General features: G+C 37.2%; 1 protein-coding gene across 1 annotated transcript; it reads left to right on the plus strand.

Annotated features, from left to right (window-relative positions):
- Positions 1-7,702: 7,702 nt before the first annotated feature.
- TFEC (transcription factor EC) lies at positions 7,703-95,328 on the plus strand. The gene is made up of 8 exons (XM_036401043.1): positions 7,703-7,903; positions 61,089-61,331; positions 63,471-63,566; positions 81,228-81,342; positions 82,198-82,254; positions 85,739-85,814; positions 93,890-94,037; positions 94,948-95,328. Exons 1-8 carry the CDS (start codon positions 7,703-7,705, stop codon positions 95,326-95,328), a joined length of 1,317 nt encoding a protein of 438 aa, XP_036256936.1.
- The last annotated feature ends 48,851 nt before the right edge of the window (positions 95,329-144,179 follow it).

Below are 144,179 nucleotides of genomic sequence, written 5' to 3' on the forward strand. Positions count from 1 at the left end.
ATCTGAAAGACAAATATGCTATCAAAGGTCGTGGAGAACATGGCTTTGCATAGCCTGGGAGGTACTAGGGCTCTTACTGGAGGGGCACCAAAGGACTGCAGAAGGCCCAGTTTGGGTGAGGAAGCAGCCTGAGGTGGGTGTTGAAGTTTCTGGGTGGAAGTGGAAAGGAGCATACAGCAGTCATGCCTTTTGACTGTAATGAGTTACCTCTGTGCTTGTGTCACTGAGCTGTACACCCAGTTTTGATCAGGGTGTCAGCAGACTGCCAGCAAGCTGGTGTGCCTTGTGAGGTGAGCTGTGGGCATGAAGATGCAGGAGGGCTGTGTGGAGTCTTCCTCGGCTTCTTTAGTCCATATACAGTCCCAGGCATTTGATGTAAACTAATCCTGATACTTCACTGAGACAGGAACTTCACGATGTGGTGGCACAAATGCAGGGTGACAGAGAGGTTACTTCTTCCATCGGTTTGGGGTGGACAGGGTTCTTGTGTCTTGACAGTAGAAAGTACCAATCAAAGGATTTTGTGTTTATTTCTTTATTCTTGGTGATGAAAAGTTTTGATTTCTGTTATGGAAGTACACAGTTCTCCAAGCATATATCCTTGTAGGCTGTATTATAAGTGTTCATGATTTTATCTTTTTTGAACCCAATTAGTTGTATTGATTAGTGGGTCATCTAAATGGAACAAAACAACCCAACCTAAATTGCAAAGTTACATTGTGCATTTGACTCCAGATTGCTGATGAAATTTGTTTCCCTCATCCATCCATTAGGAGCCCCTTCCCCAGGGCCAAACCACCCAGCACAGTGGGATCACCTGCTCCCAGAAGCCCTCACACAGAAGAGTTGCCATTGTGCTGGTAATTATTACATCTGTTTTTGGCTCTGTGAGCTGGAAACATAAATCTCAGCATATAAACAGAATTGGCCCAAGCTGAAAAGTAACTTTTCAAATCAAGCTACACATTCCGTGTGAATATCCAGACTGATGATTTATGGCAAATGTATTATTTTTAAAGAGATGCCTATACATATTATTCATAATCCCTAATGTTTTCATTAAGAAAATTGACAGTACTAATCAGCATTTGAATATACTAATTGGCCATGTGCAGTTTTAATTTCCACTTTGAGTGCTGTAAGTCAATGTATTGCAGTCATGAACTGTGAATTGTTGCTAATCTGTAGGATACCAGGGAGTAATTAATCAAATTATTGCAAAATTATGCAGATATACTATTGACAAAAAAAAAATAGAGAAAACAGTATTTTTTTAGAAAAGAAAATATTGACAACTTAGTTTGTTTTTTAGGATGAGAAATTGATTTGTCTTTGATTCAAAAAAACAGAAAATACTCACTTTTTTGGTAGTCTGGTGAATGGATTAATATTAAGGACCCTGGGACAAATACTGTAAGGAACACCTTCCACACTGGAAAATGCTGTGACAGCTGAGGGCATCTAGAGCTGATGATTCAAGGTTCTCTGTTAATTGTATTATAGTCTCTGATGTCTTTTATTGTGTTAAAATATTAATTTAATGAATTTTTGGGATTTGATATCCTGTGTTCTTGAATCTGCCTTTGATTCTGAAGGCAGGAAGATGCACTGAAAAGGAATTTTCAAACCCCCTTGCTAACTGAAGAGCACATGCCCTTCCAAAAGGCCATGGGACTTCCGTTCCATAAACACTCTCCTCAGAATTACACCACAAGGATATATTAGCTAATAAAATTAGATTGTACATTGACGGTGGCTCTGATGCATTTTAGTTTAGGTAGAAAATATGCTTGTGCTTACATGAGTGTGCATGCACACATTCAAAAAACACAGCCAAAAGTTAAAACCAACAATGTCATAGAATACAAGTGGGTATAGGCTATTTCTCATTAAGGTAATAATAAAAAGGTGACAATATCTAGTTATACATTGGAAAAGAGAAAAGGTAGATGTTACCTTACAGAAGACTTTGTTATTTTATCGTATGTGCTTCTTTCCATCTTCTCTCCCCAGAGATGCTTTTTGTTTCCTCATATGAATGCAATAAGTGACCTCAGATGAAGCTAACAGTAAATTACAGGGCTCTCTCTTCAGCCTCAGAAGAAGGCAAAATAGGGTGGCCAGATGCACAGACACCCCCATTTCTGAATGTCATTGGCTGGAGACTTACTGATGCTGCCCTTTATGTCTTTTCATGCTTGTGCACTAGGCTGGACACTTCTGCAGAGGTGACACACCATGTTCATGGGGATGTAAGCAGTAGTATTTAGCTGTCCCATTCACATGCTGTAAGCCTGACACCCAACACAGCTGAACACACTTCTGGCCTAGAGTGGAGGTGGGAACCCTCAGGAAACTCCAGGGATGGTGCTCAGACTCTGTGTTCACAACAGACCCAGGCCACAACAGATCTTCACAACCTGTGGCTGCTATCGTGTGTCACCACCTCCTGCTTTCATTGCAAGAAACCCTAATTGTCACCAGAGTCACCAGGCTTTTCCTGAACATCCACAAATGAAATAGCTTTCTTTGGTTCTAGGTTGTTTCTCAAACATTATTTTCTAATACTTTTAAATGGTAAAGAAAAACTGGAGATAGCACAGACAGGCATCAATGAAACTGTTGGTAGGAGCTTTTATTCAAAAACTTGTTTCTATGAGAATGGTAATCAGGAAAAAAAGTTTGTGCATGAAATCCTGCTACTCCCTTACCTTTGAGACAAGCATTTTCAAAAAGTTGATGGTAGGGGACTGCACATTTTCTTTGCTGCTACTCCAGCCTGATTCCTCTTCATTTTGCTTTTCAATGTCTTAAAATTTAGTTTTCTGTGCAGTCATTCACACTGAACCCTGAAAAGAAGATACTTATATATTTATAACAATAAAAGAGAAAGAATTTCTTGACTTTTATGGGCTTCTGATATTTTATTAGCCAGTCTACATTCACCCTCACCCTTACTGGTCTCCCTGTGGTAGCTCTAGCTCTGCTGATCTTGTAGACAAATGATGGAAGCATCTGACTTAGAGCCTTTTAGAATCAAAGAAGATTGAGAGGAATAAGACCTGCTAGGTCATTTTGTCCATCCCCTGCCAATACAGGATCATGACCTACTGTACAATAACTTCACTAATGTCTTGCCAAGTCTCAATTTAAACAAATCAAGTGGTGGGGATTATATTACTTTTTTTTTCCTTGGGAAAAATATATCCCTGTTTTTCCATATTTGCTATGAAGAATTGCTGGGATATTCTACTTAATATTCCTAATATCACCATAATTACAAGAATAACTTATTTTCTTCTTGTAATAGTTGCTTCTTTCTCGGCATTTTTAATATATATTTAAAAAAAAGAATATATTTTATTATATGTATCATATATTTTATTATATATATAATATATATGTTAAAAGCATATCTATATGTTAGAATTATATAGAAGTATATATATATGTTAGAATTATATAGAAGTATATATGTTAGAAGTATTTATCATGTAATTACTTTCAGCTTTCTTTATAGGTCAGATCATAAGCATCATTAATGCTTGCTGTTTACTTTAATTTAATTTCCTTCACTTTACTTATCTTTCTGGTATAGGCTGCTCAAAAAGGTGTGTATTGCTCATTAGATTATTCTAGGTGTGATTCTTAGGTGTTAGTGTTCTACAGCAGGGCTTTTGTCTGAGTCATAATGTGATGCATCAGGATTTGTATTTTTTCAAATCTCCAAATCTCTTCCCTTTTAACTTAATGCAGCTGTCTGACCAGTTCTCATTCCTATTTTTATTGCACCAATATACCTTTTCCACATTGCTGAAAATCTGTTTTAGTGAATTATCTTTCCAATTCTCAAGAAAGCCAACTTGCCCATTATTTTCATCACTGAGTATTTGAACTCATCCTACTTATTTCCTTATACCCTTTGTAGAGTGTAATTCTTCTTTTCTTTTTCAGAATTTCTGAATCTTATATTTTACTGAAAATGGAAAAAAAATTAAAAAAGCAGATAGACTTTGCATTACATAAAGTATATTGAATTTTTAAACATCAGCCTATTTTTCCTGGAGTGGCAAGGGCTAAACAGCTACCAACATAAATGCATGTTTGTGGGTTGCCATTGCTACAGATTGGAGTTAAGGCTATAATGGATTATATCTGAATATTTCCAAACCCATATGTATTTACCTTTCACTTGAACCTAACTTCCATGAAAAATTCTTATGATACTTTCTGCTCTGAAATAATTTATATGTAGTTTTAATTTTAACAGAACTTTCAATTTTTTTTGTTTCCATTGGAATTCTTTGAATTGATGGCCTGACTAGAAAGTTTTGAAAGCCCAAAACTATAAAGAATAAAAGAAAAAGATATTGCATGATTTTTAAAAAAATTCCTGGTACTACTTAATCACTTTTGAATAAAACAAATTGTATTTGAAATTACTGTAGAAATTAATAGGATTTACTATTTACTTTGTTTGGCTACTTGTGAGATATTGTGTAAACCATGTAAGTTGGGTTGGATTTCAGTTTCAAAATATTTTTTTTTTTTATTTTTTAAATTGCAAAATTACACAGATAAATGAATATTTTATAAATAGAAGAATGTTTGAAGTTTCTGTATGTCTGTTATACTTAATGCTTGTATATGTAACTGTCCTTCTCTTTCCCCAATAATGTAACAAAAGATCATAGGCATATATTCCTTAATAAACACATATTCCTTCACTGTCAAAAGTAGCTCCAGGCAAAAAGTTGGCAAGTAAAGAGTTAACAAAAAGGTCAATGAAATGTGAAGACATCTGGTCCTCAATGTGTACAAAAATAATATTTGCAGCTTTTAGATGTCTTTTATGTTTCTATTGCGCAAAAATAGATTTTTTTTTGATTGAACATTTTCAGCCTTCCATTGACTGAAATAGATGAGTGCCTTAGGGCATTTTTGGAAGGGAAAACTAAAAGAAAAATGCTAAATTCCTTTGTTCAGAACTGGTGCTCTGCATATCCAGTAAATTTTTTAATACAAAGACATATCAGTCAATGGGGAGTTTAGTTTGCAAAAGGACTCCAAGATTAAGTTTTTAGTATGCAAGTGTGACCACCAAACAGGCATGATAAGACTGTGGTGACCAGAAAGAGGCAGGTACACCCACATTTTTCATATTTCAGAAATTTACAGGTATTCATATTGGAGTCATCTCTCCAAAATAGGAGAGAGGACCAGGGAGGTAAGGAAGAGAAATAGTTCACACTGCAGAACAGCTGGGAAGCAGCACCAGCTGCTGCCATGGTTAAGGGAGCCTGATGCTGCAGCACAAGAACAAGGTGACTTTCTGGGCACATGGGAAGCCTTCATTTTTTGCTGAGCTTTAGTCTGGAGTATGCTGTCAGTACCTGTAGAGCTGGCAAATCATGCAGGCACAATGGATCAAAGCCTGTGTATGGAAGAACTCTGTGGCTAAGGAATGACATCAGCAGTTAGGAGATATAGTACTTCATTTTATTTTTGAATCAGCACAGATGTGCTTGCTAGACTGTTCCTCAGCTTTCCCTCTTGCTTGTATCTACAAGAAGATGCTGCTGTGAGAAGCGGTGCTGTAGTTTTTGTGATGTATGCAACACCACAGCCTTAACTGAAGGTGCACTGAAAGGAAAAGCCAGATCCTTGTTCCATCTGTGGCTATCTGGGAAGCAGCTTTGCAGAGAATGTCCTGGAGACTCTAGTGGGCTATGAGCCCATAGCACACCCTTTCAACACAAAGAAAGTCCAACAGCCTCTCCTTGGTTGCATCAGAAACCACACTGCATAACTGCTTTAAGGGTGATCCTTTTCCTCTCAGCACTGGAGAGGCTGCAGCTGGAGTGCTGCTCCAGTTCTGAGCTGCCTGTTAGGAAAGGGACAGGGATGTACTGGAGTCAGCAAGGGGCCACAAAGATGCTGAAGGGCTTGGAACTTGTGAGTTAGGAGAGAGTGAGAGAGCTTCCATTGTTCAGCCTGGAGAACAGAAGGTTCAGGATGACCTTCATGCATGTAAGCACTACTGCATGGGGAGGAAAAAAGGTAGAGCTAGGATTTTAGGGGTGCCCAGTGATAGGCCAAGAGGCAATAGGCACAAACTGAAATGGGTGAAATTTCAATTCTTCATAAGAAAATTATTTTTTTAGTGCATACATGATCAAACACTGGAATAGTTTGCTTGGGGAGGCTGTGTAATCTCTGTCCTTGATATTTGAAATTCAACACAGCCCTGAGTAACATACTGTAGTTGATCCTGCTTTGAGTGGGGCAGTTGGACTAGATGATCCCCAGAGGTCTTTCCAACCTCACTCATGAAGGGATTCTGTGGTTCATCATAATAAATTGTTGAGGTAATTAGAGATTTTGGAATACTTCTTTACTCCTTTTTTTCTTTTTCTTTTCACCCCCAGGGAAAAATCATGTCATCAATAAACAAAAGGCTGCTCACACTGTGGTGTACCACTTTCCCTCATTTTGCTTTCTGTTTATCTAATAGTGCTTTCTGTCAGGGCCTGGGCCCTGAAGATCTAATGTCTCATGCAGTTCATATTACATGAAATGTTCACACTGCAGTGAATTAGTGATTGGTTTCAAGTCTCGTTGTGTTTCCTGGGGCAAAGGCAGTATATGCCACTATAAACGTGCTTTTCTTTTAAAGGGCTGGAGGTTGATCCTACAATCACTTTCTAGTGTGAGCAATTCTGATATAAGGTTTTCTTCCCCAGAGCTACTCACTTTTGAAAGGGTGACTCTTTGCAGGAACCAACTGTTGTGTTGTATGTGGCAGTTTAGAAACTGGACTGTGAAAATATTTCTTCTTCTAAACACACGATGATAATGTGGATGGTTGTTAGCAATGCAATTCCTCCAGCAAATGGGAATGGTTACTGCATACAAAATCAGTTTTTCTTTCATTATTTTTCAAGCAGTTACTTAAATATATATATATAGTATCTGCTATCAAGCAAGTAGGAAACAGAATGGGGAAAAATGAAGGCTTCTCATTTCCATTGTGGTCCTTTTTTTAACTGGCAGTTGTTCCTGTTTTCAAGTGTTTGTTTCTACTTTAATGAGGATACCAACTTTCATCCAGTGAGATGTGTGGGTCACTTTGTTAGCGCACTTGCACACACTAAGGCAACACACCAGCTGGAAATTTGGACTTTTAGCTGAATTATTTTTCCCCAGCAAATGGCTTTCCTTTTGACATATTTTAATGTACTTGCACACTGAGAGGAAGAGTGGGTGAACAGAAAACAGACTGTTTTATTAACCCAGCAGTCACCTTTGAGATTCATACGTGTCCACTTTTTTCTTGCCTTTGTACCTAATCCCAAGAGCCTGGTACCTGGCTTCCCTTGGAATAACAAAGTCAGTCACAAACCTCCAAACATGATTGTTAACTGAATGCCAACTGTTTCTTCTCATCTTTTTTTTCCCTTTTTTGTTTTTTTTTTTTCCTTTTTTTTACAGTACTATGTTAGGGATTGTGTTCTTATGGGTGCCCAATAACCATAATATCAATTTGGATTTATACTGAAGATTTGTTTTGGTTTTGTTTTTTATTTTTTTAAATAGTAGATGTACATTGTTCAAGAAATTAAATTGCTGCTTCTATTTTGTGTGTGTGTTTTATAGTGATTTTTTCAGCTGTGCGAATAGTGGGAAGGGAAGAAATAAAGCAATGCTGCAGGCACTTACTGGACTACAGTTTCAGCTCAGAGGAAAGCTACAGGATCAAAAGTGGCCAGACAAGCACCCTCGAGAAGAAGCCCATGCACATTATTCAGAGTGTCATATGCCAGTTTCACAGTATCCTGCGTTCAATGGATTTTTTCCAATGGGAACACACTTTTCATCAGACAAAGCTCCAGCAATCTCAGAGGTACCTATACTACCAGTAGATATTTACAAAGCAGATTTCAGAATGCTGTGTTATCTGCCAAAAGCTATTCTTAATTTTAACACATTTAACTCATTTTGGAGTGCGCCTAAATGAAATCAGGGGAGAGGTGAGGATGAAGCTGCTGGAATTACAATGTTCTAAAAAAAAAATACAGCTCAAGCAAGCAAATACCAAGGTATTAAACTAACTAAATTTTGTCCCTCTGATGTCTCAAATCATGTCCTTTAAATCATTATTCTTTGGATCAACTCTCTAATGGTCCAGGGCCGACAATTTGCCCTCTATGTTCCTCTTGGATAGTGGAATGTCTCTGGAGTTTTCTTTCAGCACCACAATGTATTTCCAGACAGCAGACAGGCTAAGATCCAGCCAGTGGGCAGTGAGAACAGAGTCCAGCAGCTTCATGTTTGCTTCCTTGCCCCTTGTCAGAGCAGACAGCATCTCATGACAGAGGCAGAGAGGATGCTGCACCCTGGTAAATCTGTGCCTGGCAAAAAAGGTTTTGGCACCAGCCATTTGGGGATACATTTTTTCATGCACTGTTGTTGACAGCCTGGGGCAGTTCTGGACTGTGATCTGGTCCCCCATCTCCAAGGATTGGTGATGGACAAGTGGTTTGGTACAGTGGCTGCGGTGTCCAGGACAATTTTGCACAGGCTATCTACTCCTAGCCCTTAGCAGAGTGCGTGCAGGGCTGCAGAGCTGCCTCACCGCTACATCACCTCTTGTGAGCTGTGAGCTACTGAGTGGAGGCTAAAAACCTGTCACTGGACAGATTAGATGATGCCACCATATTTCTTTCTATTTGAAAGCAACTGTGGTATTTTAAATACCACATGGTGGCAGCTGTTGATAAAGGCTGGTACTAGTTTGTTTTTCATTTTTAAAGCTGAGGAATTATAAATGTCATTAAGTGGAGCAGCCGGGTTTAAGACATTTCAGACGTGTTACATCAGGAATGTTCTGATAACTTGGTATCTGATGCACGGAACCTTTCTTTCCTAGTTTGCAGTGGGACCAAAAATAAAAATATAAATAGAGATTCAAACTCTGAATTCAACAATGAATATTTTAAGCCTTTCTTTGACTGCTAATAAACTTTCCTTCCTGTTCTCAACACTCCCTTTCTTTTCTGGGCTCCCTCCACTCTCCCCTTCCTCCAGTATTCTTCACTGTAGCCTGGGGAAAAGAAGTTTTAGAAAAATAGTAAAGTTTTTATTTATTCCTTGCAGCTTTTCTGCCCCTGTGGGCATTTGTCTGCCTGTCTGGCTAATGTGCTGTAATGAATCTGCTCTCTGCCATACACACACGTATCGTCCTATCAATCAGGGAGAAGAAATGCTGAGTATGGTGAGCACTAACAAGCACTCGGAGGGGTCAGTACACCAGTAGACTACAGTGGCATGCTACTTTCCCTACAGGCTGCTTTAATTGGGGGAACATGAATGAGGCAGCGTGTGGCTGGCACCATATTTTCTTGCCAATCTCTCCTTGGCAAACTGACCCCCTCTGCTTCACCTTTCAGGGCAGGGCTAGCCCCCCTTTGGTTCCTGCTGTGACAGAAGTCCCTCTCAACCTCCTTGGAGTCTCTGGGTTAACTGGAGCCCTGGAACTGCTGGATGAGCTGGCTTGCAGAGGCTACAGGGTGATCAAAGGGTGCTGCAGAGCCTGTGAGGATAGCATTTCTTTGCAGGTTGGAAATCATGATGCAAATAGAAGTGGGAAAAGATGGAGAAAAGGGCGCAGAGGAAATTTAAAGCAAGGGGGAATAGGAGAGAGAAATGGTGAAAAAATAGGAGCTAGGGAAATAGGAAGGGCTGAGAAAAAATCTTGAGAAAACAAATAAGAGAAGAGAAAAATATAAAGAAGTAAAAGATAAAAAGGTGTAGAAAGTCACATATTACTGAAAAGCAAGGCTCAAAGAAAAAAAAAAAGAGAAAACAAAAAATATTCCTGTACCTAAATTAGGACAGATAGGAAGGAACACCTCCAGAAGAACTCAAAGAATATCAGGAGACCAGAGGTATTTTTCATGGCAGGTTTCAGAATTTGGACAAGAAATTGTGTCCAATCCATAATTAAGTGGCAGTGTTTTAAGTTATATACCTATAGATAGGTTGACTTCTAGACATGATTCCTTTTCACCTTTGTGGAACGCCAGCACGCTGTTAAGGACCCACTGACATTGCCTTGTTGCAAGACTTACTACTACTGAGTACATTTTCTACTGGAGGTTTCTCAGCAAAGTCTTTGTTGACTGTTTGGAAGGAGAAAGGGATATGTTGAGAAGAATGGAGGGATTACAAATCTCTGAGGGACAATAACATGTAAAGTGAGATTTTGGGGTTAACAGTATGTAAGGATGGAGATTTGTACCTTTTGGCAAGTATGAAATTTTCTTTGCCCAGAAGTTCTTGTGTTCACAGATGTAGCATGTTTGCGTGGCAGTCAAGTGAAAAAACATCTTAAAGCAGTTTTTCATTGCCCAGAGCAAGCACTGATGGGGAATCCATTTTGTGTGAAGATTTACCATGGAATGCCATTGAGAATGCTGTCTTTGAGATCAAGGGTTTGGGAAGTAGCAGGAAAGGGTTAGTTTGGTACTTTAAAAGCAGCAGCCAAGGCCCAAGAAAGAGCTTGAGACTGAGACCTCTCTTTGTGACACAAAATCTTGAGTCAGATTAATTTCTGTGTTGATCAAGGCCAGCTACCTGTGTTCTGCAGGAAGCCAGGTTAACTTATAGAAATACCCAAGGCAGTGAAAGAGCCACCAGATTTTTCCCTGCAGTATTTGTAAGCTCTATAAAGTAAGAAGTGCTGGCTTTAGCAAACACTGATTGAAGATTCTGGAAAAAAATCCAGATCAAAGTAAGATGCCACTTGTAACTCAAAAAGTGACTTCTGCTCTTGAACAAATGCCTGATAAGGTGAAAGGCAATGTATTGTGAGGAATGCCATCCATCAGTCACCGGGCAAAGGCTTACACTGTGCTGCCCTTTCCTCAGGAATGTTCCACTATATTAGTGAAAGTTCACTTAAACACTGAATTCCCTTTGAAGGAAAATTCATTTTCTCTAGGAGTGGTTTTTGTCCAATATTAGTTTTGGTGAAAATTTTAGTATCTTTTTTTTTCTTCAAATGATCAGTTAAAACAAACTAACAAGATAGAATCAAATGGAGTAGAATAGAACATTTTAGGTTGGATAAAGCTTTAAAAATATCAAGTCCACTGTTAACTGGACACTGGCAAGTCCAACTCTAAACCCTGTGCCTAAGTGCCACACCTACAACCTTTTCTAGATACCTCCAGGAATGGTGACTTTGCCACATCCCTGGGCAATCTGTTCCAGTGGTTGACAGCATTTTCTGCAAAGAAATTTGTCCTGATACACAATCTAAATCTCCCCTAGAGCAAATTGAGGCCATTTCTTCTTGGGATTCTTTATGCCGAAAACCGGTAACTTTGTCAAAGACATGAGTCAGAGACCATGATCAATTGGAAACAAGCAACATTGCAGCAAAATAATAAACAAAATTTCCATATAAAAATGAGTATAAATAAATTAATTAAATCAGTAGGACTAGTGCTATTGATTTAGTTGTGTATTTGGGGCTGATCTGACTATTACTGGATGCTGTATCAATTCATACCACCACAGATCCAGTAGGAAGCTGGTAAGAAGGTGAAGACTAACCAGAGACCGGTAAATCATTAAAGTATAAAAAAGATCTAAATTACCATTAAATATTTTGGGAGCATTAACTGTTTAACTAGGGCAAAATAAAATTTAAAGGCAACCTGCAGAAGAATCCCTCAACAGCTAAGAGATACCAAAGCATTGAGAACATACTCTCCAACATACACAGCAAAGGTATGCCACAGACAGAGACTGGAAGTTGATTTCAGGTACCTGAGTAATGAGTATAAACATAAGAGTAATGTTTTACTGCATATACTGGGAAAAGCTCTGCATAAGAGTCTGCCTGTTAACCACTTTAAAATCCCCACTCTACTGTTCTTTTCTCAATGAGTGGCTAGGAAGTATAATATTGTTGCAGTGGCCTAGGACACTAAGGAAGCTTGAAGATAAGCTTCTCACAAACACAGCATAACAACAAACACTGTCTATAAATGGTTGTATTTCTTTTGGAAATAATTGTTTTAGGTTGCTATTTTAATTTTAATAATTTCTCTTTTGAAACCTTTCTGCAGGCAAATTTTGTATTTAAAGATAGAACAGATCCAGTACAGAAATTGCTAGGAGGGAAGTCATGGCTTTTTAAAAGTATTCTCAAAGTCACAAATACCTTTAATGTCCTCTGCTGCCTGCCTTATTCTCCCATATAGGCAGTCTCATTTACCCAGTGTCTGCTACACTGGCATCTTTCCAGTTTATTTTTCAGATGTGCTCTCTTGATTGCAGCAACTCCAATACTTTATACAATAACGCAAATCCTTTCTTAAGCTGGTGTGTTTTTTTGGTGGATTGACACATAATTGGAAGGATTTTTGACAGATTAGGAGACACTCTGAAAGGGAGAACAGAAGGGCAGTTTTTTTACTTCTCTCACCAAAAAATATATAATTTAAAAGCCTGAAAATCCACTCCATGTCAAAGAAGAACCATTTCAGATCCATGTACATATGCCATCTGCCTCCATAAGCTCTCTAACACCATTATAGGGCTTTGCTTCAGGCCGCAACTGCTGTGTAAGTGATGTAGTAGCAGCATACAGAAACACAAGAACACTTAAACTAGAATAGATCAGATGTCTATAAAGCTTAATAATCTGTTTCAGAATACCTTCACTGGGCTCTCACCTATCTCCATATTGTATTTGCGTTGCCCTTGGACGAAGGAAGGAATGATGAATCTGACTGCATGTTCTCAGAAGGCTAATTTATTATTTTATGATATTATATTAAAGAATGCTTTACTAAACTATACTAAAGAATACAGACAGGATACTTACAGAAGGCTAAAAAAATAATAATGAAAAGTCGTGACTTTCTCCAGAGTCCTGACACAGTTTGGCCCTGATTGGCCAATGAGTCAAAACAACTCACACCAGAAACCAATGAAACAATCACCTGTGGGTAAACAATCTCCAAACACATTCCACATGAGCAAACCAGAGGAGAAGCAAATGAGATAATTATTGTTTTCCTTTTACTCTGAGGCTTCTCAGCTTCCCAGGAGAAAAATCCTGGCTGAAGGGATTTTTCAGAGAACGTGAATGCCACATCTCCAGAGCAGGTGTCTACATCTGAATTTGATGCCTTAGCAATTTCTGCAGCCAGTGGGGTAGGTGGACCCATTTAAGATCCAATATATCTGGCATATCTTAAGCATGTACTTTGAAGTAAGACGGATTGCACCCTCCAAGTGATATTTTTCTCCCTGTTGACAGAAAAAAATCTAGATCCTTAGCTTGGATGTAGGCATCTGCATTTTGTCATAAACACAGTCAAATACATTCCATGTCTATGGGTTTTTTTTTGCTTCAGAGAAAGTATAGAATTCTCCAAATTTCTTGATTCCACTTTGAATTAGCTTATGAGATGATGCTTGAGGGTTAAAATTTAATTTTATGTTAAATTACCACAGTATAGTAATTGAGGTTGCTATGCTTAAGTCTTCATAGACTTTTTGTTGAAGCAGTTTGCAGCAGCAGAGCTGTCTGTCTCTGCAGATTTTTTCATGGCAGTCACTTAAAATATGTTCTTTTTAGTTTTGTGCACTATAATATTTTTATTTTTTTTAATAATGCTTATATTTATTTAAATTAAGAAAATACTTAGATTTTGTATTAGTATTTCTATCATGAGAAGAAGTATATAGAAAAAAAGGAAAATTATGTGAAGGGGTACATAAATAAGAGGGAAAAGGGAATTGGGAAAAAGAACAAAATGCAATTTGGAAGATCTAGAAAGAGGAGGAGCAGAATGGAGACCAAAAGAGATGAGTAAGTGGGAAATAAATAGAGAGATCTGTGTAAGATCCTCAGGCTCACTCATTATTTTGTAGACTTTCATAATATATCTTCTCTTTTTCACACTTCACAGACTTCATCTTTTTAACCTTACAGTGTCTAAAGTCCACAGTCTCTATTCTTTCTCCCATATACCTCATAATATTTTTAGACATTTTTATTTTTGCTATGTCTATTCTTGCACACACCTCTACACATCTGAGCACAGCTGTTAACCTACTTCTGTGTGATAATCTTGTGGTATGGAAATCACTGATGTAACTGCAATTCCAAGAGTGTGTTCAGCAGGTCCATTGCCTTCAGCAGTTAGAGAGACAGCATTAATGCTGAATCAAAATTTGATTTTTGTCTCAAAATTAGAATTGCAGGTAACAACCTTTTAAAGACTTGAAGCTGTCTATTGTAAGGGTGGTTCTTTTTAAAGTCTGCTGTGATTCTTGATATGAAGGAGGGAAAGTGTGGAAGACAGATATTAGAAGAGATCCAGGCAAATTGTGGAAGATGGATATAAGAAAAGACCCAGTCATGGTTTAATCACAGGGAGTCCTGATTTCTTCCCATGTATTCTCAGCTCAGAACCCTGAGCAGTAGTGAGCTGTCTATCCACACTTGTACATTTAACTATGCCTAGGACACGTCCAGGCAGCCCTACTGTTAGGAGAGTCCCTGGCACAGTGTTAGCCTATGCCTATGAATGCTGCCCCTCACTGAGGCTTGGAAGTTACAGGGTCCTGGGACAATTCACAATCAGCATTTTGCAAACAGCTGCGTTCTTCTAGTTCTCAAAGGCTTCAATGACAAAAATATGAACTCTTCTATGACTTCTGGGCTCAGTGTCCACCACCATTCCTAAGTGTATCAATTTTATGAATGAAATTATAGCTTGAGAGGGTCCCATGAAACTTTTCTTTTGAAACCCTGTGCTGCTCAATGGGTGGTGCAAGCAGGGGGGGAACACATTTAGAAGAGATAAGCTTTTTTTTCCCTTCCCATGAAGAATATGAATGTGAATTAACAAAGACTTTGCAATTGTCAAGTAGAGAACAATGGTGCAAACACTGCTATCTCTACCTTGAGGGTGTTCAGGCCTTTCCAATGTTAATGAAAGGATACTCAGTTTCTTGTCAGCTGCAGCAAAGAGAAGCTCCACAAACTTGGAAAGAGATCAGCATTTTTTGAAATGCTGGCCCAGGATTAAAAGCATAACAGGATTCCCAGCTTCCTACTGACTTCAGTGGAAAGGTGAGGATCATGATGGGAGTTAGGATTCCAGTATAAATCTACACTTGGCTTGACAGTCATACTATTCCTGAACTGACAAATGGCAGCCAAGGACGAAGTAGTCAAGCTGAAGGGTCACTAGGGAAAAAAAAGGAGCTTTAAAATAGCAGTGCTAGTCTCTATGACAAGAGCTATAGTTATTGAATTTAGAAGAAACCTGACTGAGATATTAAGTATTATACACCGTATTACTAATTATATAATGGATAATATTAATGATACTTATACAAGTGTTTGTTAAACCAGTAATTCAGATTTAATGAATAACTAATGGCCTTTTTTATAAGAGGGAATCCCACGCCTAATTTCTGAGATTAATCTTATTTAAAGCAAAAATTCTCCCTCTGAATAGCTGGTAGTGTTCAGCTTAAATTAGCATCTGCTGAAGTGAGTAGTTGAGCTTCATCTGACATTTATTAGGACCATTGCATAAAGGCTGTACTGTGGCAATACTATTTAATTGTCAAGGCAATTAGTTGCCACTTTGGATATCAGAATTGTCACTGAGTTAAAAAATAAGGGAAGAAGACATGGCAGAAATAGTTTTCTTTCTAACTGGAAATTGTGTCTGAATTTTATATTAGTCATAGAAGTGAGAACTGATGACATAGATCAGACTTGGACATAACAGGGAAAAAGTTATAATTTTAACAACGGTTGATTTACTTATGACTTCAAACCAACTCTAAATTTTATAAAAACTTATGTAAATCACTGGATGCTAGGCTAAAATTCTCTGTAATGTGTATGGTTTCCTTACCTCCCTATTAAAAAATCAGGATTATTTGTTTTCTTTTCAACAATAAAAAGATATTTAGAATAAAAAACCCTCATTCACTATTCTGTGAGTCTTACATTTGCTCTGAAACATGTGTAGATCTTAAGCAAATTCTATGTGCATGATTCTTACCTTTAACTATAAGAGTTTCTTAGTTTGAAAAGGATTCATAAAGTTATATTCTTTCAATATGCAATAAACTGGGCAGTGGTCACATGAGAGAGTCCTCTTCAACTGTGCTCATTATTGTTCTTTTTGTTCTCAAATGTTTCCCAGAGAAATTTAAAGTCAGTTTTGCATATGTGCCATTAACGTTCACAGAGTAAAGCCTGAAAAAGGCAGTGTAGCAATGGGAGTTCATTTTGCTCAAGACTCTGAGTGAAGCGTCTGGAAGTCTGGCAGCTTGTACATTGGCTGGCCTTTGGATTAATGTAGGAATGCAAAGCTACAAGTCCTTAATCTTCATAAGGAATGACAACCATCTCTGAATGGCTGGAACCTGCATGTTCATCCCATCCCTTCTCTGCTCCTCACCAAAGTGCAGTTTATTGGTTTCAGTCCTGTCCAGATCAACTTCTACAGTCTATATTTTTCATGTGTTGGCAATTTGTGTATCTGAACACATCAGAAAAGGTTATTGGGTGATTCTCTGCTTTATAATGGGGAAATTAGGGAAATTTTAAATCAAACTCTAGGAAGAATTAAGTGAGATTTTCATTTTGGCTATGCTGGACACCTCTGGGCTATGTTGTGATCCATCTGCCTAGAGGGAGGATTTTGCTTATCTCAGCTGCCATTTTCTAGCCTAGCCCTAGTGGGAGTGCATCTCATCCATTGTTTCAAGAATACTTCCAGCCATCTCTCAAAGTTCAGTATGCTGACCACGATTATCCTGTCTGTTTTCTGAGCAGTACCAAACAAGATTAGGGTAATTAATAGCTATATTTTAATTGAATTAGCTTCCATGCATTATTTATTTCTGACCAAAGGTCTAGAACTTATGGAGACCAGCACTTCAAAACTTGGGAAAGTAATAGCTTTTTTTATAGGTGGGACATGAAAAGTCTGAGCTACAAATAAAAGATTGAATCATTAAAATGTATAGATCAATTGATTTTGGGTTAACCTCTTTTGTTGGCGTGAGAGACTAACATATGGAAATGAATGGAAGATCCAGATAACCTCTAGTAGTTGAAATCTAACTGAAATATGGTTGCAATAGTGTCAAGATATTATGTTTTATCTGTGGTTACCTGCAAGTCCAGCAAAACAAGAGAGGCTGACACAATAGGTTTTAAGAGATCTTACACTTTTCAGATCATGGTGTTTCTGCTCCTTTTATTCTAAACACTTGTAGATCTCTGTTGAGATCTTGACTAGTGTTTCCTCATAATGATTGCTGCTATATTGACTCCCAGGAAAACTTTTTCTTAGTTAACTGAAGTATAAAGCAAACTTCAACTTTACTCAGGAAGGTATTTCTCTTTCTTTTCTTTTTTTTTTCCTTGTTATCAGTCATTATTATAGGGCCAGACTTCTGAAATATGCAACAACTCATGCTAATTTCAAATCTGTGTAGCATCTTCTTGTACTATTTTGAAAAGGGGCCCTTAGTCATTCTCTGGTATTTCCTGAAGTGCATTTTTCCAGAAATGAAGCACATGGTTACTGTCAACAGTAACAGGCTGTGGTCAACCTTGGTCTTGATTTCTCCACTAGCTGGAAGGAAATAAAAAACTAAACTTGTCACTTCCATCTGTCCTGACTCACAGCTGGTTCTGTATTGGTTTAGTTACACTTCAAATGTTCTGCTGTATGAGCTTTGATCAGTAAAACACGATTGAGTATCTCATATTTTCCTCTGAGAAAAGAATATAAACAGCTCTTTATAACTGACGTCAGTATTTTTTGATTTGACAGGGAATTTTAAGATATTGGAATTTTTTTTCAGACATCAAATGTACACCTTAAAACAGAGTCATCTCTAGTTCAGGCTATTGTATCGTACAATGTAGAGGTAGTTACTCAAAATGCAGGGAGAATGAAGTCAATCATTGCCCATCAAATGCAAATACAAAATAAACCACAAACAACTCAACATGAGTAAAGAAATCCAAGAATTATGTTGCATAAATTCAGTTGCCTGCTGTTCATTCTGTAGTATAGAAACACTTTTGTCCCTCTAACACTTCTCACCAAATATTTTATCCTTTTCAGGAGACAGCTATTTAAATGTAATTATTTGAATCTGTGAGATTGCTTGAAACTCACAAAGCTGAGAACCATAAAAAGTGGTGATGGAGAGAAGTCTAATAAACAGAAATAGCTTTGGTGCTGTACAAAGGAGAATACCTGTTGTGAATTGCAGCAACTTTCTAGTGGCCATAAACATAAGGAAGAAAAGGTACTGTTATTCTACAGCCATGATAGTTTTCAAAGCAATGCTACCTGCAGAGGTTGTCAAGAAAGCAGAAAAACCACAATAACCCCCACATCTCTAGCATTCCACATCCCACTTACTTCACCCAAGGCTGCGTATTTATTTTGAGATTAATTTGGTACATGTAGTGTACATTTGCCAAGTTTTTTTTTTTTTGCTATTTAAATCTTCAATTCCAAAGCTATGTATTAATCCTATTACTGCTAATTGAGAGAAGTCTGCAGTCTTTTTGAGTTAGGTGAAGTTCAAGTTGTAATTGGTATCAAAGAAAAGCACAGAGTAAGAACTGAATATTAATATTTAACTCTTGCCATTTTATTATTTCCACTAGAAAATCACAGCAGTGGTTAAAAGACCTTTTTATGAGTTCATGAGGGTAGTGAATTGGAGACTATGGGATGAGATTTTTCATTCATGCAGCAAGATTGACAAAAATTGCTTTGTAAGAAATGTAAATGAAATATTATACTGGGGCCCAGTAGTACTGGTTATAGCCACAGGTTTCTCAGTATTCCCATTATGAAATTTTCCTTGTAGGTTAAGTACCTGCACTGTAAAATTTTGCTCAAGGTTAATACAGCATACAAGATTCTAACCCAGGAGCTATTTTGTTCCAAATCTTCCATTTAGCCTTTTCCAGATAACTGTACTTTTAGACGATGTTTTGAATTTGAGTACTTTTTAAATGATTCTGCTTTTATGGCAGAACTTCTCATAAGACATGCACACAATGGTGGATTAATTGCTTATGATGGAAAATAAGGAAAAGACCACCCAGGACAAAGATGATCTCTTTGATATCAGATCCCTAATCAGGTACATTTATTTGTGCATTCCTTCAAAGACATAAATGGTGAATTTTTTCAAAGGTCAAAGAAATTAAAAGAAGAATGGCCATTGACTTGGTGGCCTTGGAAATAATTTCTAACCCTGACTAAAGAGTATTTGGAACACCAGTTAACAAAGAATTTCTCCAAGTTTTATTTTTTCTAGTTTTTGGAATTTTATGCATTGGGAATTATAGGCTCTGTCTTTAATCATACCCATAGAGCATATTCAGTATTATACCCTTGGGACTGCTATAATCAATGATTTGAGATCAAACTGGCAGGAGACCAGGATGCTGAAATATTTCAGAACTGTATCTTGTTGTTGAAATATCACAAAAACCATGAGTAAAAAAGGTGTTTTAGAGGAAGAAAAATGATAAGAGGTAATGTTGGAAGTCAGAGTAAACAAGCAAAGAGATCAAAACATGGAAAGAAAGCAAAGAAGATATGAAAAATTAGGGAGAACAACACTGAAACCAGCAAAGTGCACACAGCTTGAAATACTGCATTTCTACTACTCACTTTACATTAGAGATGACAAATTGTGATAACAATTGATTATTTTTTCTGTTGAAAGTGTTTTCCATCCTATGAATATTGAAGATAGTCTAAACTGATCATTTGACCAAAATGCACAAATAGCAATGGTAGCAAATCTGGTTCCAAACTGAGATATTTGATTCTTGCTCTGTGTACTGATTTCAGACAAATGCACAGATAATGAACATTTTTGTATTTGTTCACAAATTTTCTGTATTATTACTTTATATTAATTTACTTCAGAGTTTGTTACCTTCAAAGACCTTGCAAGTTCAGACCAAAAGTGGCTCCATGAAGGCCTGGTAACTTTGTGAGGTGCATTGACACAACTGTAGTTGCAGTCAATTCCTTATGCAGAAGAAAACTGAATTGTTCTCTAAAGCAAACAAACAAAAGGTTTCTTTCTTTTTTCTTTTTTTTTCTGGCAAAAGATTATGAAACTAATACTTGGGTTGGAACTAATGAAAAATGTAAGCTTACAACTTTCATCATTAGTGCTGTTACAAATCATAGACATATTTCCAAAGAACAAACTCCACTTTTTGTTTATATCTGAACCATTAATAATTGAACTGTGTCCTACCTTTCTAATATTAAAAGAGACAAACTAGTTACAGAATAAAGGGTGTGAATAACAAAAAATAAATTGCATTAGGTCCTGAGATAAACTATGTTATCTAACACATAGAGAATGAAAAAAATGTCGCTACTACAACCTCCAACTGACTTAGTGAGAATTTTGCCTTGAAAAATTCAATGGAACTGAAAACAAATAAACAATGTAATCTACTTTGTAGTACTGAAAATGCTGATTTTGTGGCTTAAGTGATAATATTGATAGTTAAAATACATTTCATACATAATGCTTGAAGAATCATCTAGTTCATTCAAACTCCAGGATTACTTCCCTCTAGATTTTTTCTTTAGTTAGTAAAAATGCCAACAAGATTTGAATACTGGCATTCAATTCATACCTTTTGGGGGTTGGGGGTCATTGACTCCAGCATCCTTTTCTATGTATTTATGTTAAGCAATTTTCTGGCCTCCACTGACATTTTGACAATATCATATAAATTGTAATGTTTCACCCTGCACAGTCTGACTGTGAGGAAGGTGTCACATCTTGCAGGTAAAAATTTAAGTTGTAGAGACACAAATTCCTTTCCTCATATCATAAGGTTTAGCTTCCCTAAATGCCTACATGGATCCAGCTTTTTAGTCATGTAAATAACAGGCATCTAAATAAAGTTCATTGCCTTCTGTGATGAGAAGTTCTCCTTCTGTGATGAACCATAAGAGAGGAGCAAGTCCAGAGGAATGAAAAAAAAAATTCCTGCTTTTTTATGAAGTCTCCCAGGGGTATCTGAAAGTGATTTACTTTCTGGAGATCCTTTCTCTTCCTATTGTCCAAAAGACAGACTTTTTCATAATGTAGACTAGAAAAATGCCTCTTAGAGATGAATGTCACTTGTGATGAATGCTCAAAATTATCCAGGGACTCAAGTTCAGGTAGGAAATTGCACCTGAATCTTTAATGTCTTTGTGTAACAGGTAACCACGGAACTATTCTTCTTGCAACCCAGATGATCTTCCTCTAGAGACTGAGTCCACTTCTCTCACAGCCAAGTGAAGCATGAAGTCTTTTCTCCCCTTCAAGTCAGTAATGTGCATTTCATTCTTTCACAGCAGGAGTACAACAAATACTGCTCTACAAATGACTGCAAAATGCCAAAGCATCTTTTAGGATAGTGATGTAGAGAGCTTGATGACCTGGCTGACATTGTGCTCATCTTACACTGACCACTGGTAGTCAAGATGAATTGGTAACATGATGTCTTCTGATCTCAAACACAAAATATTTCATATTAGATATTGTGTGTTAACTACCTTGTGTATCCACAATGTAAAAATTTTCTACAATAGTTCTGCAGTAAAACAAATATCACTTCTCTGCAGGCTGGCTAAAGATTGCCACCTGTAAACCAAAAGACCTGGGACCAATTTCAAAACCCACTGATGGCTTTTTGACTTTATTGAGCTTTACATCTAGTCTACAAAAGCAAAATTTTAAATGAAGAATCATTCTGTGTTGAGATAGAAAAATAGCGTGAAAACATTTTTAAAGCATACCAGCCAGTGATACTTTCAAGAGACTTGGTCTGACCAGACACTCCACTGATATGTATTTAAAGCATTATTAAAAAAACGTGCTATGGAAGGTATTATTTTGGATCATAGGCAATAAAACTTAAGGGGAATCCAGCTCTTTAGAGCCCTGTGTCTTTTTGAATAAAATTGAACACATGTAAAATGAAAAAGCTCCAAACAAAACCATGAACCTTTTCTGTGCTCTTATTTGAAATCTTTATATCAAGTCAGGCCTCAGTGTGTACAGGGCTATTTTAAGCACAGTTTCTACCAAAAGAACTGCTGATGACATTTCAGAAGTGATTCCCTCACTGCTGTGCTCCAGTTAATGGGCCACTCTTGTGATAGCAGCAGTATTGCTTCTAAAAATGTGATGATCTGCTGCAGATAGAAACATCTTTTTCTGCATTATGCCCATTGATTAAAAAAAAATATATACTAAAGCCTTATCCGGGGAACTCAGACTTGGAGGAAATGAGGCTTAACTGGATTTTATTCTTAAAAATAATAAGAGAATCTACTAGAAGGAATAGGCTCTTTTCAATCTTTTTTTCCCTGATCATTTGGTATACTTAATATATAAATATACCTATGACTCCCTGTAAGCATAGATATACCTGCTTAAAAGACATTCTATATGTATGTGTGGAAGTGTATATATAAATGTCAAAAGCTGTGAGGAGTGGTCCATTGTCACTTCACCAAATATGACACCATAAATATGCATATGAGCACTGAACTAGTGCTCCCAAATGCCTGGTCCCCAAGAGTCTAACCTCTTCTTATTCATAGTGTTTTATTACAGAAAGAAGCACCTGGTAATCAAACAGACAAGCAGCCCATGACTGCTGTTGAGGTAGCTGTGATACACTGTTTAGTACATTTGCCCTTGGTCAGACGCTTAGATGAGGCACATTAGGCTGATATTCCCAAAAATGCCTTTATGACTGGGAAATGCAGCCTCCATGATTTCAGTTAATTAGTGAATGCTGAATTACGTAGCAAACAGGTGAATATATTATTTTTCCTTTTCATCAGTAATACTTAAACTCCTGAACTGTCAACAATATTCAGCTACTTAATCTGAAGAACATTATCAATTATTTTTTCTGCAATTGCTTTTTTCACAGCTGGAAGATGAATGTGGAATTTATTTTAGCTTCATGGTGTTCCTCCAAACATAAGCATATTATTTTATGCGTCTTCCTTGCTGCCAATGTTGGCTGTATGCAATGATTCAGTTCATTGGATTACTTTGTGGCTCTTTAGTTCATGTGTGTTAGCTCTTTCAGAAAGTATTTCTGAAACATTCACTGAAAAGGGAATATGCCCAGGTGAAAAATTAAATGGTGTTCTTTAAGACTTCCACAAATACAATATAAATTTTTAATTCAATGTCTTTCAGTATCCAAGTCACTGCAATTTCAATTATTAGATATTAGTCAGAAACTAGATCATACAAGACACTGATGGCATAATTTGAGAAAATCCTACTGCAGAAACGTAAAAATGATTGGAACTTCTGTTCACCTGCTTGAAATCCACTTTAGTGTAGACTGACTCAGGTCTGATTTTCAAAAGGTTTTATACTTTGTTTCCCCTCCACTATTTTTAATATCAGTTTTACTACAACAGATTTTTTCTCCTTGCTACCCCTTTTCTCTTACATGCCATTGCTTAAATCCTTTTCTACCTTCAACATGTGCTATTTCCTACACATTAAACCCAATGAAGTTATATTCCCTGTCATATCTGTTTTCTACCTCTCAATCAATATTAAAATTGGAGAGTTGTTTCACAGGATTTCTTCACAAGAAAATACAATTTTTTAAAAAATAATATTGAAAGAGCAAGAGCATTATTCCTTCTGTATTGTCTCATCATGTCTCATCTTCATGTCGTAGATGTGAGGTTTCGCAGTTTTTCTGGGATCCAAAGGATACCATTGTGACTTTGTAACTTCTCTGAAATCAGTTGAGAGTTTTGGATTAAAATTTCTAAAATTCCTGCAAACTGAGAGTCAAGAAATATATTTAATTTTTGTTTTAATAAGAGGTATACTGTAGAAATCTAGATTTTCTTGTTATCTCCTATAGTGTGAGTGCTTCCTTAGGTTGTTCTGTATTCAATAAATAAAAACCTTTTGAATATGCCTCAGTGTGAAACAGTGTTCCAGGAAGTTCAGTTTCAAAGTGACATCCATTGCTTTCCCACGACAGCAATATCTGATCACTTTTAGCATAGCTTCCTAAAAATATGTTGCATGTTTTGATGGCTGTTGCTGTCTGTTTCCTCATCATAAACCTTCCTTTCCTTCCACCTCAATGTTTTGCTCCTGCAGTCCACTTTCAGTAGAGCTTCATTGTGGTGTCATGGAATCCACAGGCAGAGAGAAAAAAAGCATAAACTGTACAATGGGAAAAGATAAGATAGCTCTTAATGAGTCTGCAGAGTAATGAGCAAGGGCAGCAGATGAGTGGGGATGCTTGGGTTTATGTGGGCTCAGGAGCCTGTGTGCTGAAAGCTCCCTTCCCTGGCAGGAGATGTGATCACCTCTTGGAAAGTGCAGTGCAGTGATCATGGAAAGCAATCCAAAACTGGGTAACTTGGAGTCTTGGGAGAGAAAGCTTTAAGGGAAATATAACAGAAATCTGCAGGAAACAGCAGTTTATTGGTTTCACTATTCATGGAAGAGCTTGTTCATACGGAACATTCAAATTCTACTGTGTAAATGTAAAATTCTCATGATAAGAGACACTATGGCAATATTTTATTTATCATATTTGAGCTCACACTCATTTTGAGGCTGATCCTCTGTGTCTATTTCTGCACTACAGGTTTTTAGGGTAGCGTAATAAATCAGTGCTTTTGCCTGGTGTGTTGAATTTTGAACAAGGTTTTGTATTTTTTTGCTAAGCTTACAGTGTTTCAATAGACACCTTTTTTATCTGAACACTTGAGGTAACTTATCTACTTCAGTGAAGTCCTGCTCAATGCAGAAAAGTTCATGGAAAATATATAATATTGATGATGATGATGATCATCATCATCATCATCATTCTTGTACTTATTATTCAGGCAAGGCTCCTAATCAATACCAATAATTTAAAATGAGAACAATAGGCTTTTTCTACTGTTCAAAAAAGATATCCTGCTTACTGGAAAAGAGAGAGGATCTAAAATAAGATGCAATTCCCAAGGGAAAACCACAATTTCTGAATTGTATTACTGAAAGTAGAAAGATGAATTAATGTGACTAATTTCAGAATCAATCTTGCTGTATTAAACACACAGCTGGCCTTGGACTGCAGCATTTTAAATGAAATGAAGAAATAGTTTGATAGACTATAGATAGTTTATGTATTTTATTTATCACATTATTGGCAAGATATCTAACTTGTTTCCACTTTGGAAAAAAGAGGTATTCTTTAGCTTAATAATGTTCAGTTCTTAGAGAGTTCAGATGCTCAGATTTGAGTCTGCCAGGGCAACATATTTTACATTCAGTTAAGAATCTAGTTGAGAACAGCTACTTTTTCTCTAAGCAGTTTTGTTGCTGTTTGTGCTTTTTTTCAAGCTCAAATCAATTGTTCTTGACATAAACAACTCCTATTTCTGTTCCCTGCTGTATTCCCTGCTGATCTAGTGCAAGTTCAGCTTATGTCGTGGTTCTTGGTGGCCTTTTATTAATGTTCTGATGTAGAAGTTGAATATTAATCTGTAAGCTCATATAATAATATGAGTTCCTGTTCCTCCTGATTACTCAGGAAGAAAATAATTTACATCTCATACAGGTTTGGACATAGAGAAAAGAATCTAGAAGACTTCCAAACTTAGCTACCACACGTGATATGGGACTTGTGACAGACCTTTGCACTGGGCTGCTCCTGTGGAAGTTGTAAGGGACTGATATTGACTTCAGCAACAGAGAATTTTCAGAAGCCTCTACTGTGACTGAAACAGGTTGTAGTCAGAAGTTATTGGATAATTCTGATTTGTTCCCCAGATCAGTGCCCCAGTGTGCAAAACATTATACAGACATAGCGAACTACTTCCTTAAGGGCTTCACAGCTTTAAAAGACTTTATTGACAGAAAGCACATCTTAAACTTTAAAAGTTTCAATGTCAAATCCAGCAGTATAGAATAAAAGTGGAAAGGATAGCAGTAATCATTCAATGCAGATACTGAAGTTGTATGTTTGTTTAAATTCTTTGGCTGATATCTTACTTTTCTGCATTAAAAAATTGCTGAAGCTATATCTGAAACAAAATGTTCTCAGTTCTCTGAAATAAAGAGACATTCTTAGCTCTGGGGGTCCTAAAATAGTCCTGTGAAAATGAAATCTACCTGAAAAATTAGGACTCTGTACAAAGTAAATTTAATTGACTTCTTCAGTGTAGAAAAGCAATACGTAGAAATTTAGGACATTGACGTAGAAATTATCTTGTGCACGGAAACTGTAAATTCTCCACTGTCTTGCCCAGAATGAGTTATTTAATCTCTACTTTAAATGCTGTGAGGGGTTCCAGCTGAGTGAGGTGTTAGCTTGTGTGGTCAGATGCCCCTGAAAATATTGCCCCAATTTAACAGCATTGTAAGAATTGTAGCAGATAACGTTTTTCAGGAGGCAGAGGAGAAACTACTGGGAGAGAGCAGCCACGTGCTGGAATGTGTCTAGTCTTCTGTGAACAGCACCCTGAGGTAAGATCCCAGAGGATCAGAGGTCTTCTCACCCTCCTCTGCCTGGTGAAAATGCTCCTCAGCACTGCTCCTGGTAACACATATATGGTGGCTCCCCATTTATGTGACACACTCAGCATTATCAAGGCATTCAGAATTTGGAGGCTGTATTTTACAAAACCAATTTTGGTGGTTTATGGATTTAGCATAAATCTCTCTTTTAGGGAATGATTATTTGGGAATGTTTTAGTCTGTTAATTTTTGACTATAATATCACAAGCCCAACTCTGCACCATTGATGTAAAGTACTCTTCTGCTTTGGATTTAGATAGAATTTTCCTATTTGTATAAATGATATTAATTTTCAGATGTTAAAATTACAGTTCTTTCAAGAGGAATTAATTTACACCTGCTTTATCTGAATTACATATTAATGAGACAAAGCCTTATGTTCGGGCTGTATTTAATGAGGAAAAAGTCAATTCGGGGAGTGCAAAAGTTCAGTTTTTTCTGCATGGACACAACTATGAAAAGTAAATTACTTCAGAGACCTCTCTGGTTTTTAGTTTGGATGCTAAAAGAGCCAAGTTTAAATGGAACACTTAATAAGCTTGAATTCATGGATGATGAGTTTGTATTTGTCCAGTCAACAGGTCAGTCTATGGAGTGTGGTTGGAGACTGTATTTTGTTTAGACTAACAGAAATATTTTGCACATTGTTCACCTGAAGATGGAGCTTGAGTGGTTCTGAATACATATGCAAAGTATAACTTGTCACACAGAGCTGTGGTTAATAACTTTCTCTTTGGACTTTGTACAGGGGAAGAAGCACCATCTTAAGCTTATTTAGATTCTTGTGGCAGAAAAATAAAATCTATAAACAAACTTTCTTTCTTTAATCTTCCTCAACTAACCTATGCTCCTGGGTGTTTTACAGATTCTAATGTAAGACTCCTGTAATTATTGAGCTGTTCTTTTGCCCTGGTTGCTTGAAGGATATTGGATTTCTCTTATCTGCAAATGGAAATTAGGAGTCAGATCACCTGAAGTGCTAAAACACTGCTAATTTTTTTAAAAACAGATTTATTACAAAGCCTTCTTTTTCCTCCCTACCTTGAATTTCAGCATTCACATTTCACTCATTGTATTATCTGTTCTGTTTGAGGATGACATTCCTGGGATAAATTTTTAGTATGCTCTTTAAGGTCTCCAGTACGATATTATTAGCTAAGTGATGTCTCTGGAAAAGAATAATTACATAGTTGGATAATTACTTAGGTACTGCTAATAATAATTTAAAGGAATTAGAGGGTGTTCTCTGTGGCTTCTGTTTCCTGGTTATTTCGGTGACTGCTTTCTTATAGGACTTCTTGCCTATGCATTCTTCAGCTCACAGTATTCTCTGAGGACCTCTTTTCTTTACATTCCAACTTTTCAGGTAAAGCCATTGATTACACAGTTTCTAGACACAAAGAAGTGTCTATGAGGACCTGAAATTGCTGGTAGTGTAACTACCTAAAAAATAGGGTATATCTAATTGTAATTAGGCTTGGTTCTAATTCTGTCCCTTCTGATTTGTGCCCCCAGACTATAGTCCCAATTTACTAATTTTCTAGCGTTGTTGGAGCAGGAAAGCGGTCATCTATGGCAGGAGAAAAACAAACATATAGTGAATGAGGGAAAAAAACCCGAGGAAACAGACACAGTCTTACCCATTTTGAGTGAAAATGATGAGTCCTAAGTTGCTTTTTCTGAAATTTGAAGCCAATCAACAGTTCTGAGTTTGTGAACAGGATCCTGAGCTTTGACCTCAGAAGAGAAGGTTTTACTTCCCTTTTTTGTATCCTCATTATTAAAATACATTCCTTCTTTGTTACAAAATGTTGTACATGGAAATATTCCTAGCACTAAGATCAACAAAGAAATGAGGTGTTTTCCTTTCGTTAACTAGAAGACTACTCTCCTAGAAATTGTCTCTTCACATGTAAAAGGGTACCTACCTCTCAATTTAGCAAAGATCGCTTCTGGCAAAAATGAAGAGTGCGTAAGGGCACAGAAAAAAGTGAAAATGAAAGTTAAATACTGTAAAATAATTCTTATTCCTACAAAGGCAAAAAGAATACTAGACACCATGCTTGTAAATAAAGTGACAGGCTTATGGGGAGGAAAACAAGGTCACTAGAGCCAGTGACCTCCACAAAGAAAGAATAAGACAGTTGTAAACATTATCTGTCTAGTTCACAAACCTTCTTCAGTCTCTGTTTACAAGCCTGAGAAAAATATTTTAGGCAAAGCTTTAAAAGAACCTGGAGGACTGTACAAAAATGCCAAGAATTGGATTAATTGGCATAATGCAAGGTGGCTGGGCACAGCTGGGGAAAGTGTCAGCGTAGGGAGAATCCCCACCAAGTAAGACTGTCTGTGCAATTAGCTATCTGAACTCTAACCCTTCCAGAATAATTAATGAATAACAGAGGGGATCAAGACAAAGACACAAAGTGATTTGGTGGGTGCTAGCAAGTAATACATCAAAGAATGCTGGTAATTGGCCCTGTGGCTTTCATTCTTTGCCCTATTTCTTTCAATTCATTGACTCAAAATAATGGGTTCAGGTTCATTATCAACAGGTTTTAGCTGCAAGAGTACAACACTTCAACAAAGCTATGATTGTAGCAGTGCTGGTGGCTAAGCAAAAGTTGCAGAGTGTAGCACACTCCCTTGAAAGGGAAAGTAGCAGCATAGTCCCAGGCTTTGTCTTACATGAAACAGTTGGTATCCACGAATTTGCTGAGTTTCCTAAGACCTGGTGTTCACCGAGGTTACGATGCTGGAATACAGCTGGTACGGGCAGGTACGTACAACTCTGCTCCAAATGCTCTTACAGTAGCAACATCCATATTCTGTTCCTTCAGCTGTAAGAAATGAAATAGAATTCCTGACATCATGTGTCACATGTACATGACATTATTCGCATACTCATGGAGACAGTTTAGAGACTTTTCTCTCCCTGTTTTGGTGGCATTGTTGTAAAGGGAAAATTTATTATTTTGAATCCATAAAAATATCTTTCTGATCTGCAAAATTTTACTTGAGGGTTTGAATTTGTTTGTTTGGTTGGTTGTTTTTTTTTCTGAAATCAGAAATTGAATCTCCACTGTTCTGTTTGTTTCTAGTGTAAATGCTGTTGTAAAAGGTTGATATAACTGTTGAGAACATACTTAGTTAATTAGAATGGCTTTTGATAAAGAACAGAAGAAGAAGAAGCAGGATATTATAGCAGTCATCTTCAAAGAGTGAATGATACGTATTTTTTCTCTGCTGTCATTTTGCCATGGTCATTTCTCCCTACTAAATCTTGTTATTTTCCAACCATCATGGTAAATACAATTGCATTTATGGTTAAAATCTGTGTGGCACTTTAGCTAAAAACTGTCCTTTTGGTTTAGTACTTGAGAAATTTGAGAAGTGGTTTAAATTTATAACCTTACTTACAAGGACAAATGGGTGTAAAATTATTTTTCTTCTTGGTTAATGATGTTATTCTGAATTTAGGTTTGTAGCAAATACACAAAATGGTGTTAATATTTTAAATAGAAAACTGTGCTCCTTATTGTCATACACAGCAACATAGAAACTTCCATTTTCCTTTGACAGTCTGTGAGGAGATAGTCTGCAACTATTTTCTGTCTAAGTCTTACGGATCAGATTCTGATCTCCATTATACTACTATTGATCGGAAAGAGCTTGAGTGAACTTTATGCAGAATTTCATTTCAAGAGGACTATGTTTTATGAATGTGAAGTCATACAGTAGAATATTGAGTAATAATAAAGTTAGAGAAAAAGTTTCAGATACAGCTTGTGGTATTTAATTTTAATTTTAATCGTATTTCAGAGAATAGCAATTATGTATTAAATATTCAAATACATATTTGAATTGCCAGTGTATAAATGCAGCTATAAGTGCAACAATGTGGTACATGACAAACAGCCTCAACCACTTAAGTGCAGTCATGCTGTTTGACATAATGATGTCACTGATCTGTGTGTAGTTGTTCTTTGTTGTTGTCTTCTATTACGCAGGTTCCTCCATTAGAACTCGCGCCTCATCAATAGCTTTGCTTGTGCTATAGGCAAAAGTACTGCAGCTTAGGAAAGGCTTCATTAGTGTTAAATTGAATAGTTATCTTTTGATAAATTCTAAGCAACACTTCCTGGAATTTTAAGAACCTTTAAATGTTTGTTTTAAAACACTGCTTTGCACTGGGAACAGTGCTCCAAGCCGAGTGTGACAAAACTGTTAGTCAGAATGTTTGCTCTCTGCTCTTTGTGATTCCAAGTGGTTTTGGCAGAGGTTTCTTGTGAAAATCTCAGCATGACTGAGATGATACATGAAACACTTTGAGAGTATTTCAGAATTGTTAAGTTCAAAATGCAGTTCTTTCTGAGGCTTTTCATAGCACCGAGGAAGTCTTTTCCATCTGTTCACACTAGGACATGAATGCCATGAATATATATATATATATATATATATATATATATATCTATCTTCACAATAATAAGTTTTAAGGATGGCAAAGAAAGAGTAAACTGTGATTTTTTTTAGTCTTGCCACTGTTATATGTTGTTAAAATAAATATTTAAAAACTACTTGTATTGTGAAGAGCTGTGCTCCAAGTGCCTTCTGTCACACATATTTCAAGTTCCTGAGTTGACAAAATACTGATTGATCTTATCTCAGAGGTTCTTACATTTTCTCAGAAAGTTGCTCCTCTTTTTGTATAATTTTGCCTTCAAGTGAATAACGAGACTTTGGGGGAGAAGGAAAATCATTATTAAAAATACACACACACAGACTTGATCAAAATAACTTTGATGGCTGGAATGATGAGTACAGCCGTTCTCTGCCTTTGACAGATTTTTTTTGTCTGAGATTTGAGGGCACCAATATTGATTTAGAAAGTTCTGTCACTCAATTTTAAATGAATTGGAAACTTTCCCATTTTCTCCCCTATCAGCCTCCATAAAAAAGGAGATGCTCTTGCAGGGAAAATTGTTATTCTCACTTTGGATATCACAATGTGTTTATGATGTGGGGCTTAACTAAACAGCTTCCATTATGTGACTAGAAAAAAAGACAATCTTTATTTAGGGTTGGAGTTTTGACTGTAGCAGCTGGATACAAGTCTGGATCCTAGGCTGGACTGTGGGACCTGGACCCCCTTGAGGGCATTCTTTCTATCAGGTACCCTCTGCTTTTCTTCTCTCTGGAGATGGAAGTGACCACAGTAGAAGCCTGTTCCCTGCTCTCCCTCTCCGGCAAGTAGCTGCACTCCCGAGAAAAGGCAGAAAGCTGCATGTGACTGTGCAGCAGCCTGGATCCTTTTGGACCACAGAAAGTTTCCCTGAAATGCACAGGGAGCTGATACTTTCTACTTATGATTATCAAAGTGACTCTTAGGCACTAAAAATGGATTTGGTTTGGTAGCAGAACTAACTGTAAATGGGAAATGCAGAGGAAGAGGAGCTGAGGGACAGTTGTGTCTCTCAAGCATGCTCAGTTCCTGTCTTTTAGTGAGAACAGGAGCAGCTCCAGACTTTTAAGGACGTTTAGCAGATGAGAATTAAAATACAACTCATTGCATTGCTTTCTAAAAGAGAGTGCACAAAGCCTGCAAAAGAGAAGGGAGTTTTGGTTGCTGAAGGTCAGTTTGTGTTTCAAAGGCTGACCTCCTTTGAAAAGGGTCTCTCTGCCTAGTGTTCCCATAGGAAGGGACCCAGGGGCTGGATTCATGCTGGCCTGCGGTCAGGGAAGTGCTGAGCTTCCGTTCAAATCCCTGTTCCCTGAAAGAAAAGGCATTTCAGTGCAACCTTAGGTGTCTTTGACTAAGATCCGGACACTTTCTGAAGCAGGGTCTTCATTTGGCTGATATGATGTGCTTGAAAATCTCAAAGGCTGTAAACGTTGCAAAATCCAGATTCATCTTTGCTGTATTTTTTAATCTTAACTTGGTATGGTTTATCTGGCACTGCACAGAGTCTTACAGGAACTATTAGCAAAATATGGGCTGAATTGGTCTGGGAGAGAAAATAGTATTTTTTTCTCAAATCTCTAGGTACCATAAAGGAAAAAGCATAGGATGGCAGTAACTAGACTCAGGGAATACAATCTATGTATCTAAGCTTTATTCCTAAACTTTCATACACCAAATTTATTACCAAGTCTTCCAAAGATAACAATATTCACCATGGCAAAGCCCTCTGAGATTATTAGGTAAAAGATTTCTATAGCAGGAAGATATTACAATAATGGCATTTAAATTTAATTATTTCTCTAACAATGATTAAAGGAAATGTTTTTAGCTTTGGAAAGGAGCTGACCCCTGTAATCAATAATGTTTGTACCTCCCTGCAAAGTGTGTTGCTTTTACAAAAGAACAAGAAATCATGTCTGGATCTCAGGGAAAAGGATGGCAGGATGTGGAAGGGCACAAGGATGCTGAAAAAATAATCCTGACCAGCCACTTATCATGGAAATTACTGAGGTGGAAGACAGAAACAGGGAACAATTGAGGAGAATGTTTCAGATATTAGATTTGCTAATGTGTCTTGCCCAACCAAGAAGAATGTGGCTAGCCCATCTCTCCCCTCCCCCTAGGGCCAGGACTTCAAATTTTTTGTGCCCTTTGCCTCCTGGTCTCTTCCATGATGGTTTTTATACCACTTGCAAGCATTTTTTCTGGCTCGAGGTTCAAACAAGTTTTCTCATAGAAAAAAAATAAACTTCTGTGAATGTTGTCTTGTTTGTAGACCTTTGAATCCATCTAAGATTTTCAAGTGCCCTGTGGGGAGCTAGGCTGTCCCTGTCAAGAGTAGAGCTCAGGGAAAGGCAAGTGCATGTCCTATTATCTCTTTTTAAGTTTTGCAATGCTGTGAGGATAGCAATGACATCTTCAGCACTTAAGAAGGCAGCTCTGTTTCAGTGTCCAAGTGTTATGTCTGTCTGATGTTTTTGTCCCTGAAAAACTTTTGGTATTGGATCTCTTCCCTGCTGGGTAATATAAGTGCTATTAACTACTCCCAGTGTTGTTGCTAAAAACTGTGAAATGACGTTTGAACCTCAGCCTCCTTGCATTTGGTTTTGTGCAATGCAATAAAAACTTGTTTGTGAGAACTTTCAAAGTATTTTTGTTGCTTTCAAGTAAGTAAAGAACAATTAAACCAGGAAAATGCCATGCTAATTGTACCTCATTTGTCATTACTGGTGTCCTCCAATACTTGCCTCTCATAAAGAGTTAGATGAAACCTTTAATATTACACAGAGAATAATACAGTGTGAGAGAAAAAGCAGTGGATGCAACTCCCTATGTTTGAAAGTATTAGAATGTGAAGATGCAAATATGCCCATAGCACTTACAGCAGTGTTAAAACTAGGCTTTCAGGAGGAAGAAGTGCCTCCCTTAAGGCTCTAGTATATAATTACCACTGTAAGAATAAAAAAAAAAGCTTAGGAGTCTTAGTGTGATTTCTAGTTATTCCTAATTTGGAGGACTTAATTGCATTATATGAGCCTATCCTGATCACAGATTTTTTTAATCACAGTCTGAGGTAAACGTGTCCTCAACACCAGATAAACCAGAGTTTCCCTAAAAAATACAGAAAGCCTTGATCCATATTCAAGTTCTTTTCTTGAGTCTCCCTACAGTGATGAAAGTGTCATCTCATCTTGTATTAATTTTGTCTAGAGATGTATATATTATGAATATTATTATGCTATAGCTTCTGGGGCAGGTTTTCTCATATATTTTTCAGAATTTTAAACTGTTGAAATAATACCTAAAACTTCCACCTCACTTCAAAAAAACATATTTTTTTGTGTGTTTGTGGTGTTACGCAAACTTTGCCCTGTCTGTAACAGCCTATGAAAGTCAAATACAGAAGCAAATTTCTACTAGTTCCTTAAGAAGCAAACTTTGTCCCCACCCTTCAGGGGAAGGGAAGCAGGAGCTGTGAAACCCCTGTGCTTGCTTCTCTTGGCATTACTGACCTCCACTGTATGGTCATGGCTGCCCCCCGTGCTATGGCTGAGGAGCTGGGGTGAGTACTGGGAGAGGAAATTGCCCCTTCTAGGGATTGTTCTACTTCTTGGTGTTGGAGAAAACCAGCTGGCAGGAGCTAACCCGGGTTCAGGGACTGCAGGAGAGCATGCAGGACCTCGCAGTGGTGGTGGCAGCTCTGGGGAGAGCCCAGGAATCCCTCCAAGCCTGGCAGGCAGCTCCCGACTGTTGAGCGAGTGTGTGAGAGCAGCAACTGCCCAACGGGGCTCAGTGGTGTAGTCATTAACAATCAATTTTAGTGCTTGTATCTTAACTTCCACTAACACTGCAGTGTATTTTTGTCGCAGGAACTGCTTGGTTTAAAAGTTAGTTCAATGCCTTCAGTATTTGGACCACATTACAATTAAGCCATTGTACTTCTATAGCCATAGTGTTGTATACCATAGCTAATGAGTTTAAGTTAGACCATTAACTTAATAAACTGCCTTCTGAAGAGACAAGAAGATTTGATTTCCCTGTTCTATAAAATTAAATTTGTTGTACTACAAAAGGAGTACACGATTATTACTGCTTATTTACATGGAGCTTCAGTGGAGTTCAGTGGAAGTTTTGATGATTAATTCAGAGCAAGGCTCTTTTCAAATAATATTCACATGACAGCACATTTTTTCATTGTGCAGTTTACTGCTTTCACTGATTCATTTTATATTTAATTATTAAATAACTTTTTAGAACTATAGTGACTTTAATGATTGTATGTACAAATGTTAAGTTCATGTTTATGGATGTATAGACAGCTAAATTCATTCACAACTAAACTCTCTGCCATAAAAACTTGATTTTATATATAGGCAATTTGTCCCCAAGGAAAGGAAAATAAAATACTCTGATCTAAAACAAAACCTTAATAATGCCCCTCTGTCCCTCTAACTTATAATTAAAATTCAGTATCAAAAGAATTTAATGATACTTGGTCTTTTGCCTCCACAGTCATGGACAAATCTCTCAAATTTGGATGTCCAAAATGTAAATGAATTTTCAAAGCCTGAGAGTGGTTTAAGAGCATGGTCTACAATAAAATGAGTGGAGACTGGCATTCTTTAGTCACTTTTGTGCTTCTCAGAAGAATATCATGAATGTATACTTTCACATCAAAGTCAGTATGCTTCCTGAAATGCTGAGCAGAACAACTGACTTTTGGAGAGCTATACATAAATGTATTCTGGCACTACTGTGGCAACTGACAGGACTGAATATTAATTTAGATGCCTAATTTTAAATCAAGATTAACCTAAAATTCCACAGTTAATTGTCTCAAATAATAAACTAAAGCTGCTTCTGGTTAGCTCATCTAATCTGTGTCATTCTAAAAGACTGACATGTGGGCTGAGCCAGTTGTTGTTGTGGAGAAGCAAGATCTAACACAGAGCAATCACTTGTCTATTTTAGACATAATCAGGACACAACTCCCTAATTTGTTTTAAAATCCAAAACTTGCCTTCTGGATCTGACATGAATTTGTATGAAAGAAACATAGCAAAAAAAAAAAAAAAAGAAATTTAAAAAAATATAACAATGTTATATTTGAGGCCATAATTTTCTTTTCATGTTGACCTGCTATGTGTTCCCCAAGGTCAGGAATGCCCAACACCTCTGCTGAGCAGGAGACGACAAATGTGACCAAGAGCTGTGAGGAATAACACTTGTTTACAGGAGACACCCTTCTGTATTCTCTCTGGGTGACTGGTCATGTTGGGTGAATGCAGGTGTGACGGTGTACCTAATTGTAAATGTTATGTATTTAAGAAAACAAAAGTGCAAATGACAAGTTTCTAAATCAGGTAGGTAAAAGGCAAAGTTTCCGTTGAGCTGTATGTTGTGCTGGTGTGTTTTGTTTTAATCTGCCACTCTAAGCTGCCTCACTTTGATAGAGTTGTACTGCCAGTACAGAGACAGTGAGCTTTCCCAGGCAGTTGCTTTCCCTGCCCCAAAATCTACAGGAACACTGTGAGGATCCTTGGGCAAAAAGGCGCAGGAGGGTTGTGCTGTGAAGCCACCTTGAAGCAGTAAGTGAGGAGCAAGTGAGCAAGGGGCCAGGATTTGTTTCACAGTCATTCTTTTTTGTTGGGAGGCTTGGAACTGTACCAGTATGTTGCCTATCTAAATGAAAGGTAAGCAGGGCTGGTCAATATTGTGGTTACATCTGCCTGCCACTGGCCTTGTACCAATGGGACAGATTCTGCTGAGCTGTGAAAACACAGGGCTGCAGGCTGTTGTCAGCACAAGGCTGGGAACTAAACAAACTATTTTCTGCAAGAAATAATTATACCACAGTTCAGTAAAGGAGCACTTGCAAAGCCCAACAGAGTGAAGCACAAAATAACCTTGCTGATCAAGCAGCCATACCTGTTGGGATCTGTTAACTTTTCATCTTGGCAGAGACTATATAGGTGTGTTCAAAACCTGCTGGTTTGATCTTTATTTCAGGAAAAAATAAGTTGGGATAGGGGAAGCTGCTTCTCAAGTTTTAGGCTAGACATGTTGCAGGAAGTACTTATTGTTTTCCTCAGTTTCACACAATGTTTCAAAGCCTCGCTCCTTCAGAGGGGTGCTCAATCCAGCTGTTTGCCTTTACACAAGTGGGATGCCCCTCTTCAACTCCCTGCAATGGCTGCATGTGCTACAAAGTCTTTAGGGGATGATGTGATATATTGTAGTGCAAAATGATTTTCCCCTTTTTTGGGTATTTAATGAATTGTGACTTTGAAATGAAGAGTAATTCTGTTCAATTAAAGTAAGTCCAACCAAACTCAGATAAAACTTTACTTAGAGATTTATTAAGTCTAAATGGCTACACAAGCTGTGTTAGAGGCACTTCATCTACCAGAAGGATCCAGTCCCTCAGTCTTTGCATAGAAATACACCCTCACTGTCCTAAGATAAAGTTCTTCACCATGTGTCTTGGATCAATTTTAATCGAGTTTATTATTGATTTTGTCATACTGCTCTGAACTTCCTTGTTAAGTCACAGTCTTAAGCAATAGTTGAAAGTTTGGGATGGAGAAGGGGAGAACAAAGCATGAGACGAGACTGGTCAGACTTCTCAGCCTATTCTGGAAAAGGAAGTGCAGGACATTTTGCAAGATAATCAGGTCTTAAAACAAAACAAAACAAAACAAAACCAACCCCCAAAAAAAACCCCAGACCAAAAAATTTCAGTATGTTTTACAGCAATTTTCAGAGACTGTTTAAGGGAAGCAGTGAGCCAAACACGATTCTGCGGCAAACCAGTTCAGCAACAGATTTTACTTCATATGCTCTCAGTTGTACTGATTTGAAAATGGCCAAATAAACAGGAAAATTTGGGTTTCTTATGATTATTATATGAACTGATCGTGACAGTGCTTTAAGTGGAAATTCAGAATCTCTACCACATCGATTGTGGATTCAAAATGTGGAAATACTTTTGACATCACTTTGCACTTTTTCTTTTCATAACTTCCATTCTGTTGACAACATAACTTCCATTTCTCTTCACAAATTCCATAAACGTAATCAATATATCTGAGAAACATGAAATATTCTTTTATAATTTCTGCTGTTTTTGCAGAACTGCAATTACTTTAGCAGCATCTTAAGCGGTATGCAAATGTAAATGCAAGCTGTTAGTGGACTGTATTGACAGCATTCAACATGAGATGTGTTTCACGCTGGGGGAAAAAAGGACAGAATGCAGAAATAACATGAGAATGATTTACAAACATGAATGAGATGGCAGACTTAAAAGATGAAGACTAGGAATGATGTGGCAGTGAAATAAAAACAAAGGTATTCATACAATTTAAAAACATCTGTAGTCCAGATGTTTACCTACACAAAATTTAACCTGTGAATTGAGTACACGTTGCCTCCTTGTTCTAAAGTAGATCTTCTAATAAAAGAAGTCAATCTTCTTTTTCATCTCAACGTTCCTAAATCTTCAGTCTCTAGGCTTGACATCTATTTTAAAAAAAGGACTAAAAATAGGAAAGTGAAATATAATGACTTTGAGCAATAACAGCATGACTCAGACTACTTTTTCTTAGAATCCAATGTTAACTCGAACTAAGGATGGACTCTGTTCAGTTTTAGTTTCTAATACTAGGCTATCTTTCTGGCAGAAATTCGGTAAAGACAGCTCAAATCTTTGTAGTATAAATTATGATGCCATAGAAATTTTAATTAAAGAGGTTCAGATACTTAGCTACTATATCTCAGTGTTCAATGAAATTAGTTATATTAAGTCATGATCTCACACAATGTGACCAGCGTTCAAAATAAGGATGGTCATTTACCTGACTCATGTGAGATAACTTCAGAGCCATGTAATTGACAGCATCTGTAGCTCAACAGCATGAATATATTTAATGATGACAAAACAAAACCTGTCCACTGCAGTGTGGGAAATTTTCAAGTTGTGTTTCCAGAAATGTTGCAGAGGTAACTTAATTCCTGCTGCTGTTATCTGGCTGCTTAAGAGCCCCCCAAGTAGTAATGTCTTGAGGTGGGTGAAGCTGGCGCACAGTGAGAGTTTCCTGTTCTCTTTAGGGACCTGCAGGCAGCTGAGACTGACTCTGCCACATGCCTGTCTAGTGTTTCTTTCTGCTCCTCCTCAGAGTGGATGATCTGGTTGCTGCTCAGGGCATCCATGACCTGTTTAACAGCTGGAAAGAAGGTTACTTTATCTGAAAATAAGTCCTGAGAAAAAACAGAACCTGAAAACTGTCTTTCTCCTCCCAGGAGTAAATAATTTTGAGGGAGCCTGAGCTCGCAGAGGTAAAGGGAGGGTATGAGTTACCTTAGTGCCTACAGATGTTTGATCAGGTCTGCAGCTTCTCTTGCTTTATAGTGAAGTCTTTGCAAAAAGATGTCCAACCAGTTATAAACACCAATAAGAATTTAGCTTATCTTTATAGTTACTAACATGATAGCACATTAAAATACCTCTACTTTTTAATGAAACTGAATTAATCAAAATTAATTTTTTCTTTGATGCACATGAATCCTGTTCATTCTGCAAAATGCTCAAAGGGTTAAATAAAGATGAAACAGAACACAGAAAGATGCAGGAGAAAGTCCTCCTCTTTCAAATCATATTTAAATTATAAAAAGCCTTTCTACAGGGTTAAAGTCAAAGTGTAGATTTCCCATTATATTTAATAATGTAACTTCTTCCTACATAATGATAAAACTTTATTCTTGCAAATTCAATTTCTGGAATTACCATAATTAATTATGTCAGAAAATAATGGAAACAATTTATTTTCTGTTTGTTTGAATCTTGTTTAAGCTGACTATTTTTTATGCACAAACACTTTTCTATCAGTATTTTTCAAAGGACTTCATGTTTAAAGATCTTTCAAGTTAATTCCATTGGTTCATTATTTTTCTCCACATTGCTATTTCCAATTCATACCATTTCAATTAGATTTTATTTTAAGCTATGTTCCATTTTTATGTCAGCATACTGTGCCTGAAACTGCCAAAAAACCTGTGTGTCATTGAGGACAGTCATGATTTTATATCTGTAAAATATCAACAAATTTATTAGATGAAATTCAATAAGATCGCTTCAAATATATACATATTTAGCAGCTACTGAAAGTCTGAGTGCACCATTGTTTTTTTGCTCATTTTTGTCAAACAGTACAAGGAAAAGCATGAAGGAAATGAAAAATATCATATAAATATTGTTATTAAAGTTTTTGGAGCTCCACTTAATATCCCTACAGATGTGACCAATTTGTGCAAGTGAGGAATATGCATAACTGAGTGTTATGGAACATTAAAGTAAATGAGTTCAGAGAACTCTTATTTAGAACTTCCTATTTTACCACTACTAACTTTCAGTTAGAATAAAAAATTTAAATGAAATATTTGAATGCTCTAAATGTCTGTCTGTCTTTGCTCTGTATTCAGGAACAGAGCTCTCATTTGGAAGGGAGGATGGTGAGGGAAAGGAGTAGAAGATGTCTTCAAGTTAGGCACTGCCTGATCAGCTGTAAGACAACTACATCCATTTATGTATGCAAATTCAGAATTCCCTTATCTAAAAATGAAAATCACTCTTTGCAGGGAAAGTAGGACTTCCAGAGACAGCTTTTTCTTCATAAACAGCAGCTTATCCACTCCTTTTTTAGAAGATAGGAAGCCACACTTAAGTAGGAATCCTTGTATTCTTTGTGTGTTTGTCATACCTCTTAGATACATTTAGAAACTGCAAACTTGATGCACCTGTTCAGGGAGTGTAAAACTTTACATAAAATTTTGAATCTAACCTAGCCCATATGGGACAATATTAGCTTTTTTTTAGTCTCAACCTTGTTGAGTACTGTTGTTTCAACATTCCTACATTGAAAGATGCAGGTCTACAAACGTGCTGTATAACCATTATCCACATAACCCTACTGTGCAAAGCTGCATAAGGTTGTGTGGACTGTAGAGGTCAGCCCTGGTAATTGAATAACTGGTGTTCCAGGTGGAGCCTGAGGTGGGATGCAAGTGTTGTGGTGTCTGTCTGACCTCTTCCTACATCTGTCTCACTTTCATGAGCAAAACAATTTGCACACAACTATTCTTATCTGTTAGAAAAGTTGAACAGTTGGTGCCAACCTACATAATGGCTGGCTATTATAATGCCTGCTTTTTTTTTTATTAACAAAAGAGCTCTGAATATTCTTAAAAAGTTGACATTATTTCATTAGCTGTTGCTGGTCTATGAGTAAGCCTACTGAAAAGAATATCATGTTCCCTGCTGGATACCTCCATGAATGTTTCTAAAACATGATTTCCCACAAGCACGGAGGACCATATAGCAAGGCAGTTAACAGGCATGGAATGTGTATTCCCAGACTGTTTCTTTTCCCTTGTTAGCTCAGAGTTGTATTTATTATTACATCTTTCATAAATGTGTAATGCACATGTAATGCAATAACAATCAAGCACTCCAAAAGACAGAAATGGGTGTTAAATTTCTCATCCCTTTTCAGTTCCTCAATTTTATCAAAGAGGCTTTTACACATTCGATTTTTACCAGCATTACAGAAACAAATTTCAGAATTTATTCCAAAATCACAATTTCACTATAGGAGCCTCAAATATTCCAGCGTATTCAAAAAAGCAGGAAATGTGACACATTGTATTACCACCCACCACATGGTGGTTCTAACTATTGGCTGATTATGCCTCCTGAGCAGCCTGCAATGTGGGACAGAGCCTGAAATTCTCTTCCAAGTTTTCAAAATGTACAGTGTGAAGGGTTTCTGGCATACCACAAGATTTAAGGAGTAACATGGCTACTGGGGGCTGCAGCTGTATGGATCAAGGTGGTGGCAGGTACTGGCCTGCCAGGATGCCTGAAAGTAGGTGCAAGTAGTGTGATGGGTTGGGAGCACATTTTGTTCCTTTCATGTGCTCCACTACTGCTTTATGCTGCTATAAGGCTATACATAAATAGCAATCAGCTCTAATGGACAGATTTTGCCTGCTGATATTTTGAAGTAGTATAAATGGGTAGAGAACTTATGAGTTATGAAGTGAAAAAAATCATCTTGTATTGGGCTCACAGAAGAAGTATGAGAAAGGAAGGTCCATAAATTCCTGCTGTTGTGAGCATTCATCAGTCTGGATATCTGATGCATATAAGCAAATATCCTGATTTTCCCATGAACTTATGTTTCAAGTTACGCTTTCAAGAATAATAACTTATTCCTCAATTTTAGCCTCTTACCCCAGAAAAACCTTCTGGTATCTGTCTATACAGGCACTGGTGCCAGCCTCAAATACACTCCAGCTCTGTCACATCCTATAATGAAAAATAGAGTGCCCTTATTAAAAGCAAATAAAAATGACACAGTGAAGATGAACCATCAGATTGTTTTTTAAATTCTATACTTTGCAGTAATACTCCAGCAGCTGAGGTTTGTGATTTCCAAGTTCCTGTACTAATTTTAATCCACTGCTATTCACCTCCATGTGGACTAGTATCTGACTGTGAGCTTTCAGCCTACAGATCCATAAATATGTTGTAAGAGCTGCTAAATCAAGAGCTGCTCAGCATCCCTACAGCACCCTACCCAGAGCAACACACTCATGGCACATCAGTGGGCGGTCAAGCAGACATGCAGAGGTGGCTTAGTGATGCTGAACATTTGTTAGCTATTCCTGGTTCTTCCTGAGCAGGGTTCAAGGATCCTAGAAAACATAACTGTTATAATGATGATCCAACAGGAACAATTTCACAGAACTAGACCTAGAACATTTTTTTACGTGGACATAAACTAACTGGAAAAGTGTCTTATTAAGGACATTACTTGTTCTTGTGCCTCCATGTATATTGTCTTGCTGCTATTGCTGCTATGAAGGGCAGGCTTACTCCTAAATTCTTGACACTATGACTGAGATTAGACTTTTAAAATACATACATTTATACACAGATACATATATGTGTGCATGTATGGACGTGTTGTGTGAACACACACATAGAACTAGGCTTTAATCTTAACTGTATCTGAATTACCTGTGTAGAAACTCTTAGTTATTTTAGTTGTAAAACTTGTGAATGTTTATTATCCATCAATGCATAGTAATGGCAGCATTAGTGAAATATTAGGAGCATTTGATGGACTTCCTGGGACCAAAAGCTGTGGTGTTGGGTGCTGGGCTTACCTGGGCCTTGAAGCTGACCCCTACTGCAAGGATTGGGAGCACAGCCATGTCTTCCTGGGGTAGATTCATAACCTATATTTTTTCCTACAGTAGGCTGCAAAACACATGAATTTGAACCCAAGAGGCAGCTGTGCTCCACACAGAGATTAAGGGTCAAGGTGGGGCTATAATTTAGTTGTGGAATTTATCACGTGGTGATGCTGCTTGTATAAACAAAGCTTTTAAATTTAAGTTTTAGGGTAAAAAAGGAAAAAAAAGAACAACATTTCCCTAATAAGTGAAGCCAACCCAGAGACTCTTGAAACATTTTTTGGGAAACAATTGACAGAAACGTATTTTGTGGGCATGCTCCACCATTTCATAAGAGACTTGTTCTGAGCTACTAGAACTATCTTCACATCTTATTCATTAGGCCAGGTCCCAGTAGTTTCTTACACAGCTCTCATATAGGTACAAAAGTGAAAGGGAATAAAAAGCCCAAAATCCATTTTGTGTGTATGTGTTGAAGACACAGACTTTGAAAAATATAAAAAGTGTAACTTGTCATCAGGTGTAAGTGGGCTTGGCTGCCTGTGGCTCCACTGCAGCTACATTAGATGACACAACCTAAAGACCCACGTATAAATATTTTTTTCTTTCACAGTTTTGAAAGCAAAACCACTGATAAACTCTTTCTTTTAAAACAAAGAATGTGTGCAAAAATGTGTGCTCTATATTCATCAGACATGCTGTTGAATTTGAGAGACCTATCATTTGTACGCTACATATATTGTTGCTTTAATGCATTCCCTCACTACTTTGATAAAAGCCTTAAGATGTTGCCACTAGTCCTTTGATGTTTCCTTCTGATGTTTCAGTACCTTTTTTTCCTTCTCTTCCAAAAAATCAGTTTTGCATAAACATGAGCAGAGAAGACATTTCTAGTTAAGGATAGAAACATCATGTTCTATCAATAAAAGGACAAAATGACAAGCTATATCTAGAGTTTTATATACTCTTTTGAAGCCCTTATAGATGAAAATATTGTAAATATTTTTGAGAAAATATTATAGTGTTTCATTAATTAGAAAAGAAAAAAATATCTTGGCTGTGGTGAATTTTCTTGTGACATAACAATTAATTTTCTGATAAACTGAGAGAATAAGTCTTACAATGGCAAGAAAGTATTTGCCTCTCTAGTCTTGTCTATAAACTACCAATTTCTTAACAGGGATTTATGGGTTATTATGCAGGAGAAAGACTGAATTTTTATGTTTAGTCTCAAAGCTTATATTGTATTTTGAAAAATTAAGTTGCTTAATCTGTTTTTTGTTTTTGTTTTTTACTGCAAATAAGCAAGGTACTATTATTATTAGTGGTGGTGGTGATAGTAGTAGTAATAGCTGTAGAAGAATAAGAAATGTTTCAGCTCAAGATCCCAGTGAAGAGGTGGTGACATTTTCCCAAGGGGACGGGAATAATTGTCGCCCTCAGAATTTTCCGAGATGAAAAAGATATACTAATAGTGATAAATAGATACAGTTATTCAAATTTATCAAGGAAAAGAGATTCAAAGTTTTGCTCAAGGCCATATAGGGAAAATGTAGCAAGGGCAGGGAATACACAGCACTGTTGAGTGCCAATCCACTGTAATTTAAGTTACTGGCAAGTACTGTGGAAAGAGTGATTTTCCTGTGAATGGCATGACTGTTTTGCTGCATTCAAGAAGAACCTAGTGTAGTGGAGCCACATCATGGTCTGGTGATTAAAAAATGCTAACTTAAGCCAAGAAATGCCAGTTGTCTTACTTCTTCCAAGACATACATATTGTTTGGCTATTTAAAGTTGCATGATCGATTCTCAGCAATGTAAATAGGGATAGAATATTACTTTTCCACAAAACTGAAGCATGGTACACTTAAAGACTTTTTTCATAGCTCACTAATGCAGGATGCTCTGGAAAATTACTGATAAAAGCTCCAGTCCTACAAGCAATTGTCCATATGACTATTTTCCCTGAAATCAGTGAAAGCCCTTCACAGGACATAATAGAAACTCTAAGTAGTTGTAGGATCAGGGTCTAGAAAGGTATTAGCAAGGATAAGGATATCTTGTACCTATAAGCAATGATAAAACTGAAACCAACACTTTCACCATCCCACCTCTAATGAGATGGATGGAAATAGAGATAAAGTAAGCTGCTAGTTAACAGGAAAATTTGGGAACTGGAAATAAGCAGGTAATCCCTCCTATTTGGAATCAAGAACTATGCATTTATAAAAAGTTGTAGAGGAACGGAAAAATGGAAGGAATAATTGAGAATTAATATTTATTAAATACATTTATTTCTTACCCTTCTACAAATCACTTTCTGCTTTTGTGTCCACCTTCTGTGTTCTCTGTATTCCTAAAGCTATTGAGTTCAGACACAGGGGGAAGGAGACACGGGCCGAGGACTTCAACATCTGTTGATCACTAGTAGAGAGCCCCTAGATGCCTCCCATTTTTCATCTGCAATATATACCCTATTTTAATACTGATTGATTTTACTGTTCAGCTATAACACAGAATATGTAATTTGTGTCAGTGATCAGGCTGTAAAAAATCTCTACATGTGATGGGTTGTATGTAGACTTCAGAGACAGTGTCCATGTCTGAAGCCTATAGTGAAATGACTTAGAATTTTGCTGTACAGCAGCCATGGGCACCATTAATCATTTTAACTTGTCTTGCTGCTGTGCAGACATTTTTTTCTCTATCTGTCACATCCCAGAGTGCCTTATATCAGACCTCCCAAATGGTGGACCTTAAAAGTAGGTTTAGGAAATTAATATCCATTTTTACCTCTCTTCTAACACATAATTCTCTTTACTATGGTCTAAATCCTAGGACCACTGGACATGCCATACACTGAAATTGAGATCTGTAAACTGGAATCAAGATTAAAAATGTTAACTGGAATTTTCTGTGGCTCTTAATGAGTCCTCGGCCAAAAACCAGAATTACCAGGTTGCTAACTGCTCAGTATTTGAAGTATAGTTAGTAAAAAACATAGTTGCTTCCCAAGACTTCTCTTCCATGTGACACTATTCCCCTCAATCCACAGTAGTTTTTACACAGTGGACACACACTTTTCATACTTTGGCAAAAAATATATGTCAAATAAGTTTCTGTGTGCATCCTCTTAACAGTGAAGCCATGCTGCTGGTACTGTCTTGTTTTTGAGATAGACAGGCTGAAATTTTCTTTAATGAAGGAATACAATTAAATTATTTGCCTGCCCATCTCTGTTTGGCCAAAATTTACCACCTTGAAGAAAACCTTAGCAACAAAACAAGCACATTGTTTGGATCCATAAGATGATCAAAACCCCTACTGGGAGTATGACTGTTTCTTGTTTCTTTTGTATGATTCCCAGCTCATGCTGGTAAAGAACTTTCTGGCTGATATACTCCTGTGGTGTTTTGAGCTTCATGTCTAACATCAGGGCCCTTTGTTCTGTACAAATACACAGAAGTCTTCTCTTCTCCAGTTTTTCTTTTATTCTGTTAAGGCTGTTTAGTTTTCATTATGATGACAGACTAATCTTTCTTTTCCTTTACAGTTGCTGTGGTTTAAGCCCAGCAGGCAACTAAATACTACGTAGCTGCTTGCTCACTTCCCCTTCCCCTGCCACCCATTTTCCATGGAGGAAAATCAGAAAGGAAAGAAAAGAAAAAAAAATACAACTCATGGGTTGACATAGAGAAAGTTTAATCATTAAAGCAAATAAGAGATAATAAAATCAACAAGAACAACAAGAGCAACAATACTAATACTACTTTTGATAATTGTAATAGAAAGGAGAAGGAGAGAGGGAGATAAAACCCAGGACAAGTGATGCACAGTGCAGCTGCTCACCACTTGCTGAATGATGCTGTCTCTGAGCCACAACTGGCTCTCCCCTGCAGGTAAATCTCCCAAGTTTATATACTAAGCATGGTGTTTTGAGGTGTGGAATATTCTTCTGGCCATTTCATGTCAGCTGTCCTGGCTATACTCCCTCCCAGCTTCTTGTGCAGTTCCTCACTGGCAGAGCACGAGACACTGAAAAGTCCCTGAGTATCTACTACTTAGCAACAACTAAAACATCTGTGTATTATCAACATTATCCTCAGATTTAATCCAAAACACAGCTCTGTACCAGCTACTGAGAAGATATTTGTCTCAGATGTTGCCAGGACATTAGTTTTATTCTGCTTATTTCTTTTTGGGGCTTTATTTTTGCTCTCAAGTATTATGGTTAGGAATAGAGGGAGATCCAAAATACCTTCTAACTAGAAAGTGATCTTAATGTTTTTTCTATTGCTTTTTATTCTGATAGCTTTTTATGAAGGCCTATTATTTTTTCTCCTTACATTATCAGCTTAATCTAGATGGTGTAAATTTTCCATTTTTAATTGGTCATAGTGTTTTCCCCTTTCATAATTTTATTAATCCCAGTTCTTTTTTTGTGGCTACTCATCCTGAGTCAGCATATCCTCCTCTTTCATCTACTCTGAATATTGCCTCAAAGCTTTCCAGTAAATAGGAGGATAATACCATTTGCAAATCTCAGGTGACTTGAATATTCTTTGTTGATATGACTATGCTTAGTTTTTTATTCAAGGTTTACAGTGATCTTACAGGGCAAAAGGGGTTTGCTGACATAACTGAAAAGGCCCTTTTCATTTACCTTGTAAAATGGAAGTTTCCACTGAACTGCACTATAAATGCTTTTGAAGAGAGAAAATCAACAATAATTTAAATAGTATTTTGGAAGTGAATATCAAACTTTAGTAGTCTACATGAGAATCATTGAAAATATAGGTTAAATTAGCTGGGCTGGAGACTCATGGATTAATGTGACAAGCTAAATTCTTCTGCTGGAAATCCAGCCGTGAGGAAGGACAGCAGCAATTTTACACTTCAAGTAGTGGGATCTTGTAATCTTTAGAGAAGGACACTCCTGCCTAATAAAGAGATCATCCTGACTAATTGTGGGCTGTGCACTCATGCACATGTGGTCAAAGAAGCAATGAAAAGGAAAGAAAATCTCAGACATCAGCACAGCTATAGTCTGAAGCCATGTCTACCTATGCTGTACTTTGTTTTAGTTTTCTGTAAGAAAGCCTTCCTTGCTCTGACAAGCACTTATCCATCTGCTAATTCAGTAGGATGGTCCTGAGGGCCACTAATGTAAGGATAAAATCTGGACTTGAGTGAGAAAAATAGGAGTATTACCAAAATTTAACTGTCTTAGGTATATGCTCTGCATCCAGTTAACGAAAATGTGATGAGCCTGAGTAAATCTCAGTGAATTCTGTTGTTAAACTACTTTGAGATAGTGCTAAAAAACCTGTGATTGTGAACTGGATTGAGAATAACTCTAGTGTTTGTAGTCTTTGATGTTGAAGATAATTATCTCCTTTCAGATTACAATAATAACAAATTACGACAATAGGAAGAGTTCTGTGTCACAAAGCATTTAGGCTTTGTGGGCTTTTGAATGGCAGCAGTGATGACAGAATGACAAAAAGACTGAAGGAAACTGCTAACACAGCCATACTGTTATGCTATTGATTTCTTCTAGCACATATTCTTCAGCTAATAGTGCATTTAAGACACAGATAGAAAGTTTCTTTCCTTTAAAGTTCTGTATCGTTTCTACCTCTTTAACTGAAATTCCAGCCAGAGTTAAGGAAATGCCCTTATGAACCATTTCTCCTTTCTTCCCCTCAAACTGACAGGATATACATGGACATCCATTATTCATGGCCAGATTTGTTCTAGTCTTTTCTTGTTTGCTGCTCTGTGTTTGGGTGCCCAGGCTCTGGGGCGATGCTGTTGTGTAAAGGTGACAAAACTGATAGAAGTCCAGGCACTCAGGTAGGTGATGATGCTGGCCAATCAATATTTCTGTACTTTTAGCTCCTGATAAAAATCAGGTTAATTGATTCATACTTTATTTTGCGTGTGTGATGGAATCACAGTTTCATCTGCCAGCTTCTTAAGCCAGACCACAGAGACTAGCATTTGCCTTCTCTCTGTAACATGGCCTACTGATTATGCTGCAAAATGCTAATTAACTCACTTGATAATTAAACAAATTTGTTAATACTAATAAACTCAGTTACTAAATCTTAGCATTAACATTCACAGCACACCATTTTGGTGCTGTGCAAACACTGTGACGTTTTCCTGCTGAAAGTTCTCTGGCAAAATACTAAGGAGTCTTTATAATAGCTATTGTTATTAAATATTCTTTCTTTCAACTAAAAATATTTCACACAGGTACATAGATATCACAATAATTTTTCTAGGCAACTCTAACAACTTTTTAAGTTGTACATTCCTTTCCACATTAGGATTGTTTAATTTGAAAAACTTGTTCTGTACAATACAGCTTAGAAATAACGCTCTTAATAATGGCTTACCAGTAGTAAGCTCTAATTCCATATTCACACAGAACTCTCATTTAAACTAAGTGGGAGTTTCTCTAATCCCAGTAAAATCAATCATCTTTTGTTAATTAATGTTTTTATTTAGTGGCTATTAGTTGGAAACTGTTAAGTAGTTTGAGCTTAGCCTAATATTTTTCCTCCAACTCCTATTCTACAGTGTCGACTGAGTGCAAAAAGGTTTGTTGTACCTAAATTGAGATGGAAATACTGTAGAGTATAACTCTGACAGTGAAGCACGTGATTTTTTCTGCTAGGCTGACTTTTGATTCTATTTATGGTGTTTTTACAGCAATTCTGGTTCTAAGTTTTTTTTTAAAGGCTGATTTCAGAATGTAAAGGCTGAATTTTGATCTGTTGCATATTAGAAATGGCATTAACATTTTATCTTTTTTTTTTTTACTAGTTGAGTTAGTGCTGAATGGAACATATTGTGAACTAAGATTAGTTTAAATACACATCAAAAGGCAAGACTGCTTTCTCAGTTCAGTACTGAAAGTACCAATTATGCTATTTTTGTGAGCTTTCCTGTCAACTGCAGAGTACAGTAAAACTTAAGTGTTTGGAGCTTTGCATGCTGTAAGTGCTCCCCAAATAAATTTTTTGCTTGCCTTGTCTCCAGCAGATGCTCATCAGTGTTAGTCTGAAATGCATGTTTTCGGATCCAAACAAAAAATTATAGTTAAGCAAATATTCCTCAAAATCAATTACAAATTTTTAAGTGAACATTTATATTCATGATAACTTCTGGTAATATTAGGTGTTTCTTCATTTACAGCTAGGCTCTTTATTTAACTCTTATTTTTAGGAATAGTGACAAACTCAAATTCTTTGAAGTTATTAAAGTATTTCAAAGGTCACATGCTTAATGCATTGTAAATCCACTGCTACTACTCTCAGTCCATAAGTGGAAGTGTATTGCCAAAAGAGGACACAGATTTCTGGCTACATTCAGGTAATGAAGGAAATTTTTGCTAACTCTGTGAACAGCATGTCATTAGCATCCTTGGGGCATGAACACGCTCAGACTCATTGCCACGTACAGCCAGAAAACATATTTAGACAGGTAGATTTTAAAAAATATTAGGCCAGGTAGATTTTTAAAAAATTATTTTACCAGCTGATAAGAATTTTTTTTCTTTTTTTTTAACTTTTTTGTCACATAGCTATCCTTGAAGTGCCATTCCTGTTTTTGACAGAAACATCACCTACTGCTGTCAGCTAACCCAATCTGCTCGCTTTGTATGAAAGCACACTCTGTGGCCAGATCCTAAGCTGACTTAAAATGATGTTGCTGCCTTGACTTCACAAAAATCGTGTTGTGAAGCTGAACCTAAGATGCCTACTTTGAAAGCTTCCCCCCTTGCCCTCTTTATCATTCTGAGGCTGAGGAAATAGAAATAGAAGGCACATTTCTCAGACTGAAGCTAGTTTTGTCTGTGCCTTTACAGAAGCTATAACCCTTCACAGGCTTAAAATATCTTGTCCAACAGATCAGCCTCCCTGATGTGACTGCCTCACCAAACCACCTTGTGGCACTGGCTTTATTTCCTCTGCTCTTGCAGTGCATGGGCTGGGGGGGTGCATATTTCTTTACAGTTTGTTGTCAAAATGAGGGAGGACTGAAACACACAAAAAACAGGGTAGTAATAAGCAGTGCTGTCATCTGGTGGTGAAATTGTTACCACTTTTAACAAACTGACCGTGCTTTTCAACCAATAGCTTCTTTTCTTATTTTGAGGATGTTGATGTAGTCCCCTTGGCATACATTCATGAATCTCTCATATTAGAACAAGGCAAACCCAGCAATTTTACTCAAAATGACTAAACTTTTTAAACTTTATTTTTGTGGAAGAATAGCACACCAGAGGTAAGTTTACTTGTTCAGGCTTTGAAATTTTCTTCAGCTCGCACTGCAAAACCAGTGAAGTCCAAAGGAATGAGGAAGTAAGGACAAAAAGACATGCCCCTCCCTCAGACACATACTCAAAAGTGAAAGTACTGTTTTCTGCTCTTACAGTTTCACCACCAGTACTTTTCTATATTATAGTTGATGTCCATATCTTTACATACCAGGAAAATACACCTTTTAGATCTAGCTTCAAGGACTGTTTTGCTAGATGTAACTGAACAAGATAGATATTACTGCCATCACTAAATCTCAAAAGATGCAGTCTGCTCAGCTGGGGAGCCAGAAAAGGTGTACAGCAAAGAATGACAAAATTGTTACTTCATGATCTCTCCTTGTACATTTTAAGGCTGATTCCTTTCTGAGTTCTCTTAACCTTTAAAGTGAGACAAAATTGAAAAAAAATTATAGCTGCAACATGAAAAAAAATTAGAAATCAAAGAACAAACCAAAGTATTTTGAAATTATTGTTACACATAAATGTAGTGCACATACCAACTGCATTTCTCCAATGTCAGACCTATATTACAAACTTTACAGATGGATAACAAAAAAGACTATGTGGGTGTTCATAATGCAATCATCTTTTGTCCTCCCTGAGTGCTTTCATTGGAACTTAAATGGTTAAAAATGCTGAAATTAAAATATAAGCTTTTGTGTCTGCAAGAATTTTCCTTATAGTCTATTAGCCTGTGATATATGAGTCCTATATTTTGGAGTAGATATTTTAGATGTATGACATTTACCAGAAAATCTTGAACTGTTGAATAAAATACATCATTCTGGTTACAGATTTTCCATGCTGCTATAACTGTAACATAACTGCTATTTCTATGGGTCTGTGCTAGCCATTGGAGTTGACAAATACAGGACTTTTAAAGTTGCTATTTTGTTTCTCCTGCTAGGACTGAACAACCCACACTGATGGAAACTCAGTGACGCTAACATTTTTAATTCAAAATGAGATGATTGTGCTTACTATACTCAAAACTGATTGAATTTGGTTGTGGTATGCTCTTCTCCATTTAATAGCAACTTAGCAACTGACCTAATTTGAATAACTTCTGGAGGCAAAGACAAGTAGTTAAATAAAGGTATCAGGACCTAGCTCTTCAAATGTAGCTCGCCATACAAAAAGTTTCTTCACATTCTTGAAATGCTGTAGTCATATTCGCTGTCCTGTAATAACACCAACAATAAAGAGGAACTGGGACAGTAAAGATTTATTATATTCACAGATTTCATGAATCAGTGAGAGCATGGAGAGGGTCACAGTGCAGAGTCAAAGTAAGGATATTAGCCGCGGTTTCTTAATTTGATTGTGAGCCATTGTTATGCTTGTGTGGCCTATTACCTGTAGTGGTTGGTTTCATTCACAGTTTAGATTTTCAGCTTAAATTTCAAGTTAAATCAAAGGGATGGTTTTGTAAAAATACTTCCTGTAGTTTGCTTTGCTTAACTTTATAAGATGTTTTTATAGTGCAATGTTAAAAACTTGATTCTTTTCTACCAGTGAAGACCACAAAGTCATGGAGACTCATTGTTATTTTAAAACATGACAAGCTGGCCTTAAGACCTTAGGGATCCTTTCTTCAGAAGTCAAGCTGGTGATGGATAAGGAGCCATCCGAGCTGTGTGTATCTTAACTGCAGGAGTTCAATTAAGAAGCCAAGAGTGTCTCAGGTACACGGGTGCAAATGGAAGTGCTCTCTTTGATAATGTCTCTGTAGTTGCTCAGTGCAGGTAGTTGGCTTCCCCCAACTCATTTCTGATTGCACAAGGAGGTTAGCAGAGGAATACCTGAAAGGACTGAGCTCCATCAATGTTCAGTGAGTGCTAGAGAATGCAACAATGGGGAAATGTTATCAAAATCCCAGTGCCTGCATGGGGATTTGTCAGGAAATGGTTAGCTGTAAGATCTAGTTTCTATTAGCCACAGCCCTGAGAGCTCTGCTGCCTTTCTCCTCCTGAGAGAAACACTGTTCTGCTGCCTATGCTGTGCAAAGAAAGTTTTCTTACCCAGCACTGATTTCTGAAAAGTCTGTTTGGCAGTTGTTTTGCTCCTACATTCCTCTTGCTTTTTGTAATACTTGGAAGTGTGATGGAGAATTTCCAATTGCTCCCACCCTACCCCACCTTTATCTGCTAGTTTTAGACATTGAGATACTAAAAGACACAAGAAGTAGTCATTGTTGAAGAGATGGTCTTTGTCAATGAACTTTTAAATGTTTCTTCTTCAGTCCCTTCACCCTTGAAAGAATATTCACAAGCTCCTGACGAATATGATGTCAAAGGCTAAATAAATGAAAAATGGTGCATTAGAGTCACATGAAATTTTTTCTTAACTTGAAAGCTACTGTAAGGCATCAACAAAACACAGCTCTAAGTTTCCAGACTACATGTCTTTTGTATTCTTTCTTCATGCATATTAATGGGAAGGTCTCATCTAGTCAGATCAAAGTTCCTATAGGAAAAATATTCACATTTAAAAATTAATTACTGTGTTTAGCTTAAGTAATTAATTGGCATAATCACACATGCTTTTATAAACTAAACATTAAAGTGAACAGCTACAGTATTTGGTGATAGTCTTTGGGATAGAACAGAAGTGTATAATTCCTAAGTTAAATTGAATTTTCATTTTATTATTAAATAATTTTACTAATATTTTTCCCTCAAAAAGTTTAATAAAGGCAGCAGGAGAAACAAACAACTGATATTCATTTGTAATAGATGTTAAAAAGGATTATTTCATAACTAAAAATGCTTTTTTTTCCTAACATTTAAAATACATTTGAAAGTCCTAAGATATGGAACAAAAATGGTCTGTGTTGTGACTGTGTTTCTTATCTTAAAATGGAATTAAAATTTCTGGGTACTTACAGAACATTTTAATAATTAAGAGTGGATAATTAAATGCTTATTTTCTAGTACAGTGGCTGAAAAGAACATGAAGTCCCATCACTCATTTGCAGAGAGGTGTTGTGTTCAGGATTGATGATGATGATGTAATCCTATCAGGGTGAAAAATTTTTCTTCAAAAGCTATTAAAAATACTGAAACAAAATAATATCCAGTATAAATGGCAAACTTCAGTGAAGTCTGCTGAGTTCTGTCCAGTGTACTATGATCATCTTTAAGCATATTATTTTGTAGCAGATGTTTAAGCATTTTTTAAATCCAGAGTTAATTTATATCAAAAATTGTCATTAAAATAGCCAGCTCTCAAGTCCAGAACCCCATAAAATCTAAACACAGCAAGAGCTATTAGACTCCTCATTCTAATTCCTCTAAAATCATGGACTTTTGTATTGCATTCAGTAATTACTCTAGTACACAGCTTTGAGTTCAAGAATATGTTTGATAAAAGTATACCCTGGGTTTGGATATTCTATCTCTCCCAGAAAGTCATCGATAGTTTGTTTGAAGAAAGCAGTAGTTAGAGCACTTCCTTTTGAGTACTTCACTGTTTATGCACACAATTTCTGCTATGTCTCACTTCAATTTGTGGCTAGTGGCTCTTAACATGCTTTTTGTGCTAGCTTTCACATTCAAAATGTCCCATGAATTTCACAATTTTTTTTCATAAACTGACAACAAGAATATAACTGAGCTTCTTTAAGCTTTCATTGAAATATCCCTTTCTCAGTCTCCAATTACTTTCATAGTTCTTTTCTACATACTTTGTACTTTTCAACAGTGTTTCAAAAATATTTAGGGTAGAAATATTTTTAGGCTTCCATTATTTATCTCTCCTGAGCCATAAAAAAAAGCAGAGTAAAGCTAGGCCCCTATTCACTACCTTCTTTATACCATTTTTCCTTTCTTCCTCTAGCATCAGTGGGACGCTCCTGCAGAGTTGCTGGCTTGTTATGACCTCAAATTCTTTACAGACTCATTGCTTGAGGTGTTTACTTCATTGTTGCATCCTACATTTCTTCCTCCAGTACATGCAGATTCGTATCACTTAGACTGGGAACACTAGTCTAAAAATATTTATGCTTTTTAGTTTGTTTTATTTTTCATTAGTCCCAAATCACTGATGGTAAAAATGAGTAAAATGGTAAAATGGTAAAAATACAAGACTGAGCAGACCCTCTTTCTGATGCTAAGCCTTTGCTGATCACTCTCTTATGCGTGCTCGTCAGCCAATGCTTAATCCAGTTTAAACACGCTTTATTGATACTGTGCAGTGCTATATTTTTAATTAGAATATTGAGTGATACTAAGTCATAAGGCACACAAAAGTTGAAGTGTATTATACCTACATCGTTACCTTTGGCAGCCTAACTTAAAATCTCATCAAAGAGCAGAAGTAGATTTGTTTGACAAGGCTTATTTTGCACAGAACTATGTTGACTAGCATTAATTATATTCCTATATTTTAATAATTTATTAATTGAATCTCTTTTCAGTTTTCCTATAATTTCTCTTGGGAATGATGTTGGGCTAAGCAGCCTGGGAATACAGATGTCATCTGCTTGCTCTTAGTGGAACACCTAGAAAGATGTAGCACTACTGCTTAATGAAATCAGTGGCATTGTTCATTCCTTCTTTAGGTCCCCTAAATAGCTATTTTTTCTTAAATTTGACATTCTATATATTCTTTTACTAGCAGAAGAAAAAATCCATCAGCAAATTGTGAAGTAAAACAGTTTATGTAATAAACTACTGAAAGTCTAGCTATGCCATTGTGCAACATATTAGAAATGAAAGCAAACAATGTCAATATGAGAAAAGATGTTACACAACTGTACTGCAGTGTTACAACATGATGATGTGTGCTCAAATTAGAAAGAGCAATTGAAGAAGTCTGAATATGCATCTGTAATTCTGAAAGGCTATTATATTCTTGTTCCCAGAACTGGCTTGTCAGTGAGATATAAAATAGAAATAGGTACAGTCAGTTTCCTGCGCACTGGGATCTTTTTCTGGATTAAAAAATCCATCTCAAAGTTTTCATTTCTGTTTTGGCTTTGTGGAACTGGTGGAGTTATAATATTTGCATTTGTGTTGGAGGCTTTTGAGTCCCTTCATGCTTGAAGTTTCTGGTTCTGAGTAGACTTTAAATTCACCATGTTCAGGAAAGCCAGATATTAAACCAAAGCAGTGCCTAGAAGGGAGTGGATAATCTATTAACTGCTAGGTTTTATGCTGTCCTTCATTCCTCAAATAATCTTAGATAATTAGCATTTATGGTACATTGCTAGAGCTGCTACAGGGCAATGTCTGGGAGGAGAACCAGCCCTTCATCTGCACAAATTCATCACCTTGCTACACTTTCCAGATGCGCTATCAGGAGCACTTGGCAGGAAGGGCCAGGTAAGCCACTACACCATGGGCTAGAGCAGATGTACCAGTAGAACAACACTAAGTCCTGGGCTGTGTCTGAGGTTTGTCTGAGTCAGGGTCTGGATCATTAGGTGGTCACTGAGTGCCCATCTTTTGCTAGCTATCAATAGAAATCAGGCATACCAACAAGCAAGGCCATCCATCTCACAAAACAATAGGATGGCAGAAAGGCATTTGATAGAAAATGGTCTGCTGAGAGCTCGAAGATCGGCTTTAGCAAATCACACTGCTTAATTTTTGTCAGAGATGTGAATCCATGTTCCACAGATGTGCCAGATTATTGGATGCACTGTCCTGAAAGCATTTCAGGGTCTTCCTTCATGCTTTACTGCTTTAAACAAAGGACTAAATATTCATTGACCCACAGAGACAAAAAAAAAGAAGGTAACCCTATATTCAGACTGTTGTGGCAGTAAAAAGTGCATCAGCATCAACATCTGAATCTTAAAATTCCACATAAACTCTGGTAAAATATTGTTACAGATTATGGGAATTCCGCAAAAGATTCTAAATTGAAAAACTGGTCTCCTGGCACTGCTGGAGTATATCATATTAGGATTATTGGGAAAAAATTAAAAATTCTTCTACTCTGGAAAATATTTTTTCCTTTTTTTTTTTTTTTTTTTAAGAAGGATTGTGTTTTGTGGCTCTAAAACATGCCCATGATTAAGGTCTCTAAGCAGCTAAGTCTATGTTGATCTTGGTTATTTTACTTGTGAGATTACTTTATGTGGAACTGATCTTTCAGTCTTTTGCTTTTTTGCATTTATTTTACTCAACTTCTAACGTGACACCATTCTTTTTTCACCAGACTTGACAATGGTTATTTATATTTTCTATATGCAGACGATCAATTCAAATTTCCCTGTCTCTTTTTAGATTTCTTTTGCTTCTTCAGGTTCTCAGGGCCTTGTGCAGAAAAGTGTTGAAAATCTCCAAGGACGGAGATTCCACAGCCTCTCAGGGCAACTGTGTGTGCCAGTGCTTAAATGCTCCTTGTGCATCATTAAAAGGAAACTCAAAATCAGGTCAAAGTTTAACATTTGCGATTTTTGCAATACTTACTTAAAAGAATTAAAGTCATCTGCAATATTCAGAAAATCTAAGTTGAAACTTACCTTCATACCGCTGATAAAAGATATAAGAGAAGTCATTCAACATCCCAATGGAGGATAAATCAGTCATGCTTGGAATGAGACACTGGACTATCGGTTTTATAAAATTATGAGGATTTGAGTTTTTACTCCTAGTTCACACATATTAAATGGACAGTTCTAAAAATAAGTTCTACTTTTGAAGAACTTGACTTGAAATCTCAATATTCCTTTCTCACAGTATGAATTTCCCCTCCCCCCCAGTCCACTTTTATTATACATTAACAATATGATTTTAAAAATAGGTTTCCCATTCTGCTTTGTCTTTACATTGTGGTTTGAGTTTTAAAAGTCCTTTACTTTAGCAGTGAGTATTAAGAGTTATTTAGACTATATGAAGATGAAAATCAGGGCATAGATCTATTTTTAACCTCAAAGATTCTGCTTTGTAATGACTGTGACTGGCACAGTAAAGGGGTGGAGGGGTTTGCAAAACCACAGCAACATAGATCCTGTCAGCAAAGCTTTAGTTCTTTTTCTGCCTGTGTAAGTTCAGGATGGGATATAATCACTGAAAGATTTTCACACTAAATAAGCACTTCTGAAAACTGTTTTTTACCTAATCAGCAGTTAGCTGAATGTCTTACACAGATCTTCCCTTTGCCCAGTGGGATGGCCCTGTGGTGGTTCACTAAGAAAACAGGATGCAGAGAGATTTTGGTCTCCCACTAGCAATCTGCGGCCCAGAGGAAAAAAAAACCAAGCCATTGACTTTTCAGCAGTTTTCTTGTAGCAGATCTATAAAAATTCCTTATTAAAAACACATTTAAAACAAGGTAGTATAGATCTTGGACACTGCAATTTTCTTATGTTTCCCATTTAATTTGAAGGTATACAATATTCTTGATTTTATGCTTCAGGTAGGCCTGTAGAAATTCTAAGGCAGAAATTCATTGCTTGTTACAAGGACTTCAACAGCTTCATTAAAGATAAAAAATTAGTAGGGGTGAAATGCAGTAAATGCAATTGTGGTCTGTGTGTTATCCAACTCCCATTTGTGCCACATAAAGAATCTGTGTTTTCAAAGCTGTTGACTGCAGAATTCTGTGCTGCTGGAAAGATTTTCATCAGTTTAGGTGCTGCAAGGCTCTGGGCAGTGTCACCCCGTGTGGATTCTGTCAGTGAGAGTAGAGTCCAGCACAATCATGAATTGTCCATGAAAGCTTCTGAAAGAGCAGCAGACACTGAGGGTGCAGGGAATCCTTGCTCCAGCCATCCAATGGGACATATTTATTTTCCCTTAATATATTTGATTTTGCTCAAAAGTAATATTATGGTTTAACTGGCACGCAATAGATTACATTGGATTGTCATTTAAGAAAATGCTTGAGTATCTAATTTTCATTATGATCTTAATTATGAAGGACTAACTAGATGCATAAGTATCTGAATTATTTATGATTTTACATGTATCCTTGCACATGATAAATTAGAACTTTAACAGGGCATTAAACACTTTCTAAAACTATCACAAAAATCTAAGTTAAGACAAATAATGATGTAAGTAAATCCCAAATAGACATGAAATTTTTGCAACCTTATGTATTATGCATACCTTCCTGACATAAATCAGGGGAAAATCCAAACAGTGCATTTAAGATCTTATACCAGTATTTTAATGGAATATTATTTAATAACTTTCGGGTTTGTTTACATCAAAGTAATTAATCTCATATTCATTACTGCATGGCTTAGTCTTTTTTATATGAATTTAGTTTAAAGAAATTAGTTTAAAGAAACATAATTAAAATTATACTGTAACGATTAAAATAAAGTAGGTACTGCAATATGTACAAAAACATGACTTCTTCAGATGAAAATTGCTTTTATGGCTATCTATCTCTGCTTATGTATTTTAGGGGAATCAAAAAGGAGTTTGCTTAAATGACTAAATATTTTTCAGAAAAAAGTCTTCAAAGTTTTCAAAGCAATTTTTGCTATTATTTAACAAATATTAATCATGCTTACAAAGGCCAGTTGAGAAAAATTTATAAGACATTTGTTACCAGTCATGCCATAGGAAGAGAAGAGAGCCACAGGGCTGAACTGACAGTAAGGTTTGTGTATGAAGTGCTCCTCTGGTAGTTAAATTGCAGAAATGTGACATTGATCTGAAAGGGGAGCTGTGTGAAGTGGCAACTGTCAATCTCTACAATCAAAGGATGACCCAAATTCTTACTCAATCGGCCATTTTGGCATGATCACTCAGTTTATGAAGCTCAATCCACTAAAAAAGTGATCTGTCCTCAAGAGGCACTCCGAGAAGTCTGCACAGCTTGTGGATAGTGAGCAGTAATTCAGAACTACAGCTTGGACTCTATTGCCAAACTACAGCAATGCCTCATTTTAGTGACTGTACTTATTATCAGGTGAGACAATTGAGGATTGAGGTGTGAATAAAGGTCTACTCCTGTTATTATTTAAAATTGGTTGGATGATATTTCTCTGTGCATTTATTTACTCTTTCATGTACAAAAGAGTCAATATTAATTTTAGGGTTCATATATGCATGTGGATTTGATTGCAGTGATCTCAAGAGAGATCACTTTTAACTGAGAAAAATGTGTAGCGTATTTCTGGTCTTTTCTCAGGAACATGGTTATCTTTTCTAATTCTGTTTTTCTTTATAATTATTCAGAGTGTTTGTTCACCCATGTAAGGGGAAAATGGTAAAGAAATAAAAAATATGTAAGTGTGTAAAAGTGAAAAAAGTAATAATTCTATCCAAGTGTTATTAAAGCTGAATCTATTGATTTGAAATATTTTTAAGTGAGTATATGTGTAAATCCTGATACTAACAACTTGAAACTTCAGCAATTATTTCTTTTCCTTCCCAGGTACAAACACACTTGGAAAATCAGTCTAGATACCACATACAGCAGAGCCAGAGGCACCAGGTGAAGCAGTACCTGACCCTCGACACCAAGCTGTCCAGCCAGGCGCTGTCGCTGTCGCAGTCGCACGCAGTGCAGCCGCTGGGGGTGGCCTCCATCCTGCGGGGCGGCCCCATGGCCCCTGCCAGCGCCGGGGACAGCCCGGTCACCAAGCTGCTGGCCCTCGGGGGCCAACACGAGAATGCGGTAGGAGGGAGCTGGGCAAAGAATGGGGAACTGGGCTCTGTCCACTGCTACAAAACTGTTAGATCACCCTCCTTGCACTACAAGTGGGCAAGACGTGACTTTCTTAACTTTCAAGGGGTTATGGCACTTGCTTTCTGTGTCCTTTTGAACTATGTGGGTTGTTCTCTCACGTGCCCGTGAATAGCTTACTGCAGGATCAAGCTTTTAGACTGCTTCCAGATAAAATGTATTGTTGCATCTTTTTACATATACATCACATGTTGCTGTACATTTTCTGAATATGCACTTTGCAAAGAAAAACACCCTTTTTACAGATGGCAGTTGTTTCTGTCTGAAGGTATTAACCTAGCTGCATGAAAAATGTTAAATACAGATTACCTTCAATACATAACTGAAAAAAATCACTTATTCATTTTTTCAGTTTGCTGCTATATTTTTATGTGGGTTATCTTGAGTAAATTGGCAAAGATATGCTAACTTTAGTGCCACCATTGATTTTAATAGTGGTTCAGCTATAATACAATATCAGATTCTTAGCCAGTGTGAGATGTAGGTCATTATGGCTTTTAATACTTCGAGAGATTTCAAAAGAGACTGTTTATTAGGTAAGAGAGGAATTCCTACAGAAATGAGAAATGGAGATGCTGTATCATGTCTTGGACTTTAATAGAACAGAAGAATCTTACAAATACACAATGACTCATTCCCTAAGCATGAGGGAGCCCATAAAGCTTCCTGGAGAGTTCATCTGGGGCCTCTCCATTCCTTCTGCATTGACAACTGACATTTTGAGTCAGGTGTATGGATTACTGGAGCGACTTTAAAATGCTATTTTAAATGGCCTTCGTGGACACCTATGTGACCACCTCCATGCTGGCAAAGTGCAGTGTGCTGAAACTGTTCTCAGGCATTTGGGGTCTGATCAGGAGCATGCCCTGTACCACTTTCCACCCTGGTGGAGACTGGGAGGGTGATACCTGGCACTGGCAAGATCCTGGCAGCTTTGCAATGATTTGGATAAATCTCATCTCAAACTCAGGGGGATGGATTGCTGTCAAAATGGGATTTCTTAATGTGGGTGTGCCCTGTGGTTAAGAGTAGACTATAGATATATTAGTAAATAATATAGAGCCAACACCCAGGTTGGTGCAGTAAACTGCTCTCCTTCATATTGCTTCATTGCCAGCATTTCTTGGTATCATTTTGGCCCTGATGGTGCTTTCCTAGATAAGTCTAGGCACAACTGCTGGCACAGTAGTTCTGTGTTCTCTGGTTTTAGAGAGGTAGAGGAATGCATGCGTGAGTTGTGCTGGGCCATGTGGCCAAAACTTCTGTGTTGAAAGGTCCCATGTCTGTGTGATACTTTCAATGCACAAGACCATCTACAACTTCTTCAGCTTCCAAGAGCTGCAGATAATAGAGTTAAAAGTGACATGCTAATCATGGGATCTCTCCCAAAATTATATTGTGAATGAAACCAGACCATAATCATCATTGAAAACTCATGTTGGACTTTGGCCTAGATGTATCTATGGCCTTCAAAGTACTCATTATTTCATCCCAAGTAATTATTGAGCTGCCTCAGTAGTTTTTGGCTCAGATTAGATTAAAACAGAGACCAGAAGGCTGTCTGGAAAAGTATCCAGTGTACTGCTAAACAAAGAAACCTCTACCTGCCCAAGAGGGCAGCATGTAACACCAAACCTGGAGTGACTCATACAGTTGCAGAACCACAGGTTCCTTTCAGTCTTCCTGCACCAATGCAGCAATGCACTGTGATCAAGTTGACATTTGATCAAGATGATAGGTCACAGTTACAGCTTAACAATGCATTCCTGTCATCTGATCATGGCGCTGCAATAAGGGATTAAATACAGGCATGGGCTGGTGTTTAAGAGAAAGCTCTATCTTGCTAAACCACAACTGTTTTCACAAGAAGTAAAAAAATGTGAATATTTTATAGAAATGTTTGAATTATATTATTCAGAATTCAGAATTTGAGTTATTATTCAGAAGATATAAACTTCTGAAATTGTTTTATTGCTGTAATAGATATTCAAGATGAATCCTCTGTATTTTAAAAATAACTTTTCTCCATTATTACTTGTACTGATTTGTCTTAAAATATTATTTTATCAGATGGAAGAAGTTATTGAAGACATAATCAATATGGAATCAAATTTTAATGATGAAGGGATAGGTTGTTCTGAAACTCCTTTACTAATGCAAAGAACTGTAAGTATTTTGTTGGCCTTCATTTTGCTTTTTATACTAGAAAGCTTCTTTGAGTGATTCAAGCACATCACAATTCAGAGACTAAGGAATAGTATCAGTGGACTGTTCTTCTTTCTCTTCAGCTGATTGCATTTTTGCTAATAATTATTACAGAAAAGCGCACCAGTGTGGTGACACATAGTTGTTTTAAGTCGTCTGAATAGCATTTGGGGATCTAGCCCAGCAAAATGCCTGGTGCATGACCCATTGGAGTTACTGATGTCTTTGCAGTGCTAAAAATAATGAGGATAAAAAGTCTCTGGACCCTAGAAGGCCATTTAAAGCCTTGCTTAAACATCCTTCTACCGCAACTAAAAAAAAAGTTTAAAAACCCCCATGTAATAGTTTCTATGGTGCAGTGGTTTCTCCAGTATCTTATCCTGAAGCAAGGCTCTAGTTCTGGATTTTCATACAGACAAGTTGCATTTAGTTGAATAATTTCAAGAACAAATAAGAGGAAAGTTACGTCTTCACAAGAATTAATGTAACAAACTTCAGTTTTATGATGTCTCTTTGTGGATAAATGTGAGAGGACTAACAAAGGCTATTTATGTTTCCGTATATGTTACATATTTGAACAGGAAGGATGGAGCTCTTCTGGACACAAATCCACAAAGAGTGTTATTATTTATGAAAGTAATACATATCAATACGTGTAATCAATGCACTTTACAGAAGGATGTATGTTGTCCTTTCTACCCTAGCTGATGTCCAGAACTGGTTGTGCTCAGGGCTTTAAACTGTGCCGGTAAAGGGGAGCTTCCCCCTGATGAAGGCAGGAGGATTGTCGGAGGCTTTGACAATCCACCAAGGGCACGTCAGGATAGGTGCTGGCTCTCTATCGCCCTCTGGGGGAACAGCTTTTTCCGGCTGAAAGAACTTCCCTAGCTCCAAAAATACCTCAAGAGACAAGATTGCTACTCTTCTGTGTTGCCCACTCTACAGTCCAGCATTAATGCCAATTAAAATTTTCATGAACACCTGCTATTTGCATGCCAGATACAGAACTATTGCAGCTGGACTGATTTACACATATGTCTGTACAGAACATAGCAAAGAAATGGTCCCTGGGGAGTGAATTAATATTTTGGCTCAAATTGATGTGAGGCAGGGGAGGATAATTTCTGGTATGATAGCGTGGGATGGTGATGAGAGGCATGAATTCTGGGTTTTGGGTTGAAGTCATACTCCCTTCAAACCTTTTAAAATTGGATGATGTTAATCTGTCCTAATTCCAGGTTCATTAGCCTTTATCTTCAGCCTTGAAGGACATTTGTCTCTAAAATTTATTGAATACCTTACTGTTGATGAGGAAGAAAATCTGCAATGTCTTTTAGACCTTGATGGTATTGTACTTGCACAGATTTGGGACTCTTGAAGTGCCTCTGGGACAGGTATTTGGTATTTGGACTTTCATTTGTGCTGAGGAAATCAGCAGGCTGCTAGGTAAGCCAGGGAGCAGCACACATTTCCAAATTGCTCTGTTCAATACTGTGGCAAAATAAAGCCTGCCTTCAGCAAGGCAGGCAAACTGCACCGGCGTGAGGAAATGGAGTGGTGTCTCTGCTCTGCTGTCTTCTCTTTCAGCACTGTGTACTTTAAAAATATGCAAACAAATTAGGCATATGGAGATGATCTCAGGCATTTAGCTCATGCCACTTGGTTTTAAGCCATCTTTCAAGCAAAAAACATCCTAAATCTGCCAGCAAAATTTTGGTCATAAGCTGCGCAATAGAGAAAGATAGAGATGCAGGTAGAAAATTATTTTTTTATATCCAGTTTTTCATTATCATATTAAACATAATGAAATTTCTTTATCTGAGCCAAACATGTATGTATTACAAGAGCATTGGACTAGGAGGCGTGATCAAGAATGAGAGAACATCTAATTTCCTTGAGATGTGGTGGGTTTGTGCTGTACTTCAGCAAGGACCCACAGTAGCTCTGACATCTGCACAAGGTGCCTGCTGTGGTGGCTGACACAAACATAGAGTGAGATTACAGGGGAGACTGAGTTGCCTCTGTATCTGGCTGATTTTGGCTTTCTCTTTAAAATTCTCCAGCATAATTCCTAAGTATTTTTAGAATTTCTTTTTAGACTTTCCTTACTGGGGACTTGTCTTGATTTTGTAAACTGTGCAGAGTAATCTCTGAAACTCTGAAATGGACTGACTTGGTTTTCAGAATGTGGTAAAAGGCTCAGGTAATTTTTCAGCAAAATCTTTTCTTATAAAAGATAAATTCATGATGCCATTTTTCTTTCTCAGTGTTCTCAATTGCTTACTCAGTGGCTGAGTAACCTTTCCACTTTTCACAGTGCAACCTGTTGTGTGTTACAGTGAACTAATGTTTACTTTAGTTAAGTGCACCCATGTACCATTTTAATGGCACATTAAATGAAGACATTGAATTCTGTGAGACCACTCATGTGAATAATTGCTCAAAGGCTCATTGTCTGACCCTGAATTAATGAATTACAGTTATGCATTAGTAGAATCAGAGAAGTGAAAATAAGAACATTCCTCCATCTCTCATTAAAATAATTACAGCTTCTGAGGAGTGGATTATCTGGCTTGTGTTTGGACCCAAATTTACAGTTTCATGAAACTGTCTGGTTTTGGGTGGTTACTTAAGAATTGTTTAAACTAAGGAATATTCTGGCTGTCTTTCTATTGCTCTTCAGAATACCCTAATGGCAGAAACCTACTTTTTATAACAATCTTTTATAAGTTCAGCTAAAATGTAAGACTAGTTTTCCCTACATGCAAGAGGCCTTGATTCCTATGAAAGAATTTGTAAACCAAATTATATATTTGTTGATAAAGCATAATTGAAATAAAATCATAACTATTCTTATGAACTATCATGTAATGAAAACTGTTTGTTCATTATGGAGAAGGTAAGACTTAATTTAAAAAAGACACCATTGAAGATGGCATCAATTTAAAGTAATTTTTTCTTGTTGTAATAATTTAGTTTTATGAAATTTTAATTAACAGACAGCAGAGTATTTGTTTATTATAAGACAATATTTTTCTCTAAGTATATATTCGGAGCAGCAGGTTTGTTCCTGACCATAAAAGAATCATTAAAAAAAATGAAACAACATATGACTGAGTTTTAGAAGTAAACAACTGTCATGTAGGTCAGATGTGGTGACAGACATTTGAAAAATAAGTACTTTTCATTTTTATCAGAAGTTCATTCTTATTCAAAATCCTTACAGTCTATTTAACATTCTGTAGTGAATTTAAAGTATATTAGTACTTCCAAATGTTCAGAACATAGGAAGTGTAGATGTTTAGGTCTGTTAATACAAAGCATATATCACACTATCATTAACAGTCTAGGGCAGGTATCAAAAAGCTCTGCTCTACATTGCTTTAATATCAGCAAAGAGAAAAAATTAAGAAACATATTAAAGCAGATGTTGAGAACATTAGTCACAGTGAAGAGAGGAAAGAGCAGAGTTAAAAATTAGGATCTCTGTGCTTTTCAAGGTGTAATTTAACAACATGTGATCTTATGAATCACTTCTTTGTACTAAATGTTGTTTTGCTTTGATAATATACATACACAGCCCTAGGACTCACCAGTAAACCCAGTAATCTAGCAAACACAGTGGAGATCTGTATGAAAACAGTTGGCAATTTACTAGTACTTTCATTCAGAAATAACTGTTGCAGTCCAAATAATCCCTGTACAACTGGGATAATGCTCTCTACTTGACATGCTGTCCACTAAAATTTATGGCAAAAGCATTAGGAGATTGACTGGCTTGGAATGAGAATTAAGTGAGAGGAAGTTTATGTTCTGCAATGGTATGGGCCTCTCTTGCACAGACTTGGGTGGCACCAGCAAGAAAAATAATTTAATCCTGTGAATGTTTACAAGGATTCTAAGTTGTATTTTTTTTCTGGTGCACAAAACATGAGCTTTCAGCACTATTTTTGAAGAAGCCTGGGGTGAGAGGCTCTGTAGCAATCAGATGGCTGGGAATGAGAGCTAAGAAGTAGTTGCAGAGCAATGCTTCAGGCACTGCACTGCCATGAAATTGGATTTCAAAAAGCCACCAGGAGAGGCCCAGCTGCTGATATGTTGAATCAGTTCAGCTCCATGTTGCTGGAGTAGTCAATACTGAACGACTAAACTAAATGGAGCAGTTGATTTCAGATTGGAAGAAAATTGAAAGCTACTTCATGGAAAACCTTTTCATTCAATTTTTTTCCACATCCAGTACCAAATAAAGCCAAGAAAAAACTGTTTCCATGTTGATGTAGGAAGAAATTATTTACTGTGAGAGTGGTGAGACATTGGAATGGGTTGCCCAGGGAAGTTGTGAATGCCCCAACCCCAGCAGTGTTCTAGGCCAGGCTTGATTAAGGGCCTTGAGTAACCTGGTTTGGTGGGAGGTGTCCCTGCCCATGGCAGGGTACTATATGGTTTTTAAGGTCCATAACAACCCATTAACATTCTATGATACTATGATTTATTTGTAATATTTAAGAAATGTTTTTTTTAACTATCCCCTTGAATGACCTTAGCAGCAAGAATGTTGAGAAAATAATTAAACCAGTACCAGAGAAGGGAAGCCAAAGCCCCTGGGCATGCTGGAAGTCAGGGGTTGTGTCAGCTGTGAGCTGGGGAAACAGCTGGGCAGGGGGAAGGTGGCAATACACTGTAAAGGTGGTGCCTTGCAATGGGTCACCTCTTCAGGGATCTTCTGATCACTGCTTCACTTTAATTTCATACACTCATAGTTCACTATTTTACCAAGACTGGGAGCTACTCTTTATTTCCAGTCTGCTTGGGAGTCAAGTCAGTGGGATTGCTTCACTTCTGCCACTCTTGCAGGAAAAGAGCTGGTGGAGAAAACCCTCAGTGACTGCATGGCTTACTTGTATTTGTTTTGCTCCATTGGCATTTGGAAAAAACCTTGTGTTGTACAGGTACGGAGTAGAAGTTAGATAAGGATAGGACAGATAGATGTTTTTCTTCTTTAATTTTTATGATTCTATTAACTGCAGCTGGTATAAAGTTCTGATTAAATCTGTTAACTCTGTATTTGATTTTAGGGAGACACTATTTATTAGTAAAAGCATGGTTCACTCTGTCTGCAAAATCTCACTGCTATTACAAGGTCATTGAGGTCACAGTTTCTCATCATGACATTATTAATTTGTATTTGTATTAGTTACTTGTTTAATATGGATGGTGTCTATCTGGATGGATTGCAAAAGCTGCTGTCTGTCCCATTCTCAGGAATCATACAGAAGGAAGAAATTCAAGTAGGTATACTCCAAAGTGTTTTATTCAACAAGTCCTGCAATTACTCAGTCATGAAGTAAAGCCAGCTTTCCACTAGAGGTGCATATAGCATTGCTGATCTAGGCAGCCCCCTACTGCATAATCACAAGTACTTTTTTATTTTGTGAATACTGATGTAATTTGGCAACCCTTATAAGTTGATAGAATCTGCTAAAGTTCAAAACCATTTTAGAGAAAGGGCCAGAGTAAACATTAACAACCTCATTTGCTTAGGTTGGCTAACTTGAAAAGGCTGCATAACATCAATGAAAATGCTTTGTCAATCACATTCTACACTAGATTAGTCTTAAAGTCCAAGGAAGAAACAAAGTTCACCTAAGTATATAAACTTCTGTCTAGCACTCTCTGGTATCATTTACATGTTTAACAAAAAAGAAAAATGAAGGAGAAGGAGCAGTCAGTAGCTATTGAGGAAATAATAGATGCCTCAAAAATAAAACTGGTGAGCAAATATTTTCTTTGTCTTCCTTCAATACTATAGAAGTGTTAGGTAGGAAATTGTGTCTTTCAGTTGCTTCAGTTGCAAAAAAACTAACTATGAAAAGCACAAATTCAGAACTCCTCAGGCCTGTTTCCTGCAGCTGGAAGTATCTTTTGTTATCACTGCCACTGCTGTTTTGAATGTCATGCGAATGTCAGATGAAGGCTTGCTTTTGGTATTTCACACAATTTAGTAGTTTGAGGTGGAAATGGGCAGTGTACAGCCCTCTTGCCTGCACAATTTACCTCATGCTGTAGAAAAGGTCTTCACAGAAAAGGGCATACATTACTTTGGGTCAGGAGAAGAACTGTGATCTACTTTTACATAGCTGCAGCTTTCAAAAGCTGTGCAAAATGACCAAAAAGCTCAGCTCTGTCTCTGGCACACTAACAGACCAATGCCTGCTAATCCTTCTCTATTTTGGGGGTAGAGCTCTGGCTAAAGGGAGCTAAAAGACTCAATTTTCATGCAACTGTAGTAAAGTTTCCATAACTCTGAAACTAAGAGAGATATTCTTTTTTTCTTCTCTGGTTTCCTCTTTCTAAAAGGTAATTTTCTTTTCTCTTCTCTGGCTTCCTCTTTCTAAAAGGTAAACAGACAGAAATGAAAGTATTATTCAAAAATATACAGTTGTTTGTATGTAAGTACCTCTTACAAACATGGTCTTTATCACAGACCTTAACATTTGTTTAATAGCAGTAAGAGAAAAGGATAGTTAAAACAGGTTTCTAACTCTCCCAGTATTCATTCCTTATTAATTCCAAGCACCTGTGCAGCAGGATCTGCCAGCAAATTCCTGCTGTTTGGGGCCACCAAGAAGATTTTGTTTTATCCCAAAGCCTCTACTGCATCTTGTGTTGTTCTCTGTATACAGCAATGCAAGACTTGAAGTCCCTAGGACGTGGCAGGCCATAAAGAAGATTATATTTAGCTCACTGCTCTCTGCAGCATACAGGTTATGATGCCTTCTGGAGAGAAAGTTTATGAATTTCTGTCAATGGCATTTACATAGGTTGAATAAAAGACTTGTGAGCAACAATGGTGGCTACTTTGCTCTCCAGGTGCAGTCCAGCTTTTTACTGCAAGACAAAACTACCTTGTGGAAAACAAGGATTGCTTGTCCATTTTGATAAATACACTTCCAAAAGTACAACTTTAATGATCATCTTAGCACTTCCTTTTCCATCAGCCTAGGCCTTCAATGCCCTTTAATATGTGTGCAAAGTAGTTTATTAAGTAGCTATTTACACTATATTTAAATTTATATTTATACATATTTATACTTACACTAGAAATATGCATTTATGAATTTATCCGAAATCAAACACTACAGAAAGGATTTTCAACCAAAATGAAATTCTGCATGGTACACCCATGTGGAAACACTAGAACACAGAAACCTTACTTCAATATGTCCAGAGACTTAGGTGTTAGATGACATCTCAGAGGACACATTATAAAGCATAAAATATATAGAGGATATTATAGAAATAAATGTCTTTTTCACTCCTCCCTCAGCCTTATTTTTCCACTTTTTTTGTGCTTTTCATTGCTTTTAGAGGCAGAATTTAAATGATTTGACATATGCATTTGCATGCTGTAACCAACAAAATTGAAGTAAGGTGGAACCAGGAATTGGTGCATTAGCTAGTGTTACTTGTGAAACAACAGTAAAATAGCTAACAGATCTATAATTTAATTGGCATATTTTGTTTTCAGAACCTGGGGTTTAGTGGGAAGTACTCTTGTGAATTGATTTCCAGCTGCAAGCTGGATGATGACATTATCACAGCATCACTTAACTTCTGGACTGTGTTTGTTAATTTTGTGATCAGAAAAGTAAGAAAGAGCTAAAAACATACAATTAAAGGTAGTAATTGAAAGGGCATGTATGTCATGCAAAAGGTCGATTCTCCAGAAAATTCCTTTGCTTGGTCACATTTGATCAGACATTTATCTAGACAATGGACTTCTAAGTATATGACCAGGGCGGAAATGTACTATGACTGGAATATGAAGAGAGTCCATTTTTCTCTGATGAATAATGAACCACCTTGATGATCATTATTGGATGATAAAAAATGAACCAGTTTTCATGCATAATATATAGTATCTGATATAATATATCTGAACATTAAGTCCCTGGTTGAGGATTGTGTAATTATGAAACATGTTAAAGATAAATATAGAAGGGGATACAATTTTTTCAGATGAAAACAAATCTGAGAAGAATAGTATTTTCTGCTAGTCTCTTTGCATAATAAAAAGAGAAACTGGAGCATTTTTTTAATTGTTATTGCTGAAGACCATTTGTACTCAAATATAAGTATGTTTTATTGCAATTGCAAAAGAACCAAGAATATTTAGCTGTAAATGGAATCTTCTAGATTCTGAGAACAGTACACTGCAACTTCTTTGGCAATTGATAGTGCAAACACATCCTTACAAATAAAAAGGATAGCACAGCTTATGTTCAACTTCAAGCAGCACAGCAATTGAGAAAGGAAGCTGAACCCTAGTCTTTCCAGCACAGTACTTGTATTGACAAGATTATGCATCTGTCTGCAATACATTTGAAAAGATGAAAAGTCACAGTTTATTAAAACACACATTGAAGATACAAGAACTGCCCCAGTTTTCCCCTTGTCAAAACCTGCAAATACCCATTACACCAGGTATTGTTATTTAGAAAATGGATTTGTTAATATGTGTTAATATACATTTATTGATCAACTCACTAATTGGTCAAATCCAGTGCATATTTTGAGGTCAATCTGTGAACCTGAGAGATTGAAAAAGGGTTTTGTTTACCTGTCATGAATAAATTGTAAAGGTATGACAAGCAATCAACTGTGTTTTTATGTTTGGTACCCCAGTACCACAAACACGAACTTTTATGGCATATGTGAAATGAACTGTGGACACAATTTAATATTGAAATTTTTGTATTTGGGATGCATGTATGGGATAAAATTGTGCAAAATTCCTACTTTTGTGGGTTCTTTTTTCCTTTAATTAAAATGATTAAGCGAGAAACACATTGAAATAGATGTGTGCTACATTTTTTGTGGCTAAGAAGAAGTAGCCTCATTTTACAAAACTGTTCCTTGAAGTGTCGCTATCAATTAAGCTCGTGAAAACATGATTTAAATGGGATATATTTAGGGGTGGGAAATGATAACATATTGCACTAATCTTTTGTTTTAGATGCAGTCTGAGTGAGTACCAATTTTTTCCAAGAACCAAAACAAATTTTCTCTCGCAGATACAGTACTCAACCTTTCAGGTTAGGCAGCTACATAGTTCTCTCTCTTCTTGTGACAAGTAAAGCCACATGTGTAGTGGTTCCCTCTTAGGTTTGCCAAGTCTGCAGGTGCAGTACAGGAGATCTGACCATGTGTAATAGGGTGAATGATCCTCAGAATGCTCTGCACAGCACAGCAGCTGCTGTGGAAATGGGCCACACACTGCTACTGCAGGAAACAGGCTCTCTTGGTGGGTTGTTTGTCTGCAGTTATTAACCCTGGAAAAAAGGATAGCAAAGGAAGATCCTGCTAGCAGGACTATTCCTGTAACTTGCTTCCCACTTGCCTCTTTTCATGAGCACTTCTGATCCAAGCAGAATGAAGATGTGTGGTAGAGGCAGTCTGGTCATGATCTCTATCTTCTCTGGGGACATTCTGACCTTTCTAATTGCACTTGGGCTTGTGAGTGTGACTGTGAGGAAATGAGCCCCTTGGAGAAATAGCAGCAGTATAACAAGACAGGCTATCCTGTTGTCTGTTTGCAGGTTCCTCAAGGGAAAGCAGGCTGGCTGATGAACTGTTTTGACCTGCCAGGACAGTCCAGATACCTTTGATGAAGAGCTCTTGATGTCCTAGGGTTTGGCCATTTTAGACAACTAGAACACGTCAGGTGTCTGCTTTTTAAAGATAAACACACCCTCCTTCATCCCTGACTAGTGACATCCTCTGGGTATATGGAGAGCTGTTTCCTACTGGAATTAATCTTTTTTAGCTAGTCCTGCATATCCAAGGTTTGCTGTTGACAACCTTGTGTGTGAACACATTTTAGTAAAATGCAGTATAAGTTATTTAGAAAGTAACTGAACAGAATTCCTTTCAGGCCAAGGAGCAAGCTAAAGAGACAATAAAGTTTTTCTATTTAAATAAAAAATATATTAATGAAGTGCACTGATAACCAATCCTTGATCTCAGTTTACCTAATATTTTCATAAGTGATCTTGGAACAAAAAGATACATTTATGCTGATGAAATTTACTGAGGTACCAAAAGTAAAAATATTGCCAATACAAAGAAGGATGAGGATATCATAGAGGAAGAATTATATGACTGTGATGACAGAATGGTCTAAATGGAAGAAATGTAATAGTACTGAGCGGAAGGTCATTCATTTAAATACTAATAACAGGAATGTCTGCAGTAAGCTGAGAACTCATTAACTGGAGATGACAGAAAAAGATCTGGCTACATTAGTTGTTCAGGGGATAGTATAAGCCATCAAAATGATGGGACTGCATAAAGGAGATAAATATGATCTTAGTATCCATCATGAGACTGATTTCCAAGAGACATGAGGAAATATCCAGTGAGGGATTCACTGGGCACGAAACTCTTTGAATGCAATAGGCAAAAAAGGTGTCCAGCCTTCAGAAAAACTAATTTGAAGCAGAAAAGGTAGAGAGATGCTCTTGTTAGAACATATCATTGCATCGGAAGGCTGCCTGAAGAATCACGGCCTGGCCCATTTAGCAAAGCAAAGTCTCCAGGGAGCTATGTTCACTCCCAGCAGTCACCTGGGGGGCGGGGACATTAAACAATGGCATATGTCTTAAAGGAGCACAAAACAAAATAAAATTTGTCTATAAATGGAAATAAAAAGATAAGATTTTTAACAATAATTTGCGATCAGTCAACTTTTTAAACATACTCCAAATAAAAATATTGGGGATGTGAAACCTAACTGATTTTAGACAGAGCACTATTGGCTCATGAACTAGATTATGTAATGATATGTTAAATGAACTCAATGTCCAGGAAATGCTTTTAAGTCCAAGACATGGACTAAAATGGACATTACCATTTTCAGCAGAATTCTCAAATTAAGAAAATTCTAGCTTTGGAAAAGGGTTGGGCTGTTATTTTCTAGCTGTGCAACACTGACTGTGATACAACCATGATCCTTACAGACTTGAATTTTACAGTAAGGCAAACATATTGTGCAAAGATTAGCCAAAATTGAAAAATACTTGAATAATAGGTGATCATGCAAATGAACACTGTTGTGACATAGATCTGTTCAGGGACTAGAAGTCAATTGGCATAGACAATCTGTATTGATATATTTTATTGCTGCATTCAAAATCCTTCTCTTGGAAAATATGGAAATGCTAAGTCTTCCTTAAAATTACATGATATTTACCAACAGCTATCATGATATAAGATTTGGAATACCACATAATTCCATTTCATAAGGCAATGTCTTTCACTTAATGTTTTCCTTTATAAACCCACCCCAAACTTGGTATTAGAGACTGCAAATTGTGATCAAAGCTGTCCATTGCTAGTCATCCATGCTCTTAATAAACCTTTAGTATTTGCTACACAATCCTGCCTGCACAGCAGTTCAGACCCAAGTGTTGAACATAGCAATGTTCTCTCGATGAGACCTCCATAGGACTTCCCCTGGACGCTGTCAGCAGCACAAGGTCACAGGCCCCTGTGAGGTGTATTCACTCAGGTAGTCCAGCTGAAGTTTGCTTTTATAATTGGTCTAAGCTTCAAAGTTGAGTATCTTTCAGGACTGAGCCCCATAAATGGAAATTCTCATGTTCCAGTCTTTGCACACAGGCATTGAAGATCCCATGACACTTTATACAAAAGGAAGAATGTTAACCCCAGTGTCCTTGCCAAATGCTAACTTCGTTAATTACAGGCTGCTTTCTTCAATGCTCCTTGCAGTTTTAATTAGAAATTGTATTATTCTCTATACTACATTGTCACTGGTTATTCCCAGTTAACCATTTGCTGGGCTAAAGGCTGTTGATCTTGTGTCCAAAGCTGGCTGTATTTCAGAAGTGGGAAAGATGGCGTATTATATTCTGCCATTTTTAATATTTCTGTTCTCATTCCTTACAAGCCGCTTGCATTTAAATTCCTTGAAACATATACATAAATATAAGTATCATGAATGCAAGGTTTGGAAATTATGTGACTTACAAGGACTTCTCAGAAAAACACAGGTGTGAACCAATATGAGACCTGCAAGATAAATGATTTGCTGGTACCTAGGAATTTTCATACTGTGTTTCCACATCTAAATTGAAAAAAAACAATATGCTTCTGATATGGTGGAATCAGCTGGATTTTTAAAGTATTTTGGGATTCATCAAGTTTCACAGTGCTGTAGAATTGTAAGATCATCATTGTACACATATTGTATAATTGTGCCATTTTAAGTGATTTGTATCTTTAGTAGCATTGTGTTGAATTTTTGTGAAATTATGTGTGTATAGGTATATAAACTTATCTTTTAGTGTAGGGCTGGAGGCTATTTGAAGCCTCAGTACTGCAAAACCTTTCCTTGCTTAAACACTAGAAGCAATATATTGCATTATGATATATGGAATTTTGGTACACATCCAAACAGCTAGATATATTTTGACTCACAATTTCTATAACATATTGTGCTATGTAATTTGATTTTATAATTTGAAAATTAGTTGCTTACAGATGTCTACATTTCTAAAAGAACTTCCTGTTTTGTCAGACAAAAAGTATGTTTCCTCATGTTTTATCAAAATCAGCCAATTTTTACTGTAAGACTGCTCTCAGTGTGTAGTAACATTAGCAAAGAAATTCCTTGAAACTTTCTATACTTGATATCAATGCAGAGCAAATTCAGGTAGACAGTTTCAACAAAATACTTTGACACATTTTTTAACTGTATATTATAAAAGTCTCTGGTAATCAGAAAATGTATTAATTTTAAAGGAATTCTTTCTTATGTGATTTTTAAAGTAAAAGTTTATTTGGAGATTTTCACATTAGGAGCCCAGTGAGATTTCCTGAGAAGGTACATATGGGAGGCCTGCAACATTCACCCCAAACTTTCTTCAGAGTCAAGAATAAGAGACAGAGATCATTCAGTCCATTTTGACACACTGTTTTGGTGTCCAAAACAGGTCATATTTATCAATCTCTATTTCTTCTCCTGATCCAGAATCCCATCACTGAGAATTATTCCTTGCACACTAATTCATAGCAGGTTTTTTTGTGTTAACTATGAATGAGTGTGCGAAACGGAGACCACCAGTGGCCATATCGACAAAGCCACTTATCTGTCATAGTGGGCCATTGCAATATAATTCAGATTTCTACTGAATTCACAGAAGAAAGAGACAGTTGATAGTGCAATTGGCACTAACTTTCCATAACATTTCTTGTCGCATGTGTCAAGTTGACAGGCCTGTAGTTCCTCCATCTTCCTTCTGGCCCACCTTGTAGGTGGGCATCACATTTACTCCAATAACTGTGACCTCCCCAGCTAGTCAGGGCTTATGATAAATGACTCAAGATGGCTCAGGGAGGTCCTCTGCCAGCTCCCTCAGGGCCCTCAGGTGCGTCCTCTGTGGCTCATGAACCTGTGTATATCTAAGTGGTGGAGCAGGTTGCTCGCCATTTCTCTTGGCTTCTGAGGTCTTCATTCTGCTGTGTCTCCCGGGTCGGGTAGCTGGGTACCCAAGGAACAAGTAGTACTACTCTTAAAGACTGGGGTAAAGAAGGCATTAAGCACTTCAGCCTTTTCCTCATCCTTTGTCACTGTATCTTCTTCCACATCCAATGCAAACAGGAGATTCTCCTTATCCCTCTTTTTGTTATAGAATCATTTTTCATTGTCTTTTACAGCAGTGGCCAGATTAAGTTCTAATTAGGTTTTGGTCCTTCTTATTTTCTCCCTGCATAACCTCACAACATCGTGGCTGTCCTCCTCTTGAGTTGCCTGCCTCTTCTTCCGCTATGCTTTTTTCCCCTTAGTTCCAGCCAAAGCTCTCTGTTCAGCCAGGCCAGTCGTCCTCATTGGCTCATCTTTTCACACATGAAGATGTCTTGCTCCTGCTCCTTTAACATTTCCTTCATGGTACTGCCTTCCTGGACTCCTTTCCCCTTCAGGACTGCCTCAACCAGTCTCCTGAACACGCCAAAGTCTGCCCTCTGAAAATCCAAGTCTTGCTGACCCCTCTCCTCACTTCCCCAAGACTCAAAAACTTTATTGCTTCATGATCGCTGTGCCCAAGGTGGTCTCCACCTGTCAAATCTGTACAAGTGCTTGTCTGTTCACAAACAGCAGATCCATCAGTCACCTTCCCTAGCTGGTTTGCTTACCAGCTGTGTCAGGAAGTTAGCTGTCACACATTCCAGGGATCTTCTGCACTGTTGTTTCCTTTAGGCTGTTGTACTTCCAGACAACCTCTGGTAAGTTGAAGTCCCCCTTGGGAACAAGGGCAAGACTTCTCTCAGCTACTTATAGAAAATTTCAGTTGCATCCTGCTTGGGTGGTCTATAACAAAGTCCAACTAGGAAAACTATCTTGCTGGCCTTCCCCTTGATTCTTATCCAAAAACACTGAACCTTAGCATCCCCATCATTAAGCTCTAACTAATCAAAACACTCCCTAAAATACAGAGCTACCCCACTGTCTCTTCTTCCCTGCCCGTTCCTTCTGGATTAACGCTTAATGTGAATCCTTCTAATCAGTGAGATGATAGGATTGTAGTCATCAGTAGTTAAATGACTTTGGTTTGGGCTTCATTTTCATCATCTCCATATGGAGCGGTGGTTCTGTTTTCCTAATCGCTGGTAAATATTGTGAAATGACAAGGGGAAGAATGCTAGAGAGCATCTGCATGAAACAAAGGTGGTATGGTACATTCAGCAGAGATGCTCTGCAAAGAGACAAATTAGGGGGCTGGACAGTCAGTGGATGAAGTTTAACAAAAACAAGTCTTGAATTCTGCACCTGGGATGGGGCAACCCTGCATGTGTGTGCAAACTGAGGAATGGGATGGTGGAAAGCAGTGCTGCAGAAAGGGGCCTGGGGGTCCTGGTTGATGGCCAGCGGAATGTGAGTCAGCAGTGCCCTGACAGCCAGGAGGGCCTCCTGTGTCCTAGGGTGCATCAGGCACAGCATCACCAGTGGGGCAAGGAAGGGGATTGTCTGGCAGTTGTATGGAATTGCCTTTACCAACTGTGCAATTGAACTCAGCTGAAATGTCTGTCTGTGGTTTTAAGTTGAATTTATTCATGCTCTTTTGAACTGCCACACAATTTTGAACTTTGAGGTGTCCTGGTATTATTTTTTCCTTGCCAGCTAAATTAGCCAGTCATGAAATTTTCTCTTGGATTTGGAAATTGTTATTTAAATTCACACCTTGTGAATAGACTTTAGAAATTTAACTATCTTTCAAGGATAAATTTAAAATTCTGTCTGAAAATTAGAACTAATCAATTAAGTATCTCATGTTTGTGTCAACCTGTAGTTTACATGCCTGTTTTTTTCATTAATGGCATTGATGATCTACTAAATTGAAGATTGTCACCAGTGTCATGCAAATTATTGAACTTATGTACACAGCTGTGTGAACTGTGCAAAGAATGACAGATATGTATTTCTCATTTGTTAGATTATTTATTAATTATATTATTTTCAGTGGTTAATATTTCCTAGCATTTCACAAAAACAGTAGCCTAAGTCATATAACAGCCTTGCCAAAGTCCCCTGGAACCTGGATGTGCAGGAGTGGAGGAGTCACATTGACTCTCAATTTTTTATGTCATTCTGTTTATATATCATTTGAATAAACCAAATTCATTTACATGAATGTAGGAAGTAATTAAATATGATGAGAGCTAATATGAGTTCACTCTTGTAATGTCTTTGTTCCTATCACTGAACAAGAAAATGCACAGGTAAAACTGCAGTGACTTCTGTAACACTTGTCAGTTTACCCCTGAAATGAAACAAAGGTACCTAATGTGAGAATGCTCTTAGCATTCAAATCCTGGATCTTAAACATAGCTTGTTCTGAGTAATACTCATCTGAATTCCAAACATTCTTTAAAAAAGTATTTTCATTGAGAGATCAAATGTATAAGCAGATTTTTAAAACTGACTTGGTGTTGTGATTTATAATGGTATTCAAGAATTTTCAGTTTTCCTAAGTAATAAAGCTCTTGTTTAAAAATGAGCATGTTACTTATATGTGTTCAGTAAGAATTCTGATTGCTTCATTTCACAGTATGTAATAGAACTGGGAGACTTTACCTCAAACTTGATTCTCAGATTATCTAGTAAAGTTATTAGTTGATTTAACAAAATCATTATTTAAAAATAAAGCTAGTTTAAAATTCCAGTTTTAATGTAAAATACAGGGAGCACTGCCATGGAAAAACTTCACACTGAGCATGTAATTGGGAAAATTGTCTCCATTCACAGTAACTTGTGATGAAGCTCACAGTCGCTACAAAAAGAGAAATTACAAGAGTCTGACAAATGAGAAATTACAAGAGTCTGATTCCCAGCAGACCTATGGTTGGTGTCTTGATGACCTGCCTGGAAAATTCCAGGTTGTTTCAGGATCCATAGCTGATGGGTAAATCTGTAAAAACACATTTTCTTGTCTATGAAAAACAATTTTCTTAAATAACTCCTAATTTCTTTTCATGCTTTACTGTCTCAAGTCAGTGTTTGTATCCACATATTTTTCACCCACTTTTTAATCCTTTTGGGGTTTTTGGTGTTTTTCTTTTTTTACTTTTGGATTTATTTTCTCTTGGCCATGTGTACCCAAACTCAGTTTCTAAGTCCTTGAGTGTTGACCACAAAAAACCCCAAAGATGTCAGTACAAATTTTATATTCATGATTAAAAAAGCCAAAAAAGTTTTTCTTTTACTGCAAAGGATCAATGCTGAAAGGTTGGTCATAGGGTCATAGGAACTGAGCAAAGCCTGGACTTCTCTTCAGTAAACTTCCGCATATTTTACAGTTATCTCATGTGTAAAGTTATTCAAATAAAAGTAATTGTACAATTACCTGAAATCCACATACTTTAGCCTTACTTTTCTTAGTGTGCATTCTATGGGCTTATTTAAATAATATTATATTATATTTTTTAAGGGAATAAGGATACTGGTATACATGATTATACATTATTCATCTTAAAACCATTAGGTTATCTGGTCTATCCTGACAACAGTACAGTTCCTTTCTTCAAAGTATATTCTATGATGTACTGTCCACTCTCATTTTAACTATTATATATGACTAGGTCCCTGAATATATTGCTGGACCAGGCCCTGTATGAGGTACCAATTCAGAGTTTAGAGTTGTGGTTAAAAAAATCATACTGGAGAGTATGGTCAAAATCACTGTGGTAAAGTTGACTTTCAACCTAATGGATATCTGAAGTGCAGACATGGCAACATTGGATTTAGAAAATACAATTTGGAAGCAACTGTAGATCTCAAGCCCACACTGTAGATCTGAAGCCCACACAAATGGCACCTATAGAAAACCAGCAGACAGTGACTCTTTGCTTTCAATTTTAGTTAATATTGCATAACAGGAATCCTTCCATTTAGATATATGTACATATACTCCTTCTAAAGAAAACCAGACTCATATCCAAAGATATTTTCTCCTTGCATGCATTGGTTTTTTTAAAAAATCTTTTAAGTCTTTTACTTATTTTAATTTTTTTTCCTTATTCTTCTTTCCTTTCTTACCCCTCAAGCTATCTAGCAGCATTTTGGATATATATAACAGTGACCAGGGAATGGCACCAGCTAATATGGGTCTCACAAATGCTTCTTGCCCAGCTAATCTACCAGTAAAAAGGGAGCTCACAGGTAAAAACTCTGAGATTTTAGTATATAACTGCATAAGTAATGGTGTGTGTCTTAAAAGTTGAATCTTATCCATGAAAAAGATATCCATAATTAAATTCCTGAGAATTTTCAGTCTCTGGTTTCATTTAAGGAAAAGAACAAAGATAAATGAGAAATGTTTTTTTTCTGTTCTTCTCTTTAGAAATTCAGAAACCCTCTATTTGGTCCTGTTTTTATGAACATTGTGCTTCTAAAAAACCTTAATATTTTAGAAAACAGTATATTCTTCCACATGTTGGCTTCTGATCAACAATATAAATTATTATCATCCATTAAATTTGTTCCAGGGTAGAACAAATAGTCCTTATAAAACTTTACAATAAGGCTATTCAAGGTAAAGCTATATTAGTGGATTACGAACTTTAAAAGTTACATTCAATTAATCCAAAGAATGCTAAAAATCATGTACAGTTTGTTAATGTCACTCAGAGGAAACAATGAGTTTATTCAATATCTTACAAATCTGATTAACTCTTGCATTATGGGATATAGAAAATCCATATTCACCTTAGTGTATTGTAAGTTTTATCCTGATGTAAAATACAGGAAATTGGAGAAAAATACCCCTCCATAGCATTTCAATATTCTTAGATTTTAAAAAAGTGCCATAAAAATGTTAAGCAACCTGCCAGACTTGCTTAAAATTTAGTACTGGTAGAATAAAGATTTGTCTATGATCTGTTTTAATAATAAAAAAGTAATGCAGTAAAAGGACTGGAAAGCTGGTCTCTGTGACAAGAGGCCATTTTCAGAAGATGAAAGAAGTACTGGAATTGCATTTTAAGGACTATTTTAATAAATGTTACTTTCTGTCAGAAGCAGATACAAGAGCAATGGCAAAGGAGAGACAAAAAAAGGATAACCACAATCTCAGTAAGTATATGTTCATCTTCCATCTCATTAAATGGAATGTACGGAGAATGGAAAACCATGATACATTAGCTACCACATCTCTGCTCTTCTTCTAGACCAGCCTCTCAGCAGGCCAACTCAGACTACAAAAGCAGCTGACCATGAAGTTTTCTTTCTTGAAATTAATTTATGCCTCTGACTTTTGTCTTTCAAAATACTTTGCATATTGCAATTAATTTATTTCCATATAATCTCCTGCTATTATTTTTTCATAGTAGCACACTTGACTTGATGTTTTCTCTAAGAATTACAGTGCAAAGCAGACAAGAAGGAAGCAGGTTATGAGAAAAACAACACTGAAAATTTGTCTTCACACCTTATTTACTGAAGTGCCAAAGCAAGAGGCTGTATCTCTTTATGGGTGATGGGGTAGGAAAAAAAATTGTATCAGACAACTTCTAAGTGGTTGCTAACCTCTTAAAGTTATATGGACAACAGTGCAGATATGTGCAGATGATAGGCATGTCTGGTTTTAGAGGAACAGTCTTAGAACAGTGAAATTCATAGTTCGGTGTCTAAATATTAGAATTACAAAAATAAAAAATATTTTAGTTTATATAGAATTACCAAAAAAACCCCCATCATTTTCATTACTGGGAGATTGCCTATAAAATTACACAATTTTTCCCTCTAAAGCATAATCTGAAAGAAAAAGGCTGCAGGATTCTTTTTGGAAAGTGTTGAATAAAGTAGTTAAAATTTTCAAGTTCTCCTTTCTAGTTCTTCCAACAGAAATAGTATGGGAGTTGGATTCAATGATCCTTATGAATCACTTCCAACTTGAGATATTCTATGATTCTATGAATTTAAACCTAAATTAGTAATTAGTAAATAGCCACTATTTATATCTTTATTATCTTACTTCTGTCTTGTTTCTCTGGCTATTTGATTTCCAGTAATCAAAGAGGGATTTATGGATTTACTTGCATGAAATTACATACCTGACAGTATACATCCACTGGCACAATGTGCTAGCAATCACTGTGGACAATATTCTGCGACTTAGAATTTCCAGAAGGCATCCTTATATCTGTCTGTAATTTTTTTTGTGGGTTGCAGGCAGACCATGAAGATTTTGAGACGTGTTGCTAGCACGTAATCTCTGAAATGCCAGTGCAGCTGCTCTCTGTCTTGTTAGGGCAGAAATGGGGAGTTTTGCTGGACTAAGAAAAGGGGTGGGTAGGAGTTATCTGGAGCTACAAGGGGAAAGAGAGGCTCATCATAGATGCATTAGGGATGCCATGTCTTACTATTTGCTGTTTGCTTTGGCTTATCACAGTCCTGTGATAAGCCTTCATGATCCAGACGAAATGTCGGAGAACTTTCCTGCACCACTGGCAACTAAACTGAAGGGCACTGCAGACAGGCAGCATCCAGGTGTACACTGCAGAGCTCAAAGGCTCTCTGGACATAGCTCTGCTATCTAAAGGCTTGGACATAATCACTCATTGCATATAAAGGCTTCATCGGTGTGATTCACTCTTTTATGGGGATCAGGTTTCTTAGTGATGGTCTGAAAAATCAGTTTTTGAAAGTTGATTGGAATGATACAAGCTCAATTTTCAGGCTGAATTAAGGCCTACATTTCACAGAAATGTTCTTGTACATTCTTATAACAAGGAGTAATAAAGGCACTGCAAAAATATTCCTTTTGAAGGACTGTATATTGAATGAAACCATGAAAAGGGAGTTTGATTTAAGAAGTGGAACCCCTTCATGCAACAGACAGAGTTTAAAACATTGCCTACCTAATGTTACTTAACTTTGGGGTTTCTTCCTTCCAAACAAAGAATGTTATATTATAATCCTGTGCATGCAGTTTGAAAAAGAATTTTCTGATTTGGCTTATCTATAATTTGATTTTTGAAATATTACTGATAACTCAGGATATCTCTGGAAAGGTTACAGATGCACATCAGGAAAATTCTATTGCAGCATGTTTCCAAGCTTAAAAATCTCCCTTTCTAACTCATTGACACAACCACTGGAAGTTTCTTTTCAGGAAAAAAATGCAAAAATACAAAGAAAAAGGAGTTATGCAAGTGTTCACTTGTAAGGATATTTTTTCATTGCCTTGTTTTATAGCTAATGCTTAGTTGACTACTTTTTGGTGAATATCTTACAGAGTTTTCTACAGTATAAATATTAATTAAGCAACAGCTATTATGCCATAGGGCAGTATAGTTAAAGCAAATTCTTCAATTTTCTTTGCCATGCCATTATTTTGCCAACACAACTGAAATATACCTTTTAAATTTTCCAGTTGCTCTGTGTTTTTGTACACTGGGCTCTCCTACAAGATCCAGCACATTCATTCAAATGCAATGCAGGGGCTCACTGAGCAGTACACTCAGGAGGATTATAACCCTGTCTTCTGAATTTGCGAATCATCACCAAAAAAACTGAGATACTTTAATTTGTTAAGTGAAATTCCTGTTTCTATAGAAAACAAGACAAGAGAATGCATCCGACCAAGGTAGAGTAAATAATCAGAGTAAATAATAACACTCAGGTTGTTCCTGGAGCTTGAGCCTGCTAGGGAGGAAATAACTGACTGCTGCACAAACTGAGGAGCCTCACACAGACAGGAAGCAAACCATTTTATATACAGGAAGAAGAGGACTAAAAGTGATCCAGGTGGTGGGGCTGAGACTGAAAGTGACATGCTCATATGACTATGAGAAGATTGAAGTCAGCCTTGGAAGACCCACTAGGATGCCCTTGGCTGAACACTTGTAACTTAGCTCTACTGGGCTTTTTGTGTTTATATTCAAAATTAGGCCATTAGACTTTAAGTGTACATCTCCAAACATGGTGGGTTTTTTCATTTTCTCTATTTTTTAAAAATGATCATAAGTATTTTTTGTGCTGTCCATCACCAAAGGAAAGGGGTGAAGTGGTTTTGGGACATAATCTTGCTCTGTTGCAGTGAGGGGATACAGCTGTAGTTATGTACTCTCTGTTGTTTTAAATGCTGATAATTGTAAATAAGGGATAATGAAGCTGTTACCTTGTGATTTGTAACAGGAGCTCTGCCAAAATATCAGTTGCTGGGTGAGTTGTCTTGTATCCCTGTTGGAGTCACCAGCAAGACTCCACTAAGCTGAAATCTGTTCTGTGGGAGCATGGTGGAGAGAGAATATATAAATATCAGGAAAAAAGAAATGTTAGGTCACATTTGGACAATATGTGACTATTTCACTCTCTAGAAATTGAATTCTAAATGGAGGAATACCCTGTAGTTCAGGTAAGATACAGATGGTACTAATGATAGAGTTGTCCTGAGAGTAAGTCAGAGACAGATAGGAGCTCATATTGGGACTGCTATTTGAGGAAGATTTTTTCTGAATATTGACTAACATGTTTTTAACTAATTAAAATGTTTTATGTGTAATTACTCCAAAAATATTTCAGTGTAAAAATAGTAAATGTTTCTTTTTAACAGTTGAGAGAAGAAGAAGGTATAATATTAATTACCGAATCAAGGAGCTTGGCACACTCATCCCCAAGTCTAATGATCCGTGAGTTCAACTGTCTTTCCTATAATAATGTTTATAGTATTAATACAGGAGAAAAGAGACAGTTGTGAATACTGGCTATAGGATTGAGAAATGGGATACAAAATCTTCCATACCAGGTCACTGGCTCAGATCAGGCTGTTGAAGTAACAAACCTTTGACAGGTTTTTTTGTGTCTGTTGAAAAACTTATGTGAAAGCATAATAATGTGAAAGCAATTTCAGGGTGTTTAAGAAAAACTGCCACTTAAAGGGAAAACAAACAAACAAACAAAAAACCAAACAAAGCCAACCAACAGAAAGTCCATCTCTCTGTCCCTGAGCACAATTGTGTGGTGTCTCTGGAGAAGGAAGTAGTGGTGCTTTCAGCTCTTGCCATGGCCCTCTAGTGGGATAACACAAAATTTATGTTGCCACTGTCTGCCCTCAGACTAAGAGAAAAAAAAAATCAATTTAAGAGTCTGTAGACTGAGCATTTTTCAAAAGTCCTCAACTCATTGCAGGGAAAGCACCAGTCCTAAAATGCAAGGATAAAAGTAATAATTGCTATAATTGCTATAATAATATCATTTTATACTAATGCATATACTTACAGAAACACAAAATGCATATTGCTTGAACTATATGTGCATTCCCTTAAAGCTTATATTTGTCATCAACAGGAAAAATGCTGCCTTGGAGAAAAGCCCATTGCAGGATTAACAATAGCAATTCAGAGTGATTTTTAATGCAGAACTTTAGCCTTAGATTTCTCTTGTCACTCAGGGAAGACTTAAGACAATGCAGCATCATGATTGTAACTTGCATAAAATTGATTATACAGATTTTGTCTTTGTCATTTGCATGTCAGTACAGATGTGCATGATACTTCAAATGAAAACATCTATTGATATTTCAGCTTTTTTAACCTTAGGACTAAGAAACTTTTGATTACATTAAGGATTTCTGCAACAATACAAAGCTGTGTGAGGCTTACTCAAGTAGAAGGTTGGTTTTATTTGAAGTGAAGCCACCAGAGAGAAAGTTAACATACTGCATCCATTTTAGAGAATTCACAAACTCAGAACCTTCTGTAGCATCCACCAAAGATTGGATGAATGGGCATGTTTTTTTGTTATTAATATGGAATTAGGTGTTAAAACTGAATTAAAAAGCACTTCAAGTACCTAAATAAAGTTTTGGTGATCCATTGAAGCAGAAACTGATAGAAGTGTTTTAATTTTGCTGGTGCATCTTTCAGTATTCAATACCATTTGGGCAAGTAATTGAAAGATTTCTCAGAAAAACAGTGGATGGCACTGTTGGTTTGCAGCTATAAAGCAAAAATAGAAACTGGTAATACTGCAATTAGAGATGGGCATGGGGTACAAATTGCAGTTGCACTTTTTGATTGCCTATAAAGGTGTTTCACCTACATGTTTTGGTCTGGATTCAGGTTGACTTTGTGAACTTAATCAAAACATTAATACCTAGAGTAATCATTTAAGATTTTCTTAAAATTATTTACCTTGACCTGCAGTTTTGCTTCAGTAAGTGGATGATGGACTTCACCCTCAGTTTTTGGTGTTGTTGCCTGATGAAAAAGTTTCAGGTATAGATTCTGAAATGATTGCCTTATCTTGTTTTAGTTTGCAAACCCATGACTGAGTTCAGCAGTGTGACCAGACCCAGAGTGGTTTATGTTTACAAAAGCACAAAGTGAACTCAAGCATCTCACATTCTGAAGGCTGCTTTCTTCAAAAGCTGATAATCAGTACTCCTTTGGAAAGCAGGCCTACTGAAAAGCTTTTAAGTTGGTGCTAAGAAAAAAAAAGGCATCAAAACCTGCAGGGCTTTTGAAAAACCAGTTTGCAACACAATTTTTCTACAGCTTAGTGCAAGGATAAATTAATGCAAAGAAATGTAAGTAGTGGTTTTGTTGTTTTTTTTTATTTTTATTTGTATTTTTAGGCAGAAATATATTAATTTGAACCTGTTGTTTTATTGGCTGAGCGATCAACATTATTATTACCGTTTGGTATGGTCTTGTTTTGTCAAATCATAACTCAGCATCCTTATTCTCTCTTTCAGTTCTTGCTTTTTACTTCATAACACCTTACTGTGCCCCCAGCCTGCCCCCTCTTCTTTGAAAGAAAGAGATTTATCATGGCTTACAATACTTTATCTGTAACATTTTATCACACATAGCATTTTGCCTCATATTGATTTTAGAAGATTCTTCCTCAAGTGGAAACTTAGTTGTAAAAGGAGAAAGCTTACTGATGCTTAGACTAATGACAGTGAAGAAAATCAGCCTCTGCATTGAAGAGCAAATACTACTATAACTAAGCCACTGTGGTTAGCATGCCTGTCCCAGATGGCTTGCTTCAAGAAGATTACATTCAGAATCAGAAACAGAAAAGGACATTTTTTTATGCCATTTGGAAACCTTTTGTGATTTATTTTTCTTAGAAGTGCTGTGTGGGATTTTTATTTCACTTTTGTTTTGTTGGTTATGTAGTGAGCTTGTTTGGCTCCTGCAGAGCTTCTGCAGGGACTTTCTTTTGACTGGATTAAACCCCTATTCTTTGCACTTTTTTTCTTTTTTTCTTAATTTAATGATGAAAAGTGTGGATTACATTGCATAAATGAATGGGTGTTTTAAGTTCACTTCATCAGCATTAGAAAATGAAGATAAGTGTAAGTTACAAAGAACTATGACTCTTTTGTTTAACTTTCAATGCTTAGATATCCAAGTGCTAGATGATTCAGAAATGCAAATCGGTTTTAAAGAACAAAATTCGAAAATAGAATTTAAAAATGCCAGAAATACTCAGTCATATTTTGCTGAAAAACTCATAACCCGCTCCTTTAATTATACCTGCCTTTCTATTTGTGTTCAACCTTTCAGAATCCACCTTTTAGGTGGTTAACAGGATTCCTTATTGTGATGGAGTCTGGCCATACCTACACAAGAACAGTTTAATGGTAGTTGGCCTTTAATTCCCAGAAAGCTAAATGAGAAAAAAGAATTCTATTAATGTTGCGGAGCTGGAATGTTAAGAGAGCTGCTGAGGATTTGGGCAGAAGCAGTGGGTTGCTCTCACTCTTTCCTTTCTGCTCTCTGCATCTACCAGTGCCTGACCTCTGTGCTGTCTGTGGACAGACCCTCTAGCAGCCAGCACAGACACATTCCTTGCAAAGGAAAAGCTTGTGTACACTCAGGCTGTTATAAAGTGGAAACTCGCTGCCTCTTTCAGAATAAAACACTTTGCAATTGTGCAAGTCCTCAAAACAAGTACAAAGTCCTTCCAAGTACTTCTTTGAGCAAATTTCTTTAGTTTAAAGCTGATTTCTCAGAAACAGGGAGAGAAATGTTCTGCAAACAGTTTCAGCTTTGCAAATGTATTTGTTATTAGTAACTGGCCTGTGTCTGGCAAACTCTGTAACTATCACACTCTCTCAAACACTGCTTTTACTAATTAGTTCTAATCTTAGATGACCACGTGCTCCCATCCTTCCATCCTTCTTACAGGAGTTCAACTTCTCTAAACTAGTGAAGCTCCTTTGACTTCAACAAAGTTAAATTAATGGAAATGAGCTGAAGATCAGCCTCTTTTCCATGTTTTGTTTATCCAATATAGGAAACTCTACTTGGTGAGAGTTATATGTTTTGTTCTGGGCATTTGAGTTTTGTAGAGAGATTCAGATGATAAAGTTAGGAGGGGACAGGAGTCAGAGACTAATAAAACATAATGTGTTTTTTAATTTTTTTTTAAATTTTCCATTAAAATGTTATTATTTTTATTGGCCTCTGTTAATTAAACTCACTAACATATCTGTGGATTGCTAGAAACTTCAAATTACTCTACCACATGGACACACAGGAACAAAGAAGCAATCCTCCTTTGCAGAGGCCATTTCTGATGACCGAACTGGCAAAATATCTTACTGCTCTCAAATGACTTGGCTTGAATGTAAAATTTCCCATGTATTTCAGAATTTACTGGATGGTGCCATGCATGCATTTAATAAAAATCATGACTAAGAAAACAAATGCCAAAACAACAATACAAACCACCAAAAACAAACAAACAAAACAAAAAACAAACCCAGACCAAAGCAAATAAATAGAACTGAAAGATCAAAATGAAGAAAATAATTCCTGCCATATCTGAAGATCGATGTGTCTATAGCTAAGTTTTTAGAACCAAAACAGTTAAGAATGCAAGTATTTTGTCTGTTTTCATACAGAAACTTCCAATTAAATTAATAACGACTGCTAGTGATTCCTCAATTTCTAAAAATGTCTTTGTAGGGCTTTTCATTTCAGTTTTTATCTCTAAGTGCAATCTACAAATCTCTAAAAAGCAAAAACTACAATTTCCTAGTGACATTTTTATAACTTTTCAGGTAGTTTTATTTACACCCAATTCAGAATTCATTGTTTTCAGAGAAATAACAGAAACCAAATAACCGATCAGAGAATTTCTGAATTCCTCTTATGCACTTCTTGTGCTTTGAGTTAATCCATTTTCAAATGTTGTTTTTTCTTCCCATCATAGATGAATCTGCTTGGCTGCCTACTATGTAGAGCTAGATGCACTTCAGACTATTGGTTTGCAGGAATCTCCTGCATACCTTTACCTTTACCAGCCCGAATTTACCTTCATCTTCACCAGTTGCATTGTTGCTCTTCCAGCCCTGCACATCTGCACAGAGCCTCTGCTGCTCTGCAGCAATGTCCTGTGACTGCTGTCTCTGGGCTGCAATGAGTGAAGAGTGCCTGTGATGCAGCATCAGCACAGACACCTTCAGGATTTTCCTTAGGTCCTGCTAAAGAGACACACAAAGTGAAATACATGTTGACTTCTAAGGTGATCAGCTGTTCCTTTGCTATGTTGCCTTCAAACACTGGAAGGTTCAACTTCAATATTCTTCATTTAATAAAAATATTCTTCATCTAACCAGTGTATGTACATATGAGAAGTGATGTAGAACCATATGTGGGGTACACACACATGCACAGACACATACACATGTGTACACAGGTTAAAGAGCAGTCTCTTAAATAACAATAATAACCTCTGCATTTTTTTCCTAGCTCTCCTTTACAGTTTTGCCTCTCAGATCTGTAAATATTACCACAACAGATATCTATCCATATGTATCTCATGCAAAAGCTGACCAGGTCCATCTCTCTGGCAGTTTGAATCCAGGCATTAATCTTTCAGTGAAGATTTACTCAAAACTATGAAAAAGCATTGACATAGAAATAAAAACTAAAACTATCAAGGAAACATGAACTAAAAGTAAGCCGTATCACAAGATTATATGAAGTGTAACACAAATGAATTTCATCAAGAAATATTCCAAATAGAGTCATGAATATTTGACTTATTCATATGTCAATCAGAAAAATCAACCAAACATAATTTTGTCTTATTTTTAATTATTGAAATTTTTTTGTTAAAACACTATGAAATATTTTCTAAATATGTGATATATTCAAATTTTTCTGCTGCTGTTACACTTCCTCAATTATTTCCATTTTTCCAGCTAGGGGTTTATTTCTAATTTCATAGTACTATATCTTTAGGTTTAGACCATCAGTTCAAACCTGTCTTAGTTTTGTTTTTAGCACTTATTAGAGACTAACCTCCTCATCAAGGCAGATTGTGTTTCTCCATATAGCATATATAGCTCATATCTGAGATGGGAGTGGAGAATCCCTGTTTGAAAAGTTCTTGTCCTGCTAACTTTATTTATTTTATTTAGCTTCTTTATTCATGTGTGGTCTGGCATAGACAGACAGACACTTGACTGCCTTTCAAACTCCACTGCAATTTAGTCATAAACAGAGAACTCTCAGTATTTTTACCTAACTTTCTAAAAAGGTGTGGTGGAAATGAAACTGTGACATGGTGATGGCAGTGAAAGATTGTCCAATATGCATACTAAAGGCTTCCCTAACCTTTACAGTTTGAACATAGGTAAGCCATTTGAGAGGAGAATGTCCTCTCCTAGGAGGGTGCCTATGGGATGCTGGCAAGAAATTCTGTCCTTCCACCTGCTCAAGAGGTACAGGGACAGGAAGGAGAAGGCAGAGGCACTGCCAAGAGATGATTCAGCCATCATCATGGGAGAGGTGTATGCTGCTCTTGGCTCCCAGTCCCACCTCTGCTCTAGCCTTTTGACCGGGCAATAATATCTAAATCAGAATATGTACCCAAGACAGTAGGGTTGTAGACAACAATTATTTTCTCTCCAACCTCCTCAACCTTTAATCCCAAAAGCAGTGCATTTCTGGCCTGCAGCACTTAGAGGAGGTGAGGTCCCTGTATTCAGGAGCCTCACAGTTTGTGTGTTGTCCAGAAATAACTGACAGTTGAATTTGAGCACTCTTGGATCACCCAAAAAAATGTTACTCCCAAATCTCTAGAAAATTATCTGAATTCTGTGGCATGGTTAAACACTGTGATACTTTATCACAACTAATTTTGCATTTGCTTCTTGGTGTTTTAAAGTTATCAGCTCCATAAAGTTTTGTCCATAGTAAAGCATCTGGAGAATCTGGGTGGTCTGGGTCCCTAAATCCTGTACCTGCCTGGCTTTTGCACTATACCTTCAGGAGATAAATAACTGCAGAAATCTCTAAAGGTGCTCAGCCTCATGAGGGGAAGTGCAGGGGCAGGCACTGATCTCTTCACTCTCATGACCAGTGATGGGACTCAAGAAAATGACATGAGGCTGAGTCAGGGGAGGGTTAGGTTGGAAATCAGGAAAAGGTTTTCACCCAGTGGGTAGCTGAGCGCTGGAAACAGGTTCTCCAGGGAAGTGGTTGTAGCTCCATGCCTGGCAGAGTTCAAGTGCTTGGACAATGCTCTCAGGCACGTGGTGTGACTTGGGGTGTCCTGTGTAAGGCCAGGAGTTGGATGGTGGCTGCTTTCCAACTCAGCATATTCTATGATTTTATGAATAAGGGAAAGTGATAATAGCTGGGCATATTTTTTTCCTCCATAAATGACAGCATGTAAATATATGTCTTTGGAAGAGGTATTGAAAAAATGCTTGTCCCTCCCAACATCAGATTCTTACTTGCTCTTAAAACAGCTTTGTGTTGGTTTGGGACCAGAAGCTTGACCAACCTTCTGCTCAGTCGAAGCAACTTGCAGTGAAGTAGATAGTTTGGATAGAGCCCATTTAACTGTATATTTAATGCAGTGAACCCATCGTGTATCATAAAATACTGAAATTTATTAGAAATTAAAAATTTTTAACAAAATTAATTATTGTTCCAAGACCTTACTTAAAGGAATGTATGATTGATAAATGGTTACATGAAAGTCTTGGACAGTTTAATTTGAACAAGTGTTCTGTTGCTAGTGAGGCTGCTTGTAAGGTGGAACTTACAGCCATGATTTCCTGAATGATGCACAGATTTAATCTAATTGTTTTACAAAGCTTTTATTTTGAGTTGGGATCTGCATGTAGCTATAGATTTTAACTTGTGTTTTAAATTGTTTCAAGATTTTTGGACATGATTTTTGTCATTCCCTAGTCATTAGGGTTATGAAAATGTGATTTTTCTGGTCTGTCATCAATGAGGAGTGGCATTCAGCACAGATCATTTTTTCTCTACAAGCATAAAAGCAACCTCATTAGTAGAGTCAGGTAAAAGAAGTAGTATATTCAAAATGATCTTTAAAAATTTAGGCTTAAGTCCTCAGTAATGTATATTTCCTAGTTCATTAATGCAGAAATACTGCACATAGATTTTAATCTCAGAGTTAATAATAAAAGCAATTTTCACTAAAAATATAAAAACTGTAATGGTAGAATCATGATATTGCATTTAGCTCTCCCACAAAAAGTCACTTTATTACTTTCTTTTGACACTTATTTTCATTCTGGGATTAATTTTACTATATAAGGGCTTCTTAACTATTCTATTAAAATTTCCATTCAGAAGCAATAATATCTAAGAGTGAATAATAGTCATGTAAATCATTATTTCATATTAATGTAAAAGATTTTGTAAGTTCTTATGAATTCTGCTGACATGCACAATTGTGAAAAGGTTATCTCTACATTCTGCAGTGATATGCGCTGGAACAAAGGAACTATTTTAAAAGCATCGGTGGAGTACATCAAGTGGCTACAAAAAGAACAACAGAGAGCCAGAGAATTAGAACACAGGCAGAAGAAATTAGAGCATGCTAACAGAAGACTTCTGCTCCGAATTCAGGTTTGTATAAGCGTTGCCATGAACTACAAAGCTTTCTCAGTACTTATCCCCCATTAAATTTTGTTAATCTATATAATTTTTCCTCAAATTACGTTTATTAAAAATAAATTGACTTTGCCTTTGTATTTCTGTGTATATTGGGGAGGGGGTATTCTTTAGGTTTCTAGGAAATTTCTTTGATAATTATACTTTGCATAAAGTAACTAGTGGAAAAGTAATAAAGTATTTGTACAAACAGTTCCATTATGCATGTGTTAGAAACAAAGACAAAAAAAAGGAAATAAGCATATTCCTGCAGCCAAAAATCAATACTGGTCACAAAGTTTCCTTCAGTATTTTAATTTTCCCTTTCAAACTATTTAATGCATTACTCTCCCCTGTAAGACTATTTTATGTGATATCTTCTTTTTACACTAAGAGGTAGAATATAGCCCTTCATGGCTTAAAAAGCAAGATTCTAATATAGATAGACACCTATGGAAATGGGATGGGTAGATAGGTAGATTAGCATAAAACCAATCATCTTACATACGTTGATTTACTTATATATCTGTATAATATAAGCATTATCAAGTAAAGGATCTTTTTTTTCTCTAGACAACAGTTTTATAATGAACTATCAAGCTGCAACATTTTGCTGCTACCTTCATTGGATTCAGTGTGCAATGGTTTTAGAGAGGCTGTCCTACCTCTTCTGCTCTAGAATAGTTGCTTAATGACAAAAAGAAATATAAAAGCACTTGACAAATTTTCTTCGATAAAAAAATTAGTATTTTAAAATTTAATCTCACAACTAGGCAACAGGTATAATAAATTTTCATGCATGATTTCTATACTTTCTGCAATTGTTCTGAAGAGACTCTTTTCTCTTTTGAAATTGTTGTCTAATTATTTTCGTCTGAAATGTTAGGAATTGGAGATCCAGGCACGTGCACACGGCCTTCCAGTCATGTCTTCGCTCAGTGCTGTCGATTTAGCTGCACAAGTCATCAAGCAACAGTCTTATCCAGAGGAGAACTCTGTAGACTACTCTCAACAAATGCCTCTGGTACATGGACAAAATTCTGATGTCTGCGATGGATCTACAGCCTTTTCTGATCCCCTTTCTCACTTCACGGATTTGTCCTTCAGCGCAGCTTTAAAAGAAGAACAACGACTAGAGGAAATTTTATTGGACGACACAGTGTCACCATTTGGAACAGACCCACTCTTGTCCTCCACATCTCCAGCTGCATCAAAAGAGAGCAGCAGGAGAAGCAGCTTTAGCACAGATGATGGAGATGATTTATAAAAGCAGAAAGGGTCTCATACTTCTCGAAACACTTGTTAAAGGACTTAGTTAAACCTAAGCGTGGTTGCTCTTATTTTAAATACCTATAAGGAGAGACACTGTAAAAATCAATTACTACATGACAAGGATTTCAATCAGCCCTCACTTCAGAAGAAAATAAGATGGACATGAACCCATATCACTCTGCCCCAAATTCACCCTCTGTTCACAGCCAACATTTGTATAAATCTCTCTTCACTGGGAATATTTTTACTATCACTTCATGACTTTTATCAGTACTATGAAAATGGTTACCCCTAAAGGAATACCCATGTTGCAAAACTGTATTCAAACTCTTTTCAATCTGCTCACATGTTTCTCTGCTACAAATATGAGATTTAGTAATTTGCTAATTTCTTTATTTTTTTATAACAAAAATTCTACAAAATGTGAAGCAACACAGAACTATTTAAGCTGGGAACTGTAGAGATGTTACAGGTTTTAAAATCTTAAAACATCAGATTGTAATGCTTTCACAGAAGCATGAAGTTTAAACTGTGTGGGCTTCTCTTTAAAAGGAGAAAATCCATTAAGCTTTCTATGGAATGCCTTTAGGTTTTTTTAATTTCATTTGTAGGAAAAGAACATCTTTTAAGTATCTATTTTAAGGACACAGAAGAAAAATGGAAACTAACACAATGACAGTGATTCAAATGAACTCAGACAGAAAAAGACACAGCATTGCAGCAGAAAGACTGTGTGGATATACAAGACAGCACAGACACTCCACGTTACACTTAGCACAATTTAAAACAAGCACTACTTGTGACAGTGCTATGTCGGCTATTTATTCCAAGAATATTCAAACTGTGTCCTTTTTTATATGGAAGAAATTGGATTTCAGATACAATACTGGGCTGCTGGATGACACTTTCAGTGTCCTTTGGCAGCACAATGAGGTTTTTGCAAAGGGACTCTATCTGTACATGTGCTTTTGATCCATTTGGAAGCAGAGGGAAATTACAAGATTCCCATTGCATGAACTCTAAACAACAAGAATTTAATTTAATATTTGCCTTTGGACTCCCTGCAGAAAAGCTTGAAAGGAAGACTTGTCAAACTGAAGGCAATACTCAGAAACTGATGTGATGCACTACCTCTCATAACCAGCTTACTTTGAGAGGGCATCCAGAAAACTCACTTCTATACATAGTGAAATTCTGGAGAGTGATGTACACTCCTAAAGAACATTAAGTGCAATCATTCCAGTTGTAATATTAAAACATAGAAAATAAACTGGAACAAGTTCTTCATAGCTCTTCCTCAATCAAAGCCAAAAGATCACATTAGGGAGTAGTTATGGATTAACCCCAGGTGGCAACCAAGCCTCAAGCAGCCACTCAGTCACTGCCTGGCCAGAGTGACCGGAGAGAGAATTGGAAGGACAAAATCTGGAAGGCTCTTGGGTTGAGGTAAAGACAGTTTAATAGAAAAAGCAAAAGCCATGCACACAAGTGAGGCAAAACAAGGAATTAGGTCACTGCTTCCTGTGGGCAGGCAGATGTTCCACCATCTCCAGGAGAGCAGAGCCCCATCACACGTAATGGTGACTTGGGATGTCAAATGCCATCACTCCAAACATCCCCCCTTTCTCCTCCTCCCCACTTTATATACTGAGCATGATTTGATATGGTGTGGAATATCCCTTGGTCAGTTGGGGTCACCTGTCCTGACTGTGTCTCCTCCCAACCCCCCATGCACCCCCAGCTTCCTTGCCAGTGTGTCAGTACGAAAAGCAGAAAAGGCCTTGGCTCTGTGTAAGCCCTGATCAGCACCAACAAAAACATATCTGTCCAGCACAAATCCAAAATACAGCCCCACACTAGCCACTGTGAAGAAAATTAACTCTACCCCAGCTGAAACCACCACAGGAGTTCTGTAATGATTCAAAATATGTTTCAAAAATGTGTATTCATTTTGCTGTCACTGAGTCTGTCTCACTTCAGAAGTGTCACAGGTTTGGAAATAGTAAGAGATCAGTGGATTACTTTTTGCATGAACATTTTAAGTTTTTAAAAACATACTATCCAAAACCAGAGCAATTGTTTCTTACCATTGCCTCTTTTGTAATTGGTACCTGGCTCCTCCTAACAGTCCTTGTGAGGTTTGTGCTCCTGCCAGGCCATAGCACATGCCTGACCAACCCTGGCAGTGTCACAAGAGTTTCATAATTGGAAAATCAGCAGCTGGATGATAAATCACAGATGGCCATGAAAGATGATGGTGTTTCCAATTTCACAAGGATATTTATAATTTTAGGAATCTCAAGGTTTTCTATGAGTTTGTGCAAACTACTTGGATGTAAGGTGATGTGTAAGCACAGACCTGACCATTAGAAGAGGCTTTGATACACTCACACTTCATAGATAAAAAAACAGAAAACAGACATGTTCTGGTAATTTTCTTTTGTTTTGGTTTGGTGTTTTTGTTTGTATTTTTATTTGTTTGTTTGGTTTTGTTTAGCTTTTTTATTTTGGGGTGAGGGTTTTTTTGTTTTGTTTTTGTTTTTTGTTTTTTTCTGTTTTTTTTGCACTTTTTCTTTTTTTTTGTTTTTGTAGCATATCAGAAAGACAAACAGGTATTAACCAAAGATAACAGGATATAGGAGTGACTGCCATTTTAATTGGGCTAATTAAAAGAGGAACCACTTTGTCATAGTTTTGTCAAAGACAATTGCTAATATTGACATCTGAATATAAAATATGATGAATTAAAAGCAACCTTTATGCCCATATTATGTCTAGTCTAGGATGAGTATTGTCCATTTCAGCAGATGAAAGGAAGGGTTATTTGGTTAATATCAAATGCCATTTTTCCCTGTACTGCAGTTTCTACTACATTAGTTTTAAATACACCAGTGTGGGTTGCTCATAATGGAGAAAAAGAAATTAAATATGAATGTATTACATGATTTTCCCATTGAACTTTTACATGTGAGTTAGACCATACTTCTGAACTATACTGACTTTAAATAACATTCTGAATTTCATCACTTTTATAAGCACTGTTCTAAAAAAACATTATAGTGCATCCATTAAATTTTTTAAAGTTGATTTTCATTCTTCTGACAATTGCTTCAGTCTAAGGCACCAGAATTTTTCTCTCTGTTCTTGCAAGCGAAACTTAAGATAGTCAATGCTCATTTTGCAAGGCACTGTACTGCATCTATCATTAAACATATTCAGGCTGTCTTCCTGCACACAAAACCCCCAGCTCCCTTGCCCAAAACAATAAATACATCAACCCTCCTAGGTGTTTACTATGGCAATGGTATTTCACCAAAATTGCGTTTTTCTCTAGTAGGAAGTCACCATAATTAGTATTTCAACTAATAATTATAACCTGGATTAAAGGCTCACCCTTGAAATTAAATGGTGGTACAGACTGCAAAACCAGACTAGGACATCCTGGGAATTAAGAGATGCTGCTGAAGGTGCGTGTGCTGGTAGTCACATCCCAGACTTTCTGAAATAAACACTCCCTCTCCCACCACAGGCTTGGAAACCATGCTGTGAACCTGAGAGGACTTCTAGGGCAGAGCCAAGCCCAGTCCCACCAACTTCTGCAGAGGAAAGGGATTTCGTAACTACAGGGCCAAATCCTGACATTTTCTGTCAGGCAGAATTTCTTTGCTGTCCATGCAAGTTATATTGGGCTGAGTTGTGGTGCAAGAAAAATAAAACTTTTAGTTATTTCCAGCAGAGATCTGTTTAGTGAAATCTCATGAAAGAGATGCATAATATGCCTCTGGCTCTGGGCCTAGAAAAGAACTTGAAGTCTTGCAGATCTGGGCCTCAAGCAGGGCAGGGGGTAGAAGAGCTGGCTATTTTTGTCAAGATGTATTAAATGAGAAGGTATTACTTGTTTTCAGTAACAGCTGTTCAAAGCTGGTGGACATATTCCTACAGAATCCACAAAACAGCAGACTGATAATTACACAAAAGGAAAGGGAGTTGAAATATTAACATCCTGTTTAATTCATGACATGGATATAGATGCTATACTAAGAAAATAAAACTAAATTATTTCATTGTGCACAGCATGATAGTATGAAAAGGTACAGTAAGTGCAAACAGTTTTAACAAACAGAAACACAGTTGCTTTATATAATAAAATAATGAAATATAATTCAGTTGCTTAATCTTAATAAGAACATTGATATTATAATGCTTTCTGAATTTAATAGAACTGTATATATAAATGGAAGATGTAAAATTATTGTAATTTAAAATTATGTTAAGTCTCTTAGATAAGTAAGTAAAGGCATTTACATTGCTATTATGAGACTGTAGAATATTTTTATAATAATTGCTATTTTTCATTGTTAACCATATAGTATCTTGTTTTCTAAGTCATTGTATGCAGACAGAATGTACTTTATTACGCACTATATATGCAATCTTTTTACAATTACATTTTATACTTGCGGGCATTTTATGTTTATTGTATGAATATAATTAAAGGACTGAAATGAAAACATCTTTTTCATGTCCCTTGTGAAACTTCCCTGTCCAGACCCTCAAAAATGCCACCAAAAGGCAATCTAGTAACATCCAGTAAGAACATCTGAGATACCTAACAGACAAAATACTTCACAACAGCTAAACATTTAGTCTATTATGATACATCATGATCCAGTAGCATCCCGTTAATAAAAATAATTGATACATTCTTTAATATGGTCTCCTGCCATCTGCTTATTCCTGCTGCTAAGGCTTTGATTTATGGAAAGTGTTTTCAGAATGTTGCAAAATTGCTAGCAGGCATGATGATATCAGTTAAATCACTAAGAAGCTCTACAAAAACCTTTTAATGTACTAGATGTTCCCCAGACAATCTAGGATAAACAGAATATTGTATTTTAAGATGTAAAACATTTTTTAAAGCTGATAATTAGGTACATTTGGCACTTAAAGATACTCACTTAAGGAAGTTAGTTAAGGATTCAGATTTCATTTTGAATTTATAATATCAAAAGTGCTGCCTTCTTTAGAAGATATTTGGTGGTTTCTGTGCATGAAATGATGTAAGAGTTGTTGACTAGGAATACAAATTTCAACTAGTTTTGTAATAGTTTATTATTTCATGTAAAACAGTGCACATTTTTTGTGTACATCAGAGAAACATTTTATTTGTACTAAACATTTCTTCAGTCTCTTTATTTTTTCAAATAATTGAGACACCCCTATCAGTATTAAAATTGAATATTATTATAAATATTATTTAAAGTTCACTGATTATCTATGGAAGAAGCTTTGCTTTTTTCCATATTTATTATGTACTTAGGATTTGACCATAAAAGGTACTCAGCTCCTTTGTGAAGGGACTGAAAGCCCCCACTTTGCTTTGTGAAAGCCAATGCTTATCCTGTTTAGGACTCAGAGACTTATTGATTAAATAAACAACGACAGAAAATAAAATCCGAAGTTATTTCAGAGATTGTAAAAGCCCTATGTGATACACAGCTTGATTAAAAGTAGTGATGTTTGCAATGACAAACAGACAATGTTTGCAATGACAAACAGACAAACAGACAAACAGATTTAATGTCAGCATCATTTGTGGTGACAGCCAATGGGAGATTAGAGGAAAATGTATGAAGTTGTGTAATAATCAGATCAAAAGTCTAATTATAAAGGAGATTGCAGCAGTGAAGTATGCCAAGGCTTATTGGTTAAATCACTGGTACCCATCAAGTTAAATATATACCAGTTTCATTAATTGGCAACCACAAGACAAGTGTTCTATATTCAGAGTGGTGATGATTTTGATATAATCCACCACATTGTGGTTAAGTATATGATTCATGTAATAAGAAGAAGGTGCCTCCAGGCTATTGTTCCTACCATGGATTAAAATTTACATATTGCTTCTCCTTATGTCAAAACATCTGGTGCCTGCAAATGCTAACATTTCGTTAAAAAGTTTCACAAGATAGGAAAAGTGGATTGGAAACACTGCATGTGAATCATTCAAGCATTATAATGGAATAAGAAGCTGAGTTATGAACAGACAGATTAAACAGTAGTATAGTCAAAGAGATTCATATGCTTATGAGTTCAAGACAACACTTTGTATAAGAAGGAGAAATGCCTCAAATCATAGAAATAACCAGTGAGGTTTTTTTCAAATGTCACTGAGATATAAAATCTCATCTCTCCAAACTGCATTTTCCTGCCCAAATAAGATCCCTGTGTCTAAGCATATGTACTTAGGTGCTAAGATTGTGTTTAATACATTCATTTAATTCATTCACTTTAAGATGTTGGCATCCTTACCTGCCATGAAGTTTCCTGACTCTTATATTTACTTTCCTATTTTACAGCAGCATATATCAGGGTTGAATCTCAAAAGATTTCCCTGGCAAATTATCTTAATTGTCTTGCCTCCTTAGAAAGCCTATCAGTCCTTGCATTAGCACCTCGACATAGACTTGAGACCTTTTCCTGTTGATTTCCAGGAGGGACTTAAGATGTTAATTTTCAGTTACTGAAATTTTGTGGAGTTTTTTGGATTTTGTTTTTTAATGCTAGGTTGTCAAGAAAGCTACACACCACAGATTGCTGTGATTAGCAGCCACATTACTGCTGGAAACACTCATCTGCATGAAAGTAGGCAATAAACAGTGTTTTCTGTGAAGGACCTTGATTCAAGTCATATCACATCTATTAATTTCCTGGAATCAATGCATAAATATTTCTAGATGGATGTTTTGCTTGCAAAAGAGGAACCATTCAAAGAGTAATGGCTCTTCAAAGTGCTTTTGAATTATTAAAACATACTCCTTGGATTAGAAATTTACTTTCAGGCTTCTAGAATTCTAGAATGTAACATTTATGTGGCCTGAATCACCACAAAATCATACCTCTGGTATGTCTCAGGACCACGTGTCTGTGAAACTGAGGCATCAGGGACAGCATTTGCTCCATTGTGCAACCAGTCCCACTGCCAGAAGGTTCAAATGAAACAAGCCTCTGGTGGTGAGCCCACGGTCCCATCTCTCCAGGAAAGGACATCTCCTCCCTGTCTCACTTTCCATCTGGATTTCTCCTTCAGATGGCTGGTGACAGGGCTCCGAATAATCCTGCCTCAAATCCAGAGCTGGGTCACTTTTCAATCCTGCTGACATCCAACAGGTTCAAAATCTGCAAGTATAATACAGACATTACACAATCTGGTATTGGCCCATGATACAAGCCAGGATTTGGCAACATAGTTGAGCTCTTCTGCAGACCTCCCAGACTTCTGAGCCCAAGGAGATTTGAACAAGAGGGCAGCCAAAATCTCAGACCAAGAGCACTCCCTCCTACAAACCCTCTGAAAACATTAATTTTGTTAAGGGTGGTTAACAGGAGTTTTGGTTGGTTTTTATTTTTAAGCATTTTACTGAAAAAACATGTTTGTACATTGAATTTACTTCTAATGAGCTTGTGTTCAGTTCCCAAAGATTCAAAACTGTTTAAGTTTCATACTCAGAATTTGATAAAAATATGTGAGCTAAAGTATTTTATTATACTATTCCAGGAGTAGGTTGAGTTAAAGGAAATGTTTCTTTTCAAAACATAATGTGACAACCTTAAAAGTACTTAACATAATATCCTTTTATCAATTAATTTTTCTGTGACATGGGCACCTCGTGTCATTAGGGAGTGGAACCCCACAAAAATAAATAAAATTGTATTTCTACAGAGCCACTTGGAAAATAAAGGCAATAACAAAACTAATTGCAGAAATACCATTCCATCATTTCCTCTGGAAAATAGTTTCTACTGTAGAACAGGTAATATACAGAGCTAGCTTGCTATAAAAACAAACTGACAAAAAGCAATTTAGTCTTACTGCAAAGTAAAGTAAGGATGGTCAATTTTAAGCATGGACCAGAGAACTGGCTCCTGCAATAAGCACCCAAGGGACAGTGTCTCTACTTGGAAATTTAAACTCCAAATTACTTTAAATTTGACTTGCTCTTTTGCAGTGGGCAGAGAATCCTTCAGGCAAGTGAAAGCAACACATGAGACAACTGAAGTTAAGGAGCATAGAAAACAAAGGAAGATACATCCTTGATCCCAAAATGTCACAAATGGGATTCGGTACACCCAAAGGAAGATCTCTGCTCAAGGGCAAATATCATCCTGAGAAGCAGGCAGAGGAGTACCAGGCTGGGCTCTGGCAGAACCTGTCCCTTCCCTAAGGAAAAGAGGGGAGCTTATTTCAGTGTATTTGCAGCTTTCAGTAGGGTAAGTTATGAGTACCCCTTCTTGCCCACCTCTCATATTATTCTCTCCCTCTTCAAACTGTGCCTTATTCTGAAAGATAAAAAATATTCTCCCCTCCCTTCTTCACTGTTCTTCCTCCCCAAAAGGCTGGTGGAAGTGTGAGGAGCATCAGCTCCTTCTGCTTCTCAGGGAGCAGCTGCAGCTCCAGGTGAACCTGCCAGACCAGTCAGTGCTTTAACATGTTGGTAGCTCTGCAAGAATGTGAATACATTACTGGTGGCAAGTATTTATGTGATTATTTCAAAAGGCCAGATTGGGTTTTTATATATTTTGATCTTAAAATTACCAAGCATGGGAGTAAAATAAACATATTTGCCCTTTAAGCCTTGTTGCTTCAGAAGAGCTAATTTAGTTTTGATGCTCAGTGTATTGAAAGCCAGTAAGAAATAGATTTGGTTCCCTCAGACCCCTGAAGTCCCAAACTGGATGGTTGTTGGCTTCAGGCACTCTTATTGTTGCTAGGAGGTGCTCATGGCTTGTTAACCTTGCTGGTGGGACCAGATTTTCATCAAGCGCATGTTGGCTTAACTGAGGATTTCCTTCTAAATAAGCGTTCATGCTTGCATGCTCAAAATTATTTTTTGGATAGTTAAGAAAAATATGATTATTACTGCCACCATCAGCCTCATGTCCTGTTCTGAACAGTGAAGTAACACAGAGAATTAAGTAAATTACACACTAACATATTTGCAAAAATGTGCCTATTTGGACTTTCCCCTTCAAAGCCAATTTCCTGAAGCAGATGTCTGAAGTTTGAATACAGGCTCTGAATTACTTCATTTTGGAGAACTAAGTTCTCAAGCAAACTGAGACCAAGTGATTCAGGACTATTCATTCAGTGTGATGGTAGCTTTTTAATTTTCTTTCTTTCTTTGCTTAACTATATGGTAAAAGTGTTTATGCTAGATGCCAGTAGCAGCCAAATAATTTAAAAGGAGAAACAGAGACAGTGATGTGATTTACAGCCAAATCAGACTTCTGGAATATATGGAAAAATATGGACACAGATCTTGTGTACAGAAATAATTAAGATCCTAAGTGTCCCCCTCAAATTCAGTCTGCTGATATGTGGAGCTAAGGTGTTACTCAGAGAGCAGCACAAGGAACTGATCTTATAAAAAACCTTGCAGCAGTATCACACTTTCCAAGCCTTGATTCTTTTCTCATTTATGAACTAACTTCATAAAGTTACATCACTTTTCTATTTCATTATTAGAGCACATCTGCTATCAAGAAGGCTGTGGAAGCCCTGTTCCCATTTAGTGCAAGGTCCTGCAGTATCTCCTTTGTCTATAAAATGCAGGGATACTTAGGTCTGTATTATAAATAATAATACATGTATGCAATGGATGATTCTAATGATGCAGTTCAGTTTCAGGTTTTTACTGCCATTCATAAACTGCTTCAGCAGACTTGTTGTAATTTATGATATCAATAGAGCCCCTTAAATTACATCCTAGATTCTGCCAGGTATTGCCCTATGAAAGAAAATGGCTTTGTATCCAATATCAGTGCAAGAGGAGTGCTAAAGGGAGAATGAACCAAAAGTCAAGTGCCCTTTATTGAGAGCGAAAATTGCCTTCATGGTGTGCAATATGTGAGAACTGAGCACTTGAAAACAACTGCTGCAATCCTCAACTTAACTGTTTGCTTTGTAACTGTGTGGAGCTCCCTAACACTGGTTTGTGACAAGCTTGTCAGAGTCACAAGAAAGGTGAGCGCATCTTTGACAGTGCTGTACTTTTTGGACCTGCAGCTTTTACCTCTGAGAATGTCAGGGTCAAAATACCTGCTGAACATTTTTGAATTGTCCAGTCTGATTCATGATCTTCTGTGTCTTGCAGGGACTGTATACCATGCCACGACCTGTTGGGGGGAAGCAGAGCTCCCAGGCTGAAAATATTAATCCTGAAGGCCATGTTGCCCAGAGTAGTGATGGTCCTTGTAAAAGAGCCAAATATTCTTGGCTGTAGAATGAATCTGCACTGACAGTTTTGAGTGTTTCCAGTCTTGACCCATGTACAAGTACAAGTTGTCTTGTCTGCCTTTGTCAGGCAAGGGGATAAATCCCAATGCACCCATTAGAAGATGGATCACAGCATGGTAGGCTATTGCCTCCACAGTTTTTTTTTTCCCTTTATTCGTCTTCCTCCTGTAAAACCCTCTAAGGAGGTCAAGAACTGCAGGTGGTGAGGGGACTCTTCAAAACTAGCAGAGAGAACTGGCCAATTTAGCACTGAGTTATTTTAATTCAGGTGCTTTCTTCTTCTGCAATGTGTAAACCTTCCTTGAGCAGAGGACTCCTGGGGGTTGTGGCTGGAGGGGATCCATTACTGTCTTGGCTCCATCAAAGCTCTTCTGGGGACAGGCAGGTGACGTGGAGGCACTAAATCTTGCTGGGGGGAACAGCTCATGTGGTTCCCCACCACATGAATGCTTTTATTCCTGTCTAAGGAATTATATTCCACTGCTAAAAATAAACAGAAAATGAAGTTTTACAGAAGCTATACTTACAGAACCAGACAAGCTTCTGATTTCAGAACTGCAAGCACATTCAGTTGTTTGTGCTTCAAATGCCATTTGTGTAAGATATTAAAGCTGGATTCAGAAGAAACACTATAGCCAGGATACTGGCCAAAATATTTGAAATGTTAATAGGATTTTTAGTGGGTTTTTTTTCTTTTTTTACTATTTGCATGTACTTCTAATTTTTCAAAATATTTAAATGGAGTTTACCTTGATTGTTACCTCCAAGGAAAGGCAACTTTAGAGATGTTCTTTTGCACAAGGTGCAAAGCACAACCTTAACAGATTTATATATGGATAGAATATCTTGTAATTTTTAAGGGTGTTCAGCTGATAATGAAGGGGGAATAATCAGGTTTATTTTGTCTAAGCAACAAAGGAGACATGAGGAAAAGGCTTGTTCTGAACATCCCATGTAAGTTTGAAAATACTTTGTCTTGATCTGAACATTGAGTATTAAATAAACTGACACCTTGCTATCAAAATGCAGCAGAGGCAAACAAGACACGACATGTGAAAATTTCTTGGCTTTTTTGATAGTACTCTAATCCTATTGTACCTAACAATTTATATAGCAGAACATATCAACTCACAGGAATGTTATCTAGACTACTTTTTATTGCTTTTACTGTTCTATTTCTTTTTTTTTTAGTGCAATTTAATTTTAGTGGCACTGTGTAATTTTCATCAACAAAAGAAATTAAATATATACAGTAGAAAATGGATCCCGTTTTAAAATGCTCCAACCTGTCAGATGTCCATTAACCTATATATATTCCATGTAGGAAGTAGAAAGCAATAGGAGATTTCACATTCTTTGTATTTAATATTTACCTGTGGGCATGTATAAAAAAATTCTAATAAATCGAGAGCTACTTACAATTTACAGAATGGGACTAATGCTGGTAGTTGATCCTAAACTGACACAAACCAGATATTCTCTTAATGTTACTCCAAGGAATTTTAAACTGACTCTGTTAAAGCCAAGGTTATTTGCCTTGGGGATGCCTAATGGAAGGGTTATTATAACACTGTCCACAAATAGGTGTCTTGAGAGAGCCAGGGCCATAATACTTCATTGACAGCTAATAGATTGTGCTATTGCTGTATCATAGTCATCTTTAAGGCCAAAGGTCACACCTCTTCCTTAATATTTAAATAAAGATACTTGACTGGAGCAGAAAACAGCTTATTGCCAGTGATGGCTGCTGCTCAATTTACAAGAACCTTTACAAAGTCATGCTAATTCCTGGCCTCCTTAGAATGCACGATAACCTTTCATAAATCCATCTTTTCCAGATGTCCTTGGAAATGACAGTTATAAAACTACAAATGATTTGTAATGCAAAATGGGACTGACAGACTTGGATATCAGTTCTCAGAGTACTAAAATGACTAAAGACTATAGCTAACAGAAGACTTAAACTGCATCAATAAGTGTCTGCCAAAACAGCTCATGAGTATCTTCAACATGTTCAGTAAAAGCTGGAAAATAAGAGTACTCATGATTGTAATAGGACAAGTGGCAAATTTCCCTCTAAGGGTCCCAGAGCAGAACTTTGTGTCTGTGGGTCAGTCTGGAAGGCAGATTTTGAATTGCTCATGCTTCCAATTCAGCATTTCATTTGTCTGTATCTTCTCATTCATGAACAGGACTTTTCATGAACCAAAGACAGTTTTTTTTATGAGATTTAATTCTATTTACATTTGCACACATCACAGTTCAAATTGATTATAGAGTGTATTTAAATTTAGAAAGTGCTGCTGAAAATGCATTTTGTTAAAAAATAAGTACTCATTCCACCTTTAGGGAGAATATCCTCTTCAAGGTTTTCAAAGTATATATATAACTAAGGTTTCTGAGTTTCACTAAAATACACCATAATTTATATTTATGAATAATTTTGTTTTCTGTTACCACAGGGGAAGCTTTATAATACAGTAAAAAAATTAAATATACCTGTATAAAGATCCATGAATTTTTCAATAATTCCAGATGTCTACAGAAATCAACAGAAATAATAGTCGTTGTCAGGATTGGCTAGAAATGCAGTCTTCTAGCTAAGGATAAAATTACTTTGTAATACTTAAAAAAATTAGGAGGAGACAAACCCAAGTCAGACAAAGCATTAGGGTGACAGCAGCAGCTCATGGAACCAGCTGTAGGAGAGCAACCTGCATTATGGCTTCTATTCCTTACCCTTCTGTTTGATTTCCTCTCTTAGTTTCAATGTACTTGCTCATTTTTGTTCTCAGATCCTTTGTCTAAAAGACTTTAATCCTGGGAAGTATTAATTTTTGGAACTTGGAAGCATTCATTAAGTTAATGAAGTATTAGATGAAGTAAATAAGAGATGTTATCCATCAGGTTAAGGATGTATGCTATTACAAAAGTAATTTTGTTCATCTTTTCATATTGTTAAATCTACCTGGGAAAATAATAATATCTGTTAGAACAAAACACTTGGATTAATTGGTCACAAAATTGTTCGTCACTTTTTTCATTTGGAAATTAGTTCACAGTCCCAGTTTCTACAGTGGTATTTGTAATTCCCAAGTTTTATATGGATTATAAAAACATAATTGAGCCAATTGTCTGTTCCCACATGCATTACCTCACCTGTACAGTTTTTCTTTCATGCCAACGATTGTTTGCCAAGACATAATGATTCCTGCTCCCAGACTGAATTAGTGAAAATTAATAATCAGTCACTCTGTAGGTTATGAAGAAAAATCTATTCATATAGATATTAAGGAGTAGCATTAATAAAAAATAAATTTGAAAAATAACTCTTCAGCTTTTAATCTATTGTTTGTGAACCATGATCTTATTTTTCTCCTCACTCTATTTTGTTTATTCCATTAAAAATTCTGATTTTGTATTCTGAAGCTCAGACACCCTCTCCATGATGTCTCCTGTTATGATGAGTCAGGGAGGTAAGGGAATAAAGCCTGTGCAGTAACGACTTTGCTCCATCTATTCTTTCTATGGCTTTTGGTGTGACTTTTGGGGATGTCATGTGCAGGGCCATGAGTTGGATTCGATGATCATCCTGGGTCCCTTCCAACTCAGCTTGTTCAATGGTTCTGTGATTCTGTCACTGTTGATGCAGCTGGGAGGTCTTTTCTCAGCTGCCACTATTAGTTCACTCTCACTGCAAGTCCTTTCCCTTCTCCTCTGGGACCTTCCAGCTTGCCTCTCCACAGAATTTATTGCAAGCCATAGCTAGACCAACAATGCCAAGAGGAGGACGACATGGATTTCGGCAAGTGCTCCGAGTATCTGAGGACCACCATGAATTTGGAAGGTATGTGCATGCTCATGAGAGGAAACCGTGTGTGTTGGCATAACCTTGTTTGCAAAACAGCTACAGGAATTTGAGATGAAGCCACATTTCAGATGTTGGTAGCCAGTCTTCAGGCTTCTTAGCAGGAAATCCAATAGTGGACTCAGGTGCAAGGAAAACCAGGTCCACTTGAGTGAAGCTCTGTAGAGGCTGTAGTGAAGGTGAACAGCAGTAGCCTCAGAAACAGCCACACACACCTTGCAAGCAAATGTCTCCCTTCTGTGGTGCAAGCATGTGAAGCACATACAGACCAGGGAGACCGAGGAGCAGAGGTTTGGGAATGCCACAAAGTATTGCCCAGATGTTTAAAGATATTTTTAGGTGCGCAATAACACTAACATAAATTTAATGATTACTGAGGCATTCTTTTATTTTTACACTGGAATATTTGTGCCTGGTGGTTTTAATAGTGATAAAAAGGATAAAAATATTTTCTAGGTGTTTTCCCTGACAATTCAAGTAATGATGATGTACACGGTTAACCTATTTCCCCCAAAAGTATACTCCCTTGCAAATTGCTCTCATTTGAGGGATGTAAGAACAGAGAGTTTGGCTTTATAGATATTTAAGAAAAATGCACTCAAAAAGTAAGCACTCAAAAAATTATTCTCTGTTATTTTAAGTTTACAAAGTTCTATCTGCTTGCATTATCACAAAATGAAAAATAAAAGTGTGAAAAATAGCACAGTGAGAGAATCCTTTGGTTTGGGATTCCTAAATTCCAGAAAACAATCTCTGAACTTGCCACATGTACTTGGAGATGAAAAAGAAAGGGAGGGAGTATTGGATGGCTACATATGAAACAGGTTTTACCCTGCCAACCTGTTCTAAACCAGTAATTCAATTTCAGTAAGAAAATTGAAACCATGTGCCTCTTTGTTGGAATGATTGGTAAATTACACTTGGTTAACCATTTTCCTCCTGCTCCTCCCCAATATGGTATCTTTCCTTGATTTTTAAACATTTTTGCAGGACTAGCAATGAATCTTTTCATGTTTAAAAGATCAGCACATATTTTATGCACAAAGATTGCAATGCCAAATAAATTTCTGCAGTAGACCACCTCCAGCAATACTCTAAATAATATTTAGAGAGGAGTCCACCTACAGGGGAAAAGTAGCCCAGACACCTATCTGATCAGAGATGATGAGGCAAAGATGATGAAGTTATTCACTAAAGTAGACTCTGTAGCTCTTCTGCCATAAGCAATATATTCAAGAAACTGATTGATAAGACTTGTTTTCATGCAATAAAAATTTAGAGGATGAAAAATGAAAATTGAAGATACACCATATAAGAGTAAATGTGATCCAAACACAAAACCAGGTGGCTGAGAGGAGATAATACAGCATATAAACTATACCATTAACTTGTCTCTTGTCTTCCAAAAGAAAAGAGAAAACAGAAATTTAAAAAGTTTGAGGTTTTACTCTCTTTTTAGTACCCTTGCTAACCCAAACCACTATGTACTTGTTTCCTTGATGTACTATTGTCACTTAGAAAACAAAGCTATATGAATAAACTTTATGTTACTAAAATGGAATCTATTGAAAAGGATAAATGCTCTCATTGCAAATTCAAAGTACCAGCTGTCCGATTCGTGGGCTTGCTGAAATACCTACAAACAAGTAACAAGTGGGTTATCTTGGCAAATTGCTGAGAACTGTGGGTAAAATTCATGAAAGAACTGTGAATAACCTGTGTGGTGAATGGGGTCGAGAAATCACATCATCTTCATCTATCTGAGGACAGCTTAATTAATTCAAATGAAGAAATTAAAGGTGTATGAAGGGGATTAAGGCAAAAGCTGAAAATAAAATTAGATCTGCAAAATGTTAGATCTCTCCTAGCCTCAAAAGAGATCAATTAAATCTTTACAAGAGAAAAGGCACTGAAGAGGTCTCCTGTGAAGCCAGCAAAAGTCTGAAGTGTAATATTTTGGAAATACCATAAATTAGGGAGAATACAATGTGTTATTTTTATATACTGCAGAACTCCACAGCTCCACCTCCTTTTCCTGTTAAAAATGCTACCCAAATAGCTTAATACTCAAAACTCTTTGACACAGTGTCCTGGATTTTAACACCTTCTGCCCATTGTATTTTCCGTGTCTGCAGCAGCTCCAGAAATCAGTCCCTTCAGTGTTATTATTCTCCATAATCAGAGAGGAGTGATTGATTCCTTTATAAATTATGTGTACCACATGGCAGACTGGCTGGTAAACACTGTGATAGTAAACAGGCCTTCTCTTTAAACCTTTATTTTTGAGAACCCTGCACAAAGAGTTTAAATTTCTGATTAACTGCTTGCTCCTTCTCTAATTAGCATTAACACTAAAAACACTATTCACTCTTCATATTTGCTCATCTCCTTATCTTAGATTAACCACTGTTTAATATGTGGTTAAAATTATTCTGCACATCATCAACTGATCTATGTGAAACAGCACAGAGAACAAAAGAAGCTTAATCTTCCATGAAGCTTCAGTCAAGTGAAACTGTACATAATCCAGAGACAAGTTTCTTTTTGATAACCTGCACTTAATACACAGTGCATGTCCCCTCTCTCTCTCAGCCCTTGCATTATTTTGAATCTGCTTATTAAAACAAAAAATAGCTCTGATTAATATTATTAACATTTTGCTAGATTTCACACACTTTGGGCCTAATTGTACCAACTCTGCATTGGGCATGACAGCTGAGCTGTCCCATGGACACAACACCACGCTTACAGACATGGCAGCAACAGGATCAGTACATCCAGAAGAAAGAAGACTTTGTGAGATGAGACTTTCAATAGTGACTGTAGCTACAAATGCCTTGAGACAAATAGTTGTCATTTGGGCTGCTAAGATGAAAAAGAAGTTGAAAAAAAAAAAGATACCTCCCATAAACAAGTAAAGCAACAGGACATAAATATATGGAATTACTAAGGTGTGGCAGCACCTTCTTACTGGGGAGAACCTAAGTTGCATCACCTGTATTTTTCCAAATTCCTCACTTAAGTAGGTCAGAGGTCTCAAGTAACAGGAGCAGTGAAACTACCCAAATTTTCTCTGACTTGAAATATTTTATATTTTAAAAAAATCACATGGGATTAATAGCAACTTTAGTTTCTAGTGTCACATCCCGCAGTGCACTGCTGCAGAATGCGGTAAATTAAAGCCTGAAACGGAGAGAAAGGCACCTTTGTCCCTTTAGCCTGTGGCAGCAGCGGGGTGCCGGTGGCCATTGCCGCAGAGGACCGCGGCCCCTCCGCAGGGCGGAGAGCTCGGGGGGTGCGGCAGGCGCGGTGCGGAGCGCGGGGCCACGCGGCTCCGCTTCGGGCCAGGGCCCTGATTGGCACGGGGTGCTGCGGAGTGCGGCTGGGAGGGGAGCGGGCGGTGCGGGGCAGTGCGGAGCGGTGCGGAGCTGTGCGGGGCGGTGCGGGCAGCGGGGAGCAGCGCGTTTGGTTCGTGCGGTGCCGTGTGGTGCGGGGAGGTAGGGGCGGTGAAGTTCGGTGCGGAGCTGTGCGGTGCGGTGCGGTGCGGTGCGGTGCGGGGCGGTGGGAGCAGTGCGGTGCGTGCGGAGCTGTGCGTGCAGGGCGGTTCGGTTCGCAGCGGTGCGGTTCGGTTCGGAGCGGTGCAGTGCGGTGCGGGTCGGTGCGGTTCGGTTCGGTTCGCAGCGGTGCGGTTCGGTTCGGAGCGGTGCAGTGCGGTGCGGGTCGGTGCGTGCGGTTCGGTTCGCAGCGGTGCGGTTCGGTTCGGAGCGGTGCAGTGCGGTGCGGGTCGGTGCGGTGCGGGTCGGTGCGGTTCGGTTCGCAGCGGTGCGGTGCGGAGCTGTGCGGTGCGGTGCGGATCGGTGCGTGCGGTTCGGTTCGCAGCGGTGCGGTTCGGTTCGGAGCGGTGCTGTGCGGTGCGGTGCGGTGCGGTGCGGGTCGCAGCGGTGCCGTGCGGTGCGGTGCGGTGCGGTGCGGTGCAGTGCGGTGCGGTGCGGTGCGGTGCGGTGCGGTGCGGGAGGAGGCGTGCCGGGCCGGCGCGGCCCTGCCGCCGCTAGAGGTCTCTCTCGTCCCAGCTTTGCCGGCCCCGCGCCCGGTAATTATTCGACTCAAAGGAACAATTCTGCCTTTTCGATCGGAATGCCTCATTTTGAGCGGCGTGCTAGAGAAAGATATAGTGCCTCCTTAGCTTGTTCTCCTGCTGATGAGTAGATGTTGGGTTGACTGAATGAATCATCCCGGATATTTTAATACACAATGGATATTCTTTAGCTGAGAAGTTTGAGCTTTCACCTTGGCTTCCAAAAAAGTTGAAAATTTGACCAGATAAGACAATATGCCCCGGTAAAAAAGGGCCTTACTATCGAGAGAAAGGCAGCATGAAACTTCAGACTCTCATGAGGACACCTAGGATCTGGTATATGCTTAGATGCCATAATTGCAAATCTGAACCCTTTAACAGTCATTTCTATTCCTTTTTTTTTGGGGAGGGGGGGGGGAGGAGGGGGGGGAAATAAAGGCATATTTTTCCCTATAAGTTGACAGTAAAATTCTAGTGTATAACTACTTCCCCTTTCTCGTGCATTTTTCTTTTAATAAAAAGTGGGATATTAACTAGGTAGTCATCTTTACTGTAACCTTATTATGAAAAAAATCCCTATCAAACTTATTTGTTTACCATGTTCTTACTGTTTTCAATGCTTGGATGATGTTGCTTTCCTTATACTTCCTACACAGATAAGGCACAACACTATCCAACTCACATAATGTTATGTTAATAAAAGCAAAGGCTGTGAAGCAAACTGAGCAAAATGCAAACACAACCCCATCACCATGATCAAGGCAAATCATATTTGGAAAAAGCACAGCAAAGGCAAATTGATGTCAGCTATAAGGGAATATAAAGATCCATGGAATAGAGAGAATTTTCTGATTTCTAAGGACGGTGGAGGAAGACAGGTGGAGGGAATCTTCTTAGCACAGGATGGGGAATGTGGGAGGTAAAGAAGAACATACTGCAACAAATCATTGACAGTAACATGCTGAAGGCAGTCAGAATAAGGGAGGAGATTCCTGTTAAACAGAGAAGGAGACACTGTGCAACAGTGGGGGGGGGGGGAACAAAAAGGGGTTTCAATTAGCAGTAGTAGGATGATGCAGCATGGCCAAAATTGGGAGACAAAAAGAAGCCAGGATACTCTATCAGAAAATACATGAACTGAGTGAGAAAGCACTGTAAGGAAATGTTACGGGGCCATAATCATACCATTCAGGCTATGATGAGAGAATTCAAGGTGAGGTCTATTTCCAACTAACAAACAGATAAGTGGAGTTACAGTGCGAGTACATACTCCCTACAATATCTTATTGGGATTATTAAAATGTTAGTGTAGGTCTGGATTCTGATTTCACTTATACTGCTTCCACTATAGTGCAGCTGGAAATCTCACAGGAGTTACTACTTATTTACAGTCCTGTGAGATCACACTCAGGATTCTAAAAAGCAAAGAGTTCTCAATATTCCTTTTATGACTCCAAATTGCTTGTTCAGTGACCAAAACCATCTTTTTCTCAAAGATTTTAAAAAGCCTTATTTTCAATTTCCAGCTCCACCTCCTTCACTGTTCCCAAATTTTCAGAGTGAGTGTAGAATACTCTCTGCCCAATGCTGCCTTGTGGCATTCTGTTTGTCTAAGCACATAAAACTGTGCAGGTGATAATCATGTAGCAGTAGAAAATCATGCACTCATAATTCTTAGGATACTTGTGGTGTTCAAATCTTTAATAGACCAAAACCTGGACCGTGATACTTGTACTGGCAGAGCCAGACACTCTGACCAGGCTCTGGTAGGCTGATACATATTGTGAGGCTCTTGGCCTACTTTATTGAAGCTGCTGGCACCTGGTGAGACACTGTTGTTTCATCACTACAGAGGTGAACTGAATTATTCAGTTCACCAACTTGTGTGTTTCAATTTAGATGTTCAAGTGAAGAAAGAAGTAGATTTTTGAAATCAGAGAAGGCAACACTGAGAGTAAAACCACTAGCTTGTAGAAGAGCATGATAACTAAACTTGGAGCTTTTCTGTGGTGAGAACCTTCTTGACTCAGTGTGGAGAGGTAAATCCCTCCTTCCTTGACTAATGGAAATCCTAAGAGACTGAGAAGTTTGCATAGTTTTCTGAGCCAAGTGGCTGCAAGTGTCTTTCCATTATGCAGAAGGAAGGTGGTGTTAAGAAACCTTCTTCATCTCCTTCTGCATGAGGAGGTCATTTTTGTTTTGAAATCCTGGTAGACATTCAATGCAGTTAATTTCACCATCATTTACAGTAGTTCCACACGGATCATTGTAGCCTGAGGGCTATCATTACTGCTAGGGCTTACAGAAGGGGAAAGAAAGACCAGATTCATTATTCATTTGTACTGAAGGGAGAGGGAATGAATCCAGAGAGACAGAGTGGTCATACACAGAATCTGGTTTTCCCCATTCTCAGTGTGTTCACTGGGCTGTGCTGCCTTTGGTGTGCATCAGGGATAAGAAATACATTAAGTACAAGTGTCTGCCCAATAGGCTGTGTAGCTCAGGCCCATCTCCTGGGGCAGAGCAGAGCAGAGCCACTACTGCTTTGGAGCAGGGACTGCAAAGAGACGCCAGAGGCCAAGGGCCCAATCCTTCCCTGTCTGGGGAAACATCCCAGCCTAGAAAATGATGGGGAAGGGCTGCCTTGTCTTCAGCAGAGCTGGACACAGCTGCCATGCTAACACATAGAGCAGCATTTTCTTCAGCTCATGACCCAGAGTATGTGCCCCTTATTTTGTCTCATAAATCCATTGCTGTTAACTGCTGCATTAAATAGACCCATGACCTCAATATTTTTAGTTCATCTTTTCCTGGACTCTGGCTTGGCTATTACTATAAATTAAGAAAATAAGAAAGGATTGTATTATCTCTGGAAGTGTCCTTGTTCTGCAGACCCCTCACCTGCTCTCAGTAGTAGCTACAGCTTTCAGTGAGCCTGAATCTGTGATTTCCAAGGTTTTAGGGGTTTTTTTAGAGTTTAGGTTTTCTTTTACATTTACATAGGGCAAAACACACCTGGTCAGCATGGCAGGTTTATAGATGATGTTCTTTAACAGCAGTGCTGACCAAATTGTTATCCTATGTTACCTCTTTCGGGAAGAGATTTCTCTACATGTTGGTCCTCACAAGAGCTTCTACGTTGCTTCTTCAGGAGGATGTTTCTTGGAATGTTAGACCCCACCATGGCTTTGGTGGAGATTTCTGGGAAAGACTGTAACTGTAAATGTTCAAGGATGGCTTCTGAGGAGACGGCCATCATGTATAAACTCACTTTACCCAGAGGAGAACGTAGGCCTTCTCTCAAGTTGCTGTGGAGAACATGTGTGGTCTAGAGACATGTCTGCATTTTGTAAAATAAAAAAAGGACAGAGAGGTTTGCAAATCAAAAAGCTCAAATGAAAATGGTACTGGGTAGGGAAAAACATACTTGCATTTTGGCAGGATCAGGTCAGGTATTCATCAGTGACTTTCTTACTGAAGTATGGGTTAAGTTTTACAACTACCAGCCTAGAAAAGAGAAAAGTCTATGTGTATAGAAACTTCTTTGCCTGGGAAATACCAGATGTAATAGGCCATGTATAACCACCAGAGATCCAAGATCCAATACCTATGGAGAACTTGAGACAGAGTCCACCTTCATCCCATTTACTGAAAGTATTACAAATATTTGCATTTAAAAAAAGTAGGTTTTGTCATTGACATTAATTGTTAGTGGAAGTTACCCGTTCTGCCTCTGCAAAGCAGAAATTGCCTTCTGGTCACACTGTTAGGCTTTTGCAGCAGATTAGAAGGATTTTGAACTTTGCTTCACAAGGGTATTAACACCAACTATCAGTCAGTTTATGTATAGGTCTGCAGAGGTAGTAAGAGAATAATATTACAGCTGAGCTCCACTGTGAATATAAGGAAATAAAATTCTTATGATATTAATTCTGACTTAAAGGAAGTATTTGGAGATGTCTTGTTTCCCTGTATGAATTGTACTGTGGAGACTCCTTACCCATCACTTTGTATTGTTTTCATGTTTGGGATATTATCAGCCTGTTGGGTTGGCATTAAATTTATATTTAAAGATAAATTTAAGAAGGAAAGAGAATCAGACAAAATGAACTGCTGAATTCCTATAGAAACATCTCTCTTCAGTTTCATTTCAATCCAAAAATGAATAAAGAATGCTAGAATACTTATTTAAACTGTGGATATATGTCTGCACATTTCTTGGCACTGAGCTTTCAAAAAAACTCTTTGTCAGTAGCCATCTGATACATAAATGCCTTTGTTTACAGCAAAATGCTGGCATAAATAAATAGGAATATTGAACCAGAACAACTGCCTTTAGCAGCCAATGCTGTAAATCATACACAAGCTGTCATCATGAGTTGAAACACGTCTGCATACTTAGTACCATGTTTAGCTTGCTTAATCAGAACAATATGTAAACCGTTAGTGCATGAGAGCTTGCCAAGACAAAAATTATTTACAAGTTGTGTTTTGTGTTTCTGGAAATTTTTAACAGAGGAGAAAGAGGAGAGGAGAGGAGAGGAGAGGAGAGGAGAGGAGAGGAGAGGAGAGGAGAGGAGAGGAGAGGAGAGGAGAGGAGAGGAGAGGAGAGGAGAGGAGAGGAGAGGAGAGGAGAGGAGAGGAGAGGAGAGGAGAGGAGAGGAGAGGAGAGGAGAGGAGAGGAGAGGAGAGGAGAGGAGAGGAGAGGAGAGGAGAGGAGAGGAGAGGAGAGGAGAGGAGAGGAGAGGAGAGGAGAGGAGAGGAGAGGAGAGGAAAGGAAAGGAAAGGAAAGGAAAGGAAAGGAAAGGAAAGGAAAGGAAAGGAAAGGAAAGGAAAGGAAAGGAAAGGAAAGGAAAGGAAAGGAAAGGAAAGGAAAGGAAAGGAAAGGAAAGGAAAGGAAAGGAAAGGAAAGGAAAGGAAAGGAAAGGAAAGGAAAGGAAAGGAAAGGAAAGGAAAGGAAAGGAAAGGAAAGGAAAGGAAAGGAAAGGAAAGGAAAGGAAAGGAAAGGAAAGGAAAGGAAAGGAAAGGAAAGGAAAGGAAAGGAAAGGAAAGGAAAGGAAAGGAAAGGAAAGGAAAGGAAAGGAAAGGAAAGGAAAGGAAAGGAAAGGAAAGGAAAGGAAAGGAAAGGAATTTGTTCTCATATTATAAAAAAGACATTGGGTATAATAATCAAGCAAACATGAAATGTTTTCCTTGACAATGCAATAGTGTGGACCAGATCCCCAGCTGATGTAAATCAGAAGAGTCAGCGAAGCTCTACAGATCTATACCAGCTATAATTCTGCCTGTGAAGTTTTTACTTTCACTTAAATTAAGAGGAATATAAACAAATAGTTAAAAGCCACATGTATTTTTCAGCTTGATTCCATCCATCAGACTATGGTGCCTTAATGATATGTATTCTGACCCTAATAGTCCTTTAAACTGTGGGTGGGTTTAGCCTTTAAAGAATATGTACACTGGAGCAGATTCTCAACTGTATAGACTGGATGTTTGATTTGAATTGCTGTTACTTTAGTTTGTATTCCCAAGTCTTTGTTTACAATAAACACTAAAATCCTTTTATTTAACTGAGAGTAATAGGAAGCATGGGCTGCCCATGTTCCTCTGTGTACAGCCCTCTGATGTCACCTTAAGCACTGTCCCTGATTAGGCATTGGTATATGGATTTTCCTGGAGACCCTTGTGTTGCTGTTGATGGGAACACTTAATAGGGAAATACCTCCAGTGACATAAGGTTGCATCTTTAGCATTGCTGGGGGATGGTGATAAGGACTAAGTATGCTATTAGCAGCAATTCATGAGACAAAGTGTGTCTACAGAAGTTTCTGATGGTCCTTCAGAGTCGGTGCTAAGGGCTTTATTTGCTGCCAGAATGATATGCCCTTGTTTCAGGCAGGGGTTGTTCTCCCGAGTGATGCAGCAATGCTGCAGCCAGGCTGTGGAGCAGGCCTGCCACTTGTAAAGCTGTGCAGATAAAAATGGACAAGAGACATCCATCGTGCATGTTCTGGCTGGGCATCAGCTGCTGAAGAGGGAGAGCCAAGATCATCACATTTAGGGATGACAGAGTCAACGACATGTCCTAGTTCAGCCCTTGGAGAAACACCATGTATTCCCCTGCACAGCTGTCCAGGTCAGCCAGAGGAGAGCAGCATTTAGGCTTCAGATTGGCTTCCCTGGTGTTGGAGCTTGGAGAGAAGTGGGAGGAAAAGGGATGAAACTTTTGTGTTGCCCTCAGCTGCACAAGGACCAGGCATTCATCCCTAGACAGAATACCATGATCAAGAATACCATTTCCACTGCTATGTGACCTGAAGAAAATTTCAACAACCACTCTCATTTTCACATGATAATTTTTCATCTATTTTTATAAAGAGACAGAACTTCAGCAAGATTCCTGCCTTGAGTATTTGCTGTTTACAAATCAGATTTTCTTTTGTTTCTGAGCATGCTGTTCCAGCAGAGAATCCTTTGTAAATCTCTAATTGCTCTGTAGGCCACACACTATCTGATCCTGGTGGTCTGTGAAGAACAATAAAAGTAGACTTACAATAGCTTTCTTTAAATAATGCTTGGCACTTGACCATGAACATGCACGCATTCTTAGGTTTCCATTTATTAAAAATCTAGCACTTTTTATTGAGAAAATTAATGGTTCAAAATCACAATGAAATACCACTATTACAGCTGATCTTACCTAGAAAAATATGGCACTAAACCTAATGAGAATGAACTGTTCTCTCTCCATTTTGCATACACTGCTGACATCCATATGTGGTGTTACAAAAACTGTCTTTGGCCTTTTTAGAAAAATCTGAATGTGTATTTAAATGAAAACATAAGTGAGTTACAATCCTCTGAAGTACTTTATTCAGTTAACTCTTTTTCTTTCCTCAGTAGAAAGATTTGAATTATATTGTTTTGCTCCCTGAAAATATCTAGTGTGATTACTATGATGATGCCATTTGTGCCACTCTGGGTACATTTATGTCATATTTTTCATTTATAACTCCTTGTTTCAGATTTTTATGATTAAACCATTAAGAATCCAGTCCCGTAAAAAAGACTTAGACCAGAGTATTGGAAAAAAAAGCATATGCATGTGCTTGAGTGCCCAGCATTGTCCTTATAGTAAATATATAAATAAGCATGAATGCAATGCTGTGACCTTCTCTGTTTTTTTTGACAGGCTAACTGCAATGGGACAACTTGGTTCATGGAATTAAGGTTGGGTGTATTGTATAAGTCCAAAGCTGGAGTTTTCTCTGGGATGAAACTATAGGAACTATAGGATCTAAAGTTCAAATGTAGCTGGCCTAAAGAAAAAAATGGAAGCAAATTGTTTCAGCTGTTATGATGTTGCATAAATGAAAGATATGGGAATGGTGTTATATTAGATGCCTTTTTTGGTTTATGAAACAAAAAAAAAAAAATTAAAATTAAATTTTGCAGGCCATTAGTCTTTTAAAGGCAGAGAAGTTTTAAGAGCTATTGTGAAAATGCCAGATAACTAATATTTTTTTCAACTGGTCATTTATACACAGATACACCCACAACCTAATTTTAAAAATAATATATTTCATAACTGCTCACAGACTGTTCTGTATGTGCAGCAGCCAAATAGACATGAAATTCTGAAACTGATTTAATGGAGCAGTTGTAGTCTATTGGGGTTAAAAATCTCCTGTCTGCAGGAATTTAAATATGCATTTAAATAATAGCCCATAGTAATTCAAAGAACTCCTATGCTGTAGAGAAGAAATAGAATAGTTACTAATAGGAAGTCAGCTAAGTTATCATAAAGATATTTGAAAAGCCCCTTGGCATGTGGGTTCATAGGTTGGGGAACAATGCCACAGAAAACCACAGCGCTCCTACCTGGGCTGTCCGCCTGGCTTGCAAAGAGGAGATTCAACAGCCAGATTTTTAGCCTCCTACTCACATTCCTCTGTGATTATTCATTCACACAATGAGTCCTATTAAAACCAAAGGGACTCCTTGGGAGAATAGCATTACTTGCCTGTGGGTAATGGGTTCTTGATTTGACTCCAAGAAAGTAAGATTTAGCAACATTGTGCTGCCCAGCTGTGGTAAAGTGTTTTGGCAAATTGACTTATAGTCTTGGCAAATGAGACATGCTGAAAGTCATTTACACTGCTTCCAAATTAGCACATGCTTGATCATCTCTGTTTACCAAAGAGGCTGTCTTCAGTGGGGCAAATATACCAAACAGAAGGTTATAGCCTTTGACAGCATTTGCGGATGCAGTTTTCATAGATTAATATTCAGTTTCCTACTGTTTTCTCCTTTCTGATGTATTACATAATTTAAAATCATCTCTGAGCCTCTGAGTATTTTCTATTCTCATCCACTGAAGTCCCGAGCCTGCTAATAAACAGTCACACAAATATCTCACTGATTACAAAGATGCTAGTCACAACAGTTATTTATAAGTTTAAACACATGGAGAACTGTGCCTGTAGGATTAGTGCTTTAATTTAATTTTTTGATGTTTGTTTAATATTTAAAATTGATTTAAGTAGTTTTTGTCATTATGATTGAACACAGGTGAAGAGAACCATTTTTGGATGCTTATCTTCCTTTCATCTTTATTAAAGTTTTTCTTTATTGAACTGGAAAAATATTAAACTTTTCACCTTAGACAGCAGGTTGAAGTATGACATTGTAATTGTAATCCAGATGGGAAACACAAGAAGACGGATAAAAGAAAATGAACTGCAAAGGAGCCCAGGCTGAAGAGGTTGACAATGCTGTAATAGTACCTTCAACTTAGTTTCAAGCTGTTTGTTTTTGCACTGAACACAAGTTTCCATTGTAACATTTTTCTGTATGAAAAACTATGGCGATACTTTGGTTTCCATGGTGATGTTTTTCTTTTTTTGTACACATTTATCCTCAAAAAGCAGGAAGTCCACCCCTTTTTCTCTCTTTTAGCACTTAATAATTGAAGTCAAAGCTGATTTATTTTTTATGTCAGGGTGTCTTAAACACATTCCGCTATCAGAAAAAACTCCCACAGTATTACAGTCATTTACTGTAAGCAGTTTATTCCAAACACTACTTCAGGAAAAAAATTCCAGGTTTGAAAACTTGAGAGTGCCCTACCTTTTTTCCCCCAGATTCAATTGACTTCAGGGTGTATCAGGGCTAAACTTTCAAACTATTTCAGGGCACACTGCCCTACACACAAAGCTTTTGGCTTCATTAATATGATATGCAAGAGATGCAGCATTTTTGTTTCTTGCTAGTGACCACAGAATATTTGGAAGAGCAAAATGTCTTATGAAATTAAGCTTTTTGGAAACAGAGTTGCTCTGTCTTCACCTGGCTTGCAACACTTTGCATTTACAGAGCAGCACTGTTATTTTTGACTGCTCCACAACAGAGCTGAAAATAGTAAATAAACTAGGATGGCCCCCGTGTCAGTTTTCCTATGCCTCAAATCCATCCTTCACCTGGTATTTTGTGAACATTTCTCAAGTGAAAAAAATTAGAAACTCGATCCAAAACAATTTTTCCATTCTCAGGTTCCCAAGCTGATGCATTTTATTAACAGAGTTTTGTATGTTAGAGGAAAGATACCCTGGTGAAATATGTTGTCTAATTAGTTTTGAATCAAAAAGCACCAAGGATATTTGACATAATTAAATATACAAATGCTACTTGAAACGAAACAGTCCTTGCAGAAATTGAGGTAACATCCAAATGATACCTTCAGAAATGTATTAAGTGGCAATGAGCAAGGTCTGGATGCTATAGATAGCATCTGGAGTGGGTGGGTCCACCTTAGGCGATTTAGTATGTGTCCTCAGTATTTACAGCATTCTGCGTGATTCCCCGTGTTTCCCAGCAAAATTGAAAACAGGGTTCCCTAAATCTATGACAAACTGGTGCCATAAACCAATGGCAAGATGCTTGGCCAAACTAGTAGAATAGACTGTGATTTGGGATGATGTCACCATGGTGACATGGTGATGAGTACGCTACACAAATGCAGCCATTTTTTAACTCAATGGCTGTGAGTCATTGCAGCATTACTCCAGGTTCAGTGGGCTTTGCAAGTGCAATGCAACTGGAGATGACTATCAGGAAAATAAGAATTAAAGAGGCCCTAGGAAGAGTTGTTGAAAACTCACAGATACTTCTGTCACTGTTCTCTTTCTGGCCAGCAGAGCTGAGCTGAGTAATGGCCAGGCCACTCAGAGCACAAGGGCTGCGGTGCTGTGGGCAGTGGGGGCTCCTCACTGTGATGGGAAGGGCATGCCTAGTTTTCTGGCCAAGGACCTGTTTCACCACCTCTTGTCAATCCTTCCAGACCTCTGGAGATGGGAGATCCGCGTGGATAAGAAGAAATGCTGATATCTGCACTGCACTGATGGAACTGCTGCCTGCACAGAAGGGAAAGGGGATGAGATACCTTTGCTTTTCCTTCAAACATCTCCTTTCAGGTGTAGGATGCTGAGACAAACTCCTCTTTCTGAGTGGCCTCTGTGAGGACACAGTCTCTTTATGGTGCAGCTCCACTGAAGCTGGTTTTCCTCTTCTTTGGGGGACCAAATATTCTAATTTTTTGGGTTTTTTGTTCATTTTTTTGATTTCTTGAGAGCAGAATTTGTATACCGTTATGGATTTAGGAGTAAAGAAACAAAAGATGTTGAAAACAAAGATCATTCATCAGATTTATACAAAAGTAAAAAGACAGCTAGACAGATGCACACACATATATATATACATAGTTCTCACCAACAATGGTAGCAATATATTGGCAGACAATGAAGAAATATGGAATATCATTAAATGTTGGACAGACCAAACGCAGGATTAAATATACATATACACTTCTATGCATAAAAACTAGAATATCTGCATGTGAAGTGACTGGCTGAGGTTTCTGAAAGCAGTGTCTAGGTTAAATTTTATAAAACTTTTTGAACTCATCAATATTCTCAGTTTAACTCTCTCAATTCTTTGTTTTCATATAACCTAATAAAGACAATATTTTTACTTTGTGGTAACATGTTGGCTAATGATACATACAGGTAGTTCAGTCTAAGCCTTGGGCATTTCTTCTGGATTTATTTATCTTCTATTGTAGGGCAGTGGTGGTCTTTCATATATGCACTAATAATGTTTACATTTCTAAAATGGAATGCAGACTTTCACTTGAAGTAAAAGATCACAAGGTCAAGGAAACTCAGAGATTAGATCTTCTGCCTAAGAAGGCTGCAACCAGTAATACTTTGGAGATCTTGATAGCTAATGTTAATACCCTCCCAGAGAGCCAGAGGCCAAGGCCTTTTGAGGACCAGCATTTTGCTTAAAACTGCCTTCTACAATTTCTTTCAATAACCCACTCACACCAGTGCAACCACAACTACCACAACTAGCTATTGGGAGTATGGCCATATTTCAGGTTCACCCTACAGCTTCAGTCTTATCCAGACCCTGTGGAGAGGGATGTCATTCTCCTGCCCAGTGCTCATGGAAATGCATTGGTGGCCATGAAACAAGAAATGCTATTAAACTCACTGGTAGTATAGGCAGGTCAAACACGTCATGGTGATTTTTAGTGGAACAAACTCACCTATCAGCAGCTTGGAAAGGAAGAAAGTGGAAGTCAACACCTTTGAGACTGGGCTGTTTGGGTAGTAATGTCCCTAAACAATTAAGTCTGACAAGCTGCAGAAAATCTCCGGAGGTAGGTTAACTCATGAGTTTTGAATTAATTGGTGGTTACATTTAATTCATTCAGCTATGATGAGACTAAATTAGGAAAAATACTGGGGCTGTTCAAGTATTCTTTCCTAGGAAGACTTTTTGCACTGGATAAATATTGAGAATCATCCCCATAATGCGCATGTCATTTCCAAAAGGAGCCCAAATAGATCTCGTTTTCCTCTCAGCTCCCATACTGTACTTTGGTATTGAAACTTGTAGGCCCTGTTCAGCCTAGTTTACTTTTGTGCCTGTGCCTAAGTAAAGAATTTGAGTTTCATCTTCCCTGTTGGACCATGGTGTCTGTAATAGTTTAAGACTATAAAAGAGGCAAAGTAAATGGAAGAAATTTCATCTGTTATTAGAGAATCAAAGATAGTTGAAAGATATCAAAGATGTAGAAGAGTTTCTGCTACTTTTACTTTATTTCTTACAAAGCAAACAAACAAACAAAAAGCAACCACCAACTGGAAAATATATTTTAAAAATGAGAAGGAAAATTTTGCCTAAATGATCAGCTTTTTGACTGAAGTATTTTGACTATTTTACCTGAAATAGTATTTCTAGTTTTCAACTGGAAACAAATGTTATTTTTGAGCAATATCAATCTGCTTCATATCTTGAGAGCTTCATGGAAATGATAGTTCTTAGACTCTTACACCCTCCTTCTTCCCTTTCTAATGGTTTACAATTAGATCACTTGTCTCATGGTCAGCAGTGGCCACTCCTTAGTAATTAATTATTACAATACTCAAGAGAGAATTTGTAAATTCCCCAACTGGCAAAACACCCCTGTTGCTGGGCTTTGTGTAGGAATTTTTCTTTTTGCAATGCTGAGAAAGGAAAACATTTTATTTCCTGTGGTAAGTCTGCAAAACTACTAGCTCATTCCCTGTGTCTCTTAGCAGAAAGATCCTTTCTTTGTCTTTCAAGGTGCTGTGGATTTTGTGTGGTCCCCTGGTATCCCTGAATTCTAAAATCATCTTTCTCTTATACTGAAGGGGTGTAAGGGATACTGTGTGTGGATGTTTCAGCTGTGTAACTCTATACAGACCACAGAGGTGTCATCCAAACATGCAGCCATTTATTGGCTAAGCAGGAGAAAATGGCTCCTATAAATGGTGAATGAAATGGAGACTATTAACCTTCCTGGAAACAAGTCCATGGCTACAGAATGTGTGCAGCCTGAACGAGATGAGGAAGTCAAAAAGGATGCCTGAGGAAAATCAGTGGCATTTATTTAGTTGCAGTCATAAAGAAAATGGAGCCAAAATCAGTCACTGCAAACCCAGACAACTTCAGACTTGAGTTCTGATTCCAGCCAGTTTCTAAAAATAACATGAAAGCTGTGGTGAAAACTGATAAAAGCTTGGAAATACCAAACTACAGCTGGTCACCGGGCTTGATTCACTGCTTTATTAAAGCCCCTTTAAACATCTTTGGCAGGGCAAAGGGGCTTTAAAGTGAGTGTGAATTATATGGTTAAATACTTGCAGGTGATTTATCGTAGCTTGTATTGCTGTATAGGGTTATGAAATATATATTTTCTAGTCCTGTTTTCCTGTGTTGGGCAGGTCTAAGAAACTCATGTGTTTGCAGGATAGCTGCGGCTGGAACACACAGAATGAGGCATGCTGTGGGAGGCTCAAGCTTAAAAGAAAACCTAAGACTTCTCAGTATAGAAGTTTGCAATATACCAAATTATATTGATATTTACATTGATTTTTTTGCATTAAGCACAAATTTAAAAAATTAATAAGAAATTTAGACCTCATTCTGTGTAGGTTTCTAAGTCTGGCAACAGTAATTGTACATTTATACATGAAGTTCAAGATATATACTCTTCAGAGAGGTCATTTTTAAAGTTGGTAAAAGCCTAAATTTCACTCTATAAAAGCTATCTAATTAAATTATTTCGCCTTAGTTATAACATGATTAGGTAAATTGCCTGGGCAATATTTTTCTCTGGATTCCACCTAATCTAACTGAATCTCTTTTAAATAGCTAAATTGGTGATTTTCTAGATCAAGGGTAGTACTCAGATCAATGACAGTTACTTGTGTATATTGATTACTAACCATGCCTATGAAAATATCATTTGTTACTTCAGGAATGATAGTAGAAGGAACAAGCTAACTCCAAACTGAAAGGAGATCAATGTGTTGTATGTAGATAAAAAGAAGCATCTCACCTGAGAGAGCATCAATTTTTCATGGACTGTGGACAAAACATGAAAGAAAAAGGAATTTTGTGGGTCACACATTTAATTACTGAGGTCTTGTATTATTTTCTTTTAGCATAAGAGTGAACTAAGTTCATTTTTTTTTAGTCACAGAGAAGGAGGAAATTCTCTAAGCCATGCTGGAATACATGAGGGCATATCCATTAAAAGTGAAGATATGTGCTGTGGTGTTACACTCATACTCAGTGGTTTAGAAACAGAGACTGGTGTATCATGTTATAATAAGTACTCCTAGGCAGACATGCTAAACCAGCCAGGGATGAACAGCTTATGCACATAAACCAATTGTGTCCAGGCCTTCAGGAGAAGCTCACTTCTCCCTTTTCCTCAGATATATGAAGTTAGAACGAAAGTATTCATATTTTAAAAGTACACCTAATTAAAAAAGTGTAACATATTGAAATATTAATGACAAACATGCTTCCTTGCTAGCACATATTTCTGTTTCTTACCCTACTCTGAGCTTAACACTGAGGTGGATTGGCAGATCATGGCAGATTAGTTTTTCTGCTGTAAATGTGCAATAGAAGAAGGATTTAGTCCACATGGCAGCTGCACTTTCTGCAGTTTAAGGAGAGATGGGATATTCTACAAGGAAATAGATGTGAAGGACAAAGTACACGTTGTGCAGAGCTGCTCTGCTGAAGTGCAGAGCAACCAAGGGCAGGGGAAAGAGTTTGCCAAGCAGAGGAGCTGCAGATGTCCCAGAGCCACAGTGGAGGACCCTCATTCTCTGCCAACAGGTCCATGCTGCCAGATGGCTCTGGGCAGTCACAGGGAAAGCCCACTGCCTGCTTTGCAGTGAAGGGGAGAGAAGGAAGGAGTGACCTCATGTACCTGGAGAGTGATCTCATGGAAACTTCCCAAAGCCAAATTCCGTAGTGGTTTGGAACTATGACTTTTTGTCTGTCTTAGTTGTCCTTTCTGGTACACAGGTGGCAAACTCCCACAGGCTGGGCTGTGTTACTAGACCAGGAGATGGTAATTCTTCCTTCTTTTGTGACACTAATAAAGGTACTACTCTACAGGGACCTAACTCATCCCTGATAATCATAATTCCCTGATGAACTCCAGACTTACCTACTGGGATCTTCAGGAAGTGACTCAAATCTAAAGTAACAATTTTTTTTTTTTGTGGTGCTCTAATCTTGAGGAAAACATTGCAGCTATTATAATCAGTCAAGAAGTCATGAACTGGGAGTCTAAATTCTTAGTCTGTTTCTAATTACTGTTCTGTCTGATCCTATGACATTTCTGTAGCATTTCTTTCACAATGTGTTGTAGTGAAATGCATGCAGTACAGAGGCAAAAGATCTGCTTTCTTAATTTTGCGTGAGTATTCAATTATTTTTCTCCTCCAAATAGGGAAGGGAAGGGAAGGGAAGGGAAGGGAAGGGAAGGGAAGGGAAGGGAAGGGAAGGGAAGGGAAGGGAAGGGAAAACTTTCCAGAGTGAATTTAGAAACATTGACTGTTGTCTGAGCAAGATAAAAGAGAAAATCTCTTATTGATTCCACATTATTATTTTGTCCTGTGATTCTGTAACTGCACTTGAGGTATTTTAATTAATTTTTAAATTTAGCAATGATAAGTCAAATTATAGGTGCTATTAAAATCAGAATAAATGGAATAGTTTTCAGTCATATAGCATGAGGATTTCCATTCTACAAGCTGACATAATCCTAAATAGCCTGTACCTCTTCTCATATTTGCTTCTGACAGTGACAGAAACAATACAGAACAAAAATAAATACAGGTTCTCTATTTTATTAGTGAAGACAATTGTGTAGACACAGAGTTTCCAGATTATTCACTACCACTTCAAATAAACAATCTTCCACAGTATTACTTCCCTAAAATATTTTGGATGGATGTAACAAGTCAACTAAAATTACCCACTGATAAAAAACATGAGAAATTGAAAACTTGAATACTACTGTGGCTCAGAGAACTTCTAGCTAAAAGTAAACAGGCTAACTCCAATGTTAATCTTTTATTTGTTTTTAAAAATTAAAGAAAGTCATAAAAACAACTCACAAAGAGGAATGTGTCATCTGGGCAAAGTGAAGGAGTGTGATCCTCATCGGAAAAGAAAGAGGTGTTGATATTAGCCAGCTAAACTGGATTCATGTTGATTTATTTTTCTGCTGCTGTTGTTTTTCCTTTTCTTCCAAGCATTAGACAAAGGCTAGTTTTCTGTTTTGTTTCAAGCAAGATGATTAAATGTAGACACTAGCTAGCTTGCTAAAAGAAAGATTTTCTCAGACAATTTACACCCTTATTATATGGTTCTGATTTTAAATCAAAATTAGAAATAAGACTGTCACCCTGTTGTATATGAACCACAGGGCAATTTTACATGTACAAACACTGATTAGCATTTCACTTCAATCTGTTAATTTAATTAGGTTTTTTTCAGATATTTTAAATATTTTTTGAGCAGAAGTCCTGTATTTAAAGCTTTCATGTGAAGGTCATATGGGCAAATCATGTTTTGCCAGGTGGACTGTCTGCAGTGCTCAGAATCTTGATAAAAAACAGCTGCAATGTCCTGATACTGGTTGAGACTCGAAAAATCAGACTGTGCAAACAAATATATCTTGGCCCTAGATACTTGCCACATCTGCCAACAATTAGTTATATATCAGGACTAGAAAGGGGCACAGAATAAACAGGATCTGATTTCAGAATAAGCAAATAAACAAGGAGCTCTGCATCATTATTCATCTAGTGGATGTGGAATAACATAAGTTTCAGGCTTAGGTTCACAGCTGTCAATCCTTGAGGTTTAGCTAAAAGTATTAGGTAACAGAAGATCTGATTGACAAATACTTTGCAGATGCTCTGGATCACATTATCTCACCTGCTTGCTGACTCCTGAGTGCCACCCAAACACTCAGCCACGGTGCTCCTGGGAGGCAGATGCTAGGGGCCAACTGGCTGTGGGGGAGAAAGAGCCACTTCTAAAGAGCTTCTTGTGATGATTTTCAGGGATTCTACAAATGGTGGAGACATTATGCCAGTAGTGTTGCAAGACAACTGTCTTTCCAGAATTAGATGAGAATCTAAACGAAGAAAATACTAATATTTTGAAGCCTGAAGGAGTTTTTTTAAACCAAGTGTTTTATGAGGATTGAAGGAAGGAGGGAAGCTGAAAATCAGTGAAAATACTGAGGTTTCCTGGCCTGCAAATTTTAGTTGTTGTGTAAAGAAACCATGAATCCTGACTCTCATCTTGCAGGAAAAATATTCCAAGTTTTGAAGATATTCCAAAATATTTTGATCAGTTGCCTGAGAGCATGAAAATGAAACAATGTTGACTTTATGCAACAAAAACATTTAATGACAATACAGACAAATAATAGGTTATGTTTACTATTTATTCAAAGCGAGGCATTCTGATATCGAGTTTCACTTAGACGATTGCAATCAACTAAAATCAAAGCAGGAAAAGAATTTTATTACCTGCATGTAATGTGGGATATGATATAATGACCTTCATTCAAACTCCAAATCATTAAAACTCTTTAACGGGTGACCAGGGAGGACTTCAGATTCAGGTCCAACAGAAGGGAAATATGAATAACATCTATAGTTTAATTGAATCAGTGATTCTAAACCTTCATAACAAATGGTATGAGAAAATCAGGAATGTGGAAAAATAAATTTTCACTCTAAAAGTATTACATTTTATTTTGAATAATTATTAAACTCAGCTGTGCTGGAGAAAACACAGGAAGACTCTGCACACTGTCAGGTCTCTCTGATACACCAACTTTATTCTCTCAAGAGAGTTCTCTGATAGTTGGCAACAAGCAGTAACCTAACAAAAAAGAGTGAGCTTCTGCTCCCTTGCACAATGCAATTCCTGTAGTGGACGAGGACCATAGTTCAGAGAAAATCAAGAGTAGATATTCTTCTGATGCCTGATCTGAATGACATATGAAAAAAAAGACATTTTTGTGTTTATGGAATGGGAATTAATGGAATGGGAATTAATTTTTCTCATCCCTGGATTGATAATGGCCATATAATCACACATTCCATGGAAATCAGCTTCAAGACTTTAGCTGATTCTGGCCAATTTTCAGTCAGGCTTGCAGACAGCAAACAGGTGTTGGTATGTAAGGGTATAAATTATTCTTCCTAAGCTTTGGGGAAATAAATTTTTGTTCAGAGTATCTATAAATTAGAGCATACACCTTAAAGGGACCTCAAAAATTATCGTCTGTCCCTTTGTACAATGTGAGAGTCATGGAATAGGTTCATTATGACTCATTTAGGTTTTGAGGGGTAACCAGGCTTAAGAGTTGTAGTAATTTTGCTTTCTCATGGATTAGAAAGAAGAATATGTCCTGGCCAAGAATAATGCAGTCATGTCCAAAAGGAAAACTAAGAGCTTTCCTCAGAAATACAAATTTCAGAGAGGAGAATAAGATACCTCTCCTCCATACCTCAGATAGCTGTATTCAAATTCCAGAGCTCACAAGGAGATGAAATAGAATAAAACCTGAATTCTAATCATACTTTACATTGCCTTAAAAACTCGCATATATACAATGGAATATTTTGTCTGAGTTAATTAAAAAACCACTCTTTTCATGTTATTAACTATGCTTAACCAAACCAGTTGAAAGTTGCTTAAAAATATGAAATAGGAAAGGAACTCATTAAAAAGTAAATTAGCATTTCACTGATTTGAGTTTAATATGATTGCATTTATACACTACAGAAAAATTACCACTTTATTAGAAGTCATTTGTATACTTAACTGCTGTATGAATTCACCTTTGATGTAGTAGAATATTATTTGTATTAACTGTTAAATATTATAAGGCAATTAGTCTTGCTCTGTTCTGCTTCTAAATAGTGAGTTATTAGATGAACCTGATATGATGCAAGTCTCATGATTTGTGGCCCAAAAAATCTCTATTAATCTATTGGGATATGTCTCTGTAGTGGCTTGTCCTTATTCCAGAGAAATTATTACTTTAGGAAAAGTCTTGCAAACCTGTTGCTTATATGACAGGACCCTAAAGCCTAGTTTTTCCTCTCTGATCAGTCAAAGAACCTGGAGAGTGTCTGCAAGAAAGTTGGCATGATTTTTCTTTTGAAAAAGCATTGTGGCTGAGTAACAGCATGCACATAAGCTGTCCCAACACCTGAATGCTCTAGGGAAGTTCTTTTCTGAATTTAATGCCCTAAAATAAAATTATAGTAGGAAAAAGAAGTATATAAATATATTTTTTCAGATATATATATATATATATATATATATATATATATATATATATTTCAGATATCTAGAGGATATGTGATTAGCTTTGTGTTCTAGTCCTTCCTGATTCTTGAAAATGTTGAAAAATATTTCTAAACGACATTTCAAAGTCAACTCTTCTCTTGTTCAGGACTTCAAATGGTGTCAGAGCAAAGTGCACCAGACTGATGCAAATGTGCCTTTTAAAATGAGGACAGAGTTCTTGAGTCTGGCTTGAGTCTTATCTTATTTCATTTAGAGGCCACAGCATCAAAGTGAAGAAGGAAGGAAGGAAGGAAGGAAGGAAGGAAGGAAGGAAGGAAGGAAGGAAGGAAAGGAAGGAAGGAAGGAAGGAAGGAAGGAAGGAAGGAAGGAAGGAAGGAAGGAAGGAAGGAAGGAAGGAAGGAAGGAAGGAAGGAAGGAAGGAAGGAAGGAAGGAAGGAAGGAAGGAAGGAAGGAAGGAAGGAAGGAAGGAAGGAAGGAAGGAAGGAAGGAAGGAAGGAAGGAAGGAAGGAAGGAAGGAAGGAAGGAAGGAAGGAAGGGAAAAGGGGTATGAAAAGAGGCAGGGAGAATGAAGAGGAAGATGGAAGGAAGGAAAAAAAGAACATTTCAGAATACTTTTGCTCTTTGACCTACTTGGGAAAGGATGAACAGATTCAGCAGATTCTCTTCTGGCATTATTGGTCTAAAATTCATATTATTTTCAGTGGCCAAGTTCTCATTCAGAGATGTTGCATTTTTCTCTCTTTGAACAGTACTGCAGCCTCTTAAAAGGATAATCCCTTCATGTCCACGGTTGAGGACTTTGGAAGGTGCTCTGCAGTGACTGTTGATTTTAAGTGAAGTTCATACAGAAGAGCATGCTTCCTAAATAATCTTCCAAATGTCTGTTCTATTCTTAATTTACAAGGAATTGAAACACTAGAAGCTGATTTCCATGTTCATTTACTTTTTGTTTCCCTTAGAATTTAATCTAAATCTTGCCAGGTTTCATTTGCACCATATTAATTTTACCATATGCCTACTTTATAAGGAAATGTGATAGGGAATCATAATTTATTCCCACAAGTAATTCAAAAAATTGAATTTTTAAAAGCTTTCAATCCTTAGTAATGTTTAGCCAATTTCAGAAAGACAATTTACATGGGAAAATCCCAAACTATTACTTCTAATGTAAGCCAACATTTTTTTAATATCTAAGACCTATATTTTAAAAACATGAAGCATGATCAGTTGCAACTGCCATCATATTCTGCATTTCAACAGTTTGGTGTTGTTTTAAACAGTGCTTTTGTCCCAGTCCTGCAAGAAAAAAATAAAGCATTAGGAATATTATCTAACCAATCAACAAGTCTATTGGTCTATCTAGGTGTGTATGGCTCATATGTATCCAAGGATCCCCTTTAGCTTTTTAAAAGGAGGTAAAAATCCTACATTTCTGTTATTCTTTTTTTCTCAGTCTTGAAGCAGTTGATAGGTTTGTGTGTGCCTGTGTACATTAGTCAGCTATGGATGCATACTTGTGTAAAGTAATGGGTTCATTAAAGACAGCTGAATTAAAAAGGTATGGGCACCTCATTTTCAAAACCCCCTTTTGTTTACATGATTGTTGTGAATGTATTCACAGGACCTCACATGATCTTTAAGACCTCATTTTCCAGGGCTTGCGATCTTTTTGAATGTACAATGAGGTGTTTATTTCTGAAGGGGAAAGTAGAATCTCAGATAATTTTCCAGATTCCCAGAGGAGACTGTAAGTATCAGGATGGACTTTTATCTTTGAATTTTGTGTTAGGATGGAAAATGCTAGCTTGCAAAGTAGATCACCAGTTGTGTTCCCAGGGAACTGTGTTGTTTAAAAATGGCTTGCTGCCTTCTGCTGCAAGAGGCCTTTGATGGAGAGAAGCTGTCATCTTTTCCTGGGCTCTTATGGAATCACAAAGCCTGTGGAGTTACTGTGCTCTTTATGGCAAGTTCAGGCACACGGTTTAACACAAGGCAGAGATTTCTGGAAATAATAAATGGGATGAATGTATGTATGTATGTATGTATGTATATACTAGGCTCTAAAAATTTTGATAGCCATCAGCGGTGAGTATTCTGAGGATGAAGATTAATTTAGTCAAAGGCCTATTCCCTCAGTAGTGAGATGTGCTGCAGAAGAAGCAAATGCTTGTGTCTTTATAGGTTTCTCTCTTGACACACTATCAAGCAGAATGAGAAGGAAAAATCTCTGTGGAAGGAATAAGAAGCTTGCAGCTTCCCCCCCACCACCACACTTCAGCCCTTCTTCACTGCCCAAATCATTTTTTACTATTTAAATATGGAAAAGCAAAAGTCTGATTACATTATAAAAGAAGGTGTTGAGAGAAGATTAATAAAATGTGTGTCATCTTTTGCATTCATGGCTTCTCTTACAGAGGGATCTGCAAAGACTGTAGTGCACATTTTGTCATCTTTTCCCTAGACATAAAATAGTAAGGAAGGCATAGATTAGAACTAAGCATGTTTTCATTCTAGTCACTTGCATACAAATGTGTGTTGATGACATAGCACTGCTTAGAGTGAATCTCTTACAGAGTTAACTTCCGTGTTTGTTATTCATTTGGTAATAATAGATGTGTTAAACAGAAATAATTCAAGGTCATGGTTTGGAAGCATCATTCAAATTTATCAGACTGCATCCATCTTCCAATACGATCTTTGCTTTGTACTAAAACATTTCTTTTTAAGATGACTTCTGTGAGAATTCTTATAGTGTTGCAGCAGTATACTCCTGTATGATATTCAGAACCCCTAAACAGGGAAATTACAGTACCTGTCAAATTGATGTTCAAACACCACTGTGCTTCTGTGGGATAGTTTTCATTTACTTTGTTAATTTTTGTTTCCAGAGGTAAAGTCATGTTTTTATGAAGTTGAGCTGAAGATATTTATTATCTCAGTATGTTAAGTAAAACAGCCATAGTATATAAAGGCAGATCTTTGGCTGAATATTTTGCAATCAATTTACAGTCTCAGAAGGAAACTTTTTCTCTTTTCAATTCTTTGTAAAGCCATGTGTAATAACCTTGTTTTCTGAAAAGCATATGCCAACAATTGCTAGTGTGATAATGTATTATTAATGTAACTAAGCTCAAAACCAGGCACATGTGTAATTCTTTCTTCTGTTGTGGGCTGCTTTGTCTAGAACATAGATGGGGGCCGACTGCTGCATCTGTGCACAACCAGGTCTATGAAACTGCCTCCTTGTCTTTGGAAACGTCATGGCTCTTTCTTCTTAGCTGGGCTGGAGGTAAAAATCTTTATGGGTTGGTGCTTGGGCAGGGAATGACTGCATTTCACCAAGGTGAATTGAAGAAATAGTAATAGTGGATATTCTGAGTTCATTGCTTACTCTCCTGGTTTAAATTTGCTTTGCTTTTTCTGGACCTGTCAACTCCTTCATTTTGGAATTAAGATGCAGGAGGTTTGATATTGCTCTTCAATCACATTAGCACTAGGTTGGAGTAGTTTCATAAACATGGAGTTTACTTTATAGACAGAGGCTATGAAATTCTGTTTAACTCTTTTAGTCTTCTAAATGACATCAATAGGAGTTAATATTTGAAAATTATACAAAATTGAAAGATGCTGCAAGTAAACCTAAGGACGGAAAAATAATAAAGGATCTACGAAATTTGGTAAAATGTAGTAAAAATAAGTTCACATAGGTGAAAGACAAAGCAGAAAAATGCAAGGTAGCACATTTTGAGATGAAGAGAATATGAAATGGAGGAATTCACCAGGAAGATAAAACTTGAAAACTGAATGGGTCACAGGGACCTATTCTGAGATATTACAGTGTACTAGTTAAACTTATCATATGGTACAATGGAAAAAAAAATCCAAGGAGTAGTTGTTTCAGTGAAACTGATTTTGATAGCAAAAAATCCTTTTTGCTGTTTTGCACCTCCAGAACATCTTAAAGTCACTGTCTCTTTTAAGTATTTTATTTTATTCCAATTAAAACCACAGAGTTTCCACAAAAGAAGAACTTTTTAGTACTCTACATAAGAAAAAGAATAAAACACATATAATTGTTCTTCCTACCAGTTAATGCTCTTTTGAGAAGTACTAACTGCTTTGTTTACTTATGTAATAAAGGTTTTATCAAGGATTGACTGAAGGTTAAAAGTGGTAGTTTGCCACTTTCTAAAGTCCAACCTGAAACAGGATTAATCAGACTGTATTAAACAAAATATCTCAGTGTTCTGAAGGTAACATGAAACATACAGCTGGCCCATCATGATTCATCTATAGTCTCCATATAGTATCCAGCAAACCTTAGAGATAACTTTATAGTATGGATTTACCTTATTTTTTTTTTTCAATCCTAACAGGTAATATTGTCTTGCCAACTGATTTTATTTTCCCAGATCTGATCTCATTTACAGCTGCTATCAGATGAAGTCTTTCCTGACAGATGACAAAGTAAATACTTCCCTACAATGTGATTCATTTGAGACTGTAATGGAGAAGCAGAAATTGGGAAGCAGTAAAAAATGTCAAGCTGTTTCAAATACAGAAGTCTATGGAAGTATCTATCAAAATAAGGTCACTGAACTCTCTGATTTTGAAAGGAATTGTATTTGCATGCACTAGAGCTTAAGGATCATAGATATTAAGATGCAAGCCAGAATGAGTATGCCTGGAGACTGTGATAAGCACCTGAACTTGCAGCTCTTCTGATCTTTGATTTTTAAATACTTTCCCTGAAAGTGATACTTCAAGGATTGGCAGCAGAAGTTCTAACGAAAGTGTTTATTTCATTAACAAAATTCAGCTTATTTCTCCTCCTATAGGCCTTACTTCTGATTATATTCTTGTGTGACCTGTCAAGAATGCAGTTATTTGTGAAGTGTCTGAGGTTGCTCTGTACTCCAGATTGAACACTCTGTGGGCAATGCATTTTCTAGAGTATTAAATAGTTTGAAAAAACTATTGTAAAATAAAAAGGATATGAATTAAACACTCAAACCCCCACATTTCCAACTTTTTAATACTTCATCAGTACAAGTGATAATGTCTGTCACTGCTGTCATGACTCATGTACTCCTTTATTTTTAAAACGGTGTGTGACTTCTGACATTATGGCACTTCTGAGCTGCTATGTGTGGGTAGATGGAAGAGAAATTTATCCATCTTTACTGAGTTTTATCTGCTAACTTTTGATGAGAATTTTTTCCTTCTTCTTGCATTGTGAATGCAGGGACAAATGAGAAATTTCGACTGGTTTTCTGTTGTCCATAGTCCCACACAATGAAGAATCACAGCTGTTCCTAACGGAGCAGTTCCTGTGGGCACACATATTTTTAGGAGGAGAGTGGCAGAAGAGGCTGAGACAAGTGTTTCTAATCCCACAGGCTCAGGTGTTTCTCTCACTGCTGAAAGGCAGTGAAGAATGTGTTATGTATGGAGCAGCTGGGTAACTTCTCTGGATACATCATGGGTTTAAATACAAAGGCACTCTCTGTACATGGAAGAAAATGCCTTGAAAAGCAGCAAGCTCGCAAAATGTGGTCTTCCTGACTGTGTTGTGGAGCCCACTTGTGTACCTCAGCACAGCTATGAATGATACACTTTAACAAATCAGGCCTACAGAAAGTGAGTCAAAGGGAGTAAGGATGCATGAATGGACCAGTTGTCTGAACTTTTGTAGTTACCAAGTGGGTACACAGGAATATGTTACCCTTAGATAACTTGTTTATATGTCTAGGAACTTCATCTTTCATCTGAACTATCTGACTATAAAGTCTCTGACCTCCATATTATTATCTGAAACTAAGATCAGAGCCGAGGTCCCAATTCCTAATAAATGCAAAATGTTTTTGGTTTTGGTTTTTTTTTTCTTTCCTCTTTCCTTGAACTGTAATATGAGGTATTACTTATCCTTCAGATGAGTCAATGAAAAGGTAGGTGATAATTTCCCTGGACCAATAAATTGTGTAATTTAGGCCAACAGTTCTGTCAGAGGGAATACATTTGAATTGTCTGGTTTTGTTGGTCACTTACTCTATTCTGAGTCTTCTGCCTTCACTGACTTCTAAAGTTCTTGACTTGACTCTAAGTTCTTTCAACAGTCAGTTTTGAGAAGAAAGATCGATCCAGATTTTCCTGCCAGGTTCCCACTACTTACATGGAACTGATTTGCATTATCACATACCAGCACAGAAAAATATGTAGATTGGTAGTTATTAAGGGAACAAAGTATGAAGTTTAGAATATTATTGCTAGACTACTTACAGGTGACCTCTGGAAGACAGGAACCAGCAATTTAAGAGGAGTACATGCAGTACAGTGGTTATCTTACTGAATATAAAGCTTTTTACTACAACACATTATTCCTTTTTATTTAATTTTCAGTTTATTAAACTGCCTTAATTTCAGTAGAGGTGACCTCCTGCTGGCAAAATGGGGAAAACGTTGCATTTGGATATGAAAATTAATGTTTTAGATTAGAAGAAATTCCATCAATACTAAAACACATAGTCATTGAATATGTTGGTATCTTCAAAAAAATAATGTCTTATACTTTTTTGAGGGAAGTCATTTGACATCCATCTTAGTATTCTTTTTAAAATTTTCTGTATTAAATTATGTAATAAGATGAACATATTCAGATTAGAATAAATGGCCCACGTATGAAGATTTGTATACTGATAAACAACAGCCTAATTCATCAATGAAAGAAAGTCAAAGTGTAACCACTATGGGAAAGCAGTGATGATAAGAAAAACTGATGGAAGCTCAATTACTCCTTCCTACCAGTTCTTACAAAACTGGTCCTAGGTGTAAATATAAAACCATTTTCAATGTCAGTCCAAAATTAAGTATTTGAAACAGTTTGTGATACCTTTATGTTGGAACCTGAGTTGAGTTCCTAGGCAAAATAATCACTAAGATACTCTACTCACCCTACAACCTCCTTTGGGGAGCTGAACTGTACTCTTGAATGCATTGAATGCAAAAGCAGACATCCATCAAGGTCACACAAGATCATCTTTCTGTGAAGACCACAATTCAGCATCTTCATCAAGGCAAGCAATCCCACCCCACTGTTAAAATTCAGAGAACACCTCTAGTGTGGCTTTTACCAGTCCTGAATATCTCAAATAATCCAGGATATTTCAAAGAGCAGTAGATGCCTGCATGATGACATCTGTGCTAAGTCATTCCAAGGAAACACCCATATCAGTTGGAGACTTACAGAATTATGCAGAAAAAAATTACACTCATGTAAATGCAGCTTCAATTGAAAATCACAAAACACTTTTCACCTGGTTGTTTACTGATGGTTTTCAGGCTCACTCTAGGCCCAGGTGTACTTTGGACCTTGTGCTTGCACCACATGGTAATAGAGAGAATATGATTTCTCTGCCATTTCTTAGTCACATTAGCATGCCATAAAATATTGATCAGGCTTTTAAAATTCCAAAATTTACAGACTGATAATGCAGCGTAATATTTTCTATTCCTGACATTTCTGCTTATTATTCAGAGTCTTCCCAACAACTCTACAGAACTAGGGCTGAAATTCTACTGAACAATTTGTGTATCTGTCTTATTTTGGTTCCACATTATGCTATGTGAAATCTGCCACATCATACTAAGGGGATATGCTGAAAGTGGTATATATCTGAAGCCTTTCTCTTCATAGAAGTGCACTGTAGAAATCAATGGTATACCCTTTAATGTTCCTCAAATTTTTAACCTGTGGTCCCTAGAGCTGACCTATGTTCTTCTTTACCAAGTAGAAGAATACAAAAATTCAGCTGGCTGGAAATTTCTACCTCATTCATCTACAAATCCTGAAAGGATCCTTCCTACTCTAAATATACCTGGTAAGTGGCCTCATGGAAAAGAGAAGAATCCATTCTTTTATTTCCTTCATTGAGAAAGAAAGAATTCCCTGAAGTGGCATTAAAACTGTATGCCACTTCAACCCTCATACAGAGTTCATGGACAAAACTGAAAGCTAGCTACAACTGCTAATCAAAAAACCCTGTACTTGAAATAGCAAAACAAATAAAAAAGGCAAACTGTATCTACCCATAGGTATAGTTACAGCAAGTCAACCTCAAATTATATCAAGTTGGTTTTGCCATAGCATCTGGAGAGACTTTAAAAGATATTAAACCAGAAACCTTCCTGAAGTTTTTCACTGTTTGTGTGGGTTCTCCATAAGAATTCCAAGAAACGTTAAAAACCAAAAATAACCTCAACTCCCCCCCCCCCCCCAAAAAATCAACCAAACAACCAAAGCAAAACAAAGCAAAAAAACAACAAAAAAAAAACCCAAAACCAACTCAAAAAAGAAAAAACTCTAAAACATCCAAAAACCACCAGTCTAAAAAAAAGGAAAAAAAATGTATTTACAGATGATTTTAAAAAATCCTAGTTCTTTTTATAAACAAGGATTTTGGGGGAAAACTAATTTGGGATTCAGAGGAAGAATTAATTTGGAGAAAAGAACTGGCTTTTTTGGTTTAAAGTTTACTAGGTTCTGTGAAATTATTTTGCTTTCTCTTTTTTATACATTAGAAAATACAAGTGTGTATTCATTCTAATTAGTAATGCTTTTCATTGAGGGCTATTTTTACACAAAATGTGTTATTCAAAAAAAACCCTAGACCAAATGGCAGTTTCTGACAAATAGATAACCTTCTCCAATCATCAAATGTAAATGTACAGATGATAGTACCAAATAATAACAGACATCTACTTTTTTATGTTTTCATGGTACTTTGTACACCAAGCATATGATATATGAATTAGTTTTACCACTACTAACCTTGAATAAGTATTCAGGTGCTCTGTCTTAGTGTATACTTATTTACTGATTTCAAAATTTGATAAAAGTATTAAAAAAAAATCTAAATACTGAAGACATTAAATAAAACTTTCATTAATAAAATTTCTTATGATATGGCAATATTAAAAATATGATGCAAAATTTTTATAATGTATGTGTCAAGGAGAGTTACCCAAGAAAATATCAAAAGATAACACAAGGTAAGTTTAAAAACTCCTATCTCATCACCCTCATGTGTTATCCTAAGATTTATCCTTGGAGTGCATTATAAGTTCTGTTTTCTATTTACTTCCCAATTTTTAAGCACCAGAGGAATTAAAATTTTGTCTTCTCCCAAAGAATTATAGCTATCCTTTATACCACATATTTTGTATTCTCAAATATTCTCTATTTTGACTGGATTGCCATTCCACTTTTGTCTGAAAGGTTATTGAGGCTGTCAACAGGAAAAGGACTAGAATTACCAGCCAATCAAATTACAGAATACTTAAAAGGTCAAAGTAGTACAGCACACTAACATAATTCACAGAATATATGAGGCTTTAAAACCCTAATACCTCATTCTCGTAACAAAGGTTGTAATGAGAGCAAGAAATGGCACAACGTGAATTCGTTCACGTGACTGCGATTATAACAAGAACCTGAAATGCAATAAACTTAACCCATTCTTGCTGCTAAGCTGAGACTGTACCTTAGCTTTGTTTCATGCTACCTTGAAAATTATTTGGATGACAAACTTTAAGAAAGATACTGGGTAGTAAGTTTTGCTTATGCATCACCTCAAGGTAATTGTTAATCAGAATTTTTAATTTGTTGTCTATGACATACACACAGAAGTCTCCAAATCAAACCAGAAATTATTATGGATGATGTTTTAAAGTTTTTGTGTGTGTTTAGGTTTTTTGTTTGTTTAGCAAAGACTTTCTTGATATAGCAGGTGGGAAAGTGTCACATATATTTCTATTTTTCTAGTACTAAACTCAAGTTGTCTGAAGTCTAATCAACTAGTCCAAATAATAGCAATATAGAAACGCCACTCACAAATGTAGACATGACAGATTATTTGTAGAGTAAAATTCATGTGTTGCACAGTTTCACAGAAATTAGACTGGCTTTTATAGGAGTCTTTACTATCTGTGTCATTGCAGTTATTAGAACATGTAAAATCTTAACAAGTCTTTTTTTCCTGATAGAATATTCCACATTAGATCACAAAACCTTTCAAGGCAAAGACAACTGGCAATGACAAGCTGTCCAACCCTTAACTTCCCAGCACTTTTTTGGGGGGGAGGGTGGGGGGAGGGGGTGGAGCATAATTCTAAAAGCATTTTTATTTTACGTTTCTTTTCTTCAGTGTGTAGCAAAACCGGTTCAATCCAATCCTATCTGCAGAGTGGAAATAAAAACAGATTTAACCTACAGACCTTTGGTTAACTTCTTCCTAAACTAAATATAAAATGTTACCTCATCTTGCTCAGATTAAAAGGGGAGAGGGGGAACTCCCCCCTTCACCACACGTTCCCTTATTGAGAATCTCTTCTATATAAAAAGAAGAGTCTGCATATAAAAGACAATCCAGAGACATCTTTGAAGGTTCTCTTTCAAAGCGTCTCTACTTCCCTGAGCATCTGGGGATTTCTGTTATTAATTGAAGTTAATTTTCTAGGATATCAGTTTGCCATGCACGTGGGAAAGATTGATAGCCTCTTCGATTCTCAAGAGTGTTGGAAATGACACTGTTCCATCACCGGGTGTCTTCACTTTTATCATCACAAATCAAATTATAAACATCGGGGCAACCTTGCTGGAATCTGGCTTCAGGAGATTTCCATAAGATTAATTAGGCGGCCAAAGCAAAGATGGTAAAATCTAAGGGCGGGGGGGGGGTGTGGGGGAAGGCAGGGGGAGGACAGGGAAAGGGGGGGAGAGAGGCACCATTCATTCCTTGTAGAATGGGAAGTCAATTCAACAATGGGTAATTAGCGTGGGCCATGGATTCTCAAAGGCACTGAGGACACTGGACTCTTTCTCTCACTCTGATGTTTAGTGCGGTATTGTGGACCCCTCATTTAATTAGTGCACTTTGATACCCACAGGAGCTTGAAGCTCCAGGGCATGCTAAACACAGACTGACACCAGCAAGCTTCTGCCTCCTTCCAGTCTAATTAGAGACACAATGAGCTGCAAAGACAATGTTTTACTCCAAGATTTCTTCTGCAGATACCTCTGGCAGGAAACAATCGTTTATTTTGTGTCTATATTGGTATTCAGATTAAATTGTTAGCATGCAAAAGCTGAGCTAAGGGCACATATCTATTAAAAATGCTTAGCAGAGTTCAGAAATGATGGAAGCAATTTGTGGGGAAAAAAAGTATTTTCCCCTTTGGAATTTTTTTTGTTCTCTTATCTAATTAGAAGTAAATGATTTGAGTAAGAAAACCAAAATAGGCTGGACTCTAAAGCATCTCTTATGAAATTATTTTTCCCCCCTTGCATTAATAGTTGCTACCTCTCAG

Source organism: Molothrus ater, chromosome 5, assembly GCF_012460135.2.
Source record: "Molothrus ater isolate BHLD 08-10-18 breed brown headed cowbird chromosome 5, BPBGC_Mater_1.1, whole genome shotgun sequence".
Taxonomy (NCBI): Eukaryota; Metazoa; Chordata; class Aves; order Passeriformes; family Icteridae; genus Molothrus; species Molothrus ater.

What these genes read in the sequence shown, in the direction of transcription:
- TFEC (XM_036401043.1), top strand. Translation starts at nt 7,703, where the DNA reads ATGCTGCAGGCACTTACTGGACTACAGTTTCAGCTCAGAGGAAAGCTA. An exon ending in AGTAAAAAGGGAGCTCACAG is followed by an intron (nt 81,343 to 82,197) that starts GTAAAAACTCTG and finishes ACTTTCTGTCAG; the next exon opens with AAGCAGATACAAGAGCAATG. An exon ending in AAAGGATAACCACAATCTCA is followed by an intron (nt 82,255 to 85,738) that starts GTAAGTATATGT and finishes TCTTTTTAACAG; the next exon opens with TTGAGAGAAGAAGAAGGTAT.